The sequence below is a fragment of the Bubalus bubalis genome, chromosome 2, assembly GCF_019923935.1.
Source record: "Bubalus bubalis isolate 160015118507 breed Murrah chromosome 2, NDDB_SH_1, whole genome shotgun sequence".
Lineage (NCBI taxonomy): Eukaryota > Metazoa > Chordata > Mammalia > Artiodactyla > Bovidae > Bubalus > Bubalus bubalis.
Genome location: NC_059158.1, coordinates 127,756,067 through 127,900,245, shown reverse-complemented (window position 1 = coordinate 127,900,245; position 144,179 = coordinate 127,756,067).

Below are 144,179 nucleotides of genomic sequence, written 5' to 3'. Positions count from 1 at the left end.
ATTTTTTAATTTCAGACTACACATAACATTAAATCTGTATGTAGGTCAAGAAGCAACAGTTAGAACCGGACATGAAACAACGGCCTGGTTCCAAATTGGGAAAGGAGTACATCAAAGCTGTATATTTTCACCCTGTCTATTTAACTTATATGCAGAGTACATCATGCAAAATGCTGGGCTGGATGAAGCACAAGCTGGAATCAAGATTGCTGGGAGAAATATCAATAACCTCAGATATGCAGATGACACTACCATTTTGGAAGAAAGCAAAGAGGAACTAAAGAGCCTCTTGATGAAAGTGAAAGAGGAGAGTGAAAAAAATGGCTTAAAAATTAACATTCAAAAAATGGAGATCATGGCATCTGGTCCCATCACTTCATGGTAAATAGATGGAGAAACAGTGGAAACAGTGACATACTTTATTTTCTTGGGCTCTGAAATTGCTGCAGATGGTGACTGCAGCCATGAAATTAAAAGATGCTTGCTCCTTGGAAGAAAAACTATGACTAAGCTAGACAGCATATTAAAAAGCAGAGACACTACGTTGCTGACAAAGGTCCATCTAGTCAAAGCTATGAATTTTCCAGTAGTCATGTATGGATGTGAGAGTTGGACTAAAGAAAGCTGAGCACCCAAGAGTTGATGCTTTTGAACTGTGGTGTTGAAGAAGACTCTTGAGAGTCCCTCAGACTGCAAGGAGATCAAACTAGTCAATCCTAAAGAAAATCAGTCCTGAATATTCATTGAAAGGACTGATGTTGAAACTCCAAAACTTTGGCCACCTGATGCAAAAACCTGACGCATTGGAAAAGACCCCGATGCTGGGAAAGATTGAAGGCAGGAGGAGAAGGGGACAACAGAGGATGAGACGCTTGGATGGCACAACTGACTCAATGGGCATGAGTTTGATCAAGCTCTAGGAGTTGATGATGGACAGGGAAGCCTAGCATGCTGCCGTCCATGGAGTCACAAACAGTACAACAAAAGTGAGCAACTGAATTGAACTGATACTTGACATGGGCCATTGGTCACAAATCTGAACAAAAATATCTTTATTATCAAATTTCATATCAAAACTATACCAGTTGTGCAAAATTCTATGGTTTAAACACAATTACAGTATGTCTCCTATGTACAAATGAGTTCTGTTCTGAGAGCATGTTTATGAGTCCAATTTATTTGTTAAGTCCAATATAATTAGTTTAGGTATGTAACTAACAAAATTGTCTTAATAGAGCTATATTGTAATGGGTTGATAATCTTTTCCACACAAATGTTACATTAAAAGCAAAGAAAATAAGGAAAACATTTTTAATCTTACAGTACAGTAACTTGGAAAGTACAGTACAGTACCAGTTACATCACCGCTGCTTTTACACTGGCTTCCATACATCCTGTTGAAATAAATATATCGTAGTGCTATACTCTACACAGTACTATACAGCGATGTACACAGAAGCATAGCCACTTGTTGAGGATGCACACATATATGCCAGATACTTGAACTAGTTTGAATGATTGGCTGTATGAACATACATCTGCATCCTTGAAAGTTTGCAACTTGAAGGTTCACATGGAGAGGACTTAGTGTACATATTTTATTGCTTTCTAAGTTTTTGTTTTGTTTTTGGTTTTGATTTTATAGAAGACTCCATGGATGATGAAGGAGAAACAGCAAAGCTTTTTCAACTCTCATACACCCAGAAGAAGAGAGATCTCCCTTTTCTTGCCTTTTAAGTCCTACTCATCCTTCAGATCCCACCTCAGATGTCACTTCCACAGGGAATCTGTCTTTGATCTTCCAACTGTGATAAAACATCCTCAAGTATCTCATGTCTCTTCTTCATAGGAATTTTCACACATGTCAGTTTACATATGTTTGTCTTGTTATTTGATTTTTGTCTCTGCCCTACTGGTTTTTGAATTCCATAAGAGTCTGTCTATTCATCATATATTCAAAAATGTTTGGCAAAACTAATACAGTGTTTCAGGTTTAAAAATAAAATAAAATTAAAAAAATAATAAAAAAATAAATAAATAATGACTAAAAATAAAAAAATAAATAAATAAAATTAAAAAATTAAGGGCAAGAAAACACCAAATACAGACAGGTATTTATAAATAAAGAATGTCACCAAAAGTCAATCTAATTCATTTTCAGAAATCTAATTAAGAGAAAAAGTCAGTGGGACCTCCAATTGGCTTAATGTCACAAAAGCCAGATATGCCCAGTGACACTGCATTGAATTATGCTGATGTTTTTAAAAAAAGTATATTGCTTGAAAATTTGAGGCATTGTAAAGATAAGTGAAGTCGCTCAGTCGTGTCCAACTCTTTGTGACCCCGTGGACTGTAGCCCACCAGGCTCCTCTGTCCATGGGATTCTCCTGGCAAGAATACTGGAGTGGGTTGCCATTTCCTTCTCCAGGGGATCTTCCCGACCTAGGGATCAAACCCAGGTCTCCCACATTGCAGGCAGACGCTTTAACCACTGAGCCACCAGGGAAGCCCCAAAAGATAATAGATCAGGAGCTGATTGTTATGGAATAGATAGTTTTCTGTGCTTAAAAATCTTACAAGAAGAAGGATATATCATGTCATGGTTGGGGGGAGGCAGGAGGCAATTGGGGAATTTCCAGGGTTGTTTCTGAGGCAGATAGAATGGGAAGATTTATGGGCAAGAGCCTTTATTGTAATTTCCGCAGCACGGGTAAGGGAAACAGATGAGATAAGATAAGAAAACTCAGAATCAACTATTTTGGATAATGACACAGGCTCTCTGGCCATAAGGGTTGCCTCGAGTTGTCTGGTACCTCGGCCTAGGTGATCAGTTCAGGTGTATAGTGGCTGGAGTTTGAGAGCCTAACAGAGGAGGTGGTTGGGGATGTGGAGTCCAGGTTGAATGCTTTTATTTGAAAATCATGCCCTCTTGTGGAAGGCTCCTCCAAAAGAGAAGGGGAGCCCTAAAGGGAGCCAAGACAGGTGACTTAATATAACATTAGATTTTCCCTGAACATGTATGTCTGGCATATGCTTGTACAGCAGATGCTAGAGCATCTAGTTAACAAATTAGAGATACAGCTCATATCCTATTGTTTACTAGGAATGAAGCAAGTTGGTTGAAGGACTACTGAGACATAATACCCAGATTCAATCAACTGAAAGTTTCCCTTTATATTTGCATGACAGTCATGGAAAGCACTTCAAACTTTACATTTACACTTTTTAAAACATTCACAAAACTATATACGGTGGAGAAAAGAAACATAATTATATTTTGATTTCTTCACCTTACTTAGTTTTTACAACATTCAGTTCAGTTCAGTCACTCAGTCATGTCCGACTCTTTGCGACCCCATGAATCGCAGCACGCCAGGCCTCCCTGTCCATCACCAACTCCCGTAGTTCACTCAGACTCACGTCCGTCGAGTCAGTGATGCCAGCCAGCCATCTCATCCTCTGTCATCCCCTTCTCCTCCTGCCCCCAATCCCTCCCAGCATCAGAGTCTTTTCCAATGAGTCAACTTTTCCCATGAGGTGGCCAAAGTACTGGAGTTTCAGCTTTAGCATCATTCCTTCCAAAGAAATCCCAGGGCTGATCTCCTTCAGAATGGACTGGTTGGATCTCCTTGCAGTCCAAGGGACTCTCAAGAGTCTTCTTCAACACCACAGTTCAAAAGCATCAATTCTTCTGCGCTCAGCCTTCTTCACAGTCCAACTCTCACATCCATAAATGACCACAGGAAAAACCATAGCCTTGACTAGATGGACCTTTGTTGGCAAAGTAATGTCTCTACTTTTGAATATGCTGTCTAGGTTGGTCATAACTTTCCTTCCAAGGAGTAAGCGTTTTTTAATTTCATGGCTGCCATCACATTCTACAGTGATTTTGGAGCCCCCAAAATAAAGTCTGACACTGTTTCCCCATCTATTTCCCATGAAGTGATGGGACTGGATGCCATGATTTTCGTTTTCTGAATGTTGAGAGTTAAGCCAACCTTACACTCTCCTCTTTCACTTTCATCAAGAGGCTTTTTAGTTCCTCTTCACTTTCTGCCATAAGGGTGGTGTCATCTGCATATCTGAGGTTATTGATATTTCTCCCAGCAATCTTTATTCCAGCTTGTGCTTCTTCCAGTCCAGCATTTCTCATGATGTACTCTGCATAGATGTTAAATAAGCAAGGTGACAATAGACAGCCTTGACGTACTCCTTTTCCTATTTGGAACCAGTCTGTTGTTCCATGTCCAGTTCTAACTGTTGCTTTCTGACCTGCATATAGGTTTCTCAAGAGGAAGGTCAGGTGGTCTGGTATTCCCACCTTTTTCAGAATTTTCCATAGTTTATTGTGATCCACACAGTCAAAGGCTTTGGCATAGTCAATAAAGCAGAAATGGATGTTTTTCTGGAACTCTTTTGCTTTTTCCATGATCCAGCGGATGTTGGCAATTTGATCTCTGGTTCCTCTGCCTTTTCTAAAACCAGCTTGAACATCAGGAAGTTCACGGTTCACATATTGCTGAAGCCTGGCTTGGAGAATTTTGAGCATGACTTTACTAGTGTGTGAGATGCGTGCAATTGTGCGGTAGTTTGAGCATTCTTTGGCATTGCCTTTCTTTGGGATTGGGTTGAAAACTGACCTTTTCCAGTCCTGTGGCCACTGCTGAGTTTTCCAAATTCGCCGGCATATTGAGTGCAGCACTTTCACAGCATCATCTTTCAGAATTTGAAATAGCTCAACTGGAATTCCATCACCTCCACTAGCTTTGTTTGTAGTGATGCTTTCTAAGGCCCACTTGACTTCACATTCCAGGATGTCTGGCTCTAAGTCAGTGATCACACCATCATGATTATCTGGGTCATGAAGATCTTTTTTGTACAGTTCTCCTGTGTATTCTTGCCACCTCTTCTTAATATCTTCTGCTTGTGTTAGGTCCATGCCATTTCTGTCCTTTATCGAGCCCATCTTTGCATAAAATGTTCCTTGGTATCTCTAATTTTCTTGAAGAGATCTCTAGTCTTTCTCATTCTATTGTTTTACTCTATTTCTTTGCATTGATTGCTGAGGAAGGCTTTCTTATCTCTTCATGCTATTCTTTGGAATTCTGCATTCAGATGCTTATATCTTTCCTTTTCTTCTTTGCTTTTCACTTCTCTTCTTTTCACAGCTATTTGTAAGGCCTCCCCAGATAGCCATTTAGCTTTTTTGCATTTCTCTTCCATGGTTATGGTCTTGATCCCTGTCTCCTGTACAATGTCATGAACCTCAGTCCATAGTTCATTAGGCACTGTATCTAGGTCTAGATCTAGGCCCTTAAATCTATTTCTCACTTCCACTGTATAATCATAAGGGATTTGATTTAGGCCATACCTGAATGGTCCTGTGGTTTTCCCTACTTTCTTCAATTTAAGTCTGAATTTGGAAATAAGGAGTTTATGATCTGAACCACAGTCAGCTCCTGGTCTTGTTTTTGCTGACTGTATAGAGCTTCTCCATCTTTGTCTGCAAAGAACATAATCAGATTTCGGTGTTGACCATCTGGTGATGTCCATGTGTAGAGTCTTCTCTTGTGTTGTTGGAAGAGGGTGTTTGCTATGACCAATGCATTTTCTTCGCAAAACTCTATTAGTCTTTGTCCTGCTTCATTCCGTATTCCAAGGCCAAATTTGCCTGTTACTCCAGGTGTTTCTTGACTTCCTACTTTTGCATTCCAGTCCCCTATAATGAAAAGGACATCTTTTTTGAGTGTTAGTTCTAAAAGGTCTTGTAGGTCTTCATAGAACCATTCAACTTCAGCTTCTTCAGCGTTACTGGTTGGGGCATAGACTTGGATTACTGTGATGTTGAATCATTTGCCTTGGAAACGAACAGAGATCATTCTGTCGTTTTTGAGATTGCATCCAAGTACTGCATTTCGGACTCTTTTGTTGACCACGATGGATACTCCATTTCTTCTGAGGGATTCCTGCCCGCAGTAGTAGATATAATGGTCATCTGAGTTAAATTCACCCATTCCAGTCCATTTGAGTTTGCTGATTCCTAGAATGTTGACATTCACTCTTGCCATCTCTTGTTTGACCACTTCCAATTTGCCTTGATTCATGGACCTGACAGTCGAGGTTCCTATGCAATATTGCTCTTTACAGCATTGGACCTTGCTTCTATCACCAGTCACATCCACAGCTGGGTATTCTTTTTGCATTGGCTCCATCCCTTCATTCTTTCTGGAGTTATTTCTCCACTGATCTCCCGTAGCATATTGGGCACCTACTGACCTGGGGAGTTTCTCTTTCAGTATCCTATCATTTTGCCTTTTCATACTGTTCATGGGCTTCTCAAGGCAAGAATACTGAAGTGGTTTGCCATTCCCTTCTCCAGTGGACCACATTCTGTCAGATCTCTCCACCATGACCCGCCCGTCTTAGGTTGCCCCATGGGCATGGCTTAGTTTCAATGAGTTAGACAAGGTTGTGGTCCTAGTGTGATTAGACTGACTAGTTTCCTGTGAGTATGGTTTCAGTGTGTCTGCCCTCTGATGCCCTCTTGCAACACCTACTGTCTTACTTGGCTTGGGCATGGGGTATCTCTTCACAGCTGCTCCAACAAAGTGCAGCTGCTGCTCCTTACCTTGGACGAGGGGTATCTCCTCACCTCCACCCTTCTTGACCTTCAAAGTTGGATACCTCCTCTAGGTCCTCCTGTGCTGATGCAGCCACCGCTTCTTGGACGTGGGTTGTTCCTCCCAGCCGTAGCCCCTGGCCTCAGGCATTGGGGCATGGGTAGCTCCTCCCGGCCACCACCCCTGACTTCGAACACAGGGTAGCTCCTCTCGGCTGCCACCCCTAACCTCGGACTAGGGTAGCTCTTCTCGGCTGTTCCAGCGCCATTGCAGCCTGGCACTCTCGGCCACTGCCCCTGACCTCGGACGTTGGGTAGCTCCTCTTGGCTGCCTTCCTTCGGGCATGGGGTCCTTCCAGCTTCTGCCCCTGACCTCGGATGTGGGGTAGCTCCCCTCAGCTGTGCTTAAGTGCGCTGGTCACAGCCACCCGCGCTTAAGGTGATTTACAACATTACTATGACATATAAAATCAGTTTTGCAAATGAAGACACTAAAACTCAGTATGATTAATTGACGTACCCCAATTCATATGGTAAGCAGTAACAGAATCTAGCAAGAAAATCTGACTTTCTATAGCATTCTACCTCCTACATTCTACTGTTGCAACCAAAAGAGCAACATATGGTCTCTTAGCTTGCAGAACATCCTCTGCCTTCCATGAGTAGTATATTTAGAGTGCTATCTTAGGTAAAAGAGAGGATTCAAAGGAATTTAAAATAAAAATTTCATTCACAAAGAAAATAGAGTGCATATGGAGGACAAGGTATACATGTGACTTTTATTGCTAAATCACCTGATTTTTTTTCATATAGTATAGAAGAGTAAAGCTATATATCATCTTGAATTAATGTTCAGAATGTCTTTCTGTTTTAGAAACATGATTAAATGATGCTTGTAGAAAAAGGTACAACTTTAAGTACATAAATTATCTCTCATCTGGACAAGGAAACAAATAAAGATTAATAAAAGAATAAATCATCTGCATGAGAAATGAACAGGTACTGGAGCCTGGGAGTTAAGAGAGAAGATTACAATATGGAAGGAGAGAAGAGGACATCAAAAAATCTATAGTCCAAATTTAGGAAGTGAGACTGGATTTTTACTCATAAAATGACTGATATTTACTTTAAATTTTTTGGCATTGCTGCAGTATAATTTCTCATATCCAGAACTAAAAAGAAGGACTGATTGGAAAGGGGCCATTTGGGACCTAACCTTGACCTGACACTCAAGTTCTGGATCCAGCAGAAACAAAACTCAGAATAGGATGAATGCGGAAACAGAAACTTATTGGAAACTATGGAAATGAGGGAAACTTTCCTAGTACCTCAGATGGTAAAGAATCTGCCTGCAATGCAGGAGATGTGGGTTTAATTCCTGGGTTGGGAAGATCTCCTGGAGAAGGGAATGGCAACGCATTCTAGTATTCTGGCCTGGAGAATCCCACAGACAGAGTCTGGTGGGCTACAGTCCATGGGGTCCCAAAGAGTTGGACATTAACTGAGCAACTAACACACATGGAAACTAGGAACTTTTCTACAGTGTATATAACGGGGACATTAACATCAGAGTTACCTTGTTTCACTATAACCTTGGCAATGCATTCCAACAGTTTTACGATGATTTTAAATGCTTTTCAGGTGAATTAAGTCTTCAGTTGCCTTCTGTATTGCTGAATTTCCCCCAAATCTAAGTGCTAGATGAAAGTGAATAGTAATAGTACAATATAAAATTTCAGGTTATCTCAGCAGCCCATCCTCATTCATGGTCTATGAATATTTTGATCCTCCTTCACTAATGAAAATATTAGATATAAGGAAAATCTTCACAGTTATTTCTCACAGACTAGAGGCTCTGCCTGGAGAAGGTAATGGCAACCCACTTCAGTACTCTTGCCTGGAGAATCCCAGGGACAGAGGAGCCTGGAAGGCTACAGTCCATGGGGTCTCTAAGAGTAGGACAGGACTGAATGACTTCACTTTCATTTTTCACTTTAATGCATTGGAGAAGGAAATGTCAACCCACTCCAGTATTCTTGCCTGGAGAATCCCAGGGACAGAGGAGCCTGTTGGGCTGCCGTCTATGGGGTCGCACAGAGTCGAACACGACTGAGCAGCAGCAGCAGAGACTTTGCCAGACCAGGCTGCTTCCTGAGGATAACGGAGGTATCATAGTCACTGCTGAGTTCTCATTGCAGAGCAGAATGGCAGGTGCCTGGCATAAAAGAGTGGTGGTGAGAAAGAAAATAAAATTCCTTTTGATTAACACACAAAACTTAATCTTTTTTGGCACTTTTATTCAAAAGATTATTTTAAAATTTATTTAGGGATAGGCCAGAATCTGTTTTTCAAAGCTGTTTTTAATTTAATTTAAATAAAAGATTGCAATTGTTTACTGCTGTAATTGTAAAGTTTCACAACCTAGCCCTTGTTAGTACATGAAGCGGGCTGTCAGTAATTATGCAATATTCACTTCATCAAGCAGTCTCAGCATTAGAAAGAAAATATTATTTTATAAATGCTACTATTTTCAGTGACTGCAGCCATGAAATTAAAAGATGCTTGCTCCTTGGAAGAAAAGCTATGACAAACCTAGACAGTGTAATAAAAAGCAAAGACATCACTTTGCCAACAAGGTATGCATAGCAAAAGTTATGTATATTTTAGTAGTCATGTACGGATGTGAGAGTTGGACCATAAGAAGGCTGAGTACTGAGGAACTGTTGCTTTTGAATTGTGGTGCTGGAGAACACTTTTGAGAGCCGCTGCTAGGTGGTGAAACCAGTAAGTCCTAAAGGAACTCAACCTTTAATATTCACTGGAAGGACTGATGCTAAAGCTCCAATACTTTGGCCACCTGATTCAAAGAACCGACTCATTCAAAAGACCCTGATACTGGGAAAGATTGAGGGCAAGAGGAGAAGGGGGTGGCAGAGGATGAGATGGTTGGATGGCATCACTAACTTGATGGACATGAGTTTGAGCTAACGCTGGGAGATAGTGAAGGGCAGGAAAACCCGGTGTGCTGCAGTCCACAGGATCACAGTGTTGGACACAACTTAGTGACTGATCAAGAAAAACAACAGAGCAGGAGGTTAGAATAACAGAGACAGAAAACTGATATTTATTGACTATTGTGAAATGAAAATATCTTCTGCCATCTTAATAAAGAAGAAATGTCACAGACATCAGTGATTTCTGGCTTTCAAATGTGAAAGAAAGAAAGAAAGTGAAGTTGCTCAGTCTTGTGCAACTCTTTGCGACCCCATGGACTGTAACCTACCAGGCTCCTCTGTCTATGGGATTTTCCAGGTAAGAGTACTGGAATGGGTTGCCCTTTCCTTCTCCAGGGGATCTTCCCAACCCATGGATCGAATCCGTGTCTCCCTCATTGCAGGCAGATGCTTTACCTTCTGAGCCACCAGGGAATGAGGGATCCCTGAGATCCAGCAGATGCTGCCAGCCCCCACAGTGATTGTTGAGGGAGTGGGGGAATGCAAGAGGCAAGGTGAACAAGGAAACAAGATTGGCCCCAGATAGCGCTTATGAAAGGAATGAATTCAGTGAGTCCAGAGGCTTGCATCTCCCCTACAGAGAATGCTAAATTCTTTTTCTTGATACCTAATCTTTGATGTTCAGACTGCCTGCTCCTTTTGTCACAGCCTTGCATATAGCCTGACTTCCCATCCTGCCTCCTTTGAGCAGTTTTCTCAGAGCCACTGAGATGCTGTCTCCTAGGCTTAGAGTCCTAAACATTCCCACCAAATAAAATAACTCTTTACTTTCAGGTTGTGACTATATTTTTTAGTCAACACTGTTGACTCCATACAGACCTCTTATTTTAAATAGTAAATATTTTAAATGCATCTTCATTATGTTTATCAAAAATGAGTCTATGTTGGATATTCATAATGGTACTACATTTCTTATTTCATTGACTTCTCATATAATCTTTTTGTCTCTTTTTCAGATGAGGAAACTAAAGATTGATGCAGTTAAATTTAGTTCAGTCACTCTGTCCTGTCTGACTCTTTGTGACCCCATGGATTGCAGCATGCCAGGCTTCCCTGTCTATCACCAACTCCCAGAGCTTGCTCAAACTCATGTCCATTGAGTCGGTGATGCCATAAAACCATCTCATCCTGTGTCGTTCCCTTCTCCTCCTGCCTTCAATCTTTCCCAGTATCAGAGTCTTTTCCAATGAGTCAGTTCTTCACATCACTTGGCCAAAATATTGGAGTTTCAGCTTCAGCATCAGTCCTTCTAAAGAATAATTAGTAGGAAATAAATTTGGAGTCTTAACCAAATCTATCAGATTTGAAAACAATTATAATTAATACAGCTAGAATTTTACTGAGCCCTTCCTTTCTGTCAAGCACATTTCTAAGTATTTTATGTGAATTATTCATTGGTCTCTTGTAAAAATTCTTTGATCTAATTACTATTGATATGCACCTAACTTACAGGTGAAGAAAATAAGGTACAGAGAAGGGAAGCAACATTTCTAAAGCCACACATTAGGTCAGGGAGTCAATCTCAGTCTGATTTCAAAACTAAAAATCAAGCAACACTGACTTCTTGGGGAAAGGGGTTAGCTTTAATACATTACATTGTGAAGGCTTTTCTGCCCATCAGTTCAGTTCAGTCATGTCCAACTCTTTGCAACCCCATGGACTGCAGCACACCAGGCCCTCCTGTCAGTCACCAACTCCCGGACCTTGCTCAAACTCATGCCCATCGAGTCAGTGATGCCATCCAACCATCTTGTCCTCTGTTGTTCCCTTCTCCTCCTGCCTTCAATCTTTTCCAGCATCAGGATCTTTTCTAATGAGTCGGGTCTTTGCATCAGGTGGCCAAAGTATTGGAGCTTCAGCTTCAGCTTCAGCATCATCCCTTCCAATGAATATTCAGGACTGATTTCCTTTGGAATTGACTGGTTTGATCTCCTTTCTGCCCATAAATCTCTCCAAACCTATGCTGTCTGTAATCCCCAAAACTGAATGATTAGATTTTTGTACTTTTTTTCTTCTTAAAACATGAAAGTGTTTTCAAGAGCTATGTACTAACAAGAACTATGCCTCTAATGACTTAGCAAATAAGATCTCGAGTATAAAGAAAGGAAGACAGATGATAATGTGAAACCTGTCCAGGAACTCTGCAAAGCAAAGCAGTGTCTATAAGCTTAAATTTACATCAGAATTATGTCTTATTTGCATGAGAATTTTGGCATAGGTGTTGAGGGTAAGCAAGGACAGTGTTGAGGGGAGAAGGACTTTCTGTAACAATGAGGGATGCCAAAGATTGCAGACAGATGTGGATCAAATCAAGAAATACATTTACAGTAATTCTGATGGGTGAGGTAAGGTAGAAAGGGGTAAGGAGCATGCTGTTTCTCTAAAGATTTTTCTAAAATCAAATAAGAGCAAGGGGCAAAAAACCATGATGTCTTCGTTTTGGACATCACTTCAAACAGCCATCTTTACAACCTTGACTTATTTTCTTTCTTTTTTTTAAAAAAATTTTATTTTATTTTTAAACTTTGCACTATTGTATTGGTTTTGCCAAATATCCAAATGAATCCACCACAGGTATACATGTGTTCCCCATCATCTTTACAACCTTGACTTATTTTCTGAAGCAGACAGGAAGCTGGATTACTAAGGTCCTTTCCACAATAGCCTCATCAGTACACTGCAAGTGTCATTGTAGTTAAGTATCAACTATAAAGGGAGTCCTATAATTTTCTTTATTAACACACAAAGAAATAGGCAGAGTAAGTTTAAAATCTCTACTTGAAGGATGGTAGAACCGAGTGAATAGTGGAACAATTCTGTTAATGCTTGAATTTTTCCCATGAGTTTAATTTTAAAGCTTTTACACAAAGACCCTTTAAACCATAAACACTGAAAAATGTCTCTTTATGTCACATTATTGTTCCTACAGAGCTACCTATGTAAGCCCAGAGTGGAGGACAAGAGAGCAGGGTTTATGTTGAACCTTTTTCACATTAAAGGGTTTCAGAATGATTTCGGGAACTGTCAGTTTAGAGCTTAAGTCTTTAACTACAGAGAAACAGGATGAGCTGTCAAGGAACTGAATCAGGCATGGATGCCAAGAAGTGATTGTACAAATGGAATTCTATATATTCAATCCAATACATACTACCTGACCATCTAGAAAAAGGCTGCTTTGCACTGCACCAGATACAGAGGAGAGAAGGTTGGACAATCCATCAAGAAACAGTGGTAGAGCCCAGCCTGCCACTTGCTACCCTCTTCTTGATACATTCAGAAGACACATTCTCCCTCACCCTGTAACTAATCACATGCACACTCTTCACATTTATTTTTTATTTCTCTCTCTTTTTAAAATACAAGTCTAGACTAGTGGGCTTAAATTTAAGACTTGTGAGTTGAATCTAGTCCACTGAATTTATTTAGCTGATACAGGGTTTGATTGTTTCAGTTGGAATTCTATTAAGTGGGAAACCCATTCTTCATTTATAACATCATCCAATAGTTCAATTATGTTTTTTTCTTTCTTTTTAAATTTTAACAGAAGGCTAATTACTTTACAATATTGCAGTGGTTTTTGCCATACATTGACATGAATCAACCACGGGTGTACACGTGTCTCCCTGTCCCAAACCCCCCTCCCACCTCCCTCCCCATCCCAACCCTCTGAGTTATCCCAGTGCTCCTGCACTGAATGCCCTGTTTCATGCATTGAACTTGGAATGGTCATCTATTTCACATATAGTAGTATACATGTTTCAATGCTATTCTCTCAAATCAACACACCCTAACCTTCTTTCACAGAGTCCAAAAGTCTATTCTTTATATCTGTATCTTTTTTCCTGTCTTTCATATAAGGTTGTCATTATCATCTTTCTAAATTCCATATATATGCATTAATATACTGTATTGTTGTTCTTTTTTTTTTTACTTACTTCACTCTGTATATTAGACTCCAGTTTCATCCACCTCATTAAAACTGACTCAAACACACTCTTTTTAATAGCTGAGTACTATTCCATTGTGTATATGTACCACACCTTTCTTATCCATTTGTCTGCCAACGGACATCTAGGTTGCTTCCATGTCCTAGCTATTCTAAACAGTGCTGTGATGAACACTGGGGCACATGTGTCTCTTTCAATTCTGATTTCCTCAGTGTATATGCCCAGCAGTGGGATTGCTAGGTCATATGGCAGTTCTATTTCCAGTTTTTTTAAAGGAACCTCCACATTGTTCTCTATAGTGGCTGTACTAGTTTGCATTCCCACCAACAGTGTTAGAGGGTTCTCTTCTGCACACCCTCTCCAGCATTTATTATTTGTAGACTTTTTGATAGTAGCCATTCTGACCAGTGTGAGACAGTACCTCATTGTGGTTTTGATTTGCATTTCTCTGATAAAGAGTGATGTTGAGCATCTTTTCATGTGTTTGTTAGCCATCTGTATGTCTTCTTTGGAGAAATGTCTGTTTAGTTTTTGGCCCATTTTTTGATTGGATCATTTATTTTTCTGGTATTGAGCTGCATGAGCTGCTTGCATATATTTGAGATTAATTCTTTGTCAGTTGCTTCATTTGCTATTACTTTCTCCCATTCTGAAGGCTGTCTTTTCACCTTGCTTATAGTTTCCTTCATTGTGCAAAATCTTTTAAGTCTCATTTGTTTATTTTTGCTTTTATTTCCATTATTTTAGGAGGTGGGTCATAGAGAAGCCTGCTGTGATTTATGTCAGAGAGTGTTCTGCCTGTATTTTCTTCTAGGAGTTCTATAGTTTCGGGTCTTATATTTAGATCTTTAATCCATTTTGAGTTTATTTTTTGTGTACAGTGTTAGAAAGTACTCTAGTTTCATTCTTTTACAGGTGGTTGACCAGTTTTCCCAGCACCATTTGTTAAAGAGATTGTCTTTTCTCCATTATATATTTTTGCCTCCTTTGTCAAAGATAAGGTGTCCATAGGTCTTTAGATTTATCTCTGGGCTTTCTATTTTGTTCTATTGATCTGTAAAATGTCTTTGTGCCAGTACCATACTGCCTGGATGATTGTAGCTTTGAAGTAAACCCTGAAGTCAGACAGATAGATTCCTCCAGTTTCTTTCTTTTTTCTCAAGACTGCTTTGGCTATTAGCCATTTTTTGTATTTCCATACAAATTGTGAAATTATTTGTTCTAGTTCTCTGAAAAATACTGTTGGTAGCTTGATGGGGATTGCATTGAATCTATAGACTTCTTTGGGTGGTATACTCATTTTCACTATATTGATTCTTCCAATCCATGAACATGGTATATTTCTCCATCTATTTGTGTCCTCTTTGATTTCTTTCATCAGTGTTTTATAGTTTTCTGTATATAGGTCTTTTGTTTCCTTAGGTAAAGAAACAAATACTTAATCCTAAGTATTTTATTCTTTTCATTGCAATGGTGAATGAGATTGTTTCCTTAATTTCTCTTTCTGTTTTCTCATTGTTAGTGTATAGGAATGCAAGGGATTTCTGTGTTTGATTGTGTTTTATCACCTAATCCCTGAAGACGGTGAGTGTGCAACTCAATAGATTGTCAACTCCTTTATATTAGTTACATTTTCAGATTTCAAACTTATCATCTTAACTGTTCTTTACTGTACTTCTCATTGCATTAAGTAAATTCTATTGGATGTGGGGCCACCATCATCATCAGTTCAAATCAGTTCAGTCACTCAGTCATGTCCAACTCTTTGCAACCCCTTGGACTGAAGCACTCCAGCCTCCTTGTCCATCACCAACTCCTGGAGTATACTCAGATTCATGTCCATTGAGTCAGTGATGCTATCCAACCATCTCATCCTCTATTGTCCCCTTCTCTGCTTGCCTTCAATCTTTCCCAGTGTTAGAGTATTTTCCAATGAGTTAGTTCTTCACATAAGATGGCCAAATTATTGGAGGTTCAGGTTCAGATCAGTCCTTTCAATGAATATTCAGGACTGATTTCCTTTAGGATTGCCTGGTTTGATCTCCTTGCAGTCCAAGGAACTCTCAAGAGTCTTATCCAATACCACAGTTCAAAAGCATTAATTCTTTGACACTTAGTGTTCTTTATGTTCCAACTCTCACATCCATACATGACTACTGGAAAAACCATAGCCTTGACTAGATGGACCTTTGTCAGCAAAGTAATGTCTCTGCTTTTTAATATGTTGTCTAGGTTTCTAAGCCTTGGGTTAATGTCAGTGGGAATGCTTAAGATTGTCTTATGCTTTATTTTGGACTTGTATCCTGCTTGGAACTGTATATGTGCTTTTTAAATATTTTTAAATATTTTCCCCCTCATATATACATTCCCCAAAACTTTAAGTCTACTTTTTCTTAGTGACTTATGTGTTGAATTGTATGCCTCTAGCTACAGTTTCTTGTCTCATGTTTCTGCAGGATTTCCATTCTCCTGAAGTGTTCATATCTTTCTGTGGAATTTCCAAGCCTGAAATGCAGGTTGTGCTGCCTTAACTTATTTAAGTTCCCAGTTAGGAGAAATAGGAAACAGGCCATTTGGAACCCCACTGAAAGTTTAGACTTTTGCAAATAAGTCAGGCTTTGATCCTTGTTGTCTAAGGGAGGGAACCAGGAACTAAACTGTCAAGGAGGGTATGTAAAAGGGTTAGTAAAAATGCCACAAAATTTTCTTTTGTTTGGATGCAACTTTTATTGATGAAGCATTCGTGGGGTTGTTGTATTGTTTAACTGATTTCCAAAGCTGCTATAAAGTTAATATAGACAGTCTCTAGCTGTTTTCCTTTGTTGCTATTTTTTTTTTTTTTTGTTTTTGTTTTATGACTTATTTGGAGATTAAGGGACTGAGGCTTCCTAGTCTGACATCTTGTAGGTATCACACTGTAGTTTCATTTAAAATAAATGCTTATGCAGCAAAAATGTCAGTTGTTGTTGTTTGGTGGCTAAGTCATGTCTGACTCTTTGTGACCCCTAGGACTGCAACACTCCAGGATTTTTTTGTTCTCCAATATTTCCCAGAATTTGCTCAAGTTCATGTCCATTGAGTCAGTGATGCTACCTAATCATCTCATCCTCTGTTGCCTTCTTCTCCTTTGCCTTCAATCTTTTCCAGCATCAGGGTCTTTTCCAGTGAGTCAGCTCTTTGCATCAGGTAGCCAAAGTATTGGAGCTTCAGCTTCAGAATCAGTTCTTCAAATGAGCACTCAGGGTTGATTTCCCTTAGGATTGACTCATTTGATCTCGTTGCAGTCCAAGGGTCTCAAAAGAGTCTTCTCTAGCATCACAATAGGAAAGCATCAATTGTTTGGCACTCAGTCATTTTTATGGTCCAACTCTCATATCTGTACATGACTACTGGAAAAACCATAGCTTTGGCTATACCAACATTTGTTGGTAAAGTGATGTCTTTGTTTTTTATTACACTGTCTAGTTTTTTTTAGAGTTCCTTCCAATAAGTAAATGTCTTCTAATTTCATGGTTGCAGTAACCATTTGCAGTGATTTTGGAATCCAAGAAAAGAAAATCTATCACTGCTTCTACATTTTCCCCTCATTTGCCATGAAATGATGGGACCAGATGCCATAATCTTTTTATTTTTTTAATGGTGAGTCTTAAGCCAGCTTTTTTACTCTCCTCTTTCAACTCTTATCAAGAGGCTCTTTAGTTCCTCTTTGTTTCTGCCGTTAGAATGGTAATCATTTGCATATCTGAAGTTGTTGCTGCTTTTCCCAGCGATTTTGATTCCAGCATGTGACACATCCAGCAGGGCATTTCACATGATGTACTCTATATATAAGTTAAATAAACAGGATGGCAATATGCAGCCTTGATATACTCCTTTGTCATCTGTGAACCAGTCTGATGTTCCATGTAAGGTTCTAACTCCTGCTTCTTGACTCACATACAAGTTTCTCAGAAGACAGGTAAAATGGTCTGGCATTTCCATCTTTTTAAGAATTTTCCACAATTTGTTATGATCCACGTGGTCAAAGACTTTCTCATAGTCAATGAAGCAGAAGTAGATGTTTCTCTGGAATTCCCCTGCTTTCTCTATGATCCAACAATGTTGGCAATTTGATCTCTGGTAACTCTTCCTTTTAAAAGCCAGATTGTACATTTGGAAGTGGTCAGTACATTTACAGATGTAACCTAGCTTGAAGGACTTTGAGCATGATGTTACTGTGTCAAGAAGCAACAGTTAGAACCAAACATGGAACAACAGACTGGTTCCAAATAGGAAAAGGAGTACGTCAAGGCTGCAATTTGTCATTCTGCTTATTTAACTTATATGCAGAGCATATATCGCAAAATGCCAGGCCAGAAGAAGCACAAGCTGGAATCCAGATTGCCAGGAGAAATATCAATAACCTCAGATACGCAGATGACACCACCCTTATGGCCAAAAGTGAAGAGGAACTGAAGAGCCTCTGGATGAAAGTGAAAGAGGAGACTGAAAAAGCTGGTTTAAAACTCAACATTCAAAAAACAAAGATCATGGAATTCGGTCCCATCATTTCATAGTAAATAAATGGGAAAACAGTGGAAACAGTAACAGATTTTATCTTCTTTGGGCTCCAAAATCACTGCAGATGGTGACTGCAACCATGAAATTAAAAGACACAAGCTCCTTGAAAGAAAAGCTATCACCAACCTAGACAGCATATTAAAAAGCAGAGACATTACTTTGCTGACAAAGGTCTGTCTAATCAGACATGGTTTTTTCAGTAGTCATGTATGGATGTGAGAGTTGGACTGTAAAGAAATTTGAGCACTGAAGAATTAATGCTTTTAAACTGTGGTGTTGGATAAGACTCTTGAGAGTCCCTTGGACTGCAAGGAGATCCAACCAGTCTATCCTAAAGGAAATCAGTCCTGAATATTCTTTGGAAGGACTGATGCTGAAGCTGAAGCTCCAGTACTTTGGCCACCTGATGAGAAGAACTGACTCATTGGAAAAGACCTTGATACTGGGAAAGATTGAAGGCAGGAGAAGAAGGGGATGACAAAGGATGAGATGGTTGGATGGAATCACTGACTCAATGGACATGAGTTTGAGCAAGGTCTAGGAGTTGGTGATGGACAGGGAAGGCTGGAGTGCTGCAGTCCACAGGGTCACAGAGAATTGGACATGACTGAGCGACTGAACTGAACTTACTAGTATGGGAAATGAGAGAAATTATCTGGTAGTTTGAACATTGTTTGGAACTGTTCTTTGAAGTTGAAATGAAAACTGACCTTTTCCAGTCCTGTCCCACTGATGAGTTTTCAAAATTTGCTGGCAGACTTAGTGCATCACTTTAACAGCATCATCTTTTAGGGTTTAATAGCTCAGTTGAATTACATCAACTCCACTAGCTTTGTTCTTTGTAATGGTTCATAAGGCCCCCTTGACTTCACACTCCAGGATGTCTGGCTCTAGATGAGTTACCTCATCATTACAGTTAGCCTAGTCATTAAGACATTTATGGTACAGTTTTCTGTGTATTTTTGCCACCTATTCTTAATCTCTTCTGCTTTTGTTATGTCCTTAACATTTCTGTCCTTAATCATGTCCATCCTTGCATGAAATGTTCCCTTGATATCTCCACTTTTCTTGAAGAGGCCTCTAGTCTTTTCCATTGTATTGTTTTCTTCTATTTCTTTGCATTGTTCATTGAAGAAGGTCTTCTTATCTCTCCTTGCTATTCTCTGGGACTCTGCATACAGTTGGGTATATCTTTCCCCTTCTCCCTTGCTTTTTACTTCTCTTCCGTCCTCAATTATTTTTTATAGCTTTCTCAGACAAGTGCTTTGCTTCTTGCATTTCTATTTCTTTGAGATATTTTTGTTCACCACCTCCTGTACAATGTTAAGAACCTCTGTCCATATTTCTTCAGGCACTCTCTCTACCAGATCTAATCCCTTGAATCTATTCATCACCTCCACTCTATAATCATAAGGGATTTGATTTAAGTCATGACTGACTGGCTTAGTGGTTTTTCCTACTTTTTAAATTTAAGCCCAAATTTGTAGTAAAGAGTTGATGATCTGAGCCACAGTCAGCTCCTGGTCTTATTTTTACTGACTATACAGAATGTCTTCATCTATGGCTGCAAAGAATAAAATCAGTCTAATTTCTGTATTGATCATTTGGTGATGTCTATGTTTAGAGTCATCTCTTGTGTTGTTGGAAAAGGGTGTTTGCTATGACTAGTTTCTTCTCCTGCTAAAATTCTACTAGCCTTTTCCCTGCTTCATTTTGTACTCCATGGCCAAACTTGCTTGTTACTCCAGTTATCTATTGACTTCCTACTTTTGCATTCCAATCCCCTATGATGAAAAAGACATCTTTTTTGGTATTAGTCCTAGAAAGTCTTACAGATCTTCATAGAACTGGTCAACTTAAAATTCTCAGCATCAGTGATTGAGGCATAGACTTGAATCTAGAATTCAGCATCTATTCTGATGTTGAATGGTTGCCTTGGAAATGAACCAAGATCATTCTGTTATTTTTGAGATTCCAACCAGGTACTGAATTCTGGACTCTTTTGTTGACTATCGGGGCTACTCCATTTCTTCTAAGGGATTCTTGACCACAGTGGTAGACATAATGGTCATCTGAGTTAAACTCACCCATTCTTGCCCATTTTAGTTCACTGATTCCTAAACTATTCCTAAACTGTCTATATTCATTCTTGCCATTTCCTACTTGACCACATCTAATTTACCTTGATTTCATGGACCTAACATTCCAGGGTCCTACAAAATTGTTAATTTCAGTATTCGACATTATTTTCATCACCATACACATCCATAAACAAGCAGTGATTTTGCTTTAGCCCAGTGACTTCATTCTTTCTCCAAGGTCAGTGCCCTTGACCTTGCCCTCCCTCTTCCCCAGTAGCCTGTTGGACGCCTTCTGTCCTGGGGGAACTCATCCTTAGGTGTCATATCTTTTTGCCTTTTTATACTGTTCATGGGATTCTCACAGTTAGTATACTGGAGTGGTTTGCCATTCCTTCCTCCAGTGGACCATGTTGTGTCAGAACTTTCCAGCATGACCCATCCATCCTGGGTGACCCTGCATGGCATGGCTCATAGTTTCATTGATTATGATTATTCATTGTCATTATGCAAATCTCTTTGCCATGACAAGGCTGTAATCCATGAAGGGAGAAAAATGTCATACCTGCAAGAATAAAATCTCAACTTACTAAAAACTGTTTTTTCAGTTAACAAATAAAGGGAAACAGTAATATTGTAAGAAAGTCATACATTGTTGAATTCTTAAGGAAGAGAGATATAAGAGTTGGTAGATAGATTAGGACTTCAATATGAACCCAGAGAAGGCTTCAGGGAGGAGCCTTGAAGAGTGAGAAGGATTTTTATTGCCAGAATCTCAGAATAGATCTTCTGTTTAAAACAAAATGAAAATACATAGAAGAAACGAGGGTAAATCTAATTTTAAAGGGAATATTTGGCTGAAAGTATGTGTCTTATAAATGAACATGCATGTGTGTGCGCTCAGTCGCTTCAGTCGTGTCTGACTCTTTGCGACCCCATGGACCATAGCCTGACAGGCTTCTCTGCCCTTGGGATTTTCCAGGAAAGAATATTGGACTGGTTGCCATGCTCTCCTCCATGGGATCTTCCCAACCTTCAGATTGAACCTGAATCTTTTATGTCCCCTACATTGGTGGGCTAGTTCTTTTACACTAGTGCCACCTGGAAAGCCCCAAAATGAGCATATATGAACATTATTATATGCCTGAAGAGCCTTCAGATATTTACTTAAACCTTATAAGAACGTTTTGAAGTAGGTACTATCTTCGTTTTACACTTGAAAAGCTAAATTGCAGAGTCCTTAAGTGTGTGCTCAAAATTACACAGTAAACATGGGGACACTGAAATTTGAAACCAGGGATCCAGATGCTTTATACCTCACAATTATTACAACAACTCTATAACATAGGCACTCCTCATATACATTTTTCCACATGAAGATTGATGATTAATTTTTCCAAAACCACATAACCAAAGAATGGGATTTTTTGGTTTGTGACCAGAGCTCCTAGGCCTTATCACTATTGTCCAAATACACTAGAAAAGATGATGGGCAACTTTATGGGAGAATCTATGATTGTGAGGGAAAGAAGATTCAACCTTTTTCTATTTTTAATGAAGACTTAAATTTTATTTTGAGTGGACATTAATTGGTCGCTGGTTTAGAGAAATTAATTTGACAGGATCTTGGGGAAAAAGATCTGGACTTGGGGAAGTCCACTCTAAAGGAAGTCAGTCCTGAATATTCATAGGAAGGACTGACGCTGAAGTTGAAACTCTAATACTTTGGCCACCTGATGTGAAGAACTGATTCATTTGAAAAGACCATGATGCTGGAAAAGATTGAAGGCAGGAGGAGAAGGGGACGACAGAGGATGAGATGGCTAGATGGCATCACCAACTCAATGAACATGAGTTTAGGTAAACTCCTGGAGTTGGTGATTGACAGGGAGGCCTGGCATGCTACAGTCCATGGGGTCACAAATAGTCAGACATGACTGAGCCACTGAACTGAACTGAACTGAACTGAAGAAGAATGGATACTTGTTAGAAGGCCATCTCTCTAAGGCTAACCCTTGTGAAAAGAGGGCCAGAAGAAGGTTATAGCAAAAGGATTGGAGGGCAAAAGGGAAATAAATTTCCTCTCTTCTACACAGGCCCTTCTACAGCACTGAAAAGCCTTGAAGAAATAGCACAAGTTGAATACAGAATACAAGGGAGAAATAGTATGAACAATATATTGAAGCTTTGCTTTCAGGCTATTGGCCTATATATGAATGACATTCTGCTAATTACTATGCTGAGAATTATCTTTGTACATTCATTATTAAGTGCACAAAGAAATATAAGACACTCAAAATTCTTGCCCTCTTTTCTTCTCTCTTTTTTTTGTCTTTCATTTTCTTCCATGGCTCTTTCCTTTCTCCCTTCTTTCATTCCTCATTTGCTTAATTTCGCTTCTTCTCTTTTTCTTGGTTTCCATTCTTCCCTTCTTTTTCTTTCATTCTTCCTGAACAATATATATGATATATATATATATTTAATTATATATGTTAAATTAAAGATATATTTAATGTATTTTATATTTAAATATTTATGTATATTAATATACATATATAGCCACAAAATCAGAAGATGTTTGCTTCTTGGCAGGAAAGTGATGATAAACCTAGTCAATGTGTTGAAAAGCAGACACATTACTCTGCCGACAGATTTCCATATAGTCAAGGCTATGGTCTTCCCAGTGGTCATGTATGGTTGTGAAAGTTGGACTGTAAAGAAGGCAGAATACCAAAGAATTGATGCCTTTGAACTGTGGTGCTGGAGAACACTCCTGAGATTCCCTTGGACAGCAAGGATATCAAACCAGTCAATCTTAAGGGAGATCAACTCTGAATATTCACTAGAAGGACTGACGCTGAAGCTGAAACTCCAGTATTTTGGTCATCTGATGTGAACAGATGACTCATTGGAAAAATCCGTGATGCTGGGAAAGATCAAGGGCAGAAGGAAAAGAGGAAGTCAGAGGATGAGATGGATGGATGGCAGCACTGATGCAATGAACATGAACTTGGGCAAACTCTGGGAAATGGTAAGGGACAGGGAGGCCTGGTGTGCTGCAGTCCATGGGGTGGTAAAGAGTCAGACTCAACTGGGTGACTGAACAGCAATAACAATATTAATATGTGTATGCTATGTCACTTCAGTTGTGTCCAACTCCTTGTGAGCCTATGGATTGCAGCCAGCCAGGCTCTCTGTCCATGGCACTCTCTGGGCAAGAATACTGGAGTGGGTTGCAATGCCCTCTTCCAAGAAGTTTTCTCATCCCAGAGAACAAGCCCACGTCTTTTATAGCTCCTGTTTTGCAGGCAGATTCCTTACCACTAGCACCACTTGGGAAACATGCATTAATTGTTGTTGCTTTCAGTCTCCCAGACCTGTCCAACACTTTTTAACCCCATGAACAGCAGCATGACAGGCCTCCCTGTGCCTCCCCATCCGATGAAGTTTGCCCAAGTACATGTTCATTGTGTTGGTAATGCCATCTATCCATCTCATCCTCTGATACCTCTTCTCTTTCTGCCCTCAATCTTTCCCAGTATCAGGGGCTTTTCCAATGAGCCATCTGTTCACATCAGATGACCAAAATACTGGAATTTCAGCTCCAGCATAAATTCTTCTAGTGAATATTCAGGGTTGATTTCCCTTAACACTGACTGGTTTGATATGCTTCCTGTCCAAGGGACTCTCAGAAATCTTCTCCAGCATCACAGTTCGAAGGTATCAATTTTAGGCTTTACAGTCCATCTTTCACAAAAGTATGTGACCTTTGGGAAGACCATAGTCTTGACTGTACAGATCTTTATCAGCAAAGTGATGTCTCTGCTTTTCAGTACACTGTCTAGATTTATCATAACTTTCCTGCCAAGAAGCAAACGTCTACTGATTTTATGGCTACAGTCACCATCTGCACCATTTTAGAGCCGAAGAAGAGAAAATCTGTCACTACTTCCACCTTTTCTCCTTCTGTTTGCATGAAGTAATGGGTCTAGATGCCATGGTCTTGGTTTTTTTAATATTCAGTTTTAAACCAGCTCTTTCACTCTCTTCCTTCACCCTCATCAAGAGGATCTTTAGTTCCTCTTTGCTTTCTTCCATTAAAGTGTTATTGTCATAATATAAAATAATATGTAAATATTTTCAATCTCTGTACCAGCCATTGTTTAGTTTCTGGGAATTTGGAGGTAAAAAAGACAAGACATTCATGTCTTTATACATTTCACTTCCTTGAAAAAGATGATAGATGAATAAATTAAATAATTCAAAAACAAAATAACCAAATTTCAGGCACTGAGATATACTTTGAAGGGAAAGAAAGAAGCATATGCATAAACACAAAGATAAGGACAGAAGAGATTAATGTGGTTATTTTAGATAAGCTGGTTGGGAGAAAGTTCCTTGAATTTTAGGAATAACTCTCCCATAGTTGCAAATGTCCAGCTGAATGAGTGGCAAGTGGGAATTAGTGATTCCTGACAAGTTTTCTCTTTGTTGTTGTTATTGTTGTTGCAACCCTCTTAAGACCAGGTAAAAGATTTCAGGTCCAATTATTCCCCTCTTAATACATTTTAGGGAGGAAAAGTTGATTGATGCCAGAGAATTGAAAAGAAGTCTACACAGAGCCCTCTCTCAGTATTCACAAGAGATTGGTTTCAGAAAAAACATCCTCACCTGTCCAAATACCAAACTTTATGTACTCTTGTCAATATTAAGTATCTTCCTTTGAAAAAATGTTCATTTGATAAAGAGAAGCCTAATGTTATTTTAATTTGCATTTGTTCTATTACTATAAAGTTCTATATTTTTTCACATTTTTGGCTTGTACTTTTATGTGCATTTCACACACTAATATCTTTCTTTTTTTTATTATGTAATGTATTTCCTATGATTTGTAATATTGACACATATGTATGACCATGTGTAAAATAGCTAGTGGGAAGCTGCTGTATAGCACAGGGACACCCCCAGGTCTGTAGTGACCTGGGTGTGAGTGGTAGGAGGGAGGTCCAAGAGGAAGGGGACATATGTATACATGTAGCTGAGTCACTTCATTTTACAACAGAAATTAACATAGCATTATAAAGCCACTATAAAACAACTGTATCCAAATAAAAATTAAGAAAAAAAAAAAGAATAGTAACTTTGTTTTTTACACATTACCAAACATTTTTCCTAGGGTCTCTTCTTTCATCTATAGTACCTTTTGACACAAAGATTATTTTCTTTATTATGTAAGAAATAAAATAAAATATAACTCTTTGTTTAAAAATAGTAAAAATGTTTGCATAATGAATGAACAGAAATAGCTAAGTTTTCTTACAGTTGTAAAATCCTTTCATTTATAAACAGAAGAAAAAGTACAACTTCTGAAATCATCTGTTTTTAGATAGGGTAATAATCACTCACTCAAAATATGTATTATTAAACAGCAACATGGGGATCACAAGAAATTCAAGACTGCTCTCCTATCAGAACTAGTGGAAAAAGATATTTTTATTTTTATGAAGCTTATGTTTAGATTAACTTTTGACCAACACAGCTCCCAGAGCTAGGGTGAATCTCAAGGTAAGCAATGTACCTATACTAAGGCCTCGGAAATGGTACCATCTCCAAATTAGGAGGCAATCTCGCATACTTGTTAAATGTCAAATGTAGGAGTGATTGTACAGCCAGACATGCCAATAATCCTTTTAACTTTGATGAATTATTTTACATAAGTTGTAGGTGTATTTGAACTCCACAGGACAAAACTGAATTAGAAACACTAACTTAAGTATAATCTTCTGGAACAATTTGTACAGAAGCATCATAACATGATCATTTTTTTGCTATATCCCTATACACCTCAGGGTCACCTCAGAGAATTTCACTGTGTCTGTTACAGAGCAAACAAAAGAAACCTTGGAATGCCCTTAGTATTTATTTTTAATTGCAAATACTTTCTATATTTCAATATTCCAGTCTTGCAGAAGTGGAACATTTTAGACAAGAACTATAGAAATAAAGCCAAACTTTTCTCTTCCAGAAGGCTGAGGCTAAGGTAAATTACTTATATGTATCTAAATTACTGAAAGTAAACAGTGAGTGAAATCCCAAGTCCTTAGGAAAGCTAAGGATCTATTTGGGAAACCATGGATTTTGAAGTTAGGAGGATATTGTTTTCAGTCAAGGTTGTGTGTGACATTAGACAAGTTTTTGTTTTTTTTTTCTTAACTAGAAAATAAGATATTTCTCAAAAATGCCCTAAAAATCGAAGGCATATATATTATTCAGCAACTCAATAAAGTAGTTGGAACTCAGTATTGGTAATTAAAAAATAATTTTAATCAAATTAAGGTTGAGACTGGATCAGAGAAGGAAAAAAATAAAAGTCAAGTCAGAAAGGTTCAGGGCAAATATTTCTAATGGAGATGTGTCTTCCTAATCTTTATTATCCTTTAATCACATTTCCTATAGATGGTTAGGCAAGATTAATGGTGGGCATCAAGCCCAAATTGTTCAAACTAATGTGGTCCTAGAAAGCTATGTTTCAATCAAGAGCAAGGGGGTGTGTGTGTGTGTGTGTTTATGTATTATTTATATATACATATATATATATATACATATATATATATATTTGTGTGTATATTAGTCACTCAGTCATATCCAACTCTTTGTGACCCCATGGGCTATAATCCACCAGACTCCTCTGTCCATGGAATTTTCCAAGAAAGAATACTGGAGTGGATTGCCATTCCCTTCTCCAGGGGATCATCCCAACTCAGGGATTGAACCCGGGTCTCCTGCATTGCAGGCAGACTCTTTACACTCTGAGCTACCAGGGAAAATGCCCACTTAATAAAATATTCACTAAAAATATTCACTAAGTATTTGTTGAAATAAAAAGGCTTGAATGGGTATATTTATTAATATATGCATATATAATATATAGTACATATCATATACAATATATATTTATATGTTGTTGTTCAGTCACTCAGTTGTGTCCAACTCTGCAACCCCATGGACTGCAGCACTTCAGGCTTCCCTGAACTTCACCAACTCCTGGAGCTTGCTCAAACTCATGTCCATTGAGTGAGAGATGCCATACAACCATTTCATCCTCTGCTATCCCCATCTTCTGACTTTTATCTTTCCCAGCATCAGAATCTTTTCCAATGAGTCGAGTCTTTGCATGAGGTGGCCAAAATATTGAAGCTTCAGCTTCAGCATTCCTTCCAATGAATATTCAGTGTTGATATCCTTTAGGATTGACTGGTTTGATCGCCTTGTAGTCCAAGGGACTCTCAAGAGTCTTCTCCAACACCACAGTTGAAAACATCAATTCTTCAGTGCTCAGCCTTCTTTATGGTCCAACTCTCACATCCATATGTGACTACTGGAAAAACCATGAATGTGAAAATGAAAGTTAAGATCACTCAGTCATGTCCAACTCTTTGCAACCCCATGGCCTATACAGTATGTAGAATTCTCCAGGCCAGAATACTGGAGTGGTTAGCCTTTCCCTTCTCCAAAGGGATCTTCCAAATCTAGGTATCGAAGTCAGGTCTCCTGCATTGCAGGAGGATTCTATACCAGCTGAGCCACAAGGGAAGCCCATAGATTTGACTATATGGACCTTTGCTGGCAATGTAATGTCTGGTTTTTAATGCACTGTCTAGTTTTTCCATAGCTTTTCTTCCAGGGAGCAAGTGCATTTTAATTTCATGGCTGAAGTCAGCATCCACAGTGATTTTGGAGCCCAAAAAATTAAAGTCATTCACTGTTTCCATTGTTTACCAATCTATATACCATAAGGTGATGGGACTGGATGCCATGATCTTATTTTTTTTTAATTTATATGTGTTAATATACAAAATTAATATTTATTAATATACACGTAAACCTTGTAAGTATATATTAATATATACATATTATATAATGTATATTGTATATTATACATATAATATGTACAGAATATACATATATACACACATATATATCTTAATATATGTTACTATATAAAATTAATAACATATTAATATATTAATTAATATACATATATGACTTATGTGTATAGAAAGTGAAGTGGCTCAGTTGTGTCCGACTCTTTGTGACCTCGTGGACTGTAGCCTACCAGGCTCCTCTGTCCATGGGATTCTCCAGGAGAGATTACTGGAATGGGTTGCCATTTCCTTCTCCAGGGTATCTTCCTGACCCAGGGATAGAACCTGGGTCTCCCACATTGCAGGCAGATGCTTTAACCTCAGCCACCAGTGAAGCTACTTATGTGTATCAGTTCAGTTCAGTTCAGTTCAGTCACTCAGTCATGTCCGATTCTTTGCGACCCCATGAATTGCAGCACGCCAGGCCTCCCTGTCCATCAACAACTCCCGGAGTTCACTCAAACTCACGTCCATCGAGTCGTTGATGCCATCCAGCCATTTCTTCCTCTGTTGTCCCCTTTTCCTCCTGCCCCCAATCCCTCGCAGCATCAGAGTCTTTTCCAATGAGTCAACTCTTCGCATGAGGTGGCCAAAGTACTGGAGTTTTAGCTTTAGCATCATTCCTTCCAAAGAATACCTAGGGCTGATCTCCTTTAGAATGGACTGGTTGGATCTCCTTGCAGTCCAAGGGACTCTCAAGAGTCTTCTCCAACACCACAGTTCAAAAGCATCAATTCTTCAGCGCTCAGCTTTCTTCACAGCACAACTCTCACATCCATACATGACCACAGGAAAAACCATAGCCTTGACTAGACAGACCTTTGTTGGCAAGGTTATATCTCTGCTTTTCAATATGGTATCTAGGTTGGTCATAACTTTCCTTCCAAGGAGTAAGTGTCTTTTAATTTCATGGCTGCAGTCACCATCTGCAGTGATTTTGAAGCCCCTCAAAATAAAGTCTGACACTGTTTCCACTGTTTCCCCATCTATTTCCCATGAAATGATGGGACCGGATGCCATGATCTTGGTTTTCTGAATGTTGAGCTTTAAGCCAACTTTTTCACTCTCCTCTTTTACCTTCATCAAGAGGCTTTTTAGTTCCTCTTCACTTTCTGCCATATGGGTGGTGTCATCTGCATATCTGAGATTATTGATATTTCTCCGGGCAATCTTGATTCCAGCTTGTGCTTCTTCCAGCCCAGCATTTCTCATGATGTACTCTGCATAGAAGTTAAATAAGCAGGGTGACAATAGACAGCCTTGACGTACTCCTTTTCCTATTTGGAACCAGTCTGTTGTTCCATGTCCAGTTCTAAATGTTGCTTCCTGACCTGCATATATGTTATGTGTATAGCAATATATTAATATGTACAAATTATATAGTAAGACATATAAATATATATTATATTATTAATATATATTCAAGTGTAAGGATTTTATTTCAGTAAGTACTTACTAAAATTTTTTGCAGAGTGAATATTTTCTTTAATTACTTCTTAACTTCCTTTGGATTGTTACCTGGGAAGTTATATAAAGAAATGGCCAGACATACATGCAGACATGAACACACACATGTGTGGACAGAAATGCAAATATATCTGGAAATAGAAATCAGATTTGATTTTACTTGCTTCTTTCAAAACTTTGAGCTAATTTCTATCAAAATTCCATTTTCTATCACTAAGAATGCCCTGTGATCCCAAATAATAATTTTGGACAACTAATCTTGCGTCTAACTGAGCTACATTGCCTTGAAGTTAGAGAAAAACATGAAAAAGCTTGACTCTAATCTAACACATATCATAGGAAATAATTCCCTAACTAAAGGCCACAACCTTACTTGTGCTACTGAATTAACCTAAGTGGCTGGTGGAAGATGAGGTTCTATGCAATGAGGAATCTTATCTATAGGAGTAAATTATCCTTTTTGGATTTTCAAGAGGGTCTATTCACAGTGGACATGCATCTGAGGTTTTTAATCTATTATTTTAAATCACTTAGAAGAATACCTACCAGCTGAGTTCATTGCAAGAAGAATTTCAGAAAGCAAGTGCTGAAGGGACAACAGATTATTATTGGTTATTTACAGTAGGAGCTATCTGAGCTGACTTCAATTTAATAATCCACTGAGAATGGACCTAACAGAAGCAGAAGATATTAAGAACAGGTGGCAAGAATACACTGAAAAACTCTACAAAAAAGATCTTCATGACCCAGATAACCACGATCCTTTCTTTACTCACCTAGAGCCAGACATCCTTGAATGAGAAGTCAAATGGGCCTTAGCAAGCATCACTAAAAACAAAGCTACTGGAGGTGATGGAATTCCAGTTGAGCTAATTCAAATCCTGAAAGATGATGCTGTGAAAGCGCTGTATGCAAGCAAATTTGGAAAACTCAGCAGTGGCCACAGGACTGGAAAAGGTCCATTTTCATTACAATCCCAGAGAAAGGCAGTGCCAAAGAATGTCCAAACTACCACACAACGGCACTCATCTCACCGCTAGCAAAGTAATGTGCAAAATTCTCCAAGCTAGGCTAGAATAGTATTTGAACCATGAACTTCCAGATGGATTTAGAAAAGGCAGAGGAGCCAGAGATCAAATTGTCAACATCCATTGGATCATGATGAAAGCAAGATAATTCCATAAAAACATGTACTTCTTCTTTATTGGTTATAGCAAATCCTTTTTGAATGTATAGATCACAACAAACTATGGAAAATTCTTAAAGAGATGGGAATACCATACCACCTTAACTGCCTCCTGACAAATCTGTTTGCAGGTCAAGAAGCAACAGTTAGAACTGGACATGGAACAACAGACTGGTTCCAAATTGGGAAAGGAGTGCATCAAGGCTGTATATTTTCACCCTGCTTTTAACTTATATGCAGAATACATCATGCAAAATGTCAGGCTGGATGGAGCACAGGCTGGGATCAAGATTGGTGGGAGAAATATCAATAACCTCAGATACACAGATATCACCCTTATGGCAGAAAGTAAAGGGAAACTAAAGGGTCTGTTGATGAAAGTGAAAGAGGAGAGTTAAAAGGCTGGCTTAAAACTCAACATTCAAAAACCAAAGATCATGGCAGCCAGTCCCATTACTTCTAGGCAAATAGATGGGGAGTTGGACTATAAAGAAAGCGAGTGATGAAGAATTGATGCTTTTGAACTGTGGTGTTGGAGAAGACTTTTGAGAATCCCTTGGACTTCAGGGAGATCCAACCAGTCCATCCTAAAGGAAATCAGTCCTGAATATTCACTGGAAGGACTGATGCTGAAGGTGAAATGCCAATACTTTGGCCACCTGATGTGAAGACCTGACTTATTGGAAAAGACCCTGATGCTGGGAAAGATTGAAGTCAGGAGGAGAAGGGGATGACAGAGGATGAGATGGCTGGATGGCATCACCGACTTGATGGATATTAGTTTGAGCAAGGTCTGGGAGTGGTGATGGACAGGGAAGCCTGACATGCTACAGTCCATGGGGTCACAAAGAGTCAGAAATGACTGAGGGATGGAACTGAACTGAACTGAATTAAACTACACTCCAGAAACTTTACAGACCAATGCTAATGGAATCCTGAATACTCCCTGCTAGTAAGTTCTTGTCTAGTAAGGCTGGGCAATCCTCCTCTCACTGGATATGCTTCTTTGCAAAATTTTTGTGCTTTAAATAATTTAATTAAATATTACATGAACAAATTTGAAATAAGTGCAGTAAAGAATACCTGTCTTTCCTTCTGCATCTCTCTGTCTTTCTCCTCCCCACCTCCCCTTTATGCCATTTTCTTCATATTTGGAAAGTCTTCACTGCATTTACTGGATAGAAAATTTTGTCTCACTCTTTGTCTTCCCTGTTGGGGTGTAGAGTTTCTTAGTCTTATACTCTTTTGTTCTTTGGGTATCTATTTTATCCAGCATCATTGGTCCTCAGTATGATATTCTGGAGTTAATTATGGATTAAAGAATGATGCCTGGGTTTTTATATTCTATTATTGTAACAGCACCTCATACTTAATTTATTTCATTTTGGTTTCACATTTATGTTCTAATTTCATATTTTTCTTCTCACTTTCCCTTTCCCCTGTTATGCCCTTCTTCTTCCTTCTCTGTCTCCCTTTCCCTCAATTTCTTCTTTTCTTTCATATGAAAGTTTTTTTTTTCTGCTGTTTGTCAGTGTTTTGAGGACTCTACATTTCATTTTGTTAAACTAGTGTGTTTCTAAAGAAAGCCCCAGACTATGAGACAAAATTTTCTGTTATGACTCTAGGCAAGCCAGGTAACTTCTAATGTGTAGAAGTACCTTACCTCTAAAATATGGAAGGCAAATTATTAATCTTTCCAGATACTCTACAGATTTGACATGTTAGCAATTTAAGAAATATGTAACTAAGAAGGAGTCACTGTAAGCCAACTATTTTTCATGCTACAGAGAAGCAGATTGGGTCAGAAACTGAGTAAAGGAGAAAGAGATCTTGTAGGATAGAACTATTAAATGAAAAATCTTGTGTATTCAGCTATTTCAAGAGCTGAGGAACTTTGAATTTGCCTTTAGTGATTGGAAAATTGAGCAGATGGTGTCTAAGGCATTAGTGTTCTGGGGTTCACTGACTCACTGTTTGCATGGATTTTTAGATTTATTGGGTTTGAATTCCTGTATGGCTGCCTGCCACACACCTACCTGATGATTCAAGTAGTATTTTCCTTGGCTAGTAAGGTCTGCATTTCATTGTTCCATCAACACTGAACAGACTGAAATGGAGCCAGGAGCCAAATTTAAGGCCCATGAAAAACATTTCCAGGGATGACAGGATCAGGCTGGTTCTATCTGTATTTTATTATCTCTTGCCATTCTTCACAATTACAACATTTCTGGCAACAAAATGAAACTCCTAAATTCAATAAATAAACCTAGGGAGAGTTGTTGGTAGTCAGTCTTACAAGTACATAGTGAAAGGACTTAGACAAGAAAAATACATCCATTTAATGGGGACAGGAGAATTTCAGTTTTTTCTAAAAGGACCAAAAGTTGCTTTTGCAACTGCTGCATATCTAGGGAAACATCATTCCTGTGCTGTTTTACATCCATAATTTATGTTGCATATAAACATTGCCCAGGCTTCAAGCAATAATAAGTTGGAGACACACAGGTTAAAGAGATAATGCTTTGAGGTTCTGCTAATCGATGCTTTGAAACAATAAGGGATAAAGAAGCAATATGTCTTTGAAAATTTTTATTTCTTAAATTCATGAACACAAACATAAACACAAAATCACAGAGACAAATTCTGTATTGTGATAGGTATTTCTGATAAAATGCAAGGACATGGACAGTGCAAATCTAGGATATACTCATCTACAGGTATTTAATAATCACAATAATCAAAATTGACTTAAAGACTGTAGACCAGATGGCTTCCAGAAGACATTTCCCTTCTGATTTTTATCTTTTCTTCTTCTTCTTTTTTTTGCCACATCCTGGTAAATGAGATCTTGGTTCCCAGACCAGAGATTGGACCTGTGCCCCTGCAGTGGAAGCAGACTCCTAACCACGGGACCACCAGGGAAGTTCCCTGCTGTTTATCTTTAAACAAACTTTCCTGGGTAATTCTTTTCTGCTACTCTGAGTTCTTCTCTGCTCTTTACTAACAGTACATACCTACCATTAGTTTATATTGTTTTGTAATTAGTGAACTTTTTCATTTTAATTACAGAATTAATGCATGCTTATGGTAAGAATGATATATAAAACAACAGAAAGAGAATTATAATTTCTCTTCAGCTCCTATTGTATTTTCTCAAGCCAATTCTCCCTCTTCATACACTAATTTTAGAGGTAACCACTGTTAATAGGATTACATCTTTCCAAACTTTTTGCTCAAGGCACATATGGGATCTTGGTATTCATATGTTCTACCAGTAGGCTTTTTACTGGCATATTAAAGCTAACCTAAATTTCTGTGTCAATATGAACAGATTTAAGCCATTCTTTTTAATAGCTCCATATTAGTCCTAAAAACATACATGTTATAATTTATTTTTCTATGCTCAGTATGTTCTCTGATTATTTTCAATTTTACTGTTACAAACAGTGGGGTACCTTATACATATATTCATGTTTACCTGCATACACATTTCCCTAGCTGAACTTTGAAAAATAGAATTTCTGAGTTCAAAGGCTATGCATATTTAAAATTCAAAGAGACTGAACTAATTTTTACTCTGTATCTGTAATTTATAAAACTGGCCACACCACCTCCACATCTCCATGGCAAACTTCAATATTATCAAATTCTGAAAAAATGTATCAATCTGCATAACATTTACAACTTCAATTTGCTTTTCTTTAATTGCTAGAAAAGTTTGGCATCTTTTCATTTATCCACTCACCATATGAGGGTCTTATTTTATGAATTTTCAGTTTCTATCCTTTGTTAATTTACCTTTTGAGTTATTATATTTATTATTTTTATCTGCAGAATTATTTTATGTTTAGATATTAGTTTACATAGATGTTAGCTGTATAAGAAGAAAGTATTTTATTCCAGTATATGGCTTCTTAATATATTTATAGTACGTTTCACTGCTCAGTTCTTTTAGATTTTTATAGTCAAATCTCTTCATCTTTTTATGGTCTCTAAAATTTCATCTTACTTGCCACGGCCTTAATTATACTCAAGCTCAATGTGCAATTTGCTAAATTTTTGTCAATTTTTTTATTCTGTTTTTTACATTAGAGCTTTTGATCCATCCTATTTAGAGTACAGGTAAGGTAAGACACACATTTTTTTTCTAAATATTTAGCCAAATATCTGAATGACATATATTGAATATATCAATCTACTTGCCACTAATTAGAATTGTTACTATTATAATGCAACAAATTCTACATATTTTAGACTCTCTAATCTGTTCTATTGATGAAATTGTCAATTTTTGAATCATATCTCACAATTTAAATTAACATAGCTTTATTGTGTGTGTGTTAATATTTGAAAGTACAATTCTTCTTATTATTATTCTATTAAAAAATTCAAATATTCCTACAATATAATCGTACAAAATTCATAAATGAATACTACAAAGGTTTAAATGGGAACAGAGAAGGCAATGGCACCCATTCCAATACTCTTGCCTGGAAAATCCCATGGGCGCGGAGCCTGGTAGGCTGCAGTCCATGCGGTCGCTAAGAGTCGGACACGGCTGAGTGACTTCACTTTCACTTTTCACTTTCATGCATTGGAGAAGGAACTGGCAACCCACTCCAGTACTCTTGCCTGGAGGATCCCAGAGACGGGGGAGCCTGGTTGGCTTCCATCTATGGGATCTCACAGAGTCGGACACGACTGAAGTGACATAGCAGCAGCAGTAGCAGCATACATTTATAGATTTTGAAATTTTAACATATTTTAATTGAGCTTTTTAATAGAGGAATATAATTACTTTTCTGTTTATTAAGTTAGTTTTTTGTCTTTACCATGTTTATTAGTGCTTTACCTGCTGGCTCAGATGGTTAAGAATCTGCATGCAGTTCAAGAGACCCAGGTTTGATAGGGGTAGGGAAGATACCCTGGAGAAGGAAATGGCTACCCACTCCAATATTCTTGCCTAGAGAGTTCCATGGACAGAGAAGCCTGGCAGGCTACAGTCCATGGGGTTGCAGAGTTGGACATGACTCAAACAACTCACACCTACACTTTAGATTTTTTCAATTTTATTGATAGGCAATTTTTAACATCTGTTAACACTGCTGATTTTAAATTCACTATACCTTGAATCCTTTTGAAGTTAAAACTTCTAATTGATTACTTTAGTGAGCGCTTTTGATTCTTCTAAGATTTATCTTGTATCCTGGTAATTTTAGGTACTCATTAGTTCTAATAGTTGATAGCTTATTGTCTTGAATATTTATAGATGACTATTAGTAATGATATTCTTCTCTTACCAATATTTAAACTCTATTTCTCTCTTTCTTAAATCACATTGGCTTGTGCTGCCAAACTATTGAAATATTTATCTTAATAAATAGATCCTTATCTTTTTCTTGAGTCTCTAATGTTGTTTAATTTAGTATGAATTTAGAGTGCATTTCAAAATTTAGGATAATTTTTGTCAAGTCAAATGAGGTTTAAAATATCAACTTGAGTCACTGATGAGTAAGAAACTGATAACTCCCACAAAATTAAGCTTAGAAATACATCTTAGACTCTGCCTTAAATACCCTTGAATTAAACTTACTCATCAACACACATGAGGAGTGAAATGGGAAGTGAAAAATGGTGAAAAGAGAAACAAAAAAAGAAAGAACTTGTTTGTCCAAAACACATGCATTTCAAAAAAGGTAGATATGGGTCACATGTGAACAATGATTACCATTCAGCACAATTGTCCTGAGTGCTCAGGAGGAGTCAGGCATTCGTTTGGATACTGAGCTATGGTGTTGACAGAAAGAGGGTAACGGCATTGAAAAATTATTATCCTTTAATTAAAATAAATTTAAAAAATAAGAGTATAAAACCTCCTTGCCTGCTTGAAACTTTCATGTTAGAGAAGATGGTGACATTAAAGATAGTTACATGTTATATTAACAGATAAATATACATGGTGGGGGATAATTGTGAGAGAAAAACAAATATGAAACAGCATAAAGACATGTATGTCAATGGAGAAAATTTTTATTTTGTAGAGAATTTTCAGGTAAGATTGATCTAGTAAGATGACATATGAACAGAGATCTGAATAGATTCAAAAGTGAGAGAAAAGCAAAATGGGAGACAAAGATTCTCCAAGTTCTCATTCCCACACAGACATTTTGGGAAAGATCAATTATCCAGGCAGAAAATTTCCAAAGTAACTGTTTGGAAAGTCTGTACTAACTTTGAACTCTGACAGCTTCTAAGGGAAAATTTGGATGGGAAATTATAGTTAATACTGGTCAATTTCAGTCTTCAGAGTGCTGGCAGCTACACATTCCTTTCCCCACAGGCTTGGGGCAGGTATATTTGGGGATAGAAATCATGTTTCTGGCAAGGCTTGCTGGGGGAAGCATGGACAATAAGGACTGTGTCCTCTAAATGTTAGAGTTTCATGCTCTGGCTGCAGAATCGTGCTTCTGATCATGAGGGGTGCAGATACAGAGGCAGACTGGCACTGTGCTAACCAACACTAACCAAAGTGACTTCCAGAAGATTTCTGAATGTCTGCCTGTTTTAGTGGATATTAAAAAACAACAATGCTTATATTATAAAGGTACTGTATGTGTTGAGGAAAAAACATAGGCTCAGGCTGATCCTTACAACAGTCAACAAAACAGAAAATTCTTATGAACAGGGAGAATCTGATCTCAAGAGTTATCACATTATAAGAGTCAAATGTCCAGTTTGCAGTATAAAATTACAACACATACAAAGAAATAGGAAAGTTTGGCTCATTAAAAAAAACAGGGTCAAAACAAAGTGTACCTGAAGAAACAGTAACATTGGATTTTCAAGACAAAGACTTCAAAACAATTTTTAAAAGACATTCAAACTGCTAAAGGAAGATATGAACAAAGACAAAAAAAAAAGACATTTCGTATGAACAAAATGATAACATCAATAAAGATTTATAAATTATTAAAATGAGCTAAAATGCAATTTTGGAGCTAAAAAGCACAATAACTGATATGGAAAATATGTAAGAGGAATTCTAAAGAAGTATAGAGAAACCAAAGAAATAATCAAACATTAAAGTAAGATGATAAATAAAATTACCACATCTGAAGAACAGAAAGGGAATATAATGAAAAAAAGTGAAGATAGCCTACTTGACATGCATAATTCCATAAAGAAGATGGGCACACACATTGCAGGGATACAAGACAGGAGAGAAATAAAGGGACAGAAGAATATTTGAAGATATAATTGCTGATAACTTCCTCAATTTTATGAAAGGCATAATTATTGAAATTCAATAACCTCAACAAATTCATATCAACTCAGAGATACCTACACCAAGAAACATAATAATCCAACTTTCAAACACCAAAGAGAATCTTGAAAGTAGAAGGAGAAAAATGATTTACATACAAGGGATTGTCAATGATTTTTTCAGTCAGTTTTTCATCATAAAACTTGGAGACAAGAAGGCAGTGGGATGATATATTTAAAGTACTAAGAACTAAGAGGAAAAAAAAAAAAAAAACTCTGTCATTGAAAACTCTATATCCAACAAAATTGTTTTTCAAAAATGAAGAAATTAAGATAATCCCACATATACAAAAGCTGAGTGAGTTCAGTACCACTAGATCTAGTCTAAAGGGAGCCAGTTTGAAATGAAATAATGCTGGGCAATAATTCAAATTCATATAAAGATCTATAGCAAAGATAAATATGTAGGCAAATTTCAAAAAGTGAATATTATTACAATTTTGTTTTGAAAATTCACTTTCTAATTATCATGAAATTTAAAATACAAATATGTTGATATAAAACAATTATAAATTAAAGAATATTATTCAGTTTTAAATATGCAAAAATTCTGATACATAAAATGATAAACATGAACTTTGAAAACATGTGCTAAATGAAATAAATTAGACACAAAAGGATACTTATTTTATGATTCCACTTCTATGAGTTACATAGAAGAGATAAATTTATAGAGGCAGAAAGTGGAATAGAGATTGTGAGCTCCTTGGGTAGGAAAGTTGTAGGGAAGTATTATTAATTTATGCAGAGAAAGACAATGACAGAGAATGTTCAAACTACCATACAATTGTGCTCATTTTACATGATAGAAAGATTATACTTTGCAAATACAAAGGATCCAGGTAGCAAAGCAATCTTGAGAAAGTAAAACGGAACTGGAGGAATCATCTCCCTGTCTTCAGACTATACAACAAAGCAACAGTATTCAAAACAGTATGGTGCTGGCAAAAAAGAAAAAAAAATAAAGCCAAAATACAGATCAATGGAACAGAAGAGAAAGCTCAGATGTAAACCTGTGCACCTGCTGCTGCTGCTAAGTCGCTTCAGTCATGTCTGACTCTGTGTGACCCCATAGATGGCAGCCCACCAGGCTCCCCCATCCCTGGGATTCTCCAGGCAAGAACACTGGAGTGGGTTGCCATTTCCTTCTCCAATGCATGAAAGTGAAAAGCTATGCACCTATGGTCACCTAATTTATGACAAAGGAAGCAAGAAGACAAAATTGGGAAAAGACAGTCTTTTCAATAAGTGGTTCTAGGAAAACTGGACAGCTACATATAAAAAAAAAATGAAATTTGAGTACTCTATCAGTTCCGTTCAGTCATTCAGTCGTATCTGACTCTTTGCAACCCCATGGACTGCAGCACACCAGTCGTCCCTGTCCATCACTGACTCCGGGAGCTTGCACAAACTCATGTCCATCGAGTCAGTGATGCAATCCAACCATCTCATTCTCTGTCATCCCCTTCTCCTCCTGCCTTCAATCTTTTCCAGCATCAGGGTCTTTCCCAATGAGTCAGCTCTTCACATCAGGTGGCCAAAGTATTGGAGCTTCAGCTTCAGGATCAGTCCTTCCAATGAATATTTAGGGCTGATTTCCTTTAGGATTAACTGGTTGGATCTCCTTGCAATCCAAGGGACCCTCAAGAGTCTTCTCCACCACCAACCTCAATTGTTCAGTGCTCAGCTTTATTTATGGTCCAACTCTCACCTGGCTTAAAACTCAACATTCAAAAAATAAGATTATGGCATCCGGTCCCATCACTTCATGGCAAATAAATGGGGAAACAATAGAAATATTGGCAGACTTTATTCTCTTGGGCTCCAAATATACAAGCAGCTCGTGCAGCTCAATATAAAAAACAAAATTCAAGAAATCCAATCAAAAAATGGTGGAAGACCTAACCAGACATTTCTCTGAAGAAGACATATAGATATCTAACATGTGAAAATATGCTCAACATCACTAATTATTAGAGGAATGCAAATCAGAACTACAATGAAGTATCACTTCATACTGATCAGAAGGGCCATCATCAAAAAATCTACAAACAGTAAATGCTGGAGGGGTTGTGGAGAAAAGGGGACCCTCATGCACTATTGGTAAGAGTGTAAATTGATACAGTCACTATGCAAAACAGTATGAAGATTCCTTAAAAAACTAAAAATAGAACTACTATATAACCCAGAAATCCCATTACTTGGCATATACCAAGAGAAAACCGTAATTCAAAAAGACGAGTGCTTCCCAATGTTTATAGCAGCACTACTTAAAATAGTCAAGACATGGAAGCAACCTGAATGTCCATTGACTAAGGAATTGATAAGAAAGATGCACTGCATATAGAGTCATTTGTAGAGATGTGGATGGACCTACATAGTGCCACACTGAGTGAAGTAGTTAAAAATAAAAAATATATATCATACATTAGCATATAATGTGGAATAGAAAAATGGTATAGATGATCTATTTGCAAAGCAGAAAGAGAGACAGACATAGAGAACAAATGTATGGACACCATGGGGTAAAAGCAGAGGGTAGGAATAATTGGTAGATTGAGGCTTACACATACACACTTTTGATGCTATGTATAACATAGATAAATGGGAGCATACTCTATGGTGCAGGGAATTGTATTCAATGCACTGTGGTGATCTGAATGGGAAAGAAGTCCAAAAATAGGGGATATATGTATATTTATATCTAATTCATTTTCTGTACAGTAGAAACTAATACATCTTTGTAAAGGAACTGTGCACCAATAATAATCAATTTAAGAATATAAAAGCAAAGCAAAATAAAGCAGCAAAAAGAAACAGAAGAATGCTGATCATATGTTGAGAACAGAGTATAGGGTGGCCATGTTGGAACCAGAGAGAAAATTTTGGATATTATTTCCAACAGCCTGGCAAAGGTTGACAGAAGTGATAGAATATGTAGAGAGAAGTAAATGGATGGAGGACACACTCTGAATTCAAAGTTAACAGGTTTTGCTGGTGGTTCTGATGTATGATAAGAGAGGTAAAGGAATAAATGATTCCATTGTTCTTGCCTTTGAACAGCTGGCAAGGCAGAATTGTCCTTTACCAAAATGGGGAACCAAAAGGAGAACTTTTAGAGAATTTCAGAACTTGTAAACTTTTATCTATTGATGCTTAGAGATTCCAAACCATCATTTTAGTCACAAGACCTTCTATTGTGAAGCTTGATTAAATGTTAGAGTAAGGGGCAATATATGGTCATTATTACACTTTCTAGTTAGCCTTTCTGAGTTCATGTGACCTCCACAGTTTTGCAATTCTGGAAAAATTTCTCAGGAACTTATAAGAGCTATCTACCTAGACAGAAGCGAGGTTTTTTTTTTTTTTTTTTTTTTTTTTTTTTTTTTTTTTTTAACTGAGGGGAAAAAAAAAAGTATATAAGAAATAAAGAGACAGAGACAGAGATGTCTCACCCAAAAGGCAGAACATGTTACTTGTAAGTTGTGGCAAATAGGAGTGGTGAGCTGTCTATAGCATATGTACGTGCGTACTCTGTCGCTCAGTCTTATCCAACTCTTTGCCACCCCATAAACTGAACCTGGAAGCCTCCTATGTCCATGGAATTTTTCCAGGCAAGAATACTGGAGAAGGTTGCCATTTCCTACTCTAGGAGATCTTCAGCACCCAGGGATCAAACCTGCATCTCTTGCATCTCCTGCATCTGCAGGTGGTTTCTTTTCCACTTGTACTGTCTGGGAAGTTCTTCTATAGCATCCAGGATGCTAATTTAAATCCTGAGGATGCTCTGCATACAAGTGAAACATGAGAATATTACTGTATATACAGGTTATACAAAAAAAAAAAAAATGTAGGCAGTCAGTGTCAGAACCTAGTGCATTCTGACCGCAGGTAATCAGAGTTCAATCAACCAAGTGGAAGTTGAGAGTGAGGATGGAAATATGGGGCAGGTTCTGAATAGAGTTATGACAGGCATCCTTATAAAGGAGGGTATGAAAACAGACAACCCAGGACAAAAACAAGGCTTTGGAGTCCTTGAATTTTCAAGGATCTCTAACCTCACATAATAAAAGAATCCAATCTTCTTGAAGAAATGGAGTAGCCCTCATAGTCAACAAAAGAGTCCAAAATATAGTACTTGGATCCAATCTCAAAAACGGCAGAATGAACTCTTTGTCACCAAGGCAAACCATTCAATATTATAATAATCCAAGACTATGCCCTGACCAGTAATGCTGAAGAAGCTGACATTGAACAGTTCTATGAAGATCTACAAGACCTTCTAAACTAACACCCAAAAAAGATATCCTTTCCATTATAGGGGACTAGCATGCAAAAGTAGGAAGTCAAGAGATACTTGGAGTAACAGACAAATTTGGCCTTGGATTACAAAACAAAGCAGGCCAAAGGCTCACAGAGTTTTCCAAGAGAATGCACATGTAATAGCAAACACCCTCTTCCAACAACACAAGAAAAGACCCTACATGTGGACATCACCAAATGGCCAATATTGAAATCAGATTGATTATATTCTTTGCAGCCAAAGAAGGAGAAGCTCTATACAGTCAGCAAAAAGAAGACTGGGTGCTGACTATGGCTCAGATCATGAACTCCTTATTGCCAAATTCAGACTGAAACTGAAGAAAGTAGGGAAAACCACTAGGCCATTCAGGTATGATTTAAATCAAATCCCTTATGACTATGCAGGGAAGTGACAAATAAATTCAAGGGAAAAGATCCAATAGACAGAGTGCCTGCAGAACTATGGATGGAGGTTCATAACATTATACAGGAGGCAGTGATGAAAATCATCCCTAAGAAAAAGAAAGGCAAAAAGGCAAAATGGTTGTCTGAGGAGACCTTACAAACAGCTGAGAAAAGAGGAGAAGCTAAAGGCAAAGGAGAAAAGGAAAGATATACCCATTTGAATGCAGAGTTTCAAAGAATAACAAGGAGAGATAAGGAACTCTTCCTCAGTGATCAGTGCAAAGATATAGAGGAAATCAATAAAATGGGAAAAACTAGGTATCTCTTCAAGAAAATTAGAGATACCAAGGGAACATTTCATGCAAAGATGGATGGGCACAATAAAGGAGAGAAATGGTATGGACATAAAAGAAGCAGAAGATATTAAGAAGAGGTGGCAAGAATACACAGAAGAACTATACAGAAAAGATCTTCATGACCCAGAAAATCACGATGGTGTGATCACTCACCTAGAGCTAGATACCCTCAAATGCAAAGCCGACTGAGCCTTAGGAAACCCTAAGTGGCTTCCTAATCCACTACAAACAAAGCTAGTGGAGGTGATGGAATTCCAGCTGAGCTATTCCAAATTCTAAAAGATGATGCTGTGAAAGTGCTGCACTCAATATGCCAGCAAATTTGGAAAACTCAATAGTGGCCACGGGACTGGAAAAGGTCAGTTTTCATTCCAATCCCAAAGAAAAGCAATGCCAAAGAATGATCAAACTACTGCACAATTGCACTCATCTCACATGCTAGCAGAGTAATGATCAAAATTCTCCAAGTCAGGCTTCAAGAGTACATGAACCGTACTCTTGAAGATGTACTTCCAGATGTTCAAGCCAGATTTAGAAAAGGCAGAGGGACTGGAAATCAAATTGCCAACATCTGATGGATCATTGAAAAAAACATCAGAGTTCCAGAAAAATATCCTCTTGTTCCTTACTGACTACACCAAAGCCTTTGACTGTGGGATCACAACAAACTATGGAAAATTTTTAAAGAAATCGGAATACCAGACCACCTGAGAAATCTGTATTCAGGTCAGGAAGCAACAGTTAGAACTGGATGTGGAACAACAGACTGGTTCCAAATTGGAAAGTGACTACATCAAGGCTGTATATTGTCACCTTGATTATTTAGCTTACATGCAGAATACATCATGTGAAATGCCAGGCTTGATGAAGCACAAGCTGGGTTCAAGACTACTGGAAGAAACATCAATAACCTCAGATATACAGATGGTACCACCCTTATGTCAGAAATTGAAGAAAAACTAAAGAGCCTGTTGATGAATATGAAAGAGGAGAGTGAAAAAGTTGGCTTAGAACTCAACATTTGGAAAACTAAGATCATGACATCTTGTCCCATCACTTCATGGCAAATAGATGAGGAAATAATGGAAACAGTGAGATACTTTATTTTTTTGGTACTCCAAAATCATTGCAGATGGTGACTGTAGCCATGAAATTAAATGATGCTTGCTCCTTGGAAGAAAAGCTATGACCAAGATAGACAGCTTATTAAAAAGCAGAGACATTACTCTGTCAACAAAAATCTGTCTAGTCAAAGCTATGGTTTTTCCAGTAGTCATGTATGGATGTGAGAGTTGGACTATAAAGAAAGCTGAGCAGTGAAGAAATGATGCTTTTGAACTGTGGTATTGGAGAAGACTCTTGAGAGTCCCTTGGACTGCGAGGAGATCCAACCAGTCCATCTTAAAGAAGATCAGTCCTGGATGTTCATTGGAAGGACTGATGCTGAAGCTGAAACTCCAATATTTTGGCCACCTGATATGAAGAACTGACCCATTGGAAAAGACCCTGATTCTGGGAAAGACTGAAGGCAGGAGGAGAAGGGGACAACAGAGGATGAGATGGTTGGATAGCATCACAGACTCAATGGACATAGGTTTGACTAAGCTCCAGGAGTTGGTGATGGCCAGGGAAGCCTGGTATGCTGCAGTCCATGGGGTCACAAAGAGTTGGACACAACTAAGTGACTGATCTGAACTAAACTGAATCTTGTTCCCTGTTACCCCTTTCCTTAGTCCCTTTTCTCAGAAGTTCATAAAACTCTATGATTAAATAAAGCTGATGACTGACTTGATAGGAAAAATAACATGAGATGTGTGTCCATGGGAAGAGGAATCATAGTCGTCTTTGACTGAGAGAGAGTATAAGGGAGTCTTGGGAATGTTAATGAGGCATGCATGCTAAGTCCCTTCAGTTGTGTCTGACTCTTTGCAACTTTATGTAGTGTAGACTGCCAGGCTCCTCTGTCCATGGGATTCTCCAAGCAAGAATCCTGGACTGCATTGCCATTCCCTCTTCCATGGGATCGTCCTGTCCCAGGGATCAAACTTGAGTCTCTTACATCTCCTGCTCTGGCAGGAAGGTTCTTTGTCACTAGCACCACCTGGGAATCTGCCTGCAATATGGGATGCCTGCATTCAATCCCTGGGTCAAGAAGAGCCCCTGGAGAATACGGCTGCTCACTGCAGTATTCTTGCCTGGAGAATTTCAAATACAGAGGAATCAGGTGGGCTATAGTCTATTTATATTTGGTAAATGAGAAAGCAGAATAATCTCTGAATCCCCTGGAAGCAAAGCATTGAAAGGTGCAAATAAGAGATGGTTTTGTGTACTAATCCATTTTCATGTGCTTTATATTTACCTAAATAAGTCTGGTGATAAATCACAGGCTCTTTATCTATTTGACCCATTGATATAGGTAATTCTCTTCTTAAATATTCTTTACCATTTAGACTTCTCAATTATAATGGTTAGTGCTTTGTGCCTTTGTATGTATGGTATGCATGTGATCTGACTACCTTCATTTATTTTATTGATGTTTTATTTATAATGGGGTGTTTATTTTCTTATCTGCAGAATGCAGATGCTGTGCATGGAGCTGGTTTGCCCATCCACTACAGATGCATCTTAACTCCTTTTCCTAGAAATAAACAGTGTGGTGTTATTAATGACAGCAGTATATTCTTGCCATTTTTCCTATGTGGATACCAGTGTAAACTGCTGTCTTTCAGCAGCTGTTGGGGCTTAAGCCCAGGATCACCACACAACCAACCTCCAGAGAAGCCTGCTGTGTCAAATGCCAGTATGTTTGTGGAAATTTCATAGCTGGTCTTTCTAATGACAAGAGAAATGAGCCAGTGGGCACAGCAGTTAAGGTTATGCAGCTGTTTCTGATATTACATGGCTCTGAACTGTTGTTTCTCATTTGATGCCTGGCTGTGTCCCTGCATTAACCAATGAAACATCAACTGATTCAATTTTATATATCGCACTATTGGGTTTGTTTCCACCTCATCTGCCTCAACAATATTTCTCTTTCTGCCAGGCATGAAGTTAGTCAGCACCGTTTATTGAGTTTCCACAGTATATATAGACATTTGTAGAGATATATGGGTATTAATCGCAGCAGACTTCTTTGAAGAAGGTACTGAATAAATTATTATTTAATTAAAGCTCAAATCAAGGCTTATAATAAAATTAATGTCTGGGCAGTTGGATGTTCCCTGCCTGAACCAATTGGACTATAATTATATATGGCCATGGACAAATCAGTTCACTGGGACATGGATACCCGTAAAAGTGACCGACCCCAACTAATGGCTATTGTAAATCAAGGGATGGTGAAATCAGATGGAGGTCTTCCCACAGAGGGGAGTTAAAGTTTTGTGAAAACAATCCCCAGCCCTGGCTAAAGCGAAGATAGATTGTGTTCTTTCTAAAAGTATCATGTATGAAGCCTTGAGCAATGTCACTTTGAGTTTCCTGTTTGTCACTGTGAAACACTGGCTTATGAATGGATGAACAGTGAATCAGTGATTCCAAGTAGAGAGGAAAGAAAACTTGGAGTCACACAGATGCAGATTTGAATCCAGGTTTTGCTAGTTAATTGCAGTGTGATCCCAGGTAAGTTGCTTAATGTTTCTGAGGATTTGTTTCCACATGTGTAGAACACATAATCATCTGCTTGTGAAATTGAATATAGAATATGTAAAGCACTTATATTAGGCTCTAAATACATAGTGTTGATGTCTACTAGTTTAAAAATTAAATTATTTTTAATTAAAAATAGTCTAAAATTGCTACAATTTTATTTTGAAGCTCTAGAGATTGGGGGCTTATTTGGAATAGAACCTAGAGCTTTAACTTTAACCAATGTGCTTTAATGAAACTCATATTAACATTTGTAATTTTTTTCAGCTATCACTTTACTCTTTGGGGCAATTTTAGATTCACAGAAAAATTGAAGGGAAGATAACAGAGATTCCCTAAATCATCTGCCTTTACACATGCAGTCTCCCCCATTTTCAACATTCCTCATATTGGTTACAATTGATGAATCTATGTTGGCACATCGTAATCACCCAGAGTCCAATCTTGGTATTGTACATTCTATGATTTTGAATAAATGCATAATAACATGTATTCATCAAATGGTATCATACAGAGCATTTTCACTGCCCTAAAATTTCCGTGTTTCAACTATTTATCATTCACCTTGCACTCCTGCAACGCCTGGAAACCACTAATTTGCTTTTTGACTGTCTCTGTAGTTTTGCTCTTTACAGAATGTCATATTGTTGGAGTCATACAGCATGAACCTTTCCAATTAGCTTATTTTACTTGAATATATATTAAACATGTTATGTTATTTTTATTGCTACTATACATTTCATTAAAATTTGTTAAAATAATTGGATAAGCACCCTCACACAAATGTTAAAAAGATCATAGTTTGATATTCAAATACAACCACTTTAATTTTATACATAATTAGGTTCACATGTAATTATTATCAGATATGAATGACCACAATCAACAACCTAATAGTTCATTGAATTACATGCTGTTATAAATTTTTATTGTTAGACATTTAGTTTGTTTTTAGCTTGTACTGTTATTAATAATATTGTCAATACTTCTGAGTTTAATTATCATAAATGTTTATTTTTGTGTATAGAAACTGTCACTTAGTTGTTAAATCGTGTCCCACTCTTTTGCAACCCCATGTACTATATAGCCTGCCAGACTCCTCCATCCATGGGATTTCCCAGGTAAGAATAATGGAGTGGGTTGTCATTTCCTTCTCCAGGGGATCTTCCTGACCCAGGGATTGAACTCATATCTCATCCATTGGCAGGCAGATTCTTTCTCACTTAGCCACCTGGTAAGCCTGTATAAAATAAGCATATAATTAAATCACAGTTTTCTGGGAATGTGTTAGCTTAGGTTACAGACTCTTACTGTTACTAAGGAAAATGCTAAAGATAGGATTCCATATCCTTTAGAGCTACTTTCCTGCTGCTTGTGCTCTTCTCTCTACACTTTCTCAATCTCTACATGGCAATCCTATTCACAAATATCCTGGTTTTCTGCCCCTTCTTCACATGTAGCTTTGTTTCCTATGATATGTCTACTTTAAAGACTGTAGTTGACCCCAAAGACATTTTCAACTTTAATTTCATAAAGCCAATGTTTTAGCAATGTTTCTAATGAGTTTTCAGTATTTAATAATTATTTTCCTCTTTTCTATGGCTGAGTAATATTCCATTGTGTTATTAACAAACTTTCTTTATCCTTTAGAGATTATTATACTAACTGAAATAAGTCAGACAGAGAAGACACACAGCATATGATATCACTTATGTGTGAAGTCTAATAAAAGATGACACAAGTGAACTTTTTTTATGAAACAGAAACAGACCCACAGACCTCAAAATCAAAATTGTGGTTACCAAAGGGGAAAACCTGGGGGATGTGATAAATTAAGAGATTTGAATTAACATACACATTGCAATGCATAAAATATGTAACTAATAAGGACCTACTGCATAGCACAGAGAACTCTATTCAATATTCTGAAATAATCTACATAGGAAAAGAATATGAAAAAGAATGGATGCACACAAACATATATATATATGTTATGAATCAGTTATATGCATAACTGATTCATTTTCTGTATACCTGAAACTAATATAGCTTTGTAAATCAACCATACTCCAATAGAAATTTTAAAAGACTCCTTCCATAATACATACTATTATTGAAGCTATATTATAAGCATAAAATTATATTATTACTGGATAGTTTATTTTATCTAGACCCTTGTTTTTATTACTTATATGCCAAGAAAGGTCAAAAACATACACTCTTATTTTTCCTCTATGTGAAAGAAGACTCTAATAAACTAGAAGAGCAGATATATTTTTCCAAATATGTCAAAATGTTCCATTTTCTACAAGTTTTGGAAAATGAGACAGGTCTCATTCCTTTGTGTACTTTGCTGCTGCTACTGCGAAGTCGCTTCAGTCCTATCCGACTCTGTGCAACCCCATAGACGGCAGCCCACCAGGCTCCCCCGTCCCTGGGATTCTCCAAGCAAGAACACTGAAGTGGGTTGCCATTTCCTTCTCGAATGCATGAAAACGAAAAGTGAAAGTGAAGTCACTCAGTCGTGTCCGACTCTTCGCGACCCCATGGACTGCAGCCTACCAGGCTCCTCCGTCCATGGGATTTTCCAGGCAAGGGTACTGGAGTGGGTTGCCATTGCCTTCTCCGTACTTTTGTGTACTTTAGGGCACCACAATCTTAGTTTGGGTACATTGCATAAAGCAGAACAGGCAAGGGATGCCTTTAAATTGCACGGTTCAGTTCAGTTCAGTCGCTCAGGAGTGTCCGACTCTGCAACCCCACGAATTGCAGCACGCCAGGCCTCCCTGTCCATTACCAACTCCCGGAGTTCACTCAAACTCACGTCCATCGAGTCGGTGATGCCATCCAGCCATCTCATCCTCTGTTGTCCCCTTCTCCTTCTGCCCCCAATCCCTCGCAGCATCAGAGTCTTTTCCAATGAGTCAACTCTTCACATGAGGTAGCCAAAGTACTGGAGTTTCAGCTTTAGCATCATTCCTTCCAAAGAACACCCAGGACCGATTTCCTTTAGGATGGACTGGTTGGATCTCCTTGCAGTCCAAGGGACTCTTAAGAGACTTCTCCAACACCACAGTTCAAAATCATCAATTCTTCGGGGCTCAGCTTTCTTTACAGTCCAACTCTCACATCCATACATGACTGAAGGAAAAACCATAGCCTTGACTAGACGGACTTTTGTTGGCAAAGTAATGTCTCTGCTTTTGAATATGCTATCTAGGTTGGTCATAACTTTCCTTCCAAGGAGTAAGCGTCTTTTAATCATGAGCAGCCTGCCTGCTGTGGCTGCTTATGGTTATGCCTGCTTCCATGCTTTCTTTCATTGAAAATAAAATGAAAAATAATTTTCAAAGAAGCACACCTCATAGAATTTAATGGTTTACCTATAGTTTACAATAAGCATTTATATTAATTTATCTAGCCCATTTAAGATTAACAGTTATAATCTACTAAGTGAGTAATATATAAACTGATTTTCCTTAAAGTTATAAAAATGACATCTTTCTTAAACCATTTTCTACAGTCACCATATATCTCTACTTTCTTCTCAATGTGACCTAAAGTTATCTTTTTCCCCCAAAGGATTATTTCTTCAGAATGTCTCTGTTCATGGGAAAACTTTCTAACAAATTAGAATGGTACTTTGGATCAGGAACAAGAAGATCTTGTACATTTCCACGTCAGAAGATTCTGAACTGATCTCTCAGTGTACAATTATGTTCAGAGTGATTAGGCCAGAATATGGAATCCTTGAAATTTACCCCATTTTGCTATGAAAAACAAATACTAAATTTTCTTTATCATCATTACTGTGTTCCACCTAAAAAAAAAAACAAAAAACTTTTTTTTTATTTCTACAAATATTAATTTTTGTTCTGACAAGTTTTTATTCTATCAAAAATCAAACAATTCCTAGCATTTCAATAATCTAGACATCATACTGCAACGGTTTCAACATATGAACCTGTTTTATTTTGTACCAAGCTACTTTAAATATCGTTACAGTACTGATGTATTGTAGGTTAGATCTTTTAAGAAATCATGATAAAAATAAGATGCATAGAAACACATGGCAAAAATTAGAATCTAGAAATAATAGGATTCTGGAGGTATAGTGACACTGAAGTTTATGCACACTAAAAAAAAAAAGTTCTGCTCATTACAGAAGATCAGAGTCATTACAATTTTTCCTTTATGATGAGGTACATTAAATTATGAAGATTTGGGGAAATTTTATCAAACTTTAATCAAAGTTGCTAATAACCAAAACCTTCACAAATGACTCAGAAATATAATGAAGAAATCTGTTAATAATGATGAAAGGATATATAATGTATGAAAGAAGGGTTTATTTACACTTTGCCATTTATACTTAGTACTTTAAGTAAGAAGCTCAAAGAATGTACAGAAAACCAGAAAAAGCAAAACACATTTTAAAACATTTTAAAAATGTTTTAAAAATTATCAGAATTATCAAAATAAAGAGTAAACATTAAAACAGGCTTTAAGACAGAGCTAAGTCAACCCAATGAATTACTTTGGATTACAATCAAGTCCAACAGTAACAAAGAATTTCTCTGCCATGGTTTACAAATTGGAATAGAATCAAAATAACAAATAAAGTGTTTAAAGGATATATAAAAGTGGTAAAGTCAGCTTTAAAGGCCTGAAATTTTCAATTTATTTGCAAGTGAGGAAATCAATCGATAATATAGCTAATACTGAAAAGTTCATAAAGATCCATCTTTTGGAAAACCTTAGGTGGAAGTAGATGAGTCTCCTTCCTGCCATCTCTGCAGTAAATGCAACAACCAAAAAAAGTGAACATAAATAGGTCTGGTCACTATTAAAAGGTAAGCATATGCCACTATCATGAAGGACACAGAGACTTCTTTCCTATGAAGTCAGCTTAGATGTTTGGGAAATAACTAAAAGATGTGTTGGCTTCCATGAGTTCTCTACAGTTTGGAATGAACAGAGAAGAAACTGAGATGCCTGGAGAATGTGCCACTAGGCTTTAATGAATGAAAGAGCCATAGGAGTGGTGGCAACAAGTGAAGGTTACCCATAGTTGAAATGTGCTTCCCTGGTGAGCAGGCAGCAGCACTTGGATGGATACCAGTCAGATTAGAGGGGTATAGTACACTGGTGGTCCAAGGAATGGGTGGCTACACCTAAAATCAAGGTGCCAACTATAGCTCTTAGTGGGGAAAAGGACATATATTCTTGTCCTTTGCATATCAAGGGGCAGTATTAAGAGTGGGGCTAAGAAATGTGTGCAAAATTCAGTAGCTCCAGAGACAGTAGGTCATACCATGGAGTGGCTCCCATAGAATCTTCAGAGACATGATAGTATCTTTCCTGTTGAGACAGTGTTATCACAGGGAGAAATCCACCAAGCAAACTTGATGGAAGGAGTGGAGAATTGACAGGAATTTCTTTTTTTTTTTAATTTAATTATAAAGAGTACATGCTATTGCCTGACGTGGAAGGCGAAAATAGTGAGAAAGCATGTAAGTCTCATTAGACTCCGTGCCCAACAGGGGTAATTAATCCCGCTACTGCCCCACTCAACTTCCTGTGTTCCTGGCCCTTTGCATATATCCTGGGTTGCTGAATCAGCTCTCCACTTTCCAGATTCCAGAGGAGTGGTACCTAAATGTAAACACAACATATCAAAGACAATTATCCATCCTTTGTTTTAGGAATAGGCATTAAATTTTAGAGTTGTCTCATTTTAAAAGGATGAATAAAGATGGATAAAAAATAATATCAAACTCAAGAAAATCTGCTGTTATGTCAGAAACAAGACATCACAATAAAAGGCAGAAAGGCATTTTTTTCCCAACAGATTCACTGTAGGGAAGAGGAGTAAACTTTAAATAGCATCCATTGTTATCTTAGTTAAATTTATGGAGCATGTATTCCATATAATGAGAGATAAGATAGGATAACAGTGTGAGTTGAAAAGCTAATTGAAAATCAAGAAGAAATTTACAACAAGAAACCTAGATAGTGTGTAGAATGCTATAAAATCAAATATTCATCAACATAATAATAAAGAGTACACAGTAAACATAAGGGAAAAGGATAATTCAAAAAGTAAATGAGTGATATAATGGATGTATGTGTGTTTGTGTGTATGTATGTGTATATTTGCTTGCTTAGCCAAAAAGCATCCTTTAAATTTGGGGATATATAAAATGAGAAGGAGGCAAAACACTGCTCCCCTTCAACGTTTCATGTTTTCCCCCTTGTATAACACATAGTAGAGTCATGTGGCCCAAGTTTGGTGAAGTAGAGAGCACAGCTCAGTAACTAAAGTGAGACACTGTTGCACAGAAATGTTAGGGAATTTTGAAGAGACTTCTAGAAGATCTAGCATTCAGCAGTGTGGAAACAAGTGTCTTTGAGAGTAGGTCCACAGAGGACACTTCTGAGTGACTAGGATCAGGCAATAGTGACACAGATGAGTGTCCAGAGGCAGTGGTGTCTGAGGTAGATGGTTCTTGGTGATATTCTCCTCTTGCTTTCCACCATCTATCCTTGCCAGCTATCTGAGTCTGGTTCTGCAGCTCACTCCCTACTTCAGAGAAAAATCTAAGTGTTTGGATATGCTTCCTACAAATATATTTTCTACTGAGTAAGTGCAAGTCCCTTCTGTTGTCTAAAACCAAGAAATTATGGTTCTTGTGATTTTGAGAATGAACTTCATAAAATTATAGATATGTACAAGGAGGGAATGATGTTGGGAATAAAGGAAAAGAAAGGCATATCAAAAATGTTTCTCAACAGATAAGAACCAAAATAGAAGCAATATAACAAAGCTTTTCTGCTGAAACATGAGATTTTATATATTGGAAAAACTCAAAAGGTATCATAAAAATGACCTAGAAGATATAAATATTTATAAAATATCTCCTAAAAGAATTGTTATCTCAAAGTAACATTGAAGAACTGTTTGAATATATTTAGAGTCTGAAGAGCATCGGATGGAGCAGAATCATCCAGGCTCCTTTACTGCTGGGCTTCTCAGAGACATGTAAGTGTTCACAGTGGTTCTTCAGAGAAGATCATACAGTATATTCCACTTACCAAACGATTGGACCCTAAACGCTTTGTTTTTCAAATACATTGCCTGGGTATATTGTTTCATTGTATACATTGACGTATCCTGGTGAAAACCATGAACATTAAAATTAAGTAATGAGTTCTTTGGAGAAGGCGATGTCAACCCACTCAGGTACTCTTGCCTGGAAAATCCCATGGACAGAGGAGCCTGGTAGGCTCCAGTCCATGGGGTCGCTAGGAGTCAGACACGACTGAACGACTTCACTTTCACTTTTCACTTTCATGCATTGGAGAAGGAAATGGCAACCCACTCCTGTATTCTTGCCTGGAGAATCCCAGGGATGCGGGAGCCTATTGGGCTGCTGTCTATGGAGTCGCACAGAGTCGGACACGACTGAAGCGATTTAGCAGCAGCAGCAATGAGTTCTTTAAGCCTGTCATCTTTTCAAGTTCCCTTTGGCCATCTGTATGTATTCTTTGAAGAAATGTCCATTAGGTCTTCTGCCCATTTATTTATTTATCTATTTATGTTTGGTTGGTTTATTTATTTATTTTTCTTTTTTAAAATTAATTAATTATTATTTTTTTTTTACTTTGCCATACATCAACATGCATTTTTTACATTGAGCTGCATAAGTTGTTTATATATTTTGGAGATTAATACCTTGTCACTTGCTTCATGTGCAAATATTTTCTCCCATTTTGAGGGTTGTCTTTTTGCTTCACTTATGATTTTCTTTGTTGTGTGAAAAACCTTTTAAGTTTAATTAGTTCCCATTTGTTTATTTTTTTTTTTCTTTTTCATTACTCTGGGAGTTGGGTCGGAAAGATCTTGTTGTGATTTATATCATAGTATTCTTCTTATGTTGTATGGTCTTACACTTAGGTCTTTAATCCATTTGGGATTTACTTTTGTGTATGGTGCTCGATAATGTTCTAATTTCACTCTTTTACATGTAGCTGTCCAGTTTTCCCAGCACCAATTATTGAGAAGATATACAGATGGCCAATAGGCATGTGAAAAGATTCTTAGCTTCACTAATTATTAGAGATATACAGATCAAAACTACAATGAGGTATCACTTTACACTGGTCAGAATGGCCATCATCTAAACATCTGCAAAAATAAATGATGGAGAGGATGTGGAAAAGGGGAATCTTCTTTCATGGTTGGTGGAAATGTAAATTGAATCAGCCTCTGTAGAGGGCATTATGGAGGTTCCTTAAAAAACTAAAAAGAGAACTACCATATGACCCAGTAATCTGCCTACTGGCACGTACCCTGAGAAAACTCACAATTCAAAAAGACACATGCACCTCAATGTTCACTGCAGCACTATTACAGTATCCAGAACAAGGAAGTAAATTAAATGTTCATTGACAGATGAATGGATAAAGAAGATGTGGTACACATATACAATGGAACATTACTTGGCCATAAAAAAGGATGAAATTAGATCATTTGTAAAGTGAACTTAGACAGAAGGAGAAAAAAAACATATCATATATTAAGGCATATATGTGGAATCTGGAAAATAATATAGATAAACCTATTTGCAGAGCTGGAATAGAGATATAGATGTAGTAAATGGACTTGTGGTCACAGGGTGGAAAGAGGGGAGAGTGGGATAAATAGGGAAAGTAGCACTGACATATATATACTACCAAATGCAAAGTAATAGCTAGTGGGAGCCTGCTGTATAGCAAAGGGAGCTCAGGTTGATACTTTGCAGTGATCTAGATGGGTGAGATGGTGGAGATGGGAGGGAGATCCAGTAAGGAGGGTATATCAATAGCTGACTTACTTTGTTGTACAGCAGAAACTAATACAACATCATAAAGCAACTATACTCCAATTTTTTTTTAAAAAAGCACCAGTCAATAAGCAAAGCTCAGAGAGGAAAGATTACTGCAACATTATAGTTCTCTATAGCATCATTTTCAGGAAAGCAATGAATTGGTTTATGAATTTTCAAAGGAAAATGACATATCTCAAAAATGCTTTATCTTGCCAAGCTTTCACACATATGAGAAAGGTACATAAGGAGAATCTCAGATTTGATGGTCCCTGATAATACAATACCCAAATACCATCCTATGTTTTCTTCCTATCTATGAAAGTTATGTACAACTCATTCTAGACAAAGAATGACCTCATGTGACTGCATAAAATTACAATAAGTTATAGGATGCAATGTATTCTACAGTGATTGGGAAATTGGGAATGTTTGAAAACATCAAAGGGCTTCCCTGACAGCTCAGTTGGTAAAGAATCCACCTGCAATGAAGGAGACCCCAGTTCAACTCCTGGATCGGGAACATCTGCTGGAGAAGGGATAGGCTACCCACTCCAGTATTCTTGGGCTTCCCTTGTGCCTCAGCTGGTAGAGTCCTCCTGCAACGCGGGAGACCTGGGTTTGATCCCTCGGTTGGGAAGACCCCCTGAAGAAGGGAAATGTTACCCACTCCAGGATTAGGCATCCGTGTGTACCTTGTCTTTCACTTGGACTTCACAAAATTGGACAGTTCACATGGTCAGGGCTAAGAGATGAATACAGTAAACATCGTACATTTTAATAGTTAACAGCTTGTGTGTGATTTTAACAACCCCCAGGATGCCTCTAAAAGGGCCTGAAGATTAATGCCCCCAGTATGGGTTTGCTGCTGGCCAAACTTGCGAGTCACACTGTGCTGAGTTCTGTGGAAAACTTGAAAGAGTTTGAAGGCAATTCAGGGCCACTCTCCTGGGACATTTTAAATTTTGGAGGATTTAGAGGCTAAATCATTGTAACCATTTCCCATATAAATTACATTTTAACTATTTTAAATGATGTGGAAATATATAGACTCTTTCTAAATGGATAAAATTACAAGTTTGTCAGCAGTGGAGTGCTGGTTTGTAAGCAGATGGTTTGAACACAAAGTTGTAAGCAGTTCTCTTTTTTTAACAATCTCCTGACCATATGCAGTGATCTTCCCCAGTTCTCTGTTTTTATCTTGTTTTAACAAGATATGACAGTCATAACAGACTTGTTTATCCAAACTGCTTCATCAGAGTCATGAGTGAGTGTAACAAGGTTAGGCAGGATTTTGTGTTGCCAAAAAGATTGGAAATTAACAATATCTGGCTTCAGATGATGCAAGGTGTATAACAATAATTCTTTTTCTCCATTTTAAATGAATTTAATTAAATATTTTGACTATTTTTCTTGCTCTGATTTAGATAATCATGCTATTAGTTTGTTATAATTATATATCACAGAGACATAATCTTTTATCTGAAGTTCTAGGAACCAGAAATATTTTGAATTTCATATATATATAATGCATTTTAGAGTTCATTATATATATAACATTTTAGAATGGTAATGCAGTGTGGGTATGTTATATATCATATACAGCATGCATATGATATATATTTTATTGTATACTCACCCTATATTAAAAAGGAAATTAGCAAAAATATAAAGATTACCTAAGTGGGAAAATTTAAAATAATATTTCATATCTATTCAACTTTGTCTCAAATGAGTCCAAATAGGGTGAGTTTATTCTATTACCAATTTTTTTTTTCTTCTGAGGTTTATGGATTTCAGAATTTTGTTTAAATGGTTGTGGGCTTGTATTACCTATTGGAAAACTCTTTCATATTTGCGAGTGTACACATATACCTCATTTTATGCAGCAACTGTGCCAGTAAAAAGTAGTATACATAAATATTTTTATACTCTAAAAATATCAACTCAACTGCAGTCAGCACAGTTGAACCAGGTACAAGTTATAGAGATTCTCTCAAAGGGTCTTTAAAACCTTTTTCACTTTGTTTGTAGAGTGTTCCTCTGTGATACAAAACTATGCATGGAGTCACTCTGCTTAAAATATGTCCATGAAAGTGAAAATGAATGTTTCTCATTCATGTCTGACTCTTTGCGACCCTGTGGACTGTACAGTCCATGGAATTCTCCAGGCCAGAATTCTGGAGTAGGTAGCTGTTCCTTTCTCCAGGGGATCTTCCCAACCCAGGGATGAAACCTTGGTCTCCTGCACTGCAGGCGGATTCTTTACCAGCTGAGCCACTAGTCCCTAATTCTCCATAAATTCCAGGAGGGAGACTCAACATCTCACCCAGAACACAGGACTATACTCTCCTGCTGCTGGACCACAACCCACACCCCTTGGCCCCAGTCAGTTTCCTCTGTCATGCCTTTCCACAAGACGAGCTTTTGTTTTTCTTTCCAACCATTCTTAATCATATTTTTAAAATCATTTTTTTTAATATCAATCTAGTCACTTCTGAACTTCTCTAGGATATTGAAAATGCATTTGTCAGAATACTTTAACATTCAGCTAAGATGTTTTTGCTGTTCCTCAATTATTTCTAATTTTACTCATACTATTATACATGTGCAACTAATGAAGGTTACCATATACCAGAAACTTTCTACAGAATTTAAAGAATTTTTTTGTGTGTACCAGTTTTGAAGTCTTTATTGAATTTGTTACACTATTGTTTCTGTTGTACATTTTGGCTTTTTGATCATGAGACAAGTGGGATCCTAGCTTCTAGACCAAACCCACACTCCTTGCATTGTAAGGTGAAGTCTTAACCACTGGATTGCCAGGGAAGTCCTTCTATAGACTTTTAAACTTTATCTATAAGAGAAATTACTATTTTTAACTTACCCATCCTATTGTGAAGATGAAAGAAAGAGTCAAATAACAATACATATAATCATGTACCAAACAAGCAGACAATACATGACACGAACCCAGGTAATGTGTATCTAAATCCTGTGACTTTAACTACTATGCTTCTTCACAAATATTTTATTACTTGATTGATATTATTAACTAGGGTATGTGGGAATTGGTTAAAATGAAATTGTCCTATGTATATAGTTGCTAGAAAGATATTTAAAGCTATATATATCTTAGTATATATATATATATATCAGATCAGATCAGTCGCTCAGTCATGTCCGACTCTTTGCAACCCCATGAATAGCAGCACGCCAGGCCTCCCTGTCCATCACCAACTCCCAGAGTTCACTGAGACTCACGTCCATTGAGTCAGTGATGCCATCCAGCCATCTCATCCTCCGTTATCCCCTTCTCCTCTTGCCTCCAATCCCTCCCAGCATCAGAGTCTTTTCCAATGAGTCAACTCTTTGCATGAGGTGGCCAGAGTACTGGAGTTGCAGCTTTAGCATCATTCCCTCCAAAGAAATCCCAGGGCTGATCACCTTCAGAATGGCCTGGTTGGATCTCCTTGCAGTCCAAGGGACTCTCAAGAGTCTTCTCCAACACCACAGTTCAAAAGCATCAATTCTTAGGCGCTCAGCCTTCTTCACAGTCCAACTCTTACATCCATACATGACCACAGGAAAAACCATAGCCTTGACTAGATGAACCTTTGTTGGCAAAGTAATGTCTTTGCTTTTGAATATGCTATCTAGGTTGGTCATAACTTTCCTTCCAAGGAGTAAGCGTCTTTTAATTTCAAGGCTGCAGTCACCATACGTAGTGATTTTGGAGCCGAGAAAAATAAAGTCTGACACTGTTTCCACTGTTTCCCCATCTATTTCCCATGAAGTGATAGGATGTCTTATTGCTAGAAAGATATTTAAAACTGTATATATATGTGTATATGTATGTGTGTGTACCTTAGTGAATTAAACAATTTCTTTGTTTTAGGGTGATATGATGGATTATAACCTCTTTGTGTGGTCCCCTTCCACATTGAGATGGAGGTGACCCTTGAATTTTTTGGACAATAGAATGTAACAATATCATCGTGAAAATGTCAAGATTAGGCCTTAAGAGTAGTTGAAGTTTCTGCTTTTTCTCTCTCGCTGCTTTGAGATTTCATTTAAAGGAGTCTTCTAGAAGGTGAGAGGCCACATACAGAGAGAAGTGCTGGAGAGTAAAAGTCCACAAGAATAAAGAGAGGAACAGCTAGATTCTAAACAAGCCAGTAATCCTAGGTGATGCAGCAGATATGTGAGTGATACCATTTTGAATGCTACAATCACTAGAAAGGCTTGAGTGAGCCAAGTGGAACAGAAAAAAGACACCCAGCTAAGTCCAATACTGAATGGAAAATTATGAAAATATAAATGGTAGTTTTGAGATGTTTTTGTATACCATTACAATAGTTAGTATCATGAAATAGAGGACTACCTTGACCAAAACTTAAAATGTGGCTTTGTCTTTGGTACCAGGAAGTGGGTGAAAGCTGGAAGAGTAATAAGAAGACTGTTATCTGAGACTGGAAGAGGGACATCTGGAGTTAAATGGTGGCAGAATAACTGTCAAATATCTTATATAATAGCTTGGAAGATTAAATGTGTGTCTTATGAATGTGTTAAACTGACTAAAGAGATTTTCAGGCAGACTTCTGAAAGTGGCAACTGACTTTTTTTGGATGCCTATTATAAGGTGTGTGAAGTGGAAATGAGCCTAGAAAGGAAATACTTAGTTTTCAAGCATAATTTAGGAAAAAATCAAGAGGATCCAATATCTGTTTGAATTTTAAATAAAGTTTTTCTCATCTTCATCTTCTCCAGCCAGCCCTCAAGAGATTCCCAAAGTAAAGAATCTATGGCTGATTCATGTTGATGTTCAGTAGAAACCAGCACAATACCGTGAATCAATTATCCTTCTATTGAAAAAAGAAGAAGAAGAATTAGCCATGAGAAAAAAAATGCAGAAAACTCTTTGCTAGCACTTCTAGAAGTTTAAAAAAAAAAATGCCTAGTAAAACTTCAGACCTCAAAGTAACACATGACCCAAAATAGAGATATTACTGTTTCCAAAACAATTATGGATGGATTTACTGAGGCATGAGGAAACTATAATCAGATACCTAGGAAACTCATGTTCAAAATTAAGTTGAATTTATGAAAGCAGAGACATTACTTTGCCAACAAAGGTCCATCTAGTCAAGGCTATGGTTTTTTCAGTGGTCATGTATGGATGTGAGAGTTGGACTGTGAAGAAAGCTGAGCGCTGAAGAATTGATGCTTTTGAACTGTGGTGTTGGAGAAGACCCTTGAGAGTCCCTTGAACTGCAAGGAGATCCAACCAGCCCATTCTGAAGGAGATCAGCCCTGGGATTTCTTTGGAAGGAATGATGCTAAAGCTGCAACTCCAGTACTCTGGCCACCTCATGCGGAGTTGACTCATTGGAAAAGACTCTGATGCTGGGAGGGATTCGGGGCAGGAGGAGAAGGGGACGACAGAGGATGAGATGGCTGGATGGCATCACGGACTCGATGGACATGAGTCTGAGTGAACTCCGGGAGTTGGTGATGGACAGGGAGGCCTGGCATGTTGTGATTCATGGGGTCGCAAAGAGTCAGACATGACTGAGTGTCTTTACTGAACTATGAAAGCAGTGTGCACTTAGATTAAAAGAAACTGAGATATTTCAAAATGAAAAGAGGCCTCTTTTCACTAAATTTACATTGTCATAAAGCAGCATGCAGGAGGAGGGCATGGCAACCCACACTAGTATTCTTGCCTAAAGAATGCCATAGACAGAGGAGCCTGGTGGGCTACAGTCCATAAGGTTGCAAAGAGTCAGACACAGCTGATGTGACTTAGCATGCATGCATGCAAAGCAGGCTGAGAGTACAAAAGTGTAATAAGCTTAGGCCATTTTCTTAGTAAAAACCAAACTGCCTTAGAAGGTAGCACCAAGATTCAACAGGACAGAGCCAAGAGATATTTGGAAAAATGCCCCAGAAAAGCACTCACAAAGGACTAAAAACAATACCTTATCAATGACCATACCCTGTTACCAGCTTAGAGGCAACTGACTATATGTGCCTGACTGAATTTCAGAAATGCTATGAATCATTGATTCCTGTGTTCTCGCAGTCTTCCCCTTTTTTAATATGAGGGTCTGATGATTATCCTGTTCCTAGCCAATCATGTACTGGGGAATGGAGTGATGTAGATAATTTGCCTTTACAATTTATAGGTATTTGTATAAAGAAGACTCATTTATATATGAGCCAGATTCATAATAAAATACTAGGTTTTGAGCTTAATGTCACAGTTAGATGAAACTTTGGAAGTCTTGTGAATGGAAGAGCGAATTTTTAACAAAGAGGAATTTAAATAATTGTAGTAAGAGAGAGTCAAGAGTAGACTGCAAAATATGACCACAAATTATTCCCAATTGATTATGCATGGCTATATCAGTGTTACTTTGCCATTTCTTTAATACAGAGGTGGAGTATCTTTCCCCATTCCTTGGATATGTGCTGTTTTGTGTGATTTACTTTGATTGACCAACACAATTTAGTAAAAGTGATATCACACAGTTTCTAAGACCTTAATGAACTTAAATCTTCTGTTCTCAATTTCTTGAAATGTTTCCATAAACAGAAGTCAATCTAGCCACCTGAGCATGAGAAGTCATGTGGAAGAGAAATCAAGACTTATTGGCCAACAACCAGCACCATCTTTTGAATATTAAAGTAAGGTCATCTTTCCAGACTTACCCTTCAGTAGCAGCATGAATAAACAGTAGAAACCTACAGAGGATCTTTCCAGCCAACTGACAAAATTATAAGAGTTTGGTTTTTGTTTTTTCATTTTTTCTCTAATGGGTAGAGGGAATACTATGCAGTAGATATTACTGCCTAAAAAAGGTGGCATCATTTCCTGGCTGAAAATCACTGAGGGCTCAAGAGGTGTTACTAGTAAGTGAATGACAGGAATGTGAAACAATGTTGGAAGTTAGGAAATGAGTTGACTACTGATGATTACTTTAGCATACTGTGCCACTGAATGCTGTTAAAGGACCTAAATTAATACTATTTCAACATTAAAAACTTATATATGATCATTTCTGCAAAGTACTTGCTAAATGGGTACTCACAGAACTCAGAGTTATTACCATGCATCCTGCTTTTTTTTTTTTTTTTCAGGACACATTTAGTTCTTTAAGTCTCATATGGGATTTCATATAGGAATTCTTGGCATCTACAAATATCACAAGCGTCAGAAAATTGCTTACACATGAGGGGACAAAACAAGTAAAACCACCTAATATAAGAATTGCTAGTTTTATTTTCCTTCTTACTTCTCAAGGAGTAAATAAAAATATTTGTGAGAATATTAAAGAAAAAAACAGGTTGAAACTTTCAGTGACAGACAATTGCAATGTCACATGATAGAAAGTTTTAATACCCGATATTTACAGTGATACTGGGCACAAAAGACATCACAAAGCTTACAATATCAGTTTAAATAGGTAGACATTAAAAGCATGCTTTGGTGCTGGTGATGGTTTTATTAAAAGAACACCATCATAATTCTTGTTAATATGAAAAATTATTTAGAAAATGATTGTCAACAGATATCAAGGCCTAAAAAAATCAATAATTTTAATTTTGAAATTCAACCTTTATAAACCTGTGTTTAGATATTTAAATTTGCAGAGATCTTTTTTGTGCTTTATTTGTAAGCATCTCTGTCACTTTGTTTAAGCATAACAGGGAAAAGTCAGATCCAACACAAATTCCAAAAGCCTTAAAATGACTACTTCAAGCATGGTGTACCAATATTAGTAAATGCTATGCAAATGTTGCAAACTGTATTCACAAGGATTTAATATTATATCCTACTTTTAAAAGGATACATTTATTTTTAGCATAAATTAAAATATATTAAACTTGAACAGAAAAAGGAACTATAAAGACATCCCCCTCAAATAATGATAGATCCTCCTGGATTATGAGATCATTAAGTATTACTTGTTTCTTTACACAAATTTAAGAATTAATATACATCTCTTCCATAATCAGCATTTCATTGAATTGACTTAGCTAAAAATAAGTGAATGACTTCTAGTAGTTATGGTGATGATAAAACTGACTTTAAAAACAGCACACCCCCAAGAACCTGGAAACATGCCCAAACATAAGAAAGAGTAGGACCAAAATTTTATTAAGAATATAATTCTTCTTCTTAAAAGGGGGTATATTATACAGGAAATAAGTATACAGATTTAAGAAAAAATAATAACATGACCAGGATGGATGTACAGAATTGGAGTCAAGGATGGTACATGGAGAAATCCAGTGTCAATGGGAGATTCTTATAGGTGCAGAAAATAACTTACTGGGAACTATCTTCAAAACTATAGACAAAAAGTAGCAAATATGACTACATGCAAAATAATATTAATATATGTTATCTTCAGTAGAAGGGCAAGAGATTCTGATATTTTCCTCACTCAGCTTCTCAGAAACATGATTGACTCACCTCAATTCCAAATATATGGATAACTTGAATTGTAGCAGAAGTGATGGCTTATGCAAAAATTCTGTCTATCAGTCCCATGTCATGGCATTTACTGACAGACAGCTGCCGATGTGGGAACTACAGTTTCCTGGCCCCTTCCTAACTGAATGTTATCATGTTACTAATTTTTGCTAATGTTATGTGGACAGAGGTGATGCATCAATACCAGCTCTGTCAATGATTAATTTATTGTCTCTCATTGATAAATTCATACATTTGGCTGCTTCATCATAATAGAGCTGAGCACTGCAAATATTTCTCTTTGCCAGGAGCACAATGCCAAACCTTGTAATAGAAATTGGAAGTTTTGGCCACAGCAATCAGAGCAGAAAAAGAAATAAAAGGAATCCAAATTGGAAAAGAAGAAGTAAAACTCTCACTATTTGAAGATGACATGATCCTCTACATAGAAAACCTTAAAGACTCCACCAGAAAATTACTAGAGCTAATCAATAAATATAGTAAAGTTGCAGGATATAAAATCAACACACAGAAATCCCTTGCATTCCTATACACTAATAATGAGAAAATAGAGAAATTAAGGAAACAATTCCATTCATCATTGCAATGGAAAGAATGAAATACTTAGGAATATACCTACCTAAAGAAACTAAAGACCTATATATAGAAAACTATAAAACACTGGTGAAAGAAATCAAAGAGGACACTAATAGATGGAGAAATATACCATGTTCATGGATTGGAAGAGTCAATATAGTGAAAATGAGTATACTACCCAAAGCAATCTATAGATTCAATGCAATCCCTATTAAGCTATCAACGGTATTTTTCACAGAGCTAGAACAAATAATTTCACAATTTGTATGGAAATACAAAAAACCTCGAATAGCCAAAGCTATCTTGAGAAAGAAGAATGGAACTGGAGGAATCAACCTGCCTGACTTCAGGCTCTACTATAAAGCCATAGTCATCAAGACAGTATGGTACTGGCACAAAGACAGAAATATAGATCAATGAAACAAAATAGAAAGCCCAGAGATAAATCCATGCACCTATGGACACCTTGTCTTTGACAAAGGAGGCAAGAATATACAATGAATTAAAGACAATCTCTTTAACAAGTGATGCTGGGAAAACTGGTCAACCACTTGTAAAAGAATGAAACTAGAACACTTTCTAACACCATACACAAAAATAAACTAAAATGGATTAAAGATCTCAATGTAAGACCAGAAACCATAAAACTCCTAGAGGAGAACATAGGCAAAACACTCTCTGACATACATCACAGCAGGATCCTCTATGACCCACCTCCCAGAATATTGGAAATAAAAGCAAAAATAAACAAATGGGACCTAATTAAACTTAAAAGCTTCTGCACAACAAAGGAAACTATAAGCAAGGTGAAAAGACAGCCTTCAGAATGGGAGAAAATAATAGCAAATGAAGCAACTGACAACTAATCTCAAAAATATACAAGCAACTCCTGCAGCTCAATTCCAGAAAAATAAATGACCCAATCAAAAAATGGGCCAAAGAACTAAACAGACATTTCTCCAAAGAAGACATATAGATGGCTAACAAACACATGAAAAGATGCTCAACATCACTTATTATCAGAGAAATAAAAATCAAAACCACTATGAGGTACCATTTCACACCAGTCAGAATGGCTGCGATCCAAAAGTCTACAAGCAATAAATGCTGGAGAGGGTGTGGAGACAAAGGAACCCTCTTACACTGTTGGTGGGAATGCAAACTAGTACAGCCACTATGGAGAACAGTATGGAGATTCCTTAAAAAACTGGAAACAGAATTGCCTTATGACCCAGCAATCCCACTGCTGGGCATACACAGTGAGGAAACCAGAAGGGAAAGAGATACGTGTACCCCAATGTTCATCACAGCACTGTATAATAGCCAGGACATGGAAGCAACCTAGATGTCCATCAGCAAATGAATAGATAAGAAATATACACAATGGAGTATTATTCAGCCATTAAAAAGAATACATTTGAATCAGTTCTAATGAGGTGGATGAAACTGGAGCCTATTATACAGAATGAAGTAAGCCAGAAAGAAAAACGCCAATACAGTATACTAACACATATATATGGAATTTAGAAAGATGGTAACGATAACCCTGTATGTGAGACAGCAAAAGAGACACAGATGTATAGAACAGTCTTTTGGACTCTGTGGAAGAGGGAGAGGGTGGGATGATTTGGGAGAATGGCATTGAAGCATGTATAATATCATATATGAAATGAATCACCAGTCCAGGTTCGATGCATGATACTGGATGCTTGGGGCTGGTGCACTGAGTCGACCCAGAGGGATAGTATGGGGAGAGAGAGGGAGGGTGTTCAGGATGGGGAGTACGTGTATACCTGTGGCAGATTCATGTTGATGTATGGCAAAACCAATACAATACTGTAAAGTAATTAACCTCCAATTAAAATAAATAAATTTATATTTAAAAAAAAAAAGCACAGGAGAAATACTAGAGGAGGAAAGGGTTTGTCAAAGAGAAAGAAATATTCCTTTATCCTCCTAGATTTCTTGGATGGTCTAAGAATTAAATTGACATGAGACAGCTTCACATGAAAAAAATCAAACAGAAGTTTGATAATCTATATACATGGGAGAGATCCAAGAAAGCTAAGTAGATCACGAAAATGGCAATATTCCTTACCTTAAATACCATCTTCAGCTAAAGATAAAAAATAATGTTAGGGCTAGTGGCTTGGGACATCAAAAGGGGTGGAGGCAATTCACATGGAGCTGAAAAAGCAAATTTTGAGTAAACAAATGTTTGTTGAGCCAGGCAGTCAATGAGATACAGATTGGGCTCTGAGATCTAGGCCCTGTTCTCCCCACCACAACTGGTTCATATTATTTAGAAAAACATCTAATGATAGTTTTATTCTGGGAACAGCCATTCTATCTAATACTTTAGGCTTTTAGGGGGCAGGTCAAAGTTTCTTCCTGAATCTTTCGGATGTGGCTCGTTTTCAGTTAAAAACAAGCCACATGGCAAAAAACATTTGGGTGTAGCAGGTTTTGTCCTCCTACAGATTTTAGAGTAGCTTGCACACTACACTCCTGCAGATAACACTTTTGCTGCACTGCAGGACCCCCTTCAGTTCTAGGTTCACTCCTACAGACCACAGCTTTCTCCAACTTCAGATACTCTGCTTTTATTCCAGCTTCTGAACTAGGTGGAAATAGCATAGCCAGTAGCCCTGGGAAATGAAAGCTCATGCCCCGAAATCACTGTTCCTCATACCCTTTTCTTGGCATGGATAACAGAATCGTGGATGTTAAAATTAGAGGCCTGTTCCAATAAAGAGGCCAAGTATAATAATAAAATATTTGCCTACTATACCTTAGAAGGCAGGTTAGATTAAAGGCATTGCCTTCTCATTATGGCCTATTTCTTTTAAATGACCCTGTGACAATATCTAGTAAGTTAACCAAGTCACATAAGGTGAGAAAGCAAAATAGTTTGAGACCTTTGTTTAGGTCTAGGTGATAACTTCTAACATGATTTCTGAGCCATTGAAAGAATTCCATGCAAAAAGATCAGAAGCCTACATTGTCCCCCAAGAAAAAGGAATTATCAAAGAGAGCGTTAACCAAGTGTAAAAATCCTGTGATTTAATGGGAATATTCTACTATGTTCTAAGAATGGCCATTCCAGGTATGTATTTAGTAATTGGGAAAGTAACCACAGGAGTGATAAGCAGACCTACTAGTCATGTCCTTATTTGAATTTGGGTCAAAATTTCACCATAAGCCTCATTTTAAACTGTGGACCACAGTAACAAGGACTTGGTCCCCAGGAATTAGTAACATAGAGCCAGAATCTAGTAATTTCTGAGAAATCTACACAGTCTTTTCCCCAAGGCACTTATTGTTCAAGTAATTGGTTACAATTTCCTTAGAACAAGGCAGAGAGGGTAATTTACAGCGACAGAGCTGCAGAGTTTTTATTCAATGGAAATCAGCCTGTCTTTCAATCAAGAGATTCTGATCTGCAAACCAGATTAACTTTAAAAATAAGTTAAGAAAATATGACCCTCCATTGTAGTGAAGAGCTCATATTTCTGGCCACCAGACAGAAGTTGTGTTGTTGTTATTTTTTGGTTGTTGTTGTTATAGAAGGAAATACTAATCTATTTCTTTCCTAAGACAACTATCATAAATAAGCTAGTGATCAAGACCCTGCATTTTAAGATTCTGATAGAGATTTAGTCTCTGCTAAATATTAAGATAAATGAACATGCCTCATCTTTAATAAACCAACCTTATCATTTGACCTCTGCTGCTTTGGGTTCTTTTCAGTTTCATTGAGTCACAAAGTTTAATGGTAGCCTTTGCCGTTGTCACACCTGGCTGGAACAAGACAGCACCGCAGAGCCTCTCCTTAGTAGAATTTTCAATGCTTTACTGGAGAAAGTGGTCTCTGGACTGTCTTGGGGAGTGAGGTAGTAGGATGTATATGATAAATTCACTCTAACATTTCTATCTTCATAAACTGTAAGATATGTTCCTCTTTTTCATTTTTTAAATTAATTATTATTTCAGTATGGTTGATTTATAATGTTGTATTAGTTTCAGATGTACAGTAAAGTGAATCAGTTATACATATACATATATCTATTCTTTTTTCTTTTTTAGATTCAATTCCCATGGAGGTCATTACAGAGTATCAAGTAGAGTTCCCTGTGTTATACGGTAGGTCCTTATTAGTTATCTATTTTATATATAGTAGTGTGTATATGTCCCTCCCAGTTCCCCAATCTATAACTTCCCCTCCTTTCCTCTTGTTAAGCATAAGTTTGTTTTCTACATTCGTTTTGTAAATAAGTTCACTTTGGATATCTTCATCTGTGTTTGCAAAGGAGTTTCTGATATTTCAACCTCATTAAATATTAATGTTAATCCTGAATGCAACTAACCAAATAAAAGGAGAATTCATTCCCAGTATCTTTAGTAAGTACATCTATATCAAAACAACAGCAACAACAACCACGAACACTAGTTCATTGTTATATTCTGCTCTCCCTGATCTAGCATCCTTTCAATGAGACTACCTATTTCTCAGGTTTCTGCTTAATTAAATTAACAAAATCCTGCAATACATAAGTGTAAGTTACCACCTATGGGATTGGAATGTGTAGACCCTTGGAAATGATAATATCTGACTGTATTTGTGGGCCCAACAACAGCAAAATTGTTTGGGGTGAGATGGAGATCTTTTATATCCCTAAATAAAGCAACTCTTTTATTATAGATGTCCTATAGGATTTTAAGGCAAAGGAAAACCAGTCTTTTCAGACTTTGTAAGAAAATCTGTTCCTATATGCAACTGATGCTCAGAGTGACTTGGAGCTCCAGGATTCTGAACTTCATCTCAATTCTACCAGAAGTCCCTCTTCCAGGTTCCAAGAATGCTTTAACATCTACATGAAAGATTGAAGAGGATACTGATTCAGATTTCACTGTAATACTATAGTCCAAGCCATTAAATTTTGGTTTTGATTTTCAGAAATATTTATCTCTGGGGCTATAAGGAAAAAAAAAAGAGAGTGTTAAAGGTTTCCTTAGAAGAACTCTGGTTCTCTGTGACATGAATAGAAAGTTTAATAACCTGAGAGCTTGTAAATTTTTCTCTGTAGATGCTCCAGGATAATCAACAAAATCTGTCCCATGACAGGTGTTGTAGTCATCATGACTGCCAGGAATTAATATAGCCGTCTATCTGATCACCTCACATACTTTCCTTAGTTGTACTTTATCACAAAAAATCAACCACAGGTGAAAATTTGGTTAATCCTGGAGCTATGATATTTCATGGATTAGGGAGAAACCCATTACCCACTAGCAAGGAACCATCAATATCCAGTCCCAAAGATTCAACCCAACTAATACCCCAGGCCCCATTTTAGGATTTTTACTTCCTAGTACCTCTGCTGGTATCATTATCTGTATCAGCTCAATTGTACCAGTCCAATCAGGAAGTAGAAATCATCATAGCTATTTAAAGAATTACCAACCAGATATAAAGACACCTAGATAACTAAAAAATCAAAAAGATTGTGAGGCTGGGGTTAGCAGATATAAGTTATTATATATAGAATGGGTAAACAAGTTCCTACTGTATAGCAGAGGGAATTATATTCAATATCCTGCAATAAACCATAGTGGAAAGAATATAAAAAGAATATATATATATACTCTTTTAATATTTTCCATTCTTTTCCACTATGTACACCAGAGAAGTTAACACATATTGTAAATCAACCATACTTCAATAATTTTAAAAAATTACAAATATACTAAAAAAGAAAACAAGACTAAGATATTTTAGAAGTAGTCACTTCAAGAGACAGCTTTTGTCCCTAGAGCTGAAGAAACAAAGGGAAGAGTTGGAAGTGATAAAATTTTAGATGTTTCAAGGAGGGGCTCCATACCTGTGAGACTAGGTAACTGCTGGGCTAGTGTTTGTGTTTCTGAGGGATGTGCAATCCACTTAGATCGGCAAGTGTTGAACAGACACCAAACTGTATTGTGCTGCTGTATAGGAAGAAGCTAGTGCAGCTGTGGTGAAAAAACATTGCTGGAATGAAAGTAGGAAAGAGAAAGTCTCTTCACTCTGCTTTTCCCAAACAACTTTCCTTTAGTGCCCCTATCGTCAGAGATCAATAGGGAGCCAGCTGGCAAAGCAGAGATGTGGTTTGCATTGTGCCAGCATCAATATCACAAAGCAGAAGATGGAAGACTGTTTGGACTGTGAAGCAACTGCATAATAACTGTCCCAAGGAGGGAGCCCAAGAAGACTAGAAACCAGACAAGGAATCATAACCTAGGGACAAGGTCAAGGGAAGAAACTTGGAAGAGAAGTAAAACCAGCATCAAAACAAGGAGCTTCCCCCATTGCAGGGCAGAGGCTTTCGTAACACCTGTTGAGCAGATATTTATCCTTCCTATGGAAACATGATACTCATGTTTCTTGATTTTCTCTCTTCTAAATGGGAGTTTTTATGGCAGTCATCTTGACATTTTCTTACTGCTATATCAGAGGATAAGGTGACTTGTCAAGACTACAAACAGCCTCATCCAGAAATGGAGGGAGCTGCACCTCACCTGAGAGCCTGAACTCTGAGCTAGCTGTTGTGACTACATATAACTTTGGGTTGTTTTCCTTGGAGAGGAGTGGATATATTAGTATGTGAGAAGGATGTTCACTGGTCATCAGTGGTCAGAGGAATAGAATATGGCAGATGTAGTAGCTGTCCATCAATATTACTACTCTCCCTTCCATATACAGAGGTACAGAGACATAAAGAGGGTTCCCAGGAAAATATCATATTTACCAGCCCCCTACCAATTTATAGATGACCTTGGGATGATTTTGTCAATACAGTGCTGACAAATGCAATGGATGTTACTCTGGGCCAGAGAATTTTAAATAGCAGATGAATTTTCAGAAAAAATGCATACTAGTGGATAGTATGGCTTCAAGATGGAAGAGGCCTTAATTCCTTAATTACTTCAGACCAGGAATGCCAACATTGGATTGTTATGTAAGCAGAAAATGAACTTCAGCTCTGTTAAGCTACCAAAATGTGGGGCTTTATTGTTACAGCTGACAGTGTTTTCCTAACTTAAAAATCTGTGATACTTGTCTTTGATCTTGATTCCCAAAGAGCTTGTAAAACCATTTTAAAAAAGAATAGAAAAAATCATGTGTATTTTCTTTTTTTTTTAATTTAATTTAATTTATTTTTTTTTAATTTTAAACTTTACATAATTGTATTAGTGTATTTTCAGAGAAGGATATTCATAGCTTGGAACTACGCAATTCTAGGAAGAAAATAATTTTAAACAGAAACTACTCTAGAAGAAAATAATAAAATAAAAGGGAAATAATAAAAAGTAATAAATGAAACAATAGCTAAAAGTCATGATGTTAAGAGTGTAGACTAAAAATGTATTTATATGGGCAAACAGGAGAATACACATATACGTATAACATGATCACAGAATTTAATATGGAATCAAAACTAATGAAGTTATTTCAAGGAAAACAGACAATGGAAGGTTAAATTTATAAAGTTTGAATTTCTAAAACAAAAAAATATAATAATGAAAAGGGCAAGCTTCCAAGATGAAATGGGAGAAAAAAATTCTTGTGTTAAAGGAATTTGTTAATAAACATCTTCTAGTGATTTCCCAAAGTAAGTGGCTAAAAAGTATGAGTCATATTTTGAGTACTTACTTATTTTTTAAGTATACTTTTAAAAATTCTATAAATATGAAGACTGGACTTAAGTATCAAAGGAAACAAATATTTGCTCTCAGACTTCTATTCAATAGCATCTTCATATTTCAAAATAAAATAGAATATAATTCACAGTGTAGAAGAGATATCTGTGTTGAATTGAGTTTCCATATCCAATTAGGTTGTTTTACATATGTGAAAATGAAGTTGCTCAGTCATGTCTGACTCTTTGCGACTCCTTGGATGGTAGCCTGCCAGGCTCCATGGTCCATGGGATTTTCCAGGCAAGAGTACTGGAATGGGCTGCCATTTCCTTCTCTAGGGGATCTTCCCAGCCCAGGGATCGAACCTGGGTCTCCTGCATTGCAGACAGACGCTTTACCGTCTGAGCCACTAGGGAAGCCCACTTTACATATGTGAATCCAACACAAAAACATTGTCAGATGTAAAAAGATTTAATAGCTTGGCATGCAAGCTAAGTCAGCTCACTTACGTCCAATTTTGTGCGACCCTATGGACTGTACACTGGCAGGGTCTTCTGTCCATGGGATCCTCCAGGCAAGAATACTGGAGAGGGTAACCATGCCCTCCTCCAGAGGTCTTCTCAATCCAAGGATTGAACCCATGTCTCTTACATCTCCTGCATTGGCAAGCAGGTTCTTAACCACTAGCACCACCTGGGAAGGCCTTTAAAAGCTTTAATAACACAGATTTTTTCCATGGGGGAGAAAAACAAAACAAAACAAAAACAACAGACAGAAAACAAAACAAACAAACAAAAATAATCAAAAAGGCTTTCAAGATATGATCAAAAAGTCTATTCAGAGAAAACTTAAGAATTTGCTTGCAAAGTAACTTACAGGGAACATTTTGTCCATTTAAAAATGGAACCAAGCTTATATAATTGTGGAACATTACAATACATAGTATAAATATTGTAATTCTCAAAATATTGGCCATATGACATAAAAATAATTTTAAAATTATCACTTTCACAAAACTACCATTTGATGCCCATAAAACCAGCAGGTTTGGGGGTGGAAGGAAGTACAAATATGCTAATTTCTTCATCTTTCATGAGGGGGAGTAAACCACCACTTTTGAAAATGATAAATGTAGAAACATGAATTTAAAACATCCTTCTCAAAAAAAAATATCTATTTTAATTCTGAAAAAAAAAATGAGTACTTTGGTTACATGGTTGGCAGACTGGAAAAATACTGAATTATCTTCTTTTAGAATTGAGTTTTGATACATAGCATGACACAAACTGTCATTTTGATTGATCAATTGATTTCATTTAGATGAGGTCAGTTGATCATAATAAAATAAATTATAGCTAAAATTTCCCTTTTCCACAGATTTTCCTGGCACTCTTTTAAGCCCTTCCTATCTCTTTGAATAATACTGCCAGACTGAAGAACTAACACTGGCAAGTATTAGCTCATTACACTATTTTAGTGACTGTTTCATTTCTTGATGAATTGCATTAATTTTGTAAGTTTTTGCACCCAGGCTTCTTGAAGTATGATTTCCTAACATCAATCCTGAAAAGATATTAAACAAAAGTGTGAATATTACATGCATGACTTGCCTGAATCACTGAATCTGGCTCTAGGACTTTTAAGTCAATTCAGTGTACTCTAGGACCATATCCTTGTCAAAGTCTAAGGAATTGTTTGCCTTTTAACCTGTTTAATTTTCTGACTCTTATCAACAATTCACCCTCATCTATTTCCACATTTATCCCAATTGCTGCCATTCTTTCTTAGCAACCTCTAGATTTTTGCATGAGTTTGGGCTCTGTGTGTCTTCCTAGTCCTGGAGACTACACTTTCATCAGCCTAGACCAAGCAGTTCTCCTAAAGAGTTCTCTATCACCAAAAACAGGAAGAAAAAGAGAGAAGAGAGATAGTGACAGAAAGATGGGAAAGAAGGAAGGAAGGGAAAGGAAGGGAAGAAAGTAAGGAAGAAATTCTTTAGCTAAACAAAAACAATCTCTAATATAAGAATTTTGTTCTGTAGGGTTCCAAAGGTTCAGTTTCTTCTAAAATTACCCAAGTACACAGGAGTAAATACCCATCAATTAGTCTTCTTTAATTACTTCTTGCTAGAGGATAGATTAAGAATTTTATCCCATGATTTGGTTTCAGAAAGATGAGGATATAAACACTTGTTCTGATACAGTACAGTTTTATAAAAGTTGTATAATATTTTTAATCTCAATTTTCTATGTTAGAATGTAGGGGAAACATTAATTATCACATCGCCAAAAATTAACAACTATCAGAGTGAAGGTTAAATCTTGTCAACAGATATGCTTTGTTGGGCTTGAAAGGTTGTTTTTTTTTTTTTCTCTTTCCTTTGATATTTTCTCCTTCCTTTCAAAATTTCATTTGAAGAAAAAACTTACATAAACCATGGTCATTATAAATTTGGCCTTCTAATAATATATTAATATTTATTTCTTGTAATACTTTTTCAGCTGCCTTACTTGGACTCCTAATATATTTTCATGCTACCAGAAAATAATTACTATAGTGCTCCTCTTTTCCTACATATAAACTTTAACTTCAATTTCTTGTTACATGGCTGGAAACAATGTGTTCTTATTTTGAATTGTTAAAAGAATTATTTTCACTCCTCATGACTAAGTTTAGTGTTGTATTCTGGTGTGTATCAAAATAGCTAATAATTTTTATGACTTTTCCTATATTTTCAGAGATCTAGATTTCTCAAAGTAATCTCATTTGGTCATGGACTACATTTTTAATATACAGCTGGACTCCAAAGGCTAATTATAGATTTAGTTTTATTGTATTAATACATATTCATAAGTAGGTTGGTTTGCAGTCTTCTTAATGTGCTTTCTTAAAGCAATCTGTCCAGGCGTCTTCTTCTTCTCAAAAAATTAAATTGTATGGAAGCATCTTGTTTTCTTGTAGATGCAGTCAGTTCAGTTCAGTTCAGTCGCTCAGTCGTGTCCGACTCTTCGCGAGCCCATGAATCGCAGCATGCCAGGCCTCCCTGTCCATCACCAACTCCCGGAGTTCACTCAGACTCACGTCCATCAAGTCAGTGATGCCATCCAGCCATCTCATCCTCTGTTGTCCCCTTCTCCTCCTGCCCCCAATCCCTCCCAGCATCAGAGTCTTTTCCAATGAGTCAACTCTTTGCATGAGGTGGCCAAAGTACTGGAGTTTCAGCTTCAGCATTATTCCCACCAAAGAAATCCCAGGGCTGATCACCTTCAGAATGGACTGGTTGGATCTCCTTGCAGTCCAAGGGACTCTCAGGAGTCTTCTCCAACACCACAGTTCAAAAGCATCAATTCTTCGGCACTCAGCCTTCTTCATAGTCCAACTCTCACATCCATACATGACCACAGGAAAAACCATAGCCTCGACTAGACGAACTTTTGTTGGCAAAGTTATGTCTATGCTTTTGAATATGCTACCTAGGTTGGTCATAACTTTCCTTCCAAGGACTAAGCGTCTTTTAATTTCAATAAGTCTTTAAAAATATATTGAGTTGAAATACCCACAATTTAAAATTAACCATTTTAGAATGAGCAATTCAGCAACATGTAGTACATTTACAGTGTTGTGTAATCATCACCTCTATTTAGTTCCAGGTTATCATCACAGAAGGAAACCCCATACCCCTTAAGAAGATGTTGACAAAGAGAGGATATATGCCTAGTTGCTTCATTTTGCTGTACAGCATAAACCAAGACAACATTGTAAAGCAACTAAACTCCAATAAGAAAAATTTCTATAACTCCTAAAGAAAGAAAAAAAGAAGCAGCTCACCATTTTGTCCCATCCTTAGCATTTGACAACCACCAATTTGTATTGCATCTCTCTGAATTTACCTATTGTGGAAATTTCTTAGAAATGGAATTATACAATATGTAACCTTTTGCTTGGTCTCATTCACTTAACATATTTTCAAGATTCAGCTATGTTGTTGCATGTATCTATACTTTTATTTCTTTTCATGGCTGAATGATATCCCATTGCATGTATACAGCATATTTATCCATTTATACATGTTATGGACATTTGGGCTGTTCCCTCTGTTTGGCTGTTATGAGAAGTGCTGCTATGAACATATGTGTACGTGTATTTGTTTGAATACATGTTTTCAATCTTTTTTCCTGGGAATGAAATTGGAGGGCCATATGGCAATTCTATGTTTAATTTTCTGAGGAACTGCCAAATGGTTTTCCCTAGCAGCTAAATCATTTTATATTTCTACCAGCAATGCACAGAGTTCCAATTTCTCCAGGTTCTAACCAAATTTTGTTACTTTCTGTTTTAATTTTAAACCCACAGTAGTGGGTTTAATTTTAAACCCACAGTAGTGGGTTTAATTTTAAACCCACAGTAGTGGGTCTGAATTGGTACCATAGTATAGTTTTAATTTGCATTCCCGTACAAACTAATAATGCTGAGCATCTTTCATCTGTTTATTGGCTATTTTTATGCCTTCTTTGGAGAAATGACTATTTAATTTGTATACCCATTTTTCAATTAAAAAAATTATTCTTGTTTGGTTGTATGAATTCTTTATATAGTCTAGATATAAGATCTGTTATAGTAAGTTTGGGCAACTAGAGCAAAATGCCATAGACTGGGTGACTTAAATACCAAGCACTTATTTCTCACAATTCTGAAAGCTAAGATGTCCAAAATCAAGACACAAGCATAAGTGGGATCTGGTGAGGGCTCTTTTTTCTGATTTGCACAAATATATCCATTGGGATTTGATAGGCATTACATTGAGTCTATAAATTGTTTTTATAGTCTTGCCATCTAAACAATATTTTCTTCCAATTCAAGATATCTTTCGATTCAGTTCAGTTCAGTTCAGTTCAGTCGCTCAGTCGTGTCCGACTCTTTGCGACCCCATGAACCGCAGCACGCCAGGCCTCCCTGCCCATCACCAACTCCCGGAGTTCACCCAGACTCACATCCATCGAGTCAGTGATGCCAGCCAGCCATCTCATCCTCTGTCATCCCCTTCTCCTCCTGCCCCCAATCCCTTCCAGCATCAGAGTCTTTTCCAATGAGTCAAATATTCGCATAAGGTGGCCAAAGTACTGGAGTTTCAGCTTTAGCATCATTCCTTCCAAAGAAATCCCAGGGCTGATCTCCTTCAGAATGGACTGGTTGGATCTCCTTGCAGTCCAAGGGACTCTCAAGAGTCTTCTCCAACCCCACAGTTCAAAATCATCAATTCTTCAGCGCTCAGCCTTCTTCACAGTCCAACTCTCACATCCATACATGACCACAGGAAAAACCATAGCCTTGACTAGACGAACCTTTGTTGGCAAAGTAATGTCCCTGCTTTTGAATATGCTATCTAGGTTGGTCATAACTTTCCTTCCAAGGAGTAAGCGTCTTTTAATTTCATGGCTGCAGTCACCATCTGCAGTGATTTTGGAGCCCAGAAAAATAAAGCCTGACACTGTTTCCCCTGTTTCCCCATCTATTTCCCATGAAGTGGTGGGACCAGATGCCATGATCTTCGTTTTCTGAATGTTGAGCTTTAAGCCAACTTTTTCACTTTCCACTTTCACTTTCATCAAGAGGCTTTTGAGTTCCTCTTCACTTTCTGCCATAAGGGTGGTGTCATCTGCATATCTGAGGTTATTGATATTTCTCCCAGCAATCTTGATTCCAGCTTGTGCTTCTTCCAGTCCAGCATTTTTCATGATGTATTCTGATTCACTGGGGTCTTTTAACTTTCTATCAGCAATGTTTTATCATTTTCACTGTACAAATATTTCACCTCCCTGTATATATTTAGTCCAGAGTATTTTATTCTTTTGTATGTCATTTTAAATAGAATTATTTTCTTCTTTTCCTTTCTGGTTTGTTCATTGCTGGTATATAGAAACACAACCATTATTTGCATTTTGATCTTGTACTCCACAACTTTGCTGAACTTGTTTTTTAACTCTGCTAGTTATTTTGTGAATTCTTTGGGATTTTCTGTATAGAATCATATCATCTTAGTATATAGACAGTTTTAACTCTTGCTTTCATATTGGGATTTTTAAATATTTATTTTTCTTGCCTCGTTGCTTTTACTAAAACTCCAATGTGATGCTGAATAGCAGCGATGAAAACAAGCATTCTTATCTGATACTTGTTCTTCAGGGTAGAGCTTTCAGTATTTCACCACTGAGTATCATGTCGGCTGTGTCTACATAAATATTTTTCTATAATGCCCTTTATCATGTTGAGGAAGTTTCCTTTTATTGCCAATAGCACATATTCTTGATTACTATGGATTTTGTACACTATATCCCCTACTAACAAACCTTCAGGTTGTAGACTTTCAAAGATGTGAACATGCATCCTCATGTCCAGTCATCTAAGTTGTTAGTTCATGTATCTGGCGTACATTGTCATGTGTATGTATCCTCTACAAGTCATACTTTTGTGTACTTTGTTGAACAGTACTTTATAGACAACATTATTACAATATCTTTATTTCAATCCAGGATGTCCAGAGGCAAGCATAAAAGCAGTGGTGGTGTAGCTGATACTGCTAAGAAGAGACTCACCACAAAGGAAATGAAAAGAGGATTTTCTTTATTTGAGGAGGTGCAGTTAGCGTTTGAGCCAAAGGACCCAAATGTAGAATGGTACAAAAAGGTTGCCGCAGCTGTTCAGAGTGCAATCCCATGCTACCATGCCATCTATGATTAAAAAGGAAGAGGTTCTACCCAGACATCACTGGATCCTTTTTTTTCAAGAAGATATTGATAGATATAGTTGAATCCAAAAAGGAACAGAACTTGTGCCGTCAATGTCAGGTGTGAGTGAAATTGATCTTGCCTCTGTCTACAAGCTGATGATCCATCATTTCTACCATCTCCTATCACCTCTCCCTCCTTTAGTCATTAACTCTTTTGGCCTGTTCACTCAATGCCAGCCCTTGTATGCCAGTTATTGTACTGGACTACTGTGCTTTTCAAGGTAACTGTACTGTAAGATAATTTTTTTTCTTTTTTGTGTTTGTTTTTATGCATTATTTATATGAAGAACATTGTAAACCTATTACAGTACAGTACTATATAGCTAATTGTGTTAATTGGGCACTCGGGCTAACTTTGCTGAATTTATGAAGAAATTGGACTTACATATTTGCTTTCTGAACAGAACTCATTCATATGTATGAGACTTGCTCTATTAGTTTTCTGTGGCTGTTTTAACAAATTATCTCAAACTTTTTACTTTAAATAACAGAAATTTACTCTCTCATTGTTTTGAAGATCAGATATCTTTGGCTGAAATCATAATTTGGCCAGATTACACTCCCTTCAGAGTGTAATTCTCTAGTCGAGAATCATTTCTTGCCTCTTCGATCTTCTAGTGGCTTCCAGCATTCTTTCACTTGTAGCTATACCACTCTAATCTTGATTTCTATCTTTACATTACTACAGAATTACATTATTTGTCTCTGCTTGTCTCATATAAAGATACTGTGGTGGCATTTATCAACCACTCAGTTAATCAAGTGTAATTTCCTCTCTCAAGAACTTTACATGGATTAAATCTGTAATGAACCTTTTTTCAATTAGGGTAAGGTTGACAGATTCTAAGAATTGGGACATGGATATTTTTGTGAGCATTTTTCAGCTTACAATAGCTTTATATAATAAGTCTTGACCCTTTACCCTCCCCTCTCACTTAAATTATCACATGCAATTTGGAATAATAAAGAAGAAAATGAAAGCTTCTTGTATTTACTATAGTTTTACAGGCTTTTTTTTTTCCATTCTTACTTTTCAAGATCCTCTTTTCCTAAATCATTTTTTTTCTGTTTAGAGAATTTCTTCTTGCCATTATTTTAGGGTAATTTTGATTACCTTCTCTTAGGTTTCCTTCATTTTGAGGATATCTTTATTTTGCCTTGATTCCTTAACAGTATTTTCACTGAATATAGAATTTGAGGTTAACAGTTCTTTTCCTTCATCAGTTGAAAAACATTGTGCTACTTCACTCTGACCTTCCAAGTTTTATGATTAAAAGTTTTATATCATTCAAATTGCTTTTTTCTATAAGTAATGTGTTATTTATCTGATTGCTTTCAAATTTTATTTTCATTTTTTCATAAATTTAAATATTAAGTGTCTTGGTACATATTTATTTGAGCTTATTGTGTTTAGAGTTTTCTTACCTTCTTATATCTATAGGTTTATGTCCCTTGCAAATTTGGAAAGTTTTCAATTTTGCATCAAGTGTTTATTTGGCCTGGCATAATTTCTTCTTTAGTTCTGGGGCTCTGATGACTAAAACTGTGAAATATTTTCTTACAGTCTCACAGGTCTCTGAGGCTTCATTTTACTTTTTTCCAGTCTATTTTCTCTTTGTATTTCAGATTATATAATTTCTGTAGTTCTGTCTTCATATTCACTGAATCTTTCCTCTGTATCCTCCAATTTTCTGTTCACCTGTTTAACATTTTTTATTTTGGTTATTTTAATTTTTAATTCAAACTCGTCACTTTTTTTTTTAACATATCATCTATTTATTTCCTAAAATGTTCTATGTACTTGCTTACACTTTCTATTTTTTTTTAATTTTTTAATACAATTTTAAAGACTACACTCCATGAACAGCTATTACAAAATACTGACTATGTTCCTTGTATTGTACAATACATTCTTGTAGTCTTTCTTTTACCCATTAGTTTGTAACTCCAAGCCCAACCCCATCCTTACATTGCCTTACCACTGGTAACCTCTAGTTTGTTCTCTGTATCCGTGAGCGTGCCTCTTTTTTTGGTTATATTCACTACTTTGCCGTATTTTTTAGTTTCCATGTATCAGTGATATCATGCAATGCTTGTCTTTGTCTGACTTATTTCACTTAGCATAATGCCTTCCAAGTCCATCCATGTTGCTGCAAATGACAAAATTTCATCATTCTGTATGGCTGAGTAGTATTACACACACACACACATATATATATACCACATCTTTATTGATTCATCTATTGATGGGCACTTAGGTCACTTCCATATATTGGTAATCATAAATAATGCTACTATGAAAACTAGAATGCATATATTTTTTAAATTGGTTGAATTTTTTGTTTGTTGTTTGTTTTTCCAGATATATACTCAGGAGTAGAATTGCTAGATCATATGACTGCTTTGGACAAGGAAGCCTGGTGTGCTCCAGGCCATGCGGTTGCAAAGAGTTGGATTTAGTGACTGAACAACAGCAACACAATGGCTGCTCTACTTTTAGCTTTTAAAGAAAGCTACATTCTGTTTTCCATAGTGGCTGCACCAATTTACTTTCCCAACAAGAGTGCACAGGGGTTCTCTTTCCTTCACGTCATCACAAACATTCGTTATTTGTGCTCTTTTTGGGGATAACCATTCTGATGGGTGTGAAGTGATATCTCATTGTACTTTTGACTTGCATTTTCCTGATGATTAGGAATGCTTAGCATCTTTTCCCGTGCCTATGCTTCCTTTGAGCCATCTGTATTTCTTCTTTGGAAACAAATGTCTATTCAGTTCTTCTGCCCATTTTTAAAATCAGGTTCTTTATTGTCTTATTGTTGAGTTGTATGAGTATTTACATATGCTGTATTTACTTTTTAAATTTTCAGGCATGTTTGGAATGTCTTGTGAAGACATTTGTTGTGGTAGTTCCTTTAAAATATTGTCAAATAGTTGTAATGCTGATATCATCTCAGTGATGGCATGTGCAGATTCTCTTGTTGACTCCACTTTCAGATCTTGTTTCTTGATATGATGTATATTGTTTTACTAAAACCAGTATGTTTTGGGAATTATTGATTAAAACTGACTCTTTTGCAACTATATGCTTAAGCACGTGTCTTCTAATAGTACTCAGGTAGACTTAGGGGAGTTACTATCACATCATTTTCAGGTGAAGAGTGAAAATCCAGGTTTTATCAATCAGTTCAGTACAGTTCAATCTCTCAGTCATGTCCGACTCTTTGCGACCCCATGAATCGCAGCATGCCAGGCCTCCCTGTCCATCACCAACTCCTGGAATTCACTCAAACTCATGTCCATCAAGTTGGTGATGCCACCCAGCCATCTCATCCTCTGTCGTCCCCTTCCCCTCCTGCTCCCAATCCCTCCCAGCATCAGAGTCTTTTCCAATGAGTCAATTCTCATGAGGTGGCCAAAGTACTGGAGTTTCAGCTTTAGCATCATTCCTTCCAAAGAACACCCAGGACTGATCTTCTTTAGAATGGACTGGTTGGATCTCCTTGCAGTCCAAGGGACTCTCAAGACTCTTCTCCAACACCACAGTTCAAAAGCATCAATTCTTCGGTGCTTAGCTTTCTTCACAGTCCAACTCTCATATCCATACATGACTACTTCCACCAATACCAGGAAGTGGGCTCCTTTTAACTGATGAGTAGGAGCAGGACGTCACTTCTTGCCAGGTCTGTCTCCTGGCTCCAAGGAGCAGGGGCTTCTTGTTATTGCTCATCATAAGGTTCTCACTGACACTGTTGAGGGGAGGGGTGGTCTTGTTAATACCGAGGGAACAATATGAATCTTTCATTCTCATCAGGCCTTCCCTCATACCACCTCAGTGGGGAGGATGAAAGGATGAAGGTCTTCTCACTACTACTGGGTGGAGATGGTCATACATAATCCCCACAGAGTCTCTACTGATGATGGGGGCCAGGGGCTCATTTTTGAATGAATGCAAAAGCTCTGGTTCTCCAGAAGGCCTCCTTTAGGACTACTCCTTTAAGGATGTGGAGGGACACCTCATCATCATTTAAGAGTGGAAATTGGGCTCCCCACTTAGTTTCCACAGATAGTGGTAGGAGGGGTATCTCACTACTGTTTGGCAAGGGTAGGGATCTAGACTTTGCTAGTGTGTGTATTGGAGGGAGAGGGCTCATTTGAATGTGTGTATGTATGCGTGTGTCCTATTTCACTAAGATCTCAAAGTGTTTTGTCCTGCCAGCCTTCCCCCTTTCCCGGTCCTTTGGCTACAAAGAGCAGCCATTTGGAGGAGTGGGGGCTTTTTCCATCTGTGCCATTGGGGTTTCTGGGTTGCCAGCTTCTTCAGTATCTAGTCTTGGATATATGAGGCTGAAAGGAAAACAAGGAATATACCACTATGTTATTATTTGACTGCCAAGATCCCTATTACGATTGACTTTTTCTCTCCACCTATTTGTTTTATCTATAATTCCAAGGACTTTCATTGTACTTAATGGAGGAATAGAGAAAATACATATATTTCATCTTTCCAGAAGCAGCAGTTCCCTGATTTTTAAATTAAATAGTGGGGATTTTTGTGGGGTCTCCATTACTGACATTTCCATAGTTTCTAATATATAACTTTCTAATTTAGATTCTAAATATTCTGTGCTTGTGGTTCTGATTTTCTGTTTACTTAATTACTTAGAGTTCTGACCACTGACATTCTACCAATGATATTCCATCACTGATATCCAAATGATATAGTATTATGTCACTATAAGAAAGAATAAGTAAGACTAAGAGGTTCTACTCTAGAATTATCTTTGGGGTACCAAGGTATAAACATAGTAATGAGTTTTGTGATAATATTCTCCTGAAAATAGTTTCTTCAAGTAGTGCAGGACAGGTTATTTGCATTAAACCTTCAGCCAAAATGCAACCAGAAATTTTTGAATATATATATCTTACATTTTTACTCAAGATACTGAAGAATCAAAAGATAGTCTGGGTCAACTGTCCAGAAGAAAAAGGAAATTTGGAATCCAGAGTGAGAAAATTACTCTGGAATAGCTTTTGCTCTACTGGCATTTGCTGATCTGACAAGTAAGAACTTTGTTTATAATTGTCACAAAGTATACAAGAATTAAAAGACACTTACTCCTTGGAAGGAAAGTTATGACCAACCTAGATAGCATATTGAAAAGCAAAGATATTACTTTGCCAACAAAGACCTGTCTAGTCAAGGCTATGGTTTTTCCAGTGGTCATATATGGATATAAGAGATGGACTGTGAAGAAAGCTGAGCGCCAAAGAATTGATGCTTTTGAACTGTGGTGTTGGAGAAGACTCTTGAGAGTCCCTTGGACTGCAAGGAGATCCAACCAGTCCATCCTAAAGGAGATCAGTCCTGGGTATTCATTGGAAGGACTGATGCTGAGGCTGGAACTCCAATACTTTGGCCACCTCATGAGAAGAGTTGACTCATTGGAAAAGACTCTGATGCTGGGAGGGATTGGGGGCAGAAGGAGAAGGGGATGACAGAGGATGAGATGGCTGGATGGCATCATCGACTCGATGCACATGAGTTTTGGTGAACTCCGGGAGCTGGTGATGGACAGGGCGGCCTGGTGTGCTGCAATTCATGGGGTCACAAAGAGTTGGACACGACTGAGTGACTGAACTGAACTGAACTGAATGCAAGAATCAGAAGTCAGGGTCTTAGGTCACTCCAAAGTTAGCCAGTTGGAGGTCCTCCTACAATAAGCTGGAGACACAAAGGGGCTATAATATAGGGGCAAAGATAAACCAAAAGTAAACTTTCTTCCACATCACAAATATTATTATGGATAAATATTATAGCCCAGAACTGAATAGGATAGAAACATTCATTTGAGATATTAAAACCAGACTGATCTTACATGGTTCAGAAAGAGGAACAAAAATTCAAAACATGTATAAAATATAAAACTTCAAGCCATGAATTCAGTGTAAAATATTCCAAATGGTAGCTCCACCATGTGCTTGTTAGACTATCTCAAATTCTGAATTTAGTTTCAAGGTTCTCAGATATTTTAGAGATTATAGAAAACTGTTTAGAAGAAGAAGATTTCATCCCAGGCCTCAACTCAAACTATTTTGATGAGAAGGTCACACATGGAAAAAAAAAAAAATCTAAGCAGACAAAGGAAAGCCTCTAAGAGAGAGAATGACAAACTAATACACATGCACATACACACACACAGACATAAATACATAGATACATATGTATGGTAGAATGCACGTTGCAGAGACATGAGTTATGAGACAACTATGATTACTCTGTTAAGAGAAAAAACAGGGACTTCCCTGGTGTCCAATGGCTAAGACTCCATGCTCACAAGCCAGGAGGCCTGGGTTCCGTATCTGGTCAGGGAACTAGCTACCACATGCCTCAGCCAAAGATCTTGCATGCCACAATGAAGAGATCCTGCATGCTGCAACAAAGACCTGGCACAAACAAATATATAAATAAAAATAAATATTTTTAAAAGAGGAGAAATAAAGAAGCCTAGCTTGAAATTTTCCCCAGGCATACAAGACTATAAGATGTGACGTGATAGATCTGAAAAACAAAACACCCAGTTGATCGTCTAAAAAATGCCGTGCTTAAAATTAAAAACTCAGTGAATGATTTAAACAACAGTGAATGTTTAAGAAAGAATTTGTAAAGTGTATCAGAAAAAATCTTCTGGATTGCAGCATAGAAAATGAAAAGATGGGGAAAAGATAAAAGGACATGGAGAAGAAAGCAAGGGAATTGAAGAGAGGCAATATGTGAAGCTACAATGGATGAAAAAAATTATAGAAGCAATTAAGTAAGTACAGTTTAGGTTAGCCCTACAATCCAACCAGGAAAAATATAAAGAAAACCATGATGAGGCATATCTAAGGGAAAAAAATAGAAAGGTAGAGAAAATCTTGAAAGGATCTGGAGATAAAAAGACACTTTCATTTTAATGATAGAGTGACAGCAGTGATGACAGCTAGCAAATAATAGGAAAATATTTATTATTTTACAAAGAACCCATTGACTTGGAAATTTATATTTAGGAAAAATAGTTTTTAGAAGTGGCAACTTAAAAGACAACTTAAAACCAACAAAACTAGGTAGTTTGAAGACAGTGGAACCTCATTAAAATACTCAATAAAAATTAGATAGAAGGAAATGTGATCTCCAATGCAAAACCTATGATTTAAAAAGAATGGTTTTTAGGAAAGAGCTAAACTGGGATTAAATCTTGAAGCAATGAACATTGCTTGGATAAACAGTGAAAATAGTGTCATACAGAGTGTTTTAAATAACTAAGTGAAATAATTTAAATACCATGGGAGTAATTATATAATTTGCAAGTAGTTAAAATATAATCAATTTTGAAGTTCTTTTTACATCTTTTGTTTTAGACATATATATTTCTTAATCTCTCTGGGGGATAAATTATGGTTTAAACAGAGGTATCTTAAGTAAATGTGTTGAATATTCTAAGACAACCAATGAAAATATGAATTCCCAAGTTAGTAGAGGGAAAATAGAGTGATGTAATACAATAGTTAATGCAAAATAACGTCAGCAAAGATAATAACAAGGGGGCACAGAGGAGTATAGGTTATTTGCAAATAGGTGATGAGAATTTTCAGGACAAGCTGGAAGATGAGGCAACAGTATGTATAAAAGCATAAAGGAAATTGAAGGGTAATGAATCTTGTGATCATAAATATGGTTATAACATGTTATTGTTCAGTCACTAAGGCATGTCTGACTCTGCAACCCAATGAACTGTGGCATGCCCGGCTCTTCAGTCCACCACTATCTCCTGGAGGTTCTCAAAATCATGCCCACTGAGTTGATGTTTCTATTTAACTATCTCATCCTCTGCTGTCCACTTCTTTTGCCTTCAATCTTTCCCAGCATCATGGTCTTTTCCAATGAGTTCTTCTCGTCAGGTGGCCACAGTATTGGAGCTTCAGCTTCAGCATCAGTACTTCCAATGAATATTCAAGGTTAATTTCCATTAGAATTGATTGTTTTGATCTCCTTGCAGTCCAAGGGACTCTCAAGAGTCTACTCCAGTAACTCAATTTGAAAGTATCCATTCTTCAGCTCTGAGCACTCTATGTTCAACTCACATCCATACATGACTAATGGAAAAATCATAGCACTGACTATACAGACTTTGTTGGCAAAGTGATGTCTCTGCCTTTTAATATGTTGTCTATGTTTGCCATAGATATTCTTCCAAGGAACAAGCATGTTTTAAATTCATGTCTTCACTCATTATTCACAGTGATTTTGGAGTCCATGAAAATAAAAATCTGTCTCTTCTTCCCATTTTTCTCTTCTATTTGCCATGAAGTGATGGGAACAGTTGCCATATCTTCATGTTTTGAATGTTGAGTTTTAAGTCAGATTTTTCACTCTCCTCCTTCAATTTCATGAAGAGGATCTTCAATTCCTCTTCACTTTCTGCCATTAGAGTGGCATCATCTGCATATCTGAGGTTGTTGATATTTCTCCATAAATCTTTTTTTTCTCTTTTTCGCTCTCCCTTTTTAAATGATGGTGTTTCATTTATTTATTGTATTTATTTATTTTTATTGGAGGCTAATTAATTTACAATATTGTAGTGGTTTTTGCCATACATTGACATGAATAAGCCATTGGTATACATGTGTCCCCTATTCTGAACCCTCCTCCTACTCCCTCCCTAGTCAATCTTGATTCAAGCTTGTGATTCATCCAGCCTGGCATTTTACATGATGTAATCTGCATAGAAGTTAAGCAGGATGACAATATACAGCCTTGACGTACTTCTTTCTCAATTTTGAACCAGTCAGTTGTTCCATATCTTGTTCTAGCTGTTGCTTCTTGACTTGCATACATATTTCTCAGGATGCAGGTAAGATGATCTGATACTCCCATCTCTTTAAGAATTTTCCACACTTTGTTGTGATTCATATCATCAAAGGATTTAGTGTCAATAAGGAAGCAGAAGTAGATGCTTTTCTGGAACTCCCTTGCTTTCTCCATGATCTAATGAATTCTGGCAATTTCATCTCTGGTTCCTCTGCCTTTTCAAAATCCATCTTGTACATATGGAGGTTCTTAGCTCATGAACTGCTGAAGCGTAGCTTGAAAGATTAACCTTCCTAGCATTTGAAATGAGTGCGATCGTACAGGAGTTTGAATATTACAATTCTTTGAGATTTGAATGAAAATCAAAGGTCTTCTGACCTTTTCCAGTCAGATGACCATTGTTGAGTTTTCAAAAGTTGCTGACATATTGAGTGCAACAGTTTAACAGCATCATCGTTTACGAATTAAAATAGCTCAGCTGGAATTCTGTCACCTCCTCTATCTTTTTTCATAACAATGCTTTCTAAGGCCCACTTGACTTCATATTCCAGGATGTCTCGCTCTAGATGAGTGACCATATCACTGTGGTTATTTGGGTCATTAAGACCTTTCTTGTATACTTCTTTTGTATATTCTTTCTACCACTTCCTAATCTCTTCTGCTTCTGTTTGGTCCTTACCATTTTTACTTTTATTGTGCCCATTCTTGCATGAAATGTTCCCTTGGTATCTCCAATTTACTTGAAGAAATCTCTTGTCTTTCCCAGTCTATTCCTTTTCTTTATTTCTTTGCATTGTTCACTTAAGAGAACCTCCTTATCTCTCCTTGCTGTTCTCTGGAACTCTGTATTTAGTTGAGTATATCTTTTCCTTTCTCCTTTGCCTTTGCTTCTCTTTTTTTCCACAGCTATTTCTAAGGCCTTCTAAGACAACCACTTTCCCCTCTTACATTTCTTTTTCTTGAGGATGGTTTTGGTCACTGCCTCCTGTACAATGTTACAAACCTTCATCTGTAGTTCTCCATGTCCTCTGTCTACTAGCTCTAAATATTTGTATCTATTCATCATCTCCACTGTAAATCATAAGGGGTATGATTTAGGTTATACCTGAATGGTTTAGTGGTTTTACTCAATTTCTTCAATTTAAGCCTGAATTTTAAAATAAGAAGCTCATGATCTGAGCCAGTCAGTTTCTGGTCTTGATTTTACTAACTGCATAGAGCTTCTCCATCTTTGGTTGCAAAGAACATCATCTATCTGATCTTGGTATTGACCATCTGGTGACGTCCATATGTACAGTCATCACTTGAGTTTTTGGAAACAGGTATTTGCTTTGACCAGCCTATTCAGCTGACAAAACTCTATTAGCTTTTGCCCTGCTTTTTTTATACTCCACAGCCAAACTTGCCTATTATTCCAAGTATCTTTTGACTTCCTACTTTTGCATTCTAATCTCCTCTGACAAAAAGGGCAACTTTCTTGGTGTTAGTTGTAGAAGTTGTTGTAGGTCTTCATAGAACCAGTCAACTTCAGCCTCTCAAGCATCAATAGTTGGGGCATAGACTTGGATTACTGTGATTCTGATTGTTTTCCCTTAGAAAAAAACTGAGATTATTCTGTCATTTTTGAGATTGAACCTAAGTGCTGCATTTCAATGGATTTTTTGTTGACCTTGAGGGATACTTCATTTCTTCTAAGTGACTCTAGCCCACAGTAGTAGATGTGATGATCATCTGAATGAAATTCTCCCATGCTCGTCCATTTTAATTCTTTGAGTCCTAAGATGTTTATGTTCAATATTGTCATCTCCAGCTAGATCACATTCAATTTACCTTGATTCCATGGACTTTACATTCTAGATCCTTAAGCAATATTGTTCTTTACAGCATCAGGCTTTACTTGCACCACCAACACCACCACAACTGAGCATTTTTCCCACTTTGACCCAACAGCCTCATTCTTACTGGAGTTATTAATAATTGCCCTCTGTGCTTCCCCAGTACCATATTGGATATCCTCTAACCGGGTGGGGGGGGGCTTATCTTTTGGTATTATATAATTTTCCCTTGAGATTCTCCAGACAAGTATAATGGAGGATGTTGCCATTTCCTTCTCGGTGGACCATGTTTTTTCAGAACGCTTCATTATGATTCACCCATCTTGGGTGATCCCGTACAGCATGGCTCATAGCTTCATTGAGTTGAGCAAGCCCCTTAAACATGACAACGTTTTGATGCATGAAGGGGGGTTATAACATAGGGGTTTGTTTACAGCAAATGCTATATACAGACTGATAAAGAAATGAGTTGAAGGAGAGAAGACTGTGAAAAATCTCATCTAGTTTTCTGACATATGCACTTCTTTTTAAAGATTCTGGATTTCTTTTTTATGACATAACAAATAAAATACCTACACCAGTTCAGTTCAGTCCCTCAGTCATGTCCGACTCTTTGCAACCCCATGGACTGCAGCATGCCAAGTTTCCCTGTCCATCACCAACTCCTGGAGTTTACTCAAACTCATGTCCATTGAGTCAGTGATGCCATGCAACCATCTCACCCTCTGTCACTCCCTTCTCCTCCCACCTTCAATCTTTCCCAGCATCAGGGTCTTTTCCAATGAGTCAGCTGGTCAAAGGATTGAAGTTTCAGCATCAGCCCTTGCAATGAATACTCAGGACTGATTTCCTTTAGGTGGACTGGTTGGATCTCCTTGCTGTCCAATGGACTCTCAAAAGTCTTCTCCAACAACTTCTCCAAAGTTCAAAAGCATCAATTCTTCTGCACTCAGGTCTCTTTATAGTCCAACTCTTACATCCATACATGACTACTGGAAAAACAATAGTTTGACTAGACAGACTTTTGTTGGCAAAGTAGTGTCTCTACTTTTTAATATGCTGTCTAGGTTGTTGATGACTTTTCTTCCAAGAACAAAGTGGATTTAGAAACAGATTTAGAATTCAAGCTGGATTTAGAAAAGGCAGACAAAGCAGAGATTAAATTGCCAACATCCATTGGATAATAGAAAAAGCAAGAGAGTTCCAGAAAAACATCTGCTTTTGCTTTATTGACTATGCCAACACCTTTGACTGTGTGGATCATAACCATGGAAAATTCTTAAAGAGATGGGAATACCAGACTATCTTATTGGCCTCCTGAGAAATCTGTATGCAGGTCAAAAGCAACAGTTAGAACTGGACGTGGAACAACACACTGGCTCCAAATAGGGAAAGGAGAATTTTCACCCTGCTTATTTAACTTATATGCAGAGTACATCATGAGAAATGCTGGACAGGAAGAAGCACAAGCTGGAATCAAGATTGGCAGGAGAAATATCAGAAAGAAATATTAGAAAGCTAAGAAGAACTAAAGACTCTCCTGATGAAAGTGAAAGAGGTGAGTGAAAAGTTGGCTTAAAACTCAATATTCAGAAAATGAAGATCATAGCATCTGGTCCCATCACTTCATGGCAAATAGATGGGGAAACATTGGAACCAGTGACAGAATTAATCTTTTTGGGCTCCAAAATCACTACAGGTGGTGAATGCAGCCATGAAATTAAAAGATTCTTGCTCCTTGGAAGAAAAGTTATGACCAAAATACCTACACATACAGATGTAAATAAATAAACAAATAAATTATACATATAAATTTTTTCTCATCATTCCATTTTTACTTTCAATAATATTTTGGCTTTATCTGGAATTTTATCATAAAACCTCTGGGCCTTTTTCATGTATTAATGGAAAATGTAATGTAAAAATAATAAAGGTATTCAAGTTTTTTCCCAAAGTTAGTAGATTCTTATAATTTTTCAACATTGAAGCAAATGAAATTTGTAGAAATGAAATCAACATTTCAACCCGTGAGAATTAGCTTTAATGTAAAGACCTTAGCAATGTAATCATCTGTCTACCCAGTATTTACCATGTGAGAGGCTGGCTGATTTGTTCATGTGGGTATTTTTATTATGATAAATATGATTAGAATGAATTCTCCCCCTGGGTGCCCTTGTTCACCATAAACTAGAGATACACTGACTACTATTAAAAAGCTTAAACCTATAAATAAATTTAGAGTTACAGAAAATATTGGGCACTGTGAACATTTTATTATTCAATATGTTTTTTGCTCGTGGCATATCTACTTATTCCAAAAGATCCATGTTTCTCTGAACCAGGCAAACATTTAATATCTAATACTTTAAAGCTTCCTTCACATAAGCAAATGTCCTTAGACACTTAACAAATAAAGAATTATATCTTTGCAGAAAACATAAGAGCATAAGATGTTAAAAAGAAATGCACCCTGGCTCTGGAGGGAATCAGGGAATATCAGAGAGGAAACAGTCTATGTTTTTCTCTTATTTTTTTCTTTCCTTCTTTCCTCCCTGCCTCCCTCCCCCTCTCCCTCCCCTTTCTTCCTTTTTCTTTCTGGTCTCTCTCTCTCTCTCTCTCTCTCTCTCTTTTTAATGCAACAAACCTTTCAGAAAAGTATTCTGTTGAATATTACAGAGATTTTAAACAAAAAATAATTCTGACTAAAAAGATGATCTGGCACTGAATTTCAATGATGTAATGGTGAAAATAAATGAACTATTCCAAAGAACAAAACTTGATACAGCTTAAAACTAATGTTGTTATTGATGGCTACAAACACATCATCAATGCAGTGAGAGATTTGGCCATTGTGTAAGCATATTGTAAGGTTTGAAAAATTGAGGAGAATTAAGGACAAAAATGAATTTTCTGCTAATCTGTTAAACACAGTAAATTTCCCCAACCCACATATACATGCTCCTCAGAACTTGATCTTAGAGAATTCACCTGCACACCCTTATAATATTGTAGAATTAATTTGTACATTTTGAAGAAAGAGCTTGCCCATTTGTTACTGAATAATTGCCAGAAACGTTGTTCTGTGATAATTGTCCATATTTTCAAATATTTTGGCTAGGAAATATCACAAGTCTCAAAGTTATAATCTTAGCTACTAGGTAATGACTCGCTCATGCTGTCTCTCTTTTTCACATCTTTCATTCACATTGGGTATTGTTAGACTCATTTAAAGCTGTGATAATTTGCCTTTTTGCCCTTTGTTGTCCTGACATTCTATCTGGCTTAGCAGATAGAACAGTTTTGGACCATGAGATATATGGTCAGCCTATGAATTTAAGCACAATTCAAATCACAAAGTCTGGCACCCGAGATACTAATTACATGTTATAAAAAGAATGTGTTAAATAACTAACAATCTTAAGGGTTCTTTGGGACAGGCTATAAATACACTTGAATTTATCCCATAAAATAGATAGGCTTTCACATGAGAAGGGTTGCAGGGCTACAGGAATTGCACAGCAAGATGTACACTTACTAAATATAAAGATTAGCTACAAAGTCTCCTGACTTTTTAATTAAGAAGCTGTGTGACTTTGACCACATCACTTTACAATTTACAGATTAAGGAAACTTGTTCCTTAATCTGTAAATTGTAAAATCTGAATGACTGAGTGGAAGTTACGTGTTTGGCACTTTCAAACACTGTGTTCTATATCTTAAATGGCCTATTGAATTAAACCCAAGTATCCCCATTTTACAGCTAACTAAACTGATGGAAACAGTGACAGACTTTATTTTCTCGGGCTCAAGAATCACTGCAGAAGATGACGGCAGCCATGAGACTAAAAGACACTTGATCCCTGGAAGAAAAGCTATGACAAACCTAGGTAGTGTATTAAAAAGTAGACATCACTTTGCTGACAAAGGTTTGTATAGTCAAAGCTATGCTTTTTCCAGTACTCAAGTACTGGATGTGAGACTTGGACCATAATGAAGGCTGAGCACCAAAAAATTGATGCTTTCAAATTTTGGTGCTGGAGAAGACTCTTGAGAGTCCCTTGGACTGCAAGAAGACCCAACCAGTCAATTCTAAAGGAAATCAGTCCTGAATATTCATTGGAAGGACTGATGCTGAAGCCGAAACTCCAATATTTTGGCCAACTGATGTAAAGAGCCAACTCATTGGAAAATACCCTGATGCTGGGAAAGAATGAGGGTGGGAGAAGAAGAGGGCAACAGAGGATGAGATGGCTGGATGGCATCATTGACTCAATGGAGAGGATTTTAAGTGAACTCCAGGAGATAGTGAAGGGCAGGGAAGCCTGGCGTGCTGCAGTCCATTGGTTCACAAAGAGTTGGACACGACTGAGTGACTGAACAATGACCAAAAACTGAGGCTTACACACTCTCTTTACAATCATCAGTTCAGTTCAGTTCAGTCACTCAGTTGTGTCCAACTCTTTGCGACTCCATTGACTGCAGCATGCCAGGTTTCCCTGTCCATCACCAACTCCCAAAGCCTACTCAAACTCATGTCCATCGTGTTGGTGATGCCATGCAACCATCTCATCTTCTGTCTTCCCCTTCCCCTGTCTCCTTCAATCTTTCCCAGCATCAGGGTCTTTTCAAATGAGTCAGTTCTTCACATCAGGTGGCCAAAGTATTGGAGCTTCAGCTTCAGCATCAGTCCTTCCTATGAATATTCAGGACTGATCTCCTTTAGGATGGACTGGTTGGATCTTCTTGCAGTCCAAGGGACTCTCAAGACTCTTCTCCAACACCAAGGTTCAATAGCATCAATTCTTTGGCACTCAGCTTTCTTTATAGTCCAACTCTCACATCCATACATGACTACTGGAAAAAACATAGCTTTGACTAGACAGACCTTTGTTGGCAAAGTAATGTCTCTGCTTTTTAATATGCTGTCTATTTTTTGGCCATAGCTTTTAGTCCAAGGAGTAAGTGTCTTTTAATTTCATGGCTGCGGTCACTACCTGCCATGATTTTGGAGCCCCCAAAAATAGCCTCTCACTGTTTCCATTGTTCCCCCATCTATTTGCCATGAAGTGATGACATATATATTTTATATGTGTCAGTACTGCTATTCTGACTCAAGTAGTGCAGTGGTAAAGAATCTGCCTGCTGATGTAGGAGACACAGGAGACACACACTTGAACCCTGGGTCAGTAAGAGACCCTGGAGAAGGAAATAGAAACCAACTCCAATATTCTTGCCTGGAAAATCCCATGGACAGAGGAGTCTGGAGGGCTATAGTCCATGGGGCTGCAAAGAGTCAGATATGACTGAGCACACAGCACACATACATAGAAACTGAGGCTTACACACTCACTTTATGGTCACACACATTTAATATATGATAGAGCTGATATTCAAACCCAACTCTTTCTGATTAGAGAGTTGTTATTCTTTCCTGTATGTATGAATCTACATCCAAAAATGAAATGAAAGTATACAAAAGCATATCTTTATTATGTAGGTTATACCAATTACTGTGCTATGATCTTTGCTGGATACAGTGGAGACTGCATCTATGCTGTTATGTGTACCCTCTCTAGTTAGGGAAATAAGGCATCATTAAATGAATAAGTAAATAACAGAAACACATGAGAACTTCATCAGCAGAGCAGGTGGAATATCACATTGCATTCAGAGACTCAGTGTGTGACTCATATACAAGAAAGGCAAATAGATACAGCTTTCAGGAATTTATAAATAATTTTTGGACTATAGTCACTTTACAGTGTTCTCTTAGTTTCTGCTGAAAGTGAATCAGCTCTGCATATGCATATATCCCTTCTCCTTTGGATTTCCTTCAAATTTAGTCATCATAGAGCACTGAGCAGCATTCCCTGTGCTATACAGTAGCTGCTGTTTTTGTTTAGTTGTTAAGTCATGTCTGACTCTTTCATGACCCCGTGGACTGTGGCCCACCAAATTCTTCTGTCTGTGGCATTTCCTAGGCAAGAATATTGGAGTGAGTTGCCATTTCCTTCTCCAAGGGATCTTTATGACCTAGGGATCAAACCTACATCCACTGCATTGGCAGATGGATTCTTTACCACTTAGCCACCAGGAAAACTTGTGCTATACAGTAGATTTTCATTAAGGATTAAAAGTTTAGACCAGAGTTTAGCATGGAAAAGGAAGACAAATAGAATGCTAAGGCTGAATCTGTATAAAACACTCAATATAGAGATTATTCAAAAAAGGCACACCAATTTTTCCATTCTTTTGGTTTCTGTCAGGAAATTTGGATTTAACAATGAACTGAAAAAAGACCGAACTTTACTTTCCTCTAAAGTTTAATATGACCTTTGGAAATGATTTTTCATTGTTTTATGAAAGGACCGAAGATTGTTTTACATAAATGGGAAGAAGAAGCAAGGTGGCCATCTGTAACATAAGTATAAATTCAATGATAGAGCTATGTCAGGAAAAAAGCAAAACATTCTGTGTGTGTGTTTGTTCCTAAGGGAAAGTAACTAATATTGATTATCATTTTATACATATTACTCAAGGTACTCATTATAACCAGCAGAGTATTTCTATCATTATTTTACAGAGGAGGAAATGAAACTTTCAGTGTGGCAGATCTGCCATCTACGATAATAATCACCATGTCCAAGCGCTTGTGTGAACACTCGGATGCCAGGCATTCATTATGCAGGATATATTGCAAGATGAACTTTAATTTGCACAAGTTTGCAAAAAAGATAAAATATTTTGCCAGGTGAATTTTTAAAAGGACTCAAAATGAGTAAGGCTGATCCCCAAATCCATGTTCTTCCCCTAAACCATGTTTATTCTTGACTGTGAAATAGTAAGGATAAGTCAACTGTTCCCACCTAACTTTTCACCTCTGTTCCTCCCCTAACTTATATCTTAAGAAATAGTTTGAGATTTGTGTTCCTTCTCTGTCTCTTTATGCATGCAAATATACACCAAAGAAAACAGACACCCAGATGCGCACACACACATATTTAATTCTTTCCCCAAATAACTTGATTATTGAAGTTATATTTATCTCTCAGCCACATAACTACTTCTTCTAATTTATGTAAAATAAGCAAACACAAACAACAACAACACAATTCCTGTAGTCTATTTCTTATTAAAGTCTCATGACACAGATAACAGAATTTACTCTGAGAATAAATTTTATTCCATCAAATCACGGTGCATAACAACATGGCTGCCACAGATCGTCCATCTTTTGTGGAAGAAGATTTTGCCTCGGTAACTCAGCTGTGGGCTTCCCCAGGTAGCGCTAGTGGTAAAGAAACCGTCTACCAATGCAAGAGACATAAGAGATGTGGATTTGACCCCTGGGTTGGGAAGATCCCCTGCAAAACAGAATGGCAACCCACTCCAGTATTCTTGCCTGGAGAATCCCATGAACAGAGGAGCCTGGTGGGCTACAGTCCATGTGGTCACAAAGACTGAAGTCGGACATGTCTGAAGTGACAACATGCACACACCTCAAGTGTATTAGATTTTCTGCTTTCTCTACTTTGTTTCCTAGATCCATATGAAATTCACATCTATAATTCATTGTGGTGACCCCTGATTTGTGAATTTCTTTTTTTTCCTGTTAAAAGACTGCATAACTGTAAATAAAATTTGCTTTTGCTTTCACGTGTTTTGAATTTTGAAAAATATAATATTTTTTCTTTAAAAAACACGTGTACACCCATGGCAGTTTCATGTTGATGTATGGCAAAACCAATACAATATTGTAAAGTAATTAGCCTCTAATTAAAATAAATTTAAATTAAAAATAAAAGAGATAGCAAAACACAACTTTCATTTGGTTGCTTTTTTGGTTTGTTTTCTGGAGAGAGTGTCATAACTCTATGAATAGTATACTGTTTGTTAAATCCAGTTTTGTAAATATCTGGATCCAAATTAATTATAGAATTTGCAACAGAGGTTTTATTTTAGGGGATGGTGGAAGATTTTAAAAGCTGGTAATATTGTATTGGTTTTGCCTTACAATATTGTAAAGTTAAAAAATAAAATAAAAAAAGACAAAAATAAAAGCTGGTAATATTACTTGAATATCCAGTTCTAATAATTCTAGTTTTTTCACAAATACTCATGAGTCCAGAAAGCAGAGATTTTTGGAATGAGTATGAACAGAAATGAATGTCAGACAGAAATGAATTTGGATCCTAACTCTGAAGCATATGGAAATTTAGTAAAATTCCAAGTTATTATATAATTTGTAAGAAGTCATTTTTTTAATTTTCAAAATAGAGATAAAACACTTTTTTAGTAGTAAGAAAATCTGTAGTCTGGGGGGCACATGGACATAGGAAATATATGCTTAGTACATTTTGCAAATGCCAAGTCAGTGAATGTAGTTGTACTGCAGAAATGAATAATGAAATTTCTTGAAACAACAAAGAGTTATTTCTCACTCGTGTGTCATGTCCACTGAAAGTGACCTGGGGATTCTGAATCATGTCATCAACATTCTAGAACCAGGTCTGTTAGGGCAGCCTCTCTCTGGAACATTCCCCGTCTCCATGGCAAAAGGAAAAATAATGGACTATCACTATCTACAAACAGTTGAAATCCTGTTGTTGCTTCTGCTCACACACTCTGGACAAAGCTTTTGGACAAATGGGAGTATAATCTTACCACGTGTTTGGAAGGGAATGAATTGCAATATTAAAGGAGCTGTAAATATTTTCATATCCCATTTCTCCATCATCCCTTGATTTTAGGAATCAGAGTACGATGGAATTACAGTTATATTGGCACAAACTATTACTGCCAGAAAGTTGGACCCAAATCCCCCATCATTATCATGTTTATATGAATAACTACTCTACTGTTTTGCAGTACATTTTACCTCTGCACAAAATTCATGTTAAAGAAAAGACACTTATGTTTGCAATTCAATCTAACATGAACTTTAAAAAAAAGTCAAAAATCACATGATCATTTCAATAGATGCAGAAAAAGCTTTTGAGAAGATTCAACAACCATTCATGACAAGAATTCTCACCACAGTGAGTATAGAGGGAACATATCTCAACATAATAAAAGCTACCCATGACAAAGCCACAGACAGTATACTTAAGGATGAATAGCTGAAAGCCTTCCTGATAAAATCTGGCACAAGACAAGAATGCCCACTGTTACCACTTCTTTTCAACATAGTATAAGAAGTTCTAGCCATAGCAATCAGACAACAAAAATAAATAAAAACTATGCAAATCGGAATGGAAGAGGCAAAATTGTCATAATATGCAGATGTCGTGATATTACATGTGTGTGTGTGTTAGTTGTTCAGTTGTGTCTGACTCTTTGTAACCCCATGGACTGTAGCCTGCCAGGCTTGTCTGTCCATGGGATTTTTCAGGCAAGGATACTGGCTGCTACTGCTGCTGTTAAGTCGCTTCAGTCATGTCCAACTCTGTGCGACCCCATAGATGGCAGCCCACCAGGCTCCTCCGTCCCTGGGATTCTCCAGGCAAGAACACTGGAGTGGGTTGCCATTTCCTTCTCCAAAGCATGAAAGTGAAAAGTAAAAGTGAAGTCACTCAGTCGTGTCCTACTCTTTGTGACCCCATGGTCTGCAGCCCACCAGGCTCCTCCGTCCATGGGATTTTCCAGGCAAGAGTATTGGAATGGGTTGTCATTTCCTTCTGCAGGGGATCTTCCTGACCCAGAGATCAAACCCAGGTCTTCCGCATTTCAGGCAGATGCTTTACCGTCTGAGTTACTAGGGTTTCTACTACATATAGCAAACCCTAAAGACTCCACACAAAAACTGGTAGAATGGATATAAATTTACCATAATACTAGAATTCTTTCCAAAGTTGTGCATGTTCTGCATACAACTTAAGTTTCTTGATCATCAAAATGAAAAACATTTTTGCTCCAAGGTACACCATAAGTAAGAGAAAAATTAATTAACAGACTAAGAAAAAAAATATTTGGAAATCATTTATCTGGTAAGGGACTTATATTTAGAATACATAAAGAATGCTTACTACTTAATATTAAAACTTTCAACACTATTTAAAAATGGGCAAAAGTTTAAATGTATAAGTGGCCAATAATACATTAAAGAACATTTACCATAACTTTATTAAAGAAAAATCAAACCCACAATGAAACACCACTTCACATCCACTAGGTTAGCTGCATATTAAAAGAAAAACAAGAAAGAAAGAAACAGTTGTTGATAAGATACAGAGAAATTGTAATCCTTCGAATGTATAGGTAGATATGATACCACTTTCAATGGTACATTGGAAAATTTGATGTTTTCCCAAAATGTTAAACATGGAGTTACAATAAGATCCAACAACTCCACTTGTTAATATCTACCCAAGAGGAAGAAGACATATGTCCACACAAAACACAAATGCATATACACTCATAGCAGCATTATTCAAAACAGCCCTAAACTGGAACAACCCAAATGCCTATCAATTGATAAATGGATAAAAATAATGTAGTACATTTATACTTGGGGTATTACCAAGTCATAAACAAGAGTGAAGTACTGATATATTCTACAACACAGAGTAATTTAAAAAAAATTATGGTTAGTGAAAGAAGCCAGTCATAAAAGACCACATACTGTATTATTCCATGTCCAAGAAATGTCTGGAAAAGTCTAGTCTATAAAGATAGAAAGTAAATTAATTATTCCTTCAGGGTAGGAGGGGGTTGAAGTAGGGAACAGAGACTAACTGCAAATGAGCATGACATTACTTTTTGGAGTTCTAAAACTATGTTGTAGTGATGATTTGTGAACACGCTAAAATCCATTGTACCTTTAAAACAGATAAATTGCATGATGTATAAATTAAACCTTAATAAGGTTTTTTTTTAAATTTTATTTTATTTTTAAACTTTACATAATTGTATTAGTTTTGCCAAATATATTATTATATGGGGATCCAACAGGATTGATATTTACTGAGTATGTGCATGCTAATTTGCTTCAGATGTGTCCAACTCTTTGTGACCCGATAGACTATAGCCCATCAGACTTCTCTGTTCATGGGTTCTCCAGCCAGGAATACTGGAGTGGGTTGCCATGCCCTCCTCCAGTGGATCTTACTGACCCAGGGATCCAACCTGCATCTCCAATGTCTTCTGCAGGTTCTTTACCACTAGTGCCACCTGGGAAGCCCATTTAATGAGTAGATATACTAATAAACAGACTATAAAATACATGGAATTGCAAAGAGTCAGACACAACTGAGCAACTTTCACTTCACTCGCATACTAATAAGTGATACAAAGGAGTCCCCTTACAAAAGTGAAAACCTCTGCAAACTTAAAACCTTATTGCTTCCCACATACTCAGTAAATATCAATCCTGTTGGATCCCCATATAATAATATGCAGATTTTGTCATCTCAACTATTTGTGGTTTTTGAAATCATAATTTAAAAACTACACATGAAATGGCACTATCTGAATTAGTTGACCCAAAATAATCTGATAGGAAGGACACTGTTTAAATGAAAGCTGAATTTATCCACAGAATACTATCAACTTGCTTTATGAATGTTAACATATCACCATTGAATTAGAGTACTGTTCATTAGCATGTTAATTAGAAATAACACAGAAGTGTGAATGGAAACCCCTGAGAAATTCATGAATCAGCCTTCAATATTTATAGGCACCTGCTGTGAATTTCAGAATCCTATAAAGGAAAGCAGAGGATAATTTCTTTTAATCAATTCACAATTTTACAAAATATTTTTACCATTATTTTGAGACAGTTTCTAGAATATTAGTTCTAGCTTGTCCCCTAGCATCAATGACAATATAAACTTCTCTTAAATATTGTCAGCTATGGATTTTCAGAAATAAAGGACTAGTACCTCCAAATATTAGTTATTTTGAATGTATAATACCCATGTTGACAGCCATCTAAGTGAAAAAGATACACTGAAAGTCACATAAGATATCAGGAAAATATTGACTGATTGAAAACCATAGGTTTCTGACTATGTCATTAAGGTAAGCATCTTTTATCTTTTTGTTGTTGTTGTTGTTGTTATTTATACTGTAGATGCCACTTACTCTGGTAAATGATACTAGAAAATCAATTAAATTTGCCTTGACCTATATCACCAACAGAAGCAGAAGATATTAAGAAGAGGTGGCAAGAATACACAGAAGAACTATATAAAAAAGATCTTCAAAACCCAGATAATCAAGATGGTGTGATCACTCACCTAGAGCCAGACATCCTGGAATATGAAGTCAAGTGGGCCTTAGGAAGCATCATACGAACAAAGCTAGTGGAGGTGATAGAATTCCAGTTGAGCTATTTCAAATCCTGAAAGATGATGCTGTGAAAGTGCTGCACTCAATATGTCAGCAAATTTGAAAGCTCAGCAGGGGCCAAAGGACTGGAAAAGGTCAGTTTTCATTCCAGTCCCAAAGAAAGGCAATGCCGAAGAATGCTCAAACTACCACACAATTGCACTCATCTCACACGCTAGTAAAGTAATGTTCAAAATTCTCCAAGTCAGGCTTCAGCAATACGTAAACCATGAACTTCCAGATGTTCAAGCTGGTTTTAGAAAAGGCAGAAGAAGCAGAGATCAAATTGCCAATATCCACTGGATCATTGAAAAAGCAAAAGAGTTCCAGAAAAACATCTATCTCTGCTTTTTTGACTATATCAAAGCCTTTGACTGTATGGATCACAATAAACTGTGGAAAATTCTGAAAGAGATGGGAATACCAGACCATCTGACCTGCCTCTTGAGAATACTGTATACAGGTCAGGAAGCAACAGTTAGAACTGAGCATGGAAAAACAGACTGGTTCCAAATAGGAGAAGGAGTACGTCAAGGCTGTATATTGTCACCCTGCTTATTTAGCTTATATGCAGAGTACATCATGAGAAATGCTGGGCTGGATGAAGCACAAGCTGGATCAAGATTGCTGGTAGAAATATCAATAACCTCAGATATGCAGATGACACCACCCTTATGGCAGAAAGTGAAGAAGAACTAAAAAGCCTCCTGATGAAAGTGAAAGAGGAGAGTGAAAAAGTTGGTTTAAAGCTCCTCATTCAGAAAACTAAGATCATGGCATCTGGTCCCATCATTTCATGGCAAGTAGATGAGGAAACAGTGGCTGACTTTATTTTTTTAGGCTCCAATTCACTGCAGATGGTGACTACAGCCATGAAATTAGAAGATGCTTGCTCTTTGGAAGGAAAGTTATGACCAATCTAGATAGCATATTAAAAAGCAGAGATATTACTTTACCAATAAAGCTCCACCTAGTCAAGGCTATGGTTTGTCCAGTGGCCATGTATGGATGTGAGAGTTGGACTATAAAGAAAGCTGAGCACTGAAGAATTGATGCTTTTGAACTGTGGTGTTGGAGAAGATTCTTGAGATCCAACCAGTCCATTCTAAAGGAGATCAGTCCTGGGTGTTCATTGGAAGGACTGATGTTGAAGCTGAAACTCCAATACTTTAGTCACCTGATGTGAAGAGCTGACTCATTTGAAAAGACCCTGATGCTGGGAAAGATTGAGGGCAGGAGGAAAAGGGGATGACAGAGGCTGAGATGGTTGGATGGCATCACTGAGTCAATGGACATGAGTTTGGGTAAACTCCGGGAGTTGGTGATGGCCAGGCATGCTGCAGTTCATGGGGTCGCAAAGAGTCAGAATTGACTGAGCGACTGAACTGAACTGACATCACCTACACATAGCTTAACAATCTTTTTAATTTAAAAAACTTCTAAAATTTATTTTTAATTTTGGTTTTAAAATTATTTTACAGAAATAATAAATTTGTATATACTTTAATAAATTTTAACACACCTATAAATTCTTATTACCATCCCATAATCAAGAATCAAAACATGGTCACCACCCCAAAAAGACACCCCCATGTTATTCCTTAGTAGTTGTACTGTCCTTCTCACTCAAAACCTCTGAAAACAACTGAGACTGTCACATAAATGAAAACATACAGTATATAAGGTTTTGAAGCTGACTTTTTTCACTCAGCGTGTCTTTGAGATTCAATTAAGTTGTATATAGCCATAGTTTTTTCTGATGTTCTTCCTTGGTAGAATTGAGGCAGGAGGTAGATACCCTTCCTCCTCCATAGGGAAAGCAGCTGGGGTTCATTCCTTGTGGACAGAAACTCCAAAATATCAATATCAATAGCAGGAAACTCAAGAGAGTAGGCTGGATCCTGCCCAGATAAGAGACCACATAATTCTCATTCTCAATTCAAGGAGATCTTTCTGACTAGAAAGATCAGAAAGGAGGTCAAGAGGAGAGTGATGCGAAATCTACCCACAGGCCTCTTCACTGGAGTCCAGCTTGATGAGAGATGCACACACAAATGGCAGAATCCTGAGATAAACCAAATACAAACTCAGAAACAGGCAAAGCAAAATGATTGGCCAGAGGAAACTTGGAAGAAATGCCCCATAAAAGTGATTCAAACTACCATGAGGGTGTGACTCTCTCTCTGAGTCCTCCAGTGTGTGTCCACACACACTGTACCCTTTTTCCTCTTAATAAATATGTTTCATTGTTTCCATCTTTGAGGAAATTATTTTCTGCAAAGTTGAAGGGCCAGGGCCTTGTCACTGACCACTAGTCTAGTGACTAGAATTTGGCACTCTCACTACCATGGCTGACCTCAGTCTCTGGTTGGGAACCAAAATCTTGCTTCAAGACACTGCAGGCCAAGGCCATCCAATATCAGTATTCCATTGTACAGATCACCACAGTTTACCCTTTCAACAGTTGAAAGCCATTTAGTTTATCTCCACATGGGATGATCATGAATAGAGATGCTACAGCATTTATGTAGTTTTTGTGCAAATATGAGTTGTCTTTTCTCTTGAATAAATATCCAGGAGTAGGCTTGATGGGTCACATGGTCATTGTATGTCAAACTCTGTAAGAAAGTGCCATCTGTTTTATAAGGTGGCTGTAACATTTTACTTCCTCACCAGTAATTTACAGTGTTCCAATTAACTTTCAGCGTTCCAGTATTTGGTACTATCAGTATTTTGCTCCTTCTCCAGGTTTGCCATTCTAATACGATGAGTGAGTAAAAGTCGCTCAGTGGCGTCTGACTATTTTGTCACACATGGACTTAGCCCATCAGGCTCCCCTGTCCATGGAATTCTTCAGGCAAGAATATTGGAGTGGGTTGCCATTTCCTTCTCCAGGGGATCTTCCTGACACAGAGATTGAACCCGGGTTTCCTGCATTGTAGACATTTTTTTTTTTTTTTTACATTCTGAGCCAACAGGGGATCCTCTAATAGGTTACACATAAGCCAATTATTGAGTAGGCCAAAATATTTGTTGGGCTTTTCCCATTGGAAAAATCTGAACAAACTTTTTGGCCAACCCAATATCATACGTTGAACTTGATTTCAGGATGTGTGTTATCAGCCTTCCTATGAACCTGGCTCCCTTTCCCAACCTTAGTTTCTATATGTGTCAAGGGGGAATTGAGATAATTTTTATGATTCTTATATAGTAGTTTGTGGAGTTGAATTAGAAAGATATGAAAACATTTGACAAAGGATAATGTATTCATATAAGGTTAATTAAGTTCAGTTGCTCAGTTGTGTTCCACCCTTTGTGATCCCATGGACTGCAACACGTCAGGCTTCCCTGTCTGTCACCAAATCCTGGAGCTTGCTCAAACTCATGTCCATCGAGTCAGTGATGTCATAAAACCATCTCATCCTCTGTTGTCCCCTTCTCCTCCTGCCTTCAATCTTTCCCAGTATCAGGGTCTTTTCTATGAGTCAGTTCTTCGCATAAGGTGGCCAAAGTATTGGAGCTTCAACTTCAGCCTCATACTTTACAATGAATAGTCTGTACAGATTTCCTTGAAGATTGACTAATTTGATCTTCTTGCTATCCAAGTGGCTCTCAAAAGTCTTCTCCAACACCACAGTTCAAAAGCATCAGTTCTTCCGTGTGCAACTTTCTTAAATGTCCAACTCTCACATCCATACATGACTACTGGAAAAACCATAGCTTTGACTAAACAGACCTTTATTGGCAAAGTAATGTCTCCACTTTTTAATATGCTGTCTAGGTTGGGCATAGCTTTTATTCCAGGGAGCAAGTAACTTTTAATTTCATGGCTGCAGTCACCATCTGCAGTGATTTTGGAGCCCAAGAAAATAAAGTCTGTCACTGTTTCCATTGTTTCCCCATCTATTTGCCATAAAGTGATGGGACTGGATACCATGATCTTAGTTTTTTGAATGTTGAATTTTAAGGCAGTCTTTTCACTCTCCTCTTTCACCTTCATCAAGGGGCTCTTTAGTTCCTCTTTGCTTTCTGCCATAAGTGTGGTGCCATCTGCATATCTGAGGTTATGGATATTTCTCCCGGCAATCTTGATTCCAACTTGTGCTTCATCCAGCCTGGCATTTCGCATGTGGTACTTTGCATACAAGTCAAATCAGCAGGGTGACAATACACAGCCTTGATGTACTACTTTCCGAATTTGGAACCTGTCTGTTGTTTCATGTCCAGTTTTAACTGTTGCTTCTTGACCTGCATACAGATTTCTCAGAAGGCAGGTAAGGTGGTCTGGCATTCTCATCTCTTAAAGAACTTTCCACATTTTGTTGTGATCCACACAGTCAAAGGCTTTAGTTTATTCAATGAAGCAGAAGTAGATGTACTTCTGGAATTCCCTTGCATTTTCTATGATCCATCGGATGTTAACAATTTGATCTCTGGTTCCTCTGCCCTTTATAAATCCAGCTTGAACATCTGGAAGTTCTCAATCACATACTGTTAAAGGCTAGCTAAGAGAATTTTGAGCATTACTTTGCTAGCATGTGAGATGAGTGCAACTGTGCAGGAATTTGAGCATTCTTTGGCATGGCCTTTCTCTGGGATTGGAATGAAAACTAACCTTTTCCAGTCCTGTGGCCACTGTGGAGTTTTTCAAATTTGCTGACATAGTGAGTGCAACACTTTCATAGCATCATCTTCTAGGATTTGAAATAGCTCAGCTGGAAATCCATCACCTCCACTATCTTTGTTCATAGTGATGCTTTTTAAGGCCCACTTGATTTAATATTCCAAGATGTCTGGCTCCAGGTGAGTGATTATACCATCATGGTTACCTGGGTCATTAACATTTTTTTTGTAGAGTTCTTCTGTGTATTCTTGCCTCTTCTTAATATCTTCTGTTTCTGTTAGGTCCATACGATTTCTATCCTTAATTGTGCCCATCTTTGCATGAAATGTTCCCTTTGTATCTCTAATTTTCTTGATGAGATCTCTAGTTTTTCCCATTCTATTGTTTTCGTCTATTTCTTTGCACTGATTACTGAGGAAGGCTTTCTTATCTCTCCTTGCTATTCTTTGGGACTCTGCATTTAGATGGATATATTTTTCCTTTTTCTCCTTTTCCTTTCGCTTCTTTTCTCAGCTATTTGTAAAGCCTCTCAGACAACCATTTTGCCTTTCTTTTTCTTGGGGATGGTTTTGATCACCACCTGCTCTACAGTGTTATGAACCTCTGTCCATACTTCTTCAGGCACTCTTTCTATCAACTCTAATCCCTTGACTCTATTGGTAACTTCCACTGTATAATTGTAAGGGATTTGATTTAGTTCATACCTGAATGGTCTAGTGATTTGACTTACTTTCTTCAAATTTAATTCTGAATTTTGCCATAAGGAGTTAATAATCTGTACCACAGTCAGCTCCTGGTCTTGTATGTGCTGACTTTATAAAACTTCACCATCTTCGGCTATAAAGAATATGATCAATCTGATTTTCTTATTGACCGACTGGTAATGCATACGTATGTGTGCATACATAGCATGCATACATATGCTTGCTACATATGCATATGAGATATTTATTTTATAAAAATGCTTTCAATTTGAACTCTCAGTTCTTATTTTAAAGTAAAGAGAATATCAGTGGTTAACCTTTAAACATGTCTAATGAGGTTCTATGATCTTGAGGAGATGGGTAGTGGGAGGTCTAACATGATTTTATCATATTTTATCAGGTTTTTATTAAATTGGGAATGAATAAATATTCTTAACATGTGCCAGCATCTAAACTGGATGGTGTTAAATATAACCATCGGGGTTCACAAGTTTTAGGAATTGGAAATCAGAATAAGAAGTCTATTTAAAATGCAAACTATTTGTTTAAATTTTAATTGTAAATAATTGCATCTTAAGAGATCAGATGCATACTGCCTGTATTGTTCCATTAGGTTGCAGGGGAAAAAACTACGTACACACTTCTGTAAAACTTTGACTCTGCTTTTTTATTTTTCTTTCCATCAGGTAAATTTCTAAGTGAAGAGCTGAGGGATTTAATTTCAGAAACTTCATATTTTATTTTGAGATTTTACTGAAGAGGAAAACTTAAGAACTCACTGCCATTTTAACCTGCATGACAATTTTTAATAAAGGAAATAAGAAGCTTAATAATAGTATACTCTGCAAATATGAATTTAAGGGTCAAATAGAAAAAATAGATTGTGCAGATATTTCATTGATTGGAATGGACTATATTTATAAATATTTCACTCCAGTTTTTAAGCACTGTTTCTCCTTTATGTAGTTTTATCATGAGAAAATGTTTTTAGCAGAAAATTTTCACTTTCCAAACTTCCACTTGGGTACTACAATTTAACCAATATGTCATTTATCTCATTCCAAAGTTCATTTTCATATTGTCAGAAATGACACACATCCTGGTGATGAAAGGTCTGAATTGTGAACAAAATTGTAGAGCTTTTTTTTTTTTTTTTAGTCTCAACCGCCTACTATTTCCCCTTATTTTTGCTTATGACAAAAAATTTTACTATCCAAAATTCATCAAATCATGGCAGGGACAGAGAGTAAGAATTTTATAGAAATCTGTGATTATTGTAGCCACAGTTTCCAATATTTTGTGGGCAAACTTTCTATCTCAAATTGTCTATATAAATTCTTCTATCAGGTACCTATGCTGTTTAGAGTAGAAGGTATAATTTGAAGTCTGTAATATAATGCTGGCTTGATCAAATACTTGAATTCACTAATATTAACCATAAATGGGAATGACAACAAAATATTAGCAGCTTCTATTCCACAGATCTATAGCAATGATGAAAAACATATGACATATATCAAATTGTGTTAACTGAAAATTATTTACAACCTTGGATATAATTATTACTATAACATTATATCATTAAGTCAGCAAATATTTATGTGGCTAAAATAATTACAAGAATAATACTATGAGAACATTTATTTCTGATAAGGCACAAACAGTATCCTTCACCTACTCTATCTTCTTCCCATACTCTCCAAAATTCTTGGTGTGTGAAGGCAGTGGTTCTGACCAGCATAACTTGATAAAAACATTCTGATTCTTTGTCCCTCCTTTGTTCCAAAATCTTCGGATTCAAGAAAATTTTTAAATTATAAATAATTTCAAATTCCTTTGGATCTCCAAAATGTCATCTCTGTTTATCCAAATAGCAACGTAAATTAACTCTGTGAAAAGTTAACATATAACCCTATGACTATTACCTGAATGAATGAAATGTTTGGAGTTATAGTTTTGAAATTCCCTAACTCAACAGGTCTACTGACTTACTTGTCTGAAAGTGAAAGTCGCTCAGTCCTGTCCAGCTCTTTGCGACTCCACGGACTGCATAGTCCATGGAATTCTCCAGGCCAGAATACTGGAGTGGGTAACCTTTCCCTTCTCCAGGGGATCTTCCCAACCCAGGGATCGAACCCAGGTCTCCCACATTGCAGGGGGATTCTTTACCTGCAATGAGTAGAGGGAAGCCCTCTACTCTACTTTCCAGAAAGAGTGATCAAATAAGGATGTCAATAGGCTAGTGGCAAGGCTTACACAGAACAGTTCACTGAGCAATATAAGTTACCAACCTTGGCAAGAGCCTATGCTGCTTGCACAAAACAATCCATCTATGCGTAATGAAAGGAGGGGAGTAAACAATAAACATGCAAATGCACTCCCATTCTTTAAAAATAGATTTATATGTTTTTTAGTAGAAGAATAGCAGAAATAGGTATATAGAGAAAAACAAAGTTTAATATTCTCTAAGATGAAAAAAGAAAAAAATCTACATAATATAAGTCTGAAAGTATTTCTTTAAAATATAAATCCTCAGAGTAACAAATTTCTGTTTAGGATACAATCAATTATTAATCATTTGTCCCACAGTACAAATTGCAGAAAATAATACTACCATCATTCACAAAAGCTTAAAACAATAAAAGAAAATTTAGTAAGAATGACTAACATTTTTATCCTGTAAAATGTATTCAAACTTAATAGAAAATTTTCAATATGTGAAGTGGCAAATTCAATAAACAAAATATTTTTAAAATGGAAAATGTATCTCCTTGATAAAATTAAGAAACAGGAGAACCCTCAGTGGCAATCAAAAAATAATGTTTTACATGTTATTATCCACTAATCAAACTAAGCCCTAAAGAATAGATTTTAAAATGGATGTTGTGGGGGAGTGATGTCAACACAATGGCAGACTAGAAAACCCCAAGCTCTTGTTATAGTACACAAGCATCAAAGGAACAACCAGATGTCATCTGAATCATTTTGTTAGAAGTCTGGAATATAGTCAGAGGTTTTCAATATACACGCAAATGCTCAGTCAAAAGAAAAACACCAGTCTCCAAAACAGAAGGTTTTATGGCACTTTTAATCACCATTGCCCTGTTATCCCCCTGGGCTTCAGTGAAACAGCTTGACTCTGATTGCTCTTCCGTAACAAAAAATAGAACAAACCTGATTACTTCTTGGGCTGTAGCTTTTGTGCTCTGTTTTCAATTATTAGTTTTGAAGGCTCAGCAACTTTGCAAAATAATGTTGTCTATAGCCTGAAAAATGCATGATATCCCATTCACAAGGCTCTGCCTCCCACTTTTCCATTCATAAAGAGATAAAATTTTCCAGAATATAGAGTAAGTTTTGTCTTCTTGGAGATTTATAGAAACAGCACAACCAGACCTTCTTGCACAGCTAGCTGCGAGAACAAAGGACTATAGCATTACCTTAGGAATCTGGCCAGCACCAAGAAGTTTACAACAATCAGCACATCTCTTTCCTTTAGTATAAAAGAAGCCTGAATTCTAAGTTTCAGTCACATGGATCTTTGGGACATTAGTCCTTCATCTTCTTGGTTTGCTGGCTTTCCATGTAAAGTCACTATTCCTTGCTCCAACATCTCATCTCTCAATTTATTGTCCTATCATGCAGCAAGCAGTTCAAGCTCGGACTCAGTACACATCCCTCAACCCAAGGGAGCAGAACAGATCTTATTTGGAAATTATCATGCAAATCTTTTCTCACTTTACTGGTAAATATCTAAAAAACTGAAGTGAAGTAAGCATTTCCTTTTGTCCTAATTAAACTTAAAAGCTTCTGCACATCAAAGGAAACTATTAGCAAGGTGAAAAGGCAGCCTTCAGAATGGGAGAAAATAATAGCAAATGAAGCAACTGACAAACAACTAATCTCAAAAATATACAAGCAACTCCTACAGCTCAATTCCAGAAAAATAAATGACCCAATCAAAAAATGGGCCAAAGACTAAATAGACATTTCTCCAAAGAAGACATACAGATGGCTAACAAACACATGAAAAGATGCTCAACATCACTCATTATCAGAGAAATGCAAATCAAAACCACTATGAGGTACCATTTCACACCAGTCAGAATGGCTGCGATCCAAAAGTCCACAAGCAATAAATGCTGGAGAGGGTGTGGAGAAAAGGGAACCCTCTTACACTGTTGGTGGGAATGCAAACTAGTACAGCCACTATGGAGAACAGTGTGGAGATTCCTTAAAAAGCTGGAAATAGAACTGCCTTATGATCCAGCAATCCCACTGCTGGGCATACACACTGAGGAAACCAGAAGGGAAAGAGACACATTTACCCCAGTGTTCATCGCAGCACTGTTTATAATAGCCAGGACATGGAAGCAACCTAGATGTCCATCAGCAAATGAATGGATAAGAAAGCAATGGTACACATACACAATGGAGTATTACTCAGCCATTAAAAAGAATACATTTGAATCAGTTCTAATGAGGTGGATGAAACTGGAACCTATTATACAGAGTGAAGCAAGCCAGAAAGAAAAACACCAATACAGTATACTAATGCATATATATGGAATTTAGAAAGATGGTAACAATAACCCTGTGTATGAGACAGCAAAAGAGACACTGATGTATAGAACAGTCTTATGGACTCTGTTGGAGAGGGAGAGGGTGGGAAGATTTAGGAGAATGGCATTGAAACATGTATAATATCATGTATGAAATGAGTCACCAGTCCAGGTTTGATGCACGATACTGGATGCTTGGGGCTGGTGCACTGGGACAACCCAGAGGGATGGTATGGGGAGGGAGAAGGGAGGAGGGTTCAGGATGGGGAACACATGTATACCTGTGGTGGATTCATTTTGATATATGGCAAAACTAATACAATATTGTAAAGTTTAAAAATAAAATAAAAAAAAAAAAAATTAAATTAAATTAAAAAAATAAAAATGAAAATAAAATAAAATTTAAAATATATATATATAACTCAGAAAATATAAAAGAAATATGGTCATTCTCCCTCTCTTTTTTTCATTTTATAGTAGTTTTTGTTTGTTTGTTTTTGCTTTAGTCAACTTCTGGGACTAATGAAATCTTTACATACACTAGCTAAATAGAGCCAAAGGAACAGAGACTTCAGTTGTCATACTTGACAAGCAAGTCTTTGCACACACACACACACACAAACTCAGAAGTCTCAAAATAAAAGGATCATCACTACAGCCTTTGATAATATGAACAGTGAAAACCATTAAACCCATAAAAAGGAAATCCAATTTCCATAGTTAGCATATTGTCACAATTAAATGCTCAATTTTAAATAAAATGCATAAAATAAATAAATAAGAATACATAGTTAAGACAAAGGAGCAAAATATGTTGACAGGATCAGGATGGGGAACACATGTATACCTGTGGCGGATTCATTTTGATATTTGGCAAAACTAATACAGTTATGTAAAGTTTAAAAATAAAATAAAATTAAAAAAAAAAAAAAAAGAAATGATCCTTGAGGAATTCTAGACAGCTGACTGATTTTTAATTATTTGTGCCAAGTGTTCTAAAATAGCTAAGAAAAATTGAATACCAAAAAAACGAAAGGAAATTATATATATTTATATATATGTGTATTAAAAAATAAGACTATAACAGAGATTGATTTACATTAAAAATAACCTAAAAACTTCTAGAACTGAAAAATAAAATGTGAAAGTGAAAGTTGCTTAGTCGTGTCTGGCTCTTTGCAACCCCATGGAACTGTGGCCCATAAAGTTCCTATGTCCATGAAATTTTCCAGGCACAAATACTGGAGTGGGTACCCATTCCTTTCTCCAGGGCATTTTCCCAACCCAGGAAGAAAAAGTACAAAAACTGAGATGAAAATTACAATAACTGAAACTGAATATTAGCTAATTTAGTTAGTTGAAATTAAATACCAGCTAATATTTAAATCTTAACAGAAAATTTAAGAAGGCAGAAGAAACAGAGAACTTGAAGATATAAAAATAAATATTCATGAGTCTGAGATGCAAAAAGACAAAATACTGAAGAAACCTGAACAGATTGTAAGGGACTTATGGGATACCAACCTTATATGTACTATGCAATTTCCAGGAGAAGAGAGAGATAAAGAGACAGAAAAATTACTGAAAGAAATATAGCTGAAAATCTCCAAAATTTGAGGGAACATTTAAAGTTACTAATTTAATAGCTCAGTGGGGGATAAATTCAGAGATCCACATTGAGATATCTTATAACCAAACAGCCAAAATCCAAAGGCACAGATAAAATCTTGAAAGGTACTAGAAATCACCTAGTACTAGATAACCCAAAAAAGTGATCATCAATAATATCAGCAGATTTTTCATCTGTAACTTCAGGGCCCAGAAGGCAGTGTGATAATGTGCTTAAAATGCTGAAAGAAAAATATAGGTCAACCAAGAATTCTATTTCTGCTAAAAATATCCTTTAAAAATGAGGGAGAAATCAAGATATTTCTATATAAACAAATCCTGAGAAAGTTTTTCACTACTTGACGTGACCTGTAAGAAACACACATGCACAAACAAATTCCTTGAGGATGAAATGAAAGAACACTAGAAAACAACTCCAATTTATATGAACATAGAAAGTTCTGTGGTAAAGGCAAATAAAAGGGCAAATATAAAAGCTAGTATTATTAAAATTTTAATTTTAAACTTCATTTTAAATTTTCTACAAGTTATATGTTGTATAAAAGCTTTATAACATACAGAAAACAAATAGCAAGGTGGCAGGAGTAAATCTTTCCTTATCAGTAACTGAATTCAAAATATAAATTGATTAAAGTCTCCAATCATAAGGTAGAGATGGGTGAAGAGACAAAATACAGGATCCACTACCTGTATTGTAGGTAGATATATTTCCTACAAGTGATTCACTTTAATTCTAAAGATACAAGTAGGTTAAAAGTGTAAGAATGAGAAAATGCATTTTGTGCAAATAGTAATCAAACAGTATAGAGGTAGCTAAACTAATAGACACTTCAGACAGTAAGGTAAAAACTGTTGTGAGAGAAAAAAAATCATATTATATGTTGATGAAAGAGACAGGTAACCAAGAGGCTATAACAATTAAATATAAACCAAACATCAAAGCCCCCAAATATATGAAGCAAATGTTGCTAGAATTGAAGGGAGAAATACATATTTATAATAATATTAATAGTTTAAGCATTAAATACTCTAACTTCAACAATGAATAAAATATTTACACAGAATATCAGTAAGTAAATACAGGACTTAAACAACCCTATAAACTGTGGAAAGAAAGAGATGGGAATACCAGACTACCTGATCTGCCTCTTGAGAAATTTGTAAGCAGGTTAGGAAGAAACAGTTAGAACTGGACATGGAACAACAGACTGGTTCCAAATAGGAAAAGGAGTATGTCAAGGGTGTATATTGTCACCCTGTTTATTTAACTTATATGCAGAGTACATCATGAGAAACACTGGACTGGAATAAACACAAGCTGGAATCAAGATTGCCGGGAGAAATATCAATAACCTCAGATATGCAGATGACACCACCCTTATGGCAGAAAGTGAAGAGGAACTCAAAAGCCTCTTGATGAAAGTGAAAGTGGAGAGTGAAAAAGTTGGCTTAAAGCTCAACATTCAGAAAACGAAGATCATGGCATCTGGTCCCACCACTTCATGGGAAATAGATGGGGAAACAGTGGAAACAGTGTCAGACTTGATTTTTCCAGGCTCCAAAATCACTGCAGATGATGACTGCAGCCATGAAATTAAAAGATGCTTACTCCTTGGAAGGAAAGTTATGACCAACCTAGATAGCATATTCAAAAGCAGAGACATTACTTTGCCAACAAAGGTTCGTCTAGTCAAGGCTATGGTTTTTCCTGTGGTCATGTATGGATGTGAGAGTTGGACTGTGAAGAAGGCTGAACGCTGAAGAATTGATGGTTTTGAACTGTGGTGTTGGAGAAGACTCTTAGAGTCCCTTGGACTCCAAGGAGATCCAACCAGGCAATCCTAAAGGAGATCAGTCCTGCGATTTCTTTGGAAGGAACGACACTAAAGCTGAAACTCCAGTACTTTGGCCACCTCATGCGAAGAGTTAACTCATTTGAAAAGACTGAATCTGGGAGGGATTGGGGTCAAGAGGAGAAGGGGATGACAGAGGATGAGATGGCTGGATGGCATCACTGACTCGATGGACATGAGTCTGAGTGAACTCTGGGAGTTGGTGATGGACAGGGAGGCCTGGTGTGCTGCGATTCATGGGGTCACAAAGAGTCGGACATGACTGAGCGATTGATCTGATCTGATAAACTAATTGGACCGGAAAAACACATACAGAAAACTCTAGTTTACAAGCATCTTTTTCACATGCACACTGTACATTCTAAAAGTTAGACCATATGTTTAGCCACAGAACAAGTTGCAAGAAAGTTAGAAAGAAGATTTGAATTATGAAAAGTATCTTTTCTAAGCACAGTGAGACAAATCTATAAAAAAAAATGAAAATTGAAAATACACAGGTAAGTGAAAATTATACAACACATCAAATAACCAATGAATCAAAGAACAAAACATAAAGAAAATTAAGAAATGCCTGGAGACAAATTAAAAGAAAAACATAGCATATCAAAATTTATGGGAAATGGTGAAATAACTACTAAGAGAGAAAGTTATAGATGGAAATACATGAATTAATAAATAAAAGAGATATCAGAACAACAATCTAATTTTATATCTAGAAAAAGAATAGCAAACTAAACCTAAACTTTGCAGAAGGAATGATAATAATAATAATAATAAGGATTATAGCAGAGATAAATAAATTATACAATAAAAAAATTAGATTAAACCAATAAAATCAAAAGTTTGTTTTTGGAAATATTAAAGAAAATTAGCAAACCATTAATTATGTTATCCAGGAAAAAGAGATAAAAAGTTCCAATTACTAAATCAGAAATTAACATGAAAATGTTTTGACAGACTTTACAGAAAAAAAAAGATTATAAAAGAATACAATGAATAATTGTAAAATTGTATAATAATATAATTGTATATATAATTATATTAATTATTTATTACAATTATATACAATTATATAATTATATTAATATATAAAATTGTATATATTATAATTGTATTATATATACACACAATTGTATTGTATATATGCAATTAAATTTATTTATTAGAATTGTATACAATTATATAATTATATTAATATACAATTTAATTAATTAATATAATATAATTAATTATAATTAATTATATTATAATAATATAATTGTATATATAATAATCATAATTATTATAATTGTATAATAATTGAATAACCAAATGACATGGACAAATTTCTAAAAACTTTCAACATTATGAGACTAAGTTACAGTAACAATATATATAATATAATAATATACTTATTAGTATAACGAATAAGTAAATTGAATTAACACCACCCTTATGGGAAAAAGTGAAGTGGAACTAAAAAGCCTCTTGATGAAGGTGAAAGAGGAAAGTGAAAAAGTTGGCTTAAAGGTCAACATTCAGAAAATGAAGATCAAGGCATCTGGTCACATCACTTCATGGCAAATTGATGGGGAAACAATGGAAACAGTTGGGCTCCAAAATCACTGCAGATGGTGATTGCAGCCATGAAATTAAAAGACGCTTACTCCTTGGAAGGAAAGTTATGACCAACCTAGATAGCATATTCAAAAGCAGAGACATTATTTTGCCAACAAAGGTCCATCTAGTCAAGGCTATGGTTTTTCCAGTAGTCATGTATGGATGTGAGAGTTAGACTGTGAATAAAGCTAAGTGCTAAAGAATTGATGCTTTTGAACTGTGGTGTTGGAGAAGACTCTTGAGAGTCCCTTGGACTGCATGGATATCCAGCCAGTCCATTCTAAAGGAGATCAGTCCTGGGTGTTCTTTGGAAGGAATGATGCTGAAGCTGAAACTCCAGTACTCTGGCCACCTCATGTGAAGAGTTGACTCATTGGAAAAGACACTGACACTGGGAGGGATTGGGGGCAGGAGGAGAAGGGGATGACAGAGGATGAGATGGCTGGATGGCATCACCAACTCAATGGACGTGAGTTTGAGTGAACTCCGGGAGTTGGTGATGGACAGGGAGGCCTGGCGTGCTGCAATTCATGTAGTCACAAAGAGTCGACACCACTGAGCAACTGAACTGAACTGAACTGAAATTGAATTAACAATTAATACTTCTTAACAAAAGAGCAGCCCTGGAGCAGGTGCTTCACTAGTAAAGTTACCAAACTTTTAAAAAGAACTTTTAAATAAGGAAATACTCCTTAACTTATTCATTGCAGTCCACGCAACCCTGATAGCCAGCTTAGACAAATATGCTAAAAGAAGCTATAGGCCTATACTCCTTAATAGTATTGATACAAAATTCTCAACAAGAAATACCCACAAACAAAATTCATCAGTGTAGTAGGGTTATAAACCATAAGCAAGAGAGATCTATTCCCAGATTGCAGGAAAACTTCAATATACAGAAGTTAGTTGATATAATATGTCAAATTGGCAGAATGAAAGGGAAAAAAAGATCATATCAGTAGAGAAAGAAAAATCATTTAACATAATTCAACATCCTTTGATGATAAAAATACTAAATGAAATAGGACTAAAAAGAATATTCCTCAACATGTTAAAGCTCATATATGAAAATTCCACAGCTAGCCTCATAATTGTGAAAGATGAAAGCTTTTTCTATGATCATGAGAAAGAAATGGCTACTTTTCTTATTTCTATTCTACCCTGTACTGGAAGCACTAGCCAGAGCAATTAAGCAAGAAGAATAAATAAAAATCACCTAATTGGGAAAGGAAATGGTAAAATTATTCCTTTTCACTGATGACATAATCTTACATGCAGAAAATCCTAAAAGATTCCACACCTAGATAAAAACAAAACAAAACAAAACAAAACCTCCTATTATAGCTAAGTTCATTCAGAAAATTTGCAAAATATAAAATAACACAAAACTAAATTAATCTGAAGTGCACACATTAACAATGAGCATACCAAAAAAGAAATTAAGGACAAATCAATTTACAATAGAATAATAATAAATAAAATACTTAGAAATAAACTTAACCAAGTAGGTAAAAGACTTGCATACTGAAAACTACAAAATCTTACTGAAAGAAATTAAAGAAGACATAAATAAATGGTCAAAATCCCATGTTCCTGGATTGGAAGATGTAATATCATTAAGACGGCAGTACTACTCAAGACTATCAATTGGGTCAATGCAATCCCTATCAAAATTCTAAAGGAATTTATAGCAGATGTTTAGAGGAGGATTAAAATATTTCCCTTTGTTCTACCTCAAAAACTATTCTCCTAATAGACAATATTTATGTAAAGTAGAAACAATAAAATAATTTTAATGTTTCTTTCATTTGATATATATCTCCTGTATTGGAAGCTGTCATTAACAAACAGGCAAACCTAAAGTATTAATAATTTCACAAAAGACTTTTGTCCAATCAGAACTATGTGCATAGGTCACTCAATCTGATAGTCTTTCTGAGGAGGCTACATAATGTGTTATGTATTACTAGTTACTTAACACATTAATTAATTAGTAATTACTAATAAAAAATACTAATAACTCAGTAAGAAGCAAGCAGCTGGGTCAAAGAGGAAATAACGCTTGGCTGTGGATGTGTCTAGTGGTGAAAGTAAAGTCCAAGGCTGTAAAGAACAATAGTGCTTAGAAATCTGTAGTGTTAGGTCAATGGAATCAAGGTAAATTGGACATGGTCATGCAGGACTTGGCGAGACTGAACATCAACATCTTAGGAATTAGTGAGCTGAAATGGACAGGATGGGAAAATTTAATTCTGATGACTATTGTGTCTACTAACTTAGGAAAGAATCCCTTCGAAGAAATGCAGGAGCCCTTAGAGTCAACAAAGGATTTTGAAATGTGGTACTTGTGTGCAATCTCAAAAATGACAGAATGGATTTGTTTCATTTCCAAGGCTAATCATTCAACATCACAGTGTTGAGGAAGTTTGTAATGTCCTCCATTCTGTCTCACCACAGCAAAAGTTTGAAACGGCAGACCACTGTTACAGCTTGCTTACAGCTCAGTTTTATTTGGCAAGCAAAGGATAGTACACCCTGGAGGTGTGAGGGTGGCCAACCCCAAAGGACAGGCCTCAATCCATCTTGGCTTCCACCTTTTATACATTTGTCTCCCCCTCTGAGCATGTCGTATGTGGGAGGGCTGTTTGTTTTACCTGAGGTTCTCACTCCAGCCCTCAGATTTTCTTTTGTTCCATTTTAGCGGGCTTTTTCCTTTCTTTGTCTTTTAGCCACTGCTATTTTGGACTCCTTTTTCCTATTCTAACTACCTAACAACAATAAGCCAGGCCTATGCCCCACCCACTGATGCTAAAGAAGCTGAAGTTGACTGACTGTGTGAAGACCTACAACACCTTCTAGAATTAAAACCAAAAAAAGATATGTTTTTAATTAAAGACAATTGGAATGCAATAGTAGGAAGTCAAAAGATTCTGGGAATAACAAGCAAGTTTGATCTTGGAGTACAAAATGAAGCAGAGCAAAGGCTAACACAGTTTTGTCATTAGAACATGCTACAAACACCTTTTTTTTTTTAACAACTCAAGAAACATCTATATATGGACATCACCAGATGATTATTACCCAAATCAGACTGACTATGTTCTTTGCAGCCAAAGACGGAGAAGTTCTATACAGTCAGTAAAACAAGACCTGAAGCTGACTGGCTCAGATCATAAACTCCTTATTGCAAAATTCAGGCTTAAATAGAAGAAAGTAGGGAAAACCACTGGACCATTTAGGTATAACCTAAATCAAATCTCTTATGATTATATAGTGGAGGTGATGAATAGATTTAAGGGATTAGACCTGGTAGACACAGTGCCTGAAGAACTATGGACAGAGGTTTGTAACAAGGTACAGGAGGCAGTGACTAGAACCAGCCCCCAGAAAAGACATGAAAGAAGGCAAAGTGGTTATCTGAAGAGGCTTTACATAGCTGTAAAAAGAGAAATGAAAAAGGGAAAGATATACCCAACTGAATGCACAATTTCAGAGAATAGCAAAGAGAGACAAGACAGCCTTCTTAAACAAACAATGCAAAGAAATAGAGGGAAAAAATAGAATGGAAAAGACTTGAAATAACTTCAATAAAATTGGAGATATCAAGTGAACATTTCATGCAAGGATGGGCACAATAAAGGACAGAAATGGTAAGGACCTAACAGAAGAAGAAGAAACTGAGAAGCAGTGGGAAGTATACACAGAAGAACTAATCAAGAAAGGTCTTAATGACCTGGATAACCATGATGCTGTGGTCACTCATCTAGAGTGGATATCCTGAAGTGCAAAGTTAAGTAAGCCTTAGGAAGCATTATTACAAACAAAGTTATTGCATGTGTAAGATTATTGCCTTTTCTCATGTTTTCTGAGAGTTACATGAAGTCTGAACTTTGGTCTGTGGTGACAAGCTATGCAATGCATTCAAATAAGATTCATTTTTTAAATTCATTTCTTTAATATACTTCTGGTTCTGGCTTTAGCAGTTTCACTTCCTTTGCCTTTTGGTAAGAAAATGCCTTTGTTGTACTGGTATGCCTGTCTAGTTGGAAATGTCTCACTTTACACTCTGTCTTGGTCTCTGCTTCATGCTCTGACAAGAAATCAGTGGGTTTGACCATTTTGAAATATTTGGCTTGAAAATCACACTGTATATGATTTCAAGTTCCATTTCTCAGCTACTTCAACACTGAATTTTGAATTAGTGATAAAAATCAGATAGGATTGTTAAACATGTAAAGTATATTGTGTTGAGAAAGTTTTACTGACACTTACCTTCTTTTTACACCTTTCATCTTTTTCCTATTGTTTTTCTTTTTTCTTTTATGCCTTTTTAGAGATGTCTAGTTGATGACCATTGAATCTCCTTAATTGAAGATATTGAATGTTATCCCTGGGTATTTCTAGAGGAAAAATAAAATAGAGCCACTACTCATATGCGATGACATTAAGCATAAATGCCATTAGATTATTCTGGAATAAATTTTATCAGATTTGCAATCTGCTATTAAAAGCTATTATGATTGTGCATTGTACAATCTTCAGGATATAACTCATTTTCAATGGCTGAGACCAGCCAAATCTTTAAAAGATCCTAATCTAGATTTGAGACTAGATATTAAATGGTTAAGTACAAATGGATGATTTTACAAAAACTATCTAATTTTCAGAAATTCTTTCTCTAGTAAGAATTAGAATTTACAAGAAGCAGCCTTCTAATGCTTGTGAGACACGAGAATTATTTTGCATCTAGGCTTCATTTTAATTCACACTAGTGTTCAAGTCATTTTAACAATGGAGGGCTTGTATTATTTCAGCAATATGTATTTCGATTTAACTAGGTCTGTTCAAATCATTGGAGAAGGAAATGGCACCCCACTCCAGTGCTGTTGCCTGGAGAATCCCATGGACGGAGGAGCCTGGTAGGCTGCAGACCATGGGGTCTCTAGAGTTGGACATGACTGAGCGACTTTACTTTCATTTTTCACTTTCATGCATTGGAGAAGGAAATGGCAACCCACTCCAGTGTTCTTGCCTGGAGAATCCCAGGGATTGGGGAGCCTGGTGGGCTGCCATCTATGGGGTCGCACAGAGTTGGACACGACTGAAGCGACTTAGCAGCAGCAGCAGCAGTTCAAATCGTAAAAGTAATGGAATTCCTAAGGGTTGTGTGTGTGTGTACATACAAGCACAAAACAAACTTGATAAAGCTGTCTAGCATAATGCATTAGTCATTATTATTACATATATCATTGCCCAAACTGTAGTGGTTTGAAACAACAGCGATTATTATTTTACTGTTTTTATAGATCAGAATCCAGTGTGGCTCAGCTGTGACTCTCTGCCTCAGGGGCCCTCAAAGGTTGCAGTCAAGATTCAAAGGGGACTATGGTCTCATCTCAAGGTTTGGCAGTGAAAGGATCTGCTTTCAAGCTTACTGCTGTCATGTGGTTACTGACAGGATGTAGTTTCTTGTGAGCTGCTGCACTGAGGGTCTTATTTCTTTGTCTGTAGACCAAATGCTACCTTCAGATCCTTGCCACATGGGCCTCTCCTTGTAGCAGCTAAGTTCATTAGAGCTAGCAAGCTAGGAGCCCAGAGAGAGGCAGAGAGTTAAGAAAAAATTTAGTCTTTTATAAACCACTTTGAAAAGTGACATTCTATCACTTTTTTCTTACTTTATTGCCCACAGAAGCAAGTCACTGGGTCTGGCCCACATTCAAGGGGAGGAGGTTGCACAAAGGTGTGGAGATCAGGAGGCAAGCATGCAGGTGTCATCAAGAGTTATGTCCGATGCTGTCAACTATAAGTGCCGGGGTCCAGCCCCGGTGGATCCAGGGAATTCGAAGCGGGGACGGCGTCGGCGAGGATCAGGAAACAACTGCTTAATTAAACTTTAATTAAGGATATAAAGAGTAATAGAATAAGGATAGCTCAGTGAGGAAATTCAGTGGAGAAAAGAGGCTGAATAATTCAGCCAGAAGGTGAGAGAAAGAACGACATGGGGAGACCAAGTTTTGGTGAACAAGGCCCGCACTTTATTTTTCAAAGTAGTTTTTATACCTTAAGTTATGCATAGAGGATAATGGGGGAAGGGGTAGAGTCATGCAGCAAGCCAGACTTTCTTCCTGCAAACTTATCATATGCAAAAGCTTAGGTGATTTGCATCATCTTCTGGCCCGGAGGCCTGTTAACATTTTAAGACCCTTTCTTCAGAAAACTTACTTTTCTCTAAAGGTGATTGGTCAGGAGCCACCCTCCAAAAGCATTAGATAAAGTTGCATTCCTACAGAGCAAAGGTGTGGTGGGCTATAACAAGAAAAAGAGTTAACTCAAGGGTCCCAGGTTACAAACATTAAAGCTACTACTTACACCAATTATATTAATCAATACACTGCCAGGGACACAGCAGGTAAGGGATATGGAGACTTAGCAGCAAACATTGGCCCAACAAGTGAAAATCCCTTCACCAATACAATTTCTAATCAATCTTTTAACTGCTCAAAGGAATCTGTGTTTAGACAGTTTAGAACATCTCATGCCTCTCACAGTTGGAAGGCTCTGAGCAATCACATGTGGCTGGAAAAACCTATTCAGACAGGCTAGAGGACTTCCAAAGGAATTTGTAGGTTGAAACACTATCACACCCAGGAACTTTATTAACTGGAGCTGTAAGTTAACTCTTTTTTCAGAGAGAGGTAGTGGGGGACAGCCCCCCGTAAAGTCAGAGGTGTAGGTGAAAGCACAAAGCAGAAAGTAGGCAGACTCTGGTTTTGGGGGGTAGATGCTCCAGAATTTCCAGGGGGACTCCTGAGGCTCGATCCCGCCTTTGCGTATGCCCAGCCTCCTTCCTCATGACCTTTGTCATGGGTGGAGCTCCTCACGCTGGCTCCCTGCAGTGATAGACTTCCAGTTGAGCTATTCCAGATCCTGAAAGATGATGCTGTGGAAAGTGCTGCACTCAATATGCAATATGCACTCAGTATGCAATATGCCGGCTCCCTGCATATAAGCAATATTTTTTTTTCAAATAGACACAGTGAAAAATGTGTTAGATTTGAAAATCTAATCATCTGAGAGATATTCACTATTTATTATTCTTTAAAAACTCTTTTTTTTTTTTTTTTAACCAGACTGCTGATATGTATTAGGAACACAAAGATAAGTAAAACCTATGGTTCTTATCTTCAAGAAATCCATGGCTTAGATGAAGAAGAGATTTAGTCATAGATCATCATAATATCACAGCAAAAGTGCTAGGACAGAAATAGTCACCAGAGACAAAAAAGACATCGTTCTAACTAATTTGCAGTGTGTTAGAGTGTGTGAAGCCTTCAGAGATTTGGAACACTTTGTAAAAGAAAAGTAGAGAAATAGAATTCATTTTCTGACTCCTCCTACCAAAATATCTATATCCATATTGAGGAAAAGAGAGAGAAATGGGCAAAGGCATGAGTGTGAAAACACCAAGGTGGGTACAGAGAAATCCAACTGGGAAACAACTATAAACTTTATAAAGTTGCTGAAGAATCAAATACACAGCTGCAGTTGAAAGTGAGTGATGAGGTAACCAAGAGCCAGAGAATGGATATGTGTGTGTGTGTGTGTGTGTGTGTGTGTGTGTGTGCGTGCATGTTTTGTGAAGTGGTGGAGGATGGCCCATTTGTAATGCCAACTAACAGTTGAGGCCATATCTTTTACATGATGGTGAGTCACAGAAAGAGTTTAACCAGGAAAAATATCAGGATGGTTTAACTAGTATGATCAGATTTGCATTTTGGCAAATAATTTTACATACAAAATACTTTCAAAACCTGTTGAGTTGTGCAACAGTCTATTATGATTTTGGTCTTTTTCCTTTCTTTTTTTCTTTCTTTATAAATATAAACATAAATGTTTTCCTTTATAAATATAAATAAATGAAAAAAATTTAATAATCCATTAACTTCCTTTCATTTCAATAAACTGTCTTGTTCTCCTCCCTTTCCTTGTGTGCCACATCTTCGAGTTTGACTGAATCCACCTGAGATAAGACCTAGGGCTCTTCTTTGAAGAGGCAGAGTTTCATGAAAATTAAAGGATTATGAATTCAAAACCTGCTCTGCTTCATACTACCTGTGTGGCCTTAGCATTAGATTTCTCATTCATGCAATAATGACAAATAATATCCACTTTACAGTGCTATGAAAATTGAGTAAGTCATGCAAATACCTATAAATATCTTCAGTTCCTTGCAAACAGCAGTAATCTCTCTTATTCATCTTTTAAGCTCTGTGTTCCAAATGCTTCTCTGTTTTCCCAGCCTACAAACTGCCTCTTTAATGAACATAGGGAATATGTTTGAAATCCATGCAAATTTACAAATATATTTTTATTGAATATTTGTTAAAAAATTTTATATACATTTACTTCTTAATTATAAATTCCTAAAGAGCTTCTTTTATTTATAAATCCTTATATGCTCACTCCTTGAAAGGTCCCTCACAGCTATCTCACATAAAATAAACTTGCCCCTTTCACCTTTTTACACCCATAAATATATAAATAGAAAGAGAGAAAGTAGACTACTGAACAGATCATAAGTAAATAATCACATATTTAGACAGGTAGATAGTTCATCTAAAATACATACATATTTAAAGTGGTTGCTATGTGCCAAGCATTAAGACAATTAACAAGTGGATATAAATATATCTCCTAGTTTGTAACTGTCTTTTATTATCTAGGGATCAGATGGATATTGACTAGTCATATCAGATGACAGCAGCTAATATTTAGTCCTAACATGGAATTTACACTTTAACAACGATAAAATGCCTAAACTCAAGGATTACATCTTGAGTACTAAGAGAAGTATTCTCTATATAATTTTCACAGCACACCAAGGTGGGTATTATTGTCTTTTACGATTTGTGAAATTCTAACTTGAAGAAGGAAAAAGGTCAACTCTTCCATTATGACTTTGTACAAATAGAGCAGGAAAGAGTTCTTTGCCGGAGGCACCATTTTGTCTCGTCACTAACTTTAAACCAGGTACCCCCATGCTCCACTCATCTCCAGCCCCAGCACATCTTTCATTCTTCTAATCACACAATACCTTGACTAATTTGTGGGTTCTTTCCATAGACTGAAGAAGTAGAAACGAAGAATAAGTAATTAACAGATGACTGGATCTCTTCCCTAGCATCCCCTTCAGTAATCTCACAAAGGGACTGTGTGAACAAGATAACATCTAAGGAAAGATCACAAGGAGTATGCATACAGTGAGAGTGGTGACCATTCTGACCCTTGTTTCGAGGATTAACTGAGATTAATTTCCTCTTTCCCTTTTCACGGTCGAGAAGAATCTTCAGAGGTGATTCTTTAGGGACACTGAGTTACAATCTCCCCAGTTGCTGGAATTCTGATTAAAGGCAACTCTCTTTCAACAAAGGGGCCCAATTCAGTAACATGTTCTCCCATCACAATGAGAAGGCCTGAGCCAGGTGAGTCTGGTGGCAGAGAGGCTCCCATCTCTGCAGTTAGACAGGCCCAAAGAGGAGCACATGGATGAAGTGCATCGTGCTGCTGACAGGCTGCTGTGTAGCTCTTGTTGGAAGCATAGACGAGATGGGTTCTGCGTGCTTTGTGTGCTGTGATCCTACCTACCACCCTTGGCTTGGTACTGGAAATCAAGATTATGCATGGTGGTTGTTTTGGGTAGTTCACATATAATATGATTTATTTATCTAACTCAAGATTGTCATTAGAATAAAGCACAGACACAACTGAAGCAAGGCAAAAGAATAAATTAACATGTTGGCAGAGTGGTGAAACCTCTAATCCTCTAAAATCTCAGGTGGTGGGAATTTTAGAAACTGACAAAGAAATACAATGGGGGATTTTATCAGAGAAAAATTCTTCTGTCACAGCCTGTGAGTAATATTTATTGACTTTACATATAATACAAGACCAAGTACAACCTCTGGGTTTATTTGTGTGTATATATTTGAGGGAGAGAGGGGTTATGGATGGGAGGTGAGACAAAGCAAAATAATTTTAAGAAATCTAGACTTGGAAAAGCCTAGATTTAAATTCTAATTCTCTTGCCTTGTAGTTGTTTGACTTTGGTCTATTTTTTTCCAAGTTGATACTCCTGTTTGTCATTTGCAAATGCGTACAACGACACCTACTTTGCTGGGTTATGAGCATTTAATGACACATGGGATTTGTAGAAGGTCTTGCACAGTGTGGGGCACGGACCACAAGTTTAGTAAGAATTCATCCTCCTTCTCCTCCCCATGTCTCTCTGTGTCCACCACATAGGTATCAGCATGAAAACTGACTTTACTAAGAACTGTTCAAATGGTATAGACACTAAACAAGCTCAGTGGCGTCAATAGGTGGAAGTCTCATCAATCTTGTTTGATGATGATGGCATGAGAAAGTTTGTGCTCTTGGAATCTCAGATTTGCATGCAGGTTGCCTTGGTTTTCAGGGAAATGTGAACCCAAGTGTTTCCAGCTCTTTCAAAGAGAGACAGGAGGATGAGTAGACATAGCAAGGCTTGCTGTGGTCATTTGTTAAAATGACTTTTTAATGATGGCACACACTGTTTTCGCATATTAGGTACACAGCTGAAATGGAAACCTAAATAAATCACATTCTTGAGCTCTTGGCACAAAACCAATGAAAAAAGTAAAACGACTTAAAAAGTGAGGAAAAGAGATGTAAAATTTACATTTAAATATGCTCACTGATTTTTTTCATTTGCATACAATTAGTTAACTAAAGAACCAAGGTTTCCAAAGGTCAGCAGACACTTTTTTACAAATTCAAAATTCCATTTTTCTAATAATTGCAGTTTAAAAAAATCCCAAATTAGTGATGAATATATGATTGATTAAATGCATTCTAAAATGAAACTTGGTGACTTCCACAAAGTTTGAAGGAGAAAACAAAAGCATTTTACTTCTCTTTGTTATTTTACAGTGTTATTTTTAATCATTTACTCATATTTCAAAAACAAATGAAAAATACCTTCTTGAAAAAGATCTTTTCAAGATCTACATAATTACTCCCCATTTCCATCACATTAAGGGAAGAGTACTGACCTGGCCTGCCTTCCTGAACAGCCTGATCAACTTAGATTCAAGTTTCATTTTAAGTAAGCTTTCTATGTGTCTCAACCATGTTGCACAGTTAGAGAAAACAGTGTCTCAAAGATGAGACACTGAACTCATCTTTATTACTGAATCAGATCTAGCTGCACACTGCTGAAAAAAGTAATATTTGCAAAAGGCTGAAAGGAAAGGAAAGTTGCCTTTAATCGGAATGTGAACAATCTGGGGAAAATGGACTCAGTGTCCCCAAAAAACAACCTCCTAAGATTTCACTCTGCCATAAAAGTTTTTAAAGGAAAACAGGGAAGTCATCTTAGTTAATCATTGACATGGAGTGTCAGAGTGGTCACATCCCCCACTGTGTGCAGACTTCTGTGCAGGCTTATCAACTCCTCAAGACCTTCTCAATGTTATCTTTTGCACACAGTTTGGTCACACAGTTTTGGGAGAGATTCCTGAAAGGGAAGCTAGGGAAGAGATCTTGTCATCTGTTAATTCAGTCACTTCAGTTCAGTTGCTTAGTTGTGTTTGACTCTTTGCGACCCATGGACTGCAGCAGGCCAGGCTTCCCTGTCCATCACCAACTCTTGGAGCTTGGGTCAAACCTATGTCCATCGAGTCAGTGATACTGTTGTGGAATCCGGAGTCACAAAACACACCTCGGAGGACACTCAAAACAGTGGAATACAGTTTATTACTCCAGTGGGTTCAAGGGGAATCAGTTCCCAACAAAGACCCTGATGTTTCTGGGAGGCCCAGTTTTATACCGCCCGCTACATGACTGGTTACATGGTAGCAATCTCTTTGTTGTATATGACTGAGTTTTACAACAAATAGGTGCTAGGAGAACAAACAATTAAGATTAAAAGGTGGGGGGAACAACGATTATACATCAAGGGGGGATGTCTCCATGGTTAATCTAACAGGGGCAGCCTGACCTCAACTACAATCTCCGTTTGTCATGGATAGGGAGGGAAGTCTCCAGGAGACCTGGATTTAATTAGCGAGAGTTTCCTCACTCTTGGGCAAGGTTCATGCCCAGTTCACATCTGTCTTTAAGATTTTCTCACACTGGCCCCAGCAATGGCATCCAACCATCTCATGCTCTGTCATCCCCTTCTCCTCCTGCCTTCAATCTTTCCCAGAATCAGGGTCTTTTCTAATGAGTCAATTCTTCGCATCTGGTGGCCAAAGTACTGGAGCTTCAGCTTCCGCATCAGTGTTTCCAATGAATATTCAGGGCTAATTTCCTTTATGATTGACTTGTTGGATCTCCTTGCAGTCCAAGGGAATCTCAAAATTCTTTTCCAACACTCCAGCTCAAAAGCATCAACTCTTCAGCACTCAGCTTTCTTTATATCCAACTCTCACATCCATACATGATAACTAGAAAAACAATAACTTTGACTAGATGGACATTTGTCAACAAAGCAATGTCTCTGCTTTTCAATATGCTGTCTAAGGTTTGCAATAGCTTTTCTACCAAGGAGCAAGTGTCTTTTAATCTCATGACTGCAGTCACCATCTGTGGTGATTTTGGAGCCCAAGAAAATAAAATTTGCCACTATTTCCATTGTTTCCTCATCTATTTGCCATGAACTGATGGGACTGGATGCCATGATCTTTTTGAATGTTGAGTTTTAAGCCAACTTTTTCACTCTCCTCTTTCAATTTCATCAAGAGGATCTTCAGTTCCTCTTCACTTTCTGCCATAAAGGTGGTGTCATCTGTGTATCTCAGGTTATTGATATTTATCCTGGCAATCTTGATTCCAGCTTGTGCTTCATCCAGCCCAGCATTTTGCATGATGTACTCTGCATATAGCTAAATAAGCAGGGTGACAATATACAGCCTTGACATATTCCTTTCCCAATTTGGAACCAGTCTGTTGTCCCATGTCCAGTTCTAACTGTTGTTTCTTGACATGCATACAGATTTCTCAAGAGGCAGGTCAGGTATTCCAAACTCTTGAAGAATTTTCCACAGGTCATTGTGATCTATACAAATGCTTTTTGGCTTAGTCAATAAAGCAGAAGTAGATGTTTTTCTGGTATCCTCTTGCTTTTTCTATGATCCAGTGGATTTTGGCAATTTGATGTCTGGTTCCTCTGCCTTTCCTAAATCCAACGTGTATATCTGGAAGTTCATAGCTCATGTACTGTTGAAGCCTGTCTTGAATAATTTAGAACATTACTTTGTTAGCGTGTGAGATGAGTGCAATTGCGCACTAATTTGAACATTTTTTGGCATTGCCTTTCTTTGGGACTGGAATAAAATTGACCTTTTCCAGTCCAATGCCACTGCTAAATTTTCCAAATTTGCTTGCATATTGAGTGCAGCACTTTCACAGAATCATCTTTTAGGATTTGAAATAGCTCAACTGGAATTCCATCACCTCCACTAGCTTTGTTCGTAGTGATGCTTCCTAAGTCCCATTTGACTTCCCATTCCAGGATGTCTGGCTCTAGGTGAGTGATCACACCATCATGGTTATCTGGGTCTTTTTTGTGTAGTTCTTCTGTGTATTCTCGCCAACTCTTCTTAATAGCTTATGCTTCTGTTAGGTTCACACAATTTCTGTGCTTTGTTGTGCCCATTCTTGTGTGAAATGTTCCCTTGGAATTTCTAATTTTCTTGAAGAGATCTCTAGTTTTTTCCAATTTATCATTTTCCTCTATTTCTCTGCATTGATCACTAAGGAAGGCTTTCTTATCTCTCCTCACTATTCTTTGGAACTCTGCATTCAAATGGGTATATCTTTCCTTTTCTCCTTTGCCTTTCACTTCTCTTCTTTTCATAGCTGTTTGTAAAGCTTTCTCAGACAATCATTTGGCCTTTTTGCATTTCTTTTTCTTGGGGATGGTCTTGATCACGGCCTCCTGTCATGAACCTCCATCCATAGTTCTTCAGGCACTCTGTCTATCAGATCTAATTCCTTTAATCTATTTGCCACTTCCACTGTATAATCATAAGGGATTTGATTTAGGTCATACCTGAATGGTCTAGTGGTTTTCCCTACTTTCTTTGATTTAAGTCTGAATTTGGCAATAAGGAGTTCATGATCTGAGCCACAGTCAGCTCCTGGTCTTGATTTTGCTGACTTTTAATTACTTGGTCTTCATATCTCCTTCTTTAATCTACAGAAGGACTCAATAAGTATTTCAAAAGATCTGAAAGGTGTGCTCCATCCAGGGATGAGTAGAGAGTAGGTGCCTGGTTTAAAGTTAGTGAGAAGACAAAGGATAGTCCTGCAGAAAGCCCTTTTCTGTCAAAGCAGCTTATATCTGTTGTTGTTTAGTCTCAGTGATGCTTTACTTTAACTCACAACTTTCTTCTTACACTATTTTAGGGCTTCTCAGATATGAATTCACCTGGAAAGGGAGTGGATTGAAATTGATGGTATCCTTTTCCTTGTGAGGTTTTGTTGTAGTGACTCCAATTCAGATACACAGTCTACATAAAGAAACTCTGGGATCATCAAGGTAATTCTTTCCTCTGTTGATTTGAAAAAAATGTGCAAAGTAAAATTTGAAATTTATGTTTTCAGCAGACAATATTGAGGACTTAAGCCAGAGATATAGCATCTCAGATCACTCTGAGGGACTACTCTGAAGAGGCAAGGGGGTAGCCAGGATATATAGGAATTTTTACAATAAAAGGTAAGTAATCTGAATATCAAAAGATTAATATTGATTAAAAAAAAGAAACAGACATATCAAGTTAAGGACTTTAGTGCTTTTCTATGTATGGGAAGATGTAAGAGTCTAGGTTCACGGAAATCTTTCCTTTGATATGCGCCTCAGCTATATGGTGCCAATATCCTGAGCTTCTCATCCTGGGTCTCTTCTAGGTACACAGCTGGGGTTGAATACAGTGGCTGAGGTCTTGCTAGTGGGCAGCCCATTTATCTGCATCCTGAGCTCTCCCTGGGATTGCCATCCAGAATGGCAGCAGTGGTTGATGACTGCAACATCCTTTGTTTACTCATATGACAGGTGACCATTTTTCCTTGGCATGTCTCACAGGAATCCAGGGAATCTTCTACTTATTGAAGTCAGAGAAATATCAATTATCTTTCCAAAGCTACTTATCATTGCCATGAAAAATAGGGGAGAAGGAGTGAATAAAATTGATCAAATAATCTACCTTTTTAAATCTTTTTCTTCCCCTGTATAATGACAATATTCATGTATGCATTAAAATGTTTTGGTGATGAATGTTGGGGTGCATGTTTCTTTTTGAATTATACTTTTCCCAGTATGTGCCCAGCAATAGGATTGTTGGATCATATGGTAGTTCTATTTTTACTTTTTTAAGGACGTGTGGACATAGATGGGTGGGGGGGATGAGATGGGAGATTAGGATTGACATATGTAAACTGCCATGTCTAAAACAGATAGTAAGTAGGAAGCTGTTGTATAGCACAGGGAGTTAAGCTCAGTGCTATATAGTGACCTTGATGAGTGACCTGAGGGTGGGTTGGGAGGGGGGTCGAAGAGGGAGGGGATATATGTATACAATGATTCACCTCATTGTACAGCAGAAGCTAACACAACATAGTAAAACAACAATAGCTCAATAAAAAAATAAAAAAATGCTTTGGAGAGCACTGATATGTGGCCTTGAAGCCCCAAATCAAAGTCCTTGGTTCACGGTAGATGCACAGTATATTTTGGTTACATTCTCTTTCCATGATGGCTTAAGAAACACCAATCTTCATGCCAAGAGAAGGCTCTGGGCAAGGGAAGAGAGTGCTATTTAACCTGGGTGGAAATTGCCAGGAAAATTATAAAGCAGAAAGGAGTAAAGTTTTACACATTTTCTGTTCATAATCAGAGATATAGCTAAAAATATTGTAAAACAATGATAGGTGGCATGTCAGTTTATGTTTTCTGACAATTTACCCATTGTTTTTTCAGCAGTTTAAAGGGGAACTATGGCAGAAAGTGAAGAGGAACTAAAAAGCCTCTTGATGAAAGTGAAAGAGGAGAGTGAAAAATTTGGCTTAAAGCTCAACATTCAGAAAACTAAGATCATGGCATCTGGTCCCATCACTTCATGGGAAATAGATGGGGAAACAGTGGAAGACTTTATGTTTTTGGGCTCCAAAATCACTGCAGATGGTGACTGCAGCCATGAAATTAAAATACGCTTACTCCTTGGAAGGAAAGTTATGACCAACCTAGATAGCATATTCAAAAGCAGAGACATTATTTTGCCAACAAAGGTGCATCTAGTCAAGGCTATGGTTTTTCCAGTGGTCAGGTATGGATGAGAGAGTTGGACTGTGAAGAAAGCTGAGAGCCAAAGAATTGATGCTTTTGAAGTGTGCTGTTGGAGAAAACTCTTGAGAGTCCCTTGGACTGCAAGGAGATCCAACCATTCCATTCTAAAGGAGATCAGTCCTGGGTGTTCTTTGGAAGGACTGATGCTAAAGCTTAAACTCCAATACTTTGGCCACCTCATGTGAAGAGTTGACTCATTGGAAAAGACTCTGATGCTGGGAGGGATTAGGGGCAGGAGGAGAAGGGGACAACAGAGGATGAGATGGCTGGATGACATCACCGACTCGATGGACGTGAGTTTGAGTGAACTCTGGGAGTTGGTGATGGACAGGGAGGCCTGGTGTGCTGCAATTCATGGGGTCACAAGGAGTTGGACATGACTGAGCAACTGAACTGACTGAACTGATACTAAATAAACCACATACTTTTAAACCAATCACAAGACATGAAATCAATATTTTCCACTAATCCAAGGAAGCATATCTTTGAAGCCACTGAATTAAGAAGTATGGCTGGTTTTTTAAAATATCCACAGGCTGGAAGCTACTCTGGATACCTTATCTTTTTATCAGATCAGACAGATTCTTTGCCCTGGCAAATTTCTTTGTATAGTCCCTGCCTCAGGGGGACAAGGCTGGTAAATCATCAGCTGACTGAAACCATTTGGGTAAAAAATGAAGTTTGGACTAAAATAAAGAGGACAATGTATGGCTGGGTTTAGCTGCCTGATATCATTCATGGAGTTTGAGAACATTTTCAGTCATAACAGAAATATTTCACTGAGATCACAGTCTCCTAGTTTGACTGTTTGAAGACCAGTGTATAGCACATAGCAGAGTCTCTCAGTAAACATTATGATAAGTCATTGAGTCAAAGTCAGAGGAGGATGAGCTGTAAGAGCAATTGATGAGGATCCAAGGCACTTTCTACAAATGTTTTCTTAGACATTTGTAGTCTCAGGAAAGGTGGTCTTTCCAACTCCAAAACTAACAATGGAGAATCTGCCTCTTATGGGAGATCATAATCCTTTTTGAGGGCTCATCTAATAAAGTCATGTCAACTCAGGATAATCTCTCTGTCTTGATGTCAACTGTGTCACATAATATGACCTTCTCCTTGGGAATGACTCTCCAACCATCTTGACAAACCCTGGCAATTATACAAGCTATAATCCTATAGGATAAGACTTTTATACACTATCTTAGAATTCTGCCTTCCACAAATGAGACACTTGGATCACCTTCAATGATGATGTCATCCTTGTCCTCCTGGGCATTTATCAGACTGGGTATAGAAATTGGAGTCAGGAACTGTCTCTGTGACAGTCACATAAAAATGACTGATATATTTTTTGAAAGACAAAGCCCTTTTTCTTTTTAAATTGGGTTATAGTTGCTTTACAATGTGTGTTACTTTCTGCTGTACAACAAAGTGAATCAGCTATATGTATACACGTATTCCCTCCCTCTTGGACCTCCATCCCAACCCCCACCTTCCATCCCACATGTCTAGGTTACCACAGAGTACTGAGATGAACTCCCTGTGCTATACAACACCTTCCCACTAGCTATCTGTTTTACACACGGCAATGCAAAAAGGTCAACCCAATCTTCCATTCATCCCACTCCCTCTTCCCCTGGGTCCAAAAGTCCATTCTCTAAGTCTGTGCCTCTATTCCTGCTTTAGAAATAGGTTCATCTGTACCATTTTTCTAGATTCCACATACATGCATTAATGTATGATATGTGCTTTTCTCTTTCTGTCTTCAGTCCAGTTCAGTTCAGTGGCTCAGTCATGTCTGACTCTTTGCGACCCCATGAATCACAGCATGCCAGGACTCCCTGCCCATCACCAACTCCTGGAATTCACTCAGACTCACGTCCATTGAGTCAGTGATGCCATGCAGCCATCTCATCCTCTGTCACCCCCTTCTCCTCCTGCCCCCAATCCCTCCCAGCATCAGAGTCTTTTCCAATGAGTCAACTCTTCACATGAGGTGGCCAAAGTACTGGAGTTTCAGCTTTAGGATCAGTCCTTCCAATGAACACCCAGGACTGATCTCTTTAGGATGGACTGGTTGGATTTCCTTACAGTCCAAGGGACTCTCAAGAGTATTCTCCAATACCACAGTTCAAAAGCATCAGTTCTTCGGCGCTCAGCTTTCTTCATAGTCCAACTCTTACATCCATACATGACCACTGGAAAAACCATAGTCTTGACTAGACGGACCTTTGTTGGCAAAGTAATGTCTTTGCTTTTGAATATGCTATCTAGGTTGGTCATAACTCTCCTTCCAAGGAGTAAGCGTCTTTTAATTTCATGGCTGCAGTCACCATCTGCAGTGATTTTGGAGCCCCCAAAAATAAAGTTGGACACTGTTTTCACTGTTTCCTCATCTATTTCCCATGAAGTGATGGGACCAGATGCCATGATCTTCGTTTTCTGAATGTTGAACTTTAAGCCAACTTTTTTACTCTCCACTTTCACTTTCATCTTACTTCATTCTATATGACAGATTCTAGGTCCATCCACATCTCTACAAATGATCCAATTTTGTTCCTTCTACAGACATGCACTCCAATGTTCACTGAAGCACTATTCACAATATCCAGGACATGGAAGCAACCTAAAAGTCCATCGACAGATGAATGGATAATGGGTGTATGAATATTAGCCATGAACAGCAGTTTTGTTTTGTTTTGTTTTTTATCAGGTTTGGGGGATATGAGCTTTATAAATACTTTAAACACAATGAAATTTTTTAGAATCTCCAAATTAAGCAAGCAAAAAAGCAACCTTCAAGGGCATCCAGGATGTTAGTGAACAAAGGAAAGAGGAAGAAAGAAGTAAACCAAGGCTTTCTGCTGAGGCTATAGAAACAAAAAACAAAAGCAATGCAATCTCACAAAGCTGAGGGTTGCTTTGTGAAACTGGTAAGTATATAGCAGAGGACTGAAGTGAAAGTGAAAGTCACTCAGTCTTTCCTGACTCTTTGCGACCCCATGGACTGTACAGTCCATGGAATTCTCCAGGCCAGGATACTGGCGTGGGTAGCCATTAGCTCTTCTCTTCTCCAGGGAGATCTTCCCAACCCAGGGATCAAACCCAGGTCTCCCACATTGCAGGTGGATTCTTTACCAGCTGAACCACCAGGGAAGCAGAGGGTTACATGCATGTAAACAAGAATAGTTGAGACTAGTCAAAATGCCCACAACCACACTGCAATGTGGAATTTGACCCCATATTTTGATGTTGACTGCTTTTTAGTCCCATCTCTTAATTTTCTGCTTGGGCTCTACATCTTGGAAAGATAAAAAGAAAGTCTGGGTGTTCTCCTTTGGAGCCAGTAAAAGATTCTAACCATAAAAGTCCCTGCTTGCCCATGAGAACCCTTAACTCCTAACCATAGTCAACAGCCAGGCCACTTTGCTTACTTTGTTCTCTCAAGTCATTTTAGAAGTATCTGAGAGGCCTATTCTCCTCTGCCTGATACCTCAATTATGTAAGTTTATTACTTACATAAAGTAATTAAAGCTGCTTTTCATGGCCTCTTGGTATTTGTATGATGTCCTCAGTTTTGATGGATTTTGAGGGCTGGTCCTTCCTGATTTTGCAAGACGACCATAGTACATAATATAAGCACTTAGAATTTATTTGGTCAACTAGTGATGACTAGGAAAGAAACATACTTCAGTTGAATTATTGGAGCATGTGTCTGTTTTTTTTTTCTTACAAGAAAAGCCTTCCTTTTCTCCCTTCTTTCCTGATTCCTACAACCTAAAGATTGTCTAATCTTTTTTCTTTAAAGGTCTGCTCAAGAAAATAAAATCAACAATACAAATTAACATAACTGGATAACAAATTTTAATCACATCATTAGGTACACTTTAAAAAGAGGGATATGAAATATGCTGGTATGAAACCAGCTTGTATAAAGTAATCACAGTTCAAACAAGACTAGAAGAGATTTCAAAAGTTGTAGATATTTTGGGATATAGTTTAGAAATATGCACTAAAAGTTCTAAACTAAAAAGCCACTTGGCCCAGAAATTTCAAAAAGTGAAGCAATAATTAGAAAAAAATATGCAAAAGTATTGAAGATTGTATTGTATTGATTAAATAGCATATGTGTGTGTGTGTGTGCTCAGTCACTTAGCCATGTCCAATTATTTGTGACCCTATGGACTGTAGCCTTCCAGGCTCCTGTGTACATGGGATTCTCCAGGTACGAATTCTGGAATGGGTTGCCATTTCCTCCTCCAAGGGATCTTCCCAACCCGGGGATTGAACCTGTGTCTCCTGCATTGGCACACAGATTCTTTACCATCTAGGAAGTCCAAATAGTCTATAAAAAATTATAAATAAGCAATCAAACAAACAAAAAGTAAGTTAATGAGGTTAGTAATAGCAAAGGAAGAATAAGGAAACTGTAAGTGACCTTAGTCTCACATTCAGAATGGAGATCAATGTCATGATGTTTTCTCCAAATATATATATACTCAGAGGTGAAATTGAAATGAAAGTAGTATGAGTAAAAACCCTCTAACAGTTAAAGGTAAATATAAAATTTATAAATCAATTCAAACATGTCTTAGTTTAATACACTAGAAACCTAAAATATATATGAAATTATCTTTTCCTCTTTATATACCTGAGGCAGAGAAGGCAATGGCAACCTACTCCAGTACTCTTGCCTGGAAAATCCCATGGACGGAGGAGCCTGGTAGGCTGCAGTCCATGGTGTCGCTGAGAGTCGGACATGACTGAGTGACTTCACTTTCACTTTTCACTTTCATGCATTGGAGAAGGAAATGGCAACCCACTCCAGTGTTCTTGCCTGGAGAATCCCAGGAAGGGCAGAGCCTGTTGGGCTGCCGTCTATGGGGTCGCACAGAGTCAGACACGACTGAAGTGACTTAGCAGCAGCAGCAGCAGCATCATACCTGAGGAGTTTTCTTGACCAAAATTATGTTGATAATATGGTATACTATAAAGTAAAAGATAACATTTTATTAAATGTTTAATATTTTAATAAATTTTAATGTGACTACTTAAAATAGTCACATGTGGCTAGTGACCAACATTTTGGATGGTTTTGATCTAGGATATAAGCTGTGTGTGTGTGTGTGTGTGTGTGTCAACAAATATACAGTCAACAAATACTATTCTATTGCTTGCTATATAACTGTCCCTATGCTAAGGCGTTCAGTCTTTCCAGAAAAATAATCTGGAAAACTGTACACCAAAATATCAACACTAGAGGATTTAGGGTTATGGTTATTTTTTGTTATGTTGAATTTTATTCTGTATTTTATAAATTGTGTGTGTTCAGTCACTCAGTCATGTCCAACTCTTTGTGATCCCATGGATTGTAGCTTGCCAGGATCCTATGTCCACAGAATTTTTCAGGCAAGAATACTGGAGTGGGTTGATATTTCCTACTCCAGGGTATCTTCCCAACTCAGGGATTGAAGCGACGTCTCCTGTGCCTCTTGCATTGGCAGGCATATTCTTTACCTCTGTGTCACCTGGGAAGCCTAATTTTATGCATTAGTGGCTCTCAAGTTCTCAAGTCTGTGCTTTATACTCTTTTCAGTCTCTAAGACATTTATAAGTGTCTGCAAAGTCAACACTATTTTCACTAAAAACTAAGATGTTCTTTGTCTTTTTTACTGTATAAACATTTATATATTTTTACTGATGGTATAAAACTGATGGGTCTTCCTTAGCACAAAGCAAGTAGGGGCACTAAACTTGATGCTAGTTGTTACTATGCTCATCACCATTATGTAATAGCAATAAAGCCAAAATGCCAGTTTAAATTAAGATTATTTTTACACTCATAAAAAAGAATGAAACTGTGCCATTTATAGAGATGAGGATGGAACTAGAGACTGTCATACAGAGTGTAGTAAGTCAGAAAAACAAATACCATATAATATTGCAGCCATGAAATTAAAAGACACTAACACCTTGGAAGAAAAGTTATGACTAACCTAGATAGCTTATTGAAAAGCAGAGACATTACTTTGCCAACAAAGGTCTGTCTAGTCAAGGCTATGGTTTTTCCAGTGGTCATGTATGGATGTGAGAGTTGGACTGTGAAGAAGGCTGAGTGCTGAAGAATTGATGCTTTTGAACTGTGGTGTTGGAGAAGACTCTTGAGAGTCCCTTGGACTGTGAGGAGATCCAACCAGTCCATTCTGAAGGAAATCAGCCCTGGGATTTCTTTGGAAGGAATGAAGCTAAAGCTGAAACTCTAGTACTTTGGCCACCTCATGAGAAGAGTTGACTCATTAGAAAAGACTCTGATGCGGGGAGGGATTGGGGGCAGGAGGAGAAGGGGACAACAGAGGATGAGATGGCTGCATGGCATCACTGACTCGATGGACATGAATCTCAGTGAACTCCGGGAGTTGGTGATGGATAGGGAGGCCTGGCGTGCTGCGATTCATGGGGTCACAAAGAGTCGGACATGACTGAGTGACAGAACTGAACTGAATTAAGTATGACTCAATAGTACTCATTCATTTAATGTTTTGTGTGAAAAAAAGCAGAAAGGCACATGACACCTTTCTGCTGCATATTGAAATGAAATTGTTTCCTAAAGGGTAAAACAGGTGTACAATTCATTTGCAAGGTAAACTTGCTTCTTTTTTTTTTAATGGAATACAATTTTTATTTGAATGATTGAGATACAAAAGATGCGTATTCAGATTGGAAATTTGGCAGACACTTTGGTGAAAATAAACCAGGTGTTGTAATTACCTCAAGGACAGTAACTAAAAGTATTTGAATTTCAAGATTTCAAATAAAAATTCGATTTTGGAAAACTTGTATCAGCCAAAATAAATATGATACTTCACAATAGTTATCATTTTTCTTATGTGATTTATAATGGTATGAATAAGTTCAGTTCAGTTCAGCCACTCAGTCATGTCCGACTGTTTGCGACCCCATGAAACACAGCACGCCAGGCATCCATGTCCATCACCAACTCCCAGAGACCACTCAGACCCATTTCCATTGTGTCAGTGATGCCATCCTACCATCTCATCCTCTGTCGTCCCCTTCTCCTCTTGCCCTCAATCTTTCCCAGCATCAGGGTCTTTTCAAATAAGTCAGCTCTCTGCATCAGGTGGCCAAAGTATTGCAGTTTCACCTTCAACATCAGTCCTTCCAAAGAACACCCAGGACTGATCTCCTTTAAGATGGACTGGATGGATCTCCTTGCAGTCCAAGGCTCTCAAGAGTCTTTTACAACACCACAGTTCAAAAGCATCAATTATATTGCACTCAGCTTTCTTATAGTCCAACTCTCACATCCATACATGACTAATGGAAAAACAATAAGCTTGACTAGACGGACCTTTGGTCTCTGCTTTTTAATATGCTGTCTAGATTGGTCATAACTTTCCTTCCAAGGGGAAAGTGTCTTTTAATATGATGGCTGCAATCACCTTCTGCTCTGATTTTGGAGCCCAGAAAAATAAAGTCAGCCACCGTTTCCACTGTTTCCCCATCTATTTCCCATGAAGTGATGGGACCAGATGCCATGATCTTAGTTTTCTGAATGTTGAGCTTTAAGCCAACTTTTTCACTCTCTTCTTTCACTTTCATCAAGATGCTCTTTAGTTCTTCTTCACTTTTTACCATAAGGGTGGTATCAGCTGCATATCTAAGGTTATTGATATTTCTCCCGGCAATCTTGATTCTAGCTTGTGCTTCTTCCAGTCCAGCATTTCTCATGATGTACTCTGCATATAAGTTAATTAAGCAGGGTGACAATAGACAGCCTTGACGTACTCCTTTTCCTATTTGGAACCAGCCTGTTGTTCCATGTCCAGTTCCAACTGTTGCTTCCTGAGCTGTATACAGGTTTCCCAAGAGGCAGGTCAGGTGGTCTGGCATTCCGATCTTTTTCAGAATTTTCCATAGTTTATTGTGATCCACACAGTCAAAGGCTTTGGTATAGTCAATAAAGCAGAAATAGATGTTTTTCTGGAACTCTCTTGCTTTTTTGATGAACCAGCAGATGTTGGCAATTTGATCTCTGGTTCCTCTGCTTTTCTAAAACCAGCTTGAACATCTGGAAGTTCACGGTTCACATACTGCTGAAGCCTGGCTTGGAGAATTTTGAGTATTACTTTACTAGCGTGTGATATGAGTGCAATTGTGCAGTAGTTTGAGCATTCTTTGGCATTGCCTTTCTTTTGGATTGGAATGAAAACTGACCTTTTCCAGTCCTGTGGCCACTGCTGAGTTTTCCAAATTTGCTGGCATATTGAGTGCAGCACTTACACAGCATAATCTTTTAGAATTTGAAATAGCTCAACTGGAATTCCGTTGCCTCCACTAGCTTTGTTCATAGTGATGCTTTCTAAGGCCCACCTAACTTCATATTCCAGGGTTTCCGACTCTAGGTGAGTGTGAGTGAGCACACCTTCGTGTGCTCATTATCTGGGTTGTGAAGATCTTTTTTGTACAGTTCTTCTGTATATTCTTGCCACCTCTTCTTAACATATTCTGCTTCTGTTAGGCCCCTACCATTTCTGTCCTTTATTGAGCCCATCTTTGCATGAAATGTTCCCTTGATATCTCTAATTTTCTTTAAGAGATCTCTAGTCTTTCCCATTCGATTGTTTTCCTCTATTTCTTTGCATTGATCACTGAGGAAGGCTTTCTTATCTCTCCTTGCTGTTCTTGGAACTCTGCATTCAAATGGGTATATCTTTCCTTTTCTCCTTTGCTTTTCATTTCTATTGTTTTCAAAGCTGTTTATAAGACCTCCTCAGACAGCCATTTTGCTGTTTTGCAATTCTTTTTTGGGAGGATGGTCTTGATCCCTGTCTCCTGTAGAGTGTCACAAACCTCCATCCTTAGTTCATCAGGCACTCAGTCTAGCTGATCTAGTCCCTTAAATCTATTTCTCACTTCCACTGTATAGTCATAAGGAATTTGACTTAGGTCATACCTGAATGGTCTAGTGGTTTTCCCCACTTTCTTCAATTTAAGTCTGAATTTGGTGTAAGGAGTTCATGATCTGAGTCACAGTCCACTCCTGGTCTTGTTTTTGCTGACTGTATACAGCTTCTCCATCTTTGGCTGCAAAGGATATAATCAGTCTGATTTGTATATTGAACATCTGGTGATGTCCATGTGTAGAGTCTTCTCTTGTGTTGTTGGAAGAGGATGCTTGCTATGACCAGTGCATTCTTTTGGCAGAACTCTGTTAACCTTTGCACTGCTTCATTCTGTACTCCAAGGCCACATTTGCCTGTTACTCCAGGTGTTTCTTAACTTCCTACATTTCTATTCCAGTGGTATGAATGATTGTGACTTTTGATATTGTATGTTTTATATAATGTATCCAAGTTTGGAAAATATACATAAATCTAGTGAATGGATAGTTCTAAGTAACAAAATCATGAATGGGGTAAAAGACTATTCAAAATGCAGAAACCAATTACTTTTAGCATAGCAAAGTTTAAAAGTTCTTTGAAATATTTTCAAATGCTGCATTGTAACTAATCTTAAGAAAGCACAATTTGTTGAGTTATAATGTATCAAAGGTTATCCACGATAATCTGAAATGCTTGTTAAATTAATTATGTATTTCCCAACTGCATGTCTGTGTGAATAGAATTTTCTTCTATACTGAAACCTAAGGAACATATTGTAATTGACTAAATGCAGATAAGAGAATTTGGCTTTCTTCTTTCAGGCACTGAGATGATTTCAAAATGCAAGCCAATGACACTCTTTTCAATAAATTGTTCTTTTAAAAACTACAGCTATCTTTTGTGAAACTATATGTCTGCTATCACTTTTATATTAATTAAATAAATGTTTATATTTTAAAAGTTTATTTAGGTTTTACCATAAGATGTTATGGAAAAACCCAAATGATTTTTTGGACAACACAATAACGATATTTTTGAAAATTTATTTTTATTTAATTGAATACTTTGAATTGAATTTTGAATAAAATTGAATTGGATTTGAAACAAATTGAATATTATGGACTTTGATAGGTATAACTCACATAAACACTCTTCAGGGTCTTCAATAAAAGTTAAAGAGTGTAAACAGGACCTTCAGATTAAAAAAAAAAAAAAAAAAAACAAGACAAACACTGTATACATGACTAAGAAAAAAGGATACCATAAAAGTTATCTAAAAATATCCGTTTTGAAACCTTCTCTAACAAAGTTCTAGATGTGGTTTTTCCTCTTTTGTCACTTTGAATCTTATACATACATAAACATATTACATGAGCTTTTGTTTCACCATGTCAATGAAATCATGTAATCATGTGACACGGTGTTTAAAAGTGTGTGGCCTAAGTTCAATTCACTTCAGTTCAATTCAGTTGCTCTGTCATGCCCGACTCTTTGCAACTCCATGGACTGCAGTATGCCAGGCTTCCTTATCCATCACCAACTCCTGGAGCTTACCCAAACTCATGTCCATTGAGTTGGTGATGACATCCAACCATCTCATCCTCTGTCATCCCCTTCTCCTCTTGCCCTCAATCTTTCCCAACATCAGGGTCTTTTCCAATGAGT